At 37.1% G+C, this 144,179-nt stretch overlaps 1 protein-coding gene and 2 long non-coding RNA genes across 5 annotated transcripts; 2 read left to right on the top strand and 1 right to left on the bottom strand.

Annotated features, from left to right (window-relative positions):
* The first annotated feature begins 21,585 nt into the window (after positions 1 to 21,585).
* On the top strand, positions 21,586 to 40,620 carry LOC129426635 (uncharacterized). Of its 2 annotated transcripts, XR_008638494.2 has the most exons (4): positions 21,586 to 21,663; positions 25,012 to 25,276; positions 29,242 to 29,310; positions 40,355 to 40,620. It is a non-coding gene; the product is annotated as an uncharacterized lncRNA (long non-coding RNA). The 2 variants fall into 2 exon arrangements; XR_008638493.2 differs by lacking the exon at positions 21,586 to 21,663 and having other exon boundaries at positions 24,605 to 25,276.
* A 14,819-nt stretch (positions 40,621 to 55,439) lies between these two features.
* LOC129426252 (uncharacterized) lies at positions 55,440 to 124,267 on the top strand. Of its 2 annotated transcripts, XR_008638358.2 has the most exons (5): positions 55,440 to 55,553; positions 55,677 to 55,769; positions 56,009 to 56,072; positions 56,397 to 56,508; positions 123,947 to 124,267. It is a non-coding gene; the product is annotated as an uncharacterized lncRNA (long non-coding RNA). The 2 variants fall into 2 exon arrangements; XR_008638357.2 differs by lacking the exon at positions 56,009 to 56,072.
* bhlhe22 (basic helix-loop-helix family, member e22) lies at positions 70,886 to 72,890 on the bottom strand. The gene has a single exon (XM_055182490.2). It carries the CDS (start codon positions 72,556 to 72,558, stop codon positions 71,761 to 71,763), a length of 798 nt encoding a protein of 265 aa, XP_055038465.1. The 5' UTR covers positions 72,559 to 72,890; the 3' UTR covers positions 70,886 to 71,760.
* Positions 124,268 to 144,179: the final 19,912 nt, after the last annotated feature.

The following is a 144,179-nucleotide window of genomic DNA, read 5'->3' as shown; positions in this document are numbered from 1 at the left end:
CAGTTTTTTTCACAAATTTTCTTTGGGGGCCGCGAAGGAATGCACCGTACACAAGGGGGGCCGCACGCTGAAAAGTTTGGGAACCACTGGTTTAGGCTATCAAAACATTGACCAGTTTGCTCTTGGTACGTACAGTATACATTACAGAGCTGCATTAATTGTACATAAAAATATCTTGAAGGAATTAAAACATTTAGTCATATCTCGTAAACCTACCTGTAAGGCTTTTTGTATGGAGCAGTGGCGTCCGGTGACTTCTCTTCCAAGGGGCTCGAATTCAAAATATGAGTCAGGGTTCCCACGGGTCCTTGAAATCCTTGAAAGTTTTTGAATATTGGGGAAATAATTCAAGGCCCTGGGAAGTTTTTGAAAATAAACATACACATATACAGGTCATTGAAAGTGCTGAAATCTATTTTATCCATATTATTCCCTGTGTAGTGTAGGATAATATCATAAAAATTCTGCTAAATGTCCGCTTTAAATGCTTCTGTATGCGAATGTTGATTCATACCAAAATGCTTTTTTGCATAGTTGTGTTTGACAAATGAAAACGTCTCGGTTATGTAACTGTTGTTCCTTGAGAAGGGAACGAGATGCTGCGTCTACCTTGCCATACTTCCTGCATCCCTGTAATGCTGTCTTTGGCAATATTTCAGATAGCGATATACTTCCTGGCTCCTGCGTCACCCTGTCTTTGTTGTTAAGCCTCACCATTGGTTGAATTTGATATACACATTCAGATGCACTTACCCCTGGAGGTGTCCCCAATGTGTCAATGCAGTGACGCAGCGCGAGTTCCCTCGAAAGGGAACTGTAACAATGTATCTTATAAGGTAACACAATGTAATCTTACTCTCACCCCGCATTTAGTCATGGGAACCCTGAAAGCTTTATGTGGTTACCGTATGACATGACATTGTCATGCAAGATGTTTGAGAAAATGAACTGTTCAGTGTGAAATTGTCTAATTTGCCTTACTGGATGGCATCGCACGTGAACACTCGGTTCTAAACAAGCATGAAAAATAAGCACTGATGGTACACATGTCTTATTTTCCTTCTCCACATTGTCCTTTACCCTCCTGGTCATCTTCTACATATGTCTAGGATTAGAACTCATACTTCTTGCCATCATTTCATACGAGGGTGAATCTGTTTTAAATGTGCGGAACGCTGCACTTTGATGCCCAAAGAGTTTTACTAAATGAGGCACACATTAAACCATCTGTGTGTTAGAGAGATACATTGTTAGAATTTGATTGATTTTTTCCAACTTGCTGTTTAAAGGCACAGCAGAAATATTTTGTATTTAAAATATCAACTTTAAATTCATGCAAGGGATATTGTTAGTTTTCCTAATATTTATAATAATTCCTTCATATAATATCGTGTACGTTTTGCTGGTTACTAAAGGTGGCATTAGAAAGGATAAAACATTCATTCCCATAATAACCGACCGCCTTGTTATGCCAACCCTTGATGTCACTGTTTCCATGGCAACCGATATCAACACGGATCCTTAACGTTTCGCAAAGCCTTCGACAACTCTCATTATTTCCGGACGAAAACAAAGCGCCCGTACACGCGTCCCAGTGTTTACCCTCGCATTAATCGTCACGAGTGGATCGTTGTTTGTTTTTTATTAGCGTCATGTGCAGGACGCTGACAGCTGAAGAAGACTGTATTTGGGGAGGAACAGCATGGCAGCAGTAAGGAGTGGAGATCCTGAGGGAGGCCTAATGGTTCCACTCCTTCCTGCACAGAGATAAAGACTCATAATAACCGTGTATACCCACCATCTGGCTCTGTGCATGTGGTCCTTATGGAGGAGAAGGCAGAGCAATCTGTAAACGATCAGGAGCCATAGCACTCCCCCCAGAGAGACCGCCATGCAATCAAGGTGACAGATGGCACAGCTACTGCTATGGCCTCATGTAGGAGATCAAAATCACCTTCAATAAACTCTGACTAGAATGGGCACGGGCCTCTCCAAAAGTCAGTTTGTCAGTCAAACTGTGGCAGCTTGCTGCATCGGGGGTGAGATGCAGTGACCGCCGCCCCTGTTTTCCATATTTTCCGTCTGACTGATTTTGAACTGTGATCTTTCTCTTGTCGTCCTCTCTGCTCATGGTGAGCCATTGCTTTTTGGGGAGGAAATCGGGTACATGATGTTGGCGATATGGGGCACGGGTGGCTTGTGGTGTACGGGTCACCCAGTGACATTTTCGACAACAGTACAGAATTTTACTTGCAGTATGTATTTTATTTTATGTGAAACAGTTTGCTGTATGAAATGGTTAAAATTTTAAATGGTTTGTTTGTTGAGATTTCAGGTTAGGCTAAAATCTCATTACCTGATTATGAGATTAGGGGCATCAACGATTAATTTTAATAATTGACATGAACTTACTGAGTAAATTTTAAAGGTTATATTTTCACACATATTTTTTTACATTATGTAAAATTATTTTATGTAAAAAATGACTTTTTCACAGACAGGTCACATATTTGTAGTAGGGCTATCACAATAACTAAATAATCGTCTCATCGCGATTGTTTAACCTTATCACGAAGATTTCAGATCACCGCAATGATTGCACATCTCTTTTAAAAACACAAGGGGGAGCTGCAGCACCTGTATAAATGAGACCGTATTGACAGTGTAGCGTGATACATTGCAAAGCCATTCAATACAGTGAAAAAAAACACATTTAAAGAAATGCTGCAAAACTTTAATAATCAGTATGAACTGCCAGGTAAAACATACATTTTCAAAACAACAATTCCAAATTTAGGGAAGTGAAGGATGCTATCCTTAAGGATCTGTAAGGATTTTTTTTTGCAGCCACGACAGACATGTGGTCCATTACGAATACGACCTTAGTAGGATTGGCTATTATTTAAGACAGGTTCTGGTATAGTCTGATTGCACTTTTATTTTCAGTTATTTTTTTAGACATTTTATTGTGTTCATTTCTTAAGACAAATTATCAGTTTTTGAAAGATATATTCTTTAAAAAATTACTTTTAAATATATGTGTTATGTGTATATTAATATTTACTACCAGGTAAACATTGCAAAAGATTTAATAAAATAATCACAACGTATAAAATGATTGCATGAACAAACAAAAAATTATGAAAATTAAATATCAAAGCAATAAAACAGACAATTAATCGTCATAATCGTCTCAATTTATGAGACAATTAACCGTCAGACAAATTTTATAATCGTGACAGTCCTAATGTGTAGTTTGTTGAACATATCGTGATAATATGATGTTTCATGCAGTGCACGCTGTTGTAGCATACATACTATAGATATGTATATGAACTTGCAAAGGCATGTACATCATATGGATTAACTGAGCTAAACATGCCTGTTGGGTCTTAACATTCATTGTTGGTCATGTAAAGACATTGAATTCTGAAAATAGGGCAATATTCAACAGTTAATACATCAGATTTTATTGCTCAGTTTGGGAGACTGATAAATAATTATACAGCTTGGTCTCTAGCCCTGCTTTGGCTCGACGTCTCTTGCTGAGCTCAGTGAGCAAATTTGCGAGGGAGAATTATTTCACACGTCTTCTTCGTCTAAACCACAGCTCGTGTCAGTAATGTGAGAAAAACAGCCTGACTTTCCAAGCTCTTTTTTCCCTGCTCTGCTGCTAAAGGTTCAAAATGGAAACACCATCTGTTAAGTCCAGGCAAAAGCCAATTGAATGTTTTCTCGATTATATATGTTATATGCGAACTTAAGAGCCGGTTGAACTTTAGGAAAAATTGGAGGCGTTCACGGCACGAGAATCCTAAATGCTACATAAATATTTTCCCCCAATGTAATGCAAAAATACAACAAATATAATAATTAGGGCTGTCGGTTTAGCATGGAGTGATCTGATGTATGAAAAACGATGAAATACAGTTTATCATGTCCCTTGATTCTAATGTAAATTTTGCTAATAAGGGATTTTTCTGTCATGGCAACATATGGAAATAAATGTCTAAAATCCTAAAAATGTATTTATAGTTATGGTTATAGTTTTGGTATGGTTTAATATTTAAAGCAATTGAAGAGATCAAATGCAAAACCCTTGAGGTGCATCTGACATGTTTTCTTGTAAATGAGCCTAAAATCAACATATATATTTATACTACTTTAATAAAATAATAATAATAATTTAAACAGCTTCAACTAGTTTTATAAGTTATGTCAACTATTCATAGGTCAAAACTTTAAATAGTATGTTGAATTGACTTCCAAAACCAATTTTTTTTACTTCATGCTGCATTTTTTACAGTGTATGTTTAGGTTCAGTAATTTTACTTTAATGGCAATGAAAAGGTTATTAGTCATTATTACACGGCTCTCTGGAATGCTTGATTCTGATTGGTCAGTTGAGACATTTGCAGGTTCGTTCTTTTCAAATAATAACCGCTCCAAATTAATAACGCATAGCCGGACTACTTGCACGAGTGAAATCGCTCCGCGCCAATAAAGATTACTGTCTGTTTGGCGCCATCTTGTGACAAACACTCGACAACCACCACAAGACACAGAGAGCTTACTGAGACTGAACTTGACAAAATAGAGCATGACAGCTACGAAGCCAACACACACAAAAATACAGAATGGGGATTACAACTTCTCAAAGACTGGCTAAAAGAGAAAAAATGGAGACAGACAAGTATGAAGCAACGGATCTTAATAAGGTATTACGATCATTTTATGCATCTGTGCAAAGTTTCGCGTAAGGATAAAAATGTTAATTTAAAACAAATATGCCAATAAAATGTTTAAAATTCATATTCATGTCCAGTTTTTTTTCTTATGTCGCAAGTAGCCGTGTAATAAGCGGGATAATGTAGAGGCAGCCGGTAGTTATTGGGAAATAAGCCCCTTCAGTGTGATACAAGACCCTCCGCTTCGCGTCGGGTCCTGATCACACTGTCGGGGCTTATTTCCCAATAACTACCGGCTGCCTCTACATTATCCCTTACTTAAAATGCACAGAAGTCACTTTAGTAATTTCAAACAATTTTGACTGTCTTTTGCTGCAAAATCTCCACTTCTAAAAAGTCAGTCTTCACTGTTCTTTCTGAATTAAGGTAAAGGGGTAAAACATTTTGTAAATATCCTAAAATATTCTATAAAACTCTTTTAAAAAGACACTCCACTTAAAAAAAAAAAACATATGCTCATTTTCCAGCTCCCCTAGAGTTAAACATTTGATTTTTACCTTTTTGGATTCCATTCAGCTGATCTCCGGGTCTGGCGGTACCATTTTTAGCATAGCTTAGCATAATCCATTGAATTTGATTAGACCATTAGCATTGCGCTAAAAATTATCAAAGAGTTTGGATATTTTTGCTATTTAAAACTTGACTCTAGTTACATTGTGTACTAAGACCGACAGAAAATTAAAAGAAAATAGGAAACATATAACTTGTTGGTTATTTTTAGCGCGATGCTAATGGTCTATTCAAATTCAATGGATTGTGCTAAGCTATGCTAAAAGTGGTAGCGCCAGACCCGGAGATCAGCCGAATGGATTCCAAAATAAAAAAAGTGGAGTGTCCCTTTAACCGATAAATAAAATCTTGTATTTTAACATATGCATGCTTTCATTCATCCAATTCATCCAAGACTTTGCTTAAAAAGTTGTGGCACTTATTGGATTTTGCCAACAAACCGGTATTTCTGAATGGTCTGAGGCTAAGATTAAGCGGATTTGAAGCAAAAGAATTTGAATGTATAATTCGTGTAGAGATTCGGTCATCTTATATTTCTTATATTTTATAAAAAATACATTTTTGGGGGATAATAAAAGATCCAAATACTATTTGGAGCCAGTGTACTATATGTGCAAACCAAATCAAAGAAGATCATGAAATCCGAAATAGATTTTCATATCTTTCTATTATAGTAACCCCTATTTAACTCGTACAGTATAAAAACTTGGCCACTTACAGTATGAAAGGTCCCTTTGTCCTTTCACCCATCTCCCATTGAGTATTCACTTAGTTAATTGGTGCTCTTATTTGATTAATTGGAAAAATTCCATTGTACTTTCCACAGCTCTGTGTTTTATGGGGGCGTCCCTCCACATTTTCAATCATCCGCTTGGAAACATTTTTACAAATGTTAAATATGTGCACTTCAACCAGTAATTAGATCAATTAAGTTAATTGAAACCTTAAGCTCCATTAAAGTCAAGAGAGCTTTTTATTACTTTAATTTGCCACTTTAGCCATGTCGAGATATTGTCTTGAGAGATTTTTGCTGCATCAAAAGTCATTTTCTCATTCCTCACAGTTCAATTTCTAAAAATTAAATGTTTTTTCAATGTCAATTCAGCTTGTTTAAGCTGCAGCAAAGCATCTTTTTGTGATAATCATTCTGTATGGTGACTGCAGAGGTCACCTGTTTGTTTTGCCTGTCAGGTTGCATTTCTACATCCTCTTATTCAACATGACAGAGACAGCAGTGTGAGTGTAGACTGTGACATTTTGTTCCCTTCCTGTCAGCTGAGGTGAGGCGAGGGCTCGTTGCTAATTGTGTCTGTCTAAGTGTCAACTATAGGGCACCACTGCACCTTTTGAGAATGTGGAATATGCTGAACACAAATTTGAAAGTGAAATGTATCTTAAATCGTGTAGACCACCCTCCTAAGTGCTTCTGTTCATGCCAAGCTGTACATGTTATGCGTGTTATTTTTTTTTTTAAATGAATAGTGATTTAAAATGATCATTCATGTTGGATTTTTAAGAAAACAAGTAAGTTTGATTTAGGCACACATGCTAAGCATCATACCGTACCAGCGTATGTTAACAACCATTTAGACTTATCCATTTAGATTATCATGATAACAGATGAATGCCAAACAGATATACTCCTAAAGAGATACTAGATATCCAGTGTTAGGGCTGCACGATTCCAGGAAAAATGATGATCACGATTGTTTTGCTCAAACTTTTGATCACGATTAAAAATACGATCATTCTTTTAGTGAAGAACTTCTATTTACTTCAGTATTTTTATTACACTTTACAGCCATGTATATAATATTATATACATTTATATTCCTATATTATAAAATATTTTATTGTTTTGTAATATCCACAGCTCCAATTCTCTAGATGTTTTTAAAACATTTAAAATAATTCCGCAAAATCCGCATAAATTTTGCAAAAGAAATCCGCAGAAATAACAAAAATAACTCCTTACACATTCCTTACAGCTGTACGACTATTGCAGCAATTAAAGCAGTTCAGTTTTTAACTGTCAAAATTATAAAATATCTTTTATTTATTTTAGAGCCTTTTTTGTTTGTTAAATTAAGGTTTTTGATAATGAACAAGCGGTTAGCGGCCGACAGCTAACGTCATGTTGACGACTTGTTTGATCAAATGAGCCTCTCAAATCAACAATTCACTTGCCTACAATAACGTCTATATAATATGTATATTTACAGCATATAACAATGTTAGTTTAAATGTTTATTATCAGCACACTATTTTTAAAAAGCGGAGGGGGCTGCTCTGTTGCTCGCAGTCGCGGCGGGGTGAAGAAAAATAATGAATCAAAACAAAACGAAACGAAATAAACATGCAGGTTGCTTACCTTACACATACGCTATGCATCAATTAAAATTCAAGGCTTTACACCGCATTTTTTACATGACTACCGAACGAAGTCTTTTATAGATTATGCGCAGTATTTAAGGTTTTTATTCAGTTCTCCATATTCCCCGATGCGCTTAAGGTCCTGTTGCTGGCGGAGACGCAACACTGTTGCAACAGGTACGTTGTAAATGTGCGTAGTGGACTCGTGCGATAGGTTAAACGTATTTCTTTTACAATTTATCAATGTCTCAACATTTCTTTAAATTAAATTATTATATATAAAGGTGGAGAAGCCTAAAAAATCCAGAGAACTGGCCGCATCAAATGTGATGTTAAAATTGGTCCGAAACCCGACCCAATGGGCGTAAAAAGGCTGAAATGCAGGGCTCTAATATATATTTATATCAAATTAGAATTAAACTAAAATAAAAACAAAACATTTTTGAATAAAAAATGCCAATGATATGCCTTTTATGTGGCAATATTTTTTTTTAAACCCCTTGCTGCTCACGGTGCTTATTGGAAACATATCCTCGGCTAACTTACATGATACGCGATCCGTTATTGTTGTCTGTGTCGTGGATGGTCGGGGATTTGTCTTCAGCTTTTGAAACTCTTGATATTTCAGGTTTGGACGGAACAGGAGCACAGTTTGCACAAGACTCATGACTTGATCAACATCACTCTCCTCAAATCCGAAATATCAAAATGTAACCCTTATTTTCTGTTGTAATACTCCAGTCTCTTCGGCGTGGATAAACATAAATAAAACACGGGTTACACCGGTAATAATTCACGTTTCATGTTTATTCGGAAGCATCGGCAGAGAAGTATTACATAGAAATATATGCACAAGGCATATGAAAACATTTCTAAATAACTCTTAGTGTTTGAACATAAGTTCTTTTCCCTTTTTGTTTTTATAAATCATAAATCAAAATAATAAAATAAAATAATGATTTAACAAATTCAAGGTTACAAAAACAATGGAGTAGGTAGGCCTATATGACCCTTTTTGGGAATTAAACATACATATTTCTGCACTTTCTTCTTGTTGCTCTGCCATTATATTCGAATGACTGTAAATATCATGATGCTAACGTATTTCTTTCTACCTTAACACAGACTGCACTTGCAAAGAAACACTCCGTTTACTCTGACTCCGCCCATAACAAACACTTTGCTTGATTCTAGACCGTGTGTTTTGTGCTTGGTCTTTGCACATTAATCGCGACGATTGTCCTTAATTAATCGTGGGGCACGCATATCGTTATCATGATAAAAATACGATTAATCGTGCAGCCCTAGTTGTCCCATTTCCAGAATTATGCAAGATGGATATTAAAAGAGAAGGGGAGAAGCAGATGATCTTGACACTAATATTGGCTTTGGGGCTCAGTAATTGGGTTAAATCATTTTGATTTATAAGTAAGCTTACATTGCGTTGTCAAATGATGTGTTTCATCTGAGCCTGCCCTGACTGATGCCTGTAATTTATGTTGATTGGAAATAAAGCATCATATTTTTGGCTTTTAACCTTTCCGAACAGTGGAGGATCTTTCTGGAAGGGCAGTCAGGTTTTGTAATTAGTTGTAATATCACCACAGGCACATACAGTCTTAAATTTATGTCCATCATTACAGTTGATTCAGTACTGTATGATGTGTGTACATCAGCTCTGTGAATCAAATTTGGTGCCACTAGGTATCTTCGGCCTCTATGTTATGATACTTTACATTTAAGTTGCTTTGGATAACAGCACAAATACATAAAGGATATTCATGTTATACATTTTATCAGTATGTGTGTTGGAGTATACTCATGGATATGTTACAAGCAACAACTACGCGTGAAGAGACCTCATTATTTTAACATAAAAATTCCAGAAACTGTGAAAACTGCCTTTGTGTGCTTAAGAGCTCCGAATAACGTTGTCCGTCCATTGTTGGGTTCGAAGTTGGGTTATGACATCCGTCCGACGTTGGGTTATGACAAGAGTCCGACGTTTGGTTTTTTGACGTCAGTCCAACATTGAGTTTTGATGTCAGGCAGATGTTGGTTTTTGACTTCAGGCAGACGTTGAGTTTTGACTTCAGGCAGATGTTGGGTTTTGACGTCAGACCGCCCGACTTTGGGTTCTGATGTCAAGTAGATGTTGGGTTTTGACGTCAGGCAGACATTGGGTTTTGACTTCAGGCAAACATTGGATTTTGACATCAAGTAGATGTTGGGTTTTGACGTCAAGCAGACGTTGGGTTTTAACTTCAGGCAGATGTTGGGTTTTGACGTAAAGTAGATGTTGGGTTTTGACGTCAAGCAGACGTTGGGTTTTGACTTCAGGCAGATTTTGGGTTTTGACGTCAAGTAGATGTTGGGTTTTGACTTCTGGCAGACACTGGGTTTTGACGTCAAGCAGACGTTGGGTTTTGACGTTGAATTGACGTCAGGTTTTGACTTCTGAGTTCTGATGTTGGATCGAGGTCGGGTTCTGACGTCGGATCAATGTCAGATAAACATTGGATTAACGTCAAATAAACGTTGGGTTTAATTCGTGTAGAGATTTGCGTCGAATCGGCGTCGGTTTCTGACATCCGTCTGACGGCGGTTTCTGACGTCGATCAATGTCAGGTAAACGTCGGATCAACGTCAGATAAACGTTGGGTTTTGACGTCGGATCGACGCCGGGTTTTGATGTCGGATCGACGTTGGGTTCTGACATCCACATTCTTTACACACTGATATACAAATACATTTTTAAAATTATTTTTATAATTTTAATATTAGAATAAGATTTGAATAATCTTACACATGAAACTTTATTGAAAATAATAAATACCGAAGTACATTGCTACCGTTGGGGCCCATTTTCATGATCTTGCTTAGGCACCACAAGATCACACAACAAGTTCAATACTACTTTTTTTATCCAGCTAAAACCCAATTGCTGAGTCACTGACTGTGAATAGCAGATTTAAAGGCATTCTGAAATGTGTGCCCTAGCTCTCCTAAAGTTTGTTCAATCATACTTGCTTGAACATTGCTTTATAACTTTTAACACTGTATTGCAGGATATGACAGTTTCTTCTACATATCTGGTCTAAAACTTAAACATGTGGATGACAGTCTAGAATCATCCCTCAGACATCAATGTACATGAGTGACAGGTGTCACCCCAGTGACCGTGACCTGCGTTTGTTTGGACGTACGATTCGGTGGAACTGTTCTTCTACCTGACAGCTCTGCCACGTATTGTCAGTTGGCATCAGCGGATGACTGACAAAAGAGCTTCTTCAATGTGGACAGATCCACCACCGTCTGTGGAGCGGAGGGTAATGTGAACTATGCCTGCAGGAGTCAACAACAATGCTTCACATATATGAAAATATTACAGAATTCTCTTTGGGCTCAATTGAAATCCAATTATACATTATAAACTGGAGTTGCACAAAAGGTAAAAAAGTCAGGCCCATGTAGCAGATGGCTAGTCATGCAAGATCAAAATGGTTTTATTCCTAAACTTGGAATCATGAAAGGACCCTCCTGTTTCTGCACTCAGTGTGCCCGCACAGAATTGAGGTGCATGGCATAAACAACACTGTCACTTTAATATTTGCCCTTTTGCTGACGGTGCTCATGAACCTGACTCCATTCCAACGGCTTGATTTCACAAATGGAAAAACAGCATCTGTTTTCCTGCACCTTCACATATGGCTGTGATTGTTGCTCGTACGAGATGATGCAGGTAGGCCGGGCAGCGGGGGTCCCAGAGCATAACGTGCAGCTCTGGGGACTCTATGAACGGTACATTCACTCCTTGGCCAGATGAACCTGCATTGCAATGAGGACAGGCAGAAAACTCATAGTGTTAGGAACCCTCCAGTGGCTTTGTCTCTTGGGTTGGAGCAGATTTTAGAGATCATCATTGATCATGACCTAAACGCTTTGTTTGGGTGTTTGATCTTGATAAATTTTTCAGGACGGCTATGATTTGTACCATGAGATGTTGTGTTGACCCAGTTGACCCACAAAGGCCATTTAAAGGAGACATTTCACAAGACTTTTTAAAATGTAAAATAAATCTTTGCTGTCCCCAGAGTTCGCGCCAATGAGCTGATCTCTGCACTAAAAGGCAGTGCCATAGGTGGATAGTGCAGATTAAGGGGCAGTATTATTATAATAAGATCCCCTTATGACATCACAAGGGGAGCCAAATTTCAAAGACCTATTTTTTTACATGCTTTCAGAGAATGGTTAATCAAAACCAAGTGACTGTTTTTTTTAATATTTTCTAGGTTGATAGAAGCAGACCCAATTATAGCACTTAAACATGGAAAAAGTCAGATTTTTATGATATGTCCCCTTTAAGGACATTGACAAAATTGGAAAATATATTGTAACAGCTTTAGCTGCAGATCTGTCTGTTTAAACTTCCAGTCCAGAACCTTTTATCCAAAGCAACTCAGTGCATTCAAGTCATACATTTAATCAGTATGTGTGATCCCTGAATATCAAACCTATGACCTACCAGCTAAGCTATAGAAACACCATCATCATCATTCTCTCAGCTGATATAAGACACATAATCTACTGTCCTGTTTTTATGTGCTTACACGCCACCCGTTGTATTCAAGGCCCCTGCTGCTGTAAAGCCATCAGAGGGCACTGGGGAATCTGAAACTGCTCAGCAGATCACTGCTCAGTGATTTTGGAAACACACAGACTTGCTTTTGTTCTTATGCAAATAGAATCAAAGCTTCAATGATCTGCTATAAAACATGTCGCACATACAGAAAAATGCACAAATATACACACACTGTTAGTATTTCGTAGATGTTCGCAAACTCGAGGACTAACGCTTAAATAAAGTCTCAAACTCCTGCTTTTGGCATCGAGCACATCTGATCAGGGAGAAACATCGGTAATGATTGCTAATTGCCTTGTTAGTATGAAAACAAAGCTGTACTTTTTTGCTTCGAGGGCTAAATTACCAGCAAATAAACAAGTGGAAAGAATTGCATGAAGGAAGATGGTTTTACAACAGCATCTGCAGATGCAGCTGGTGTGTGGTCTGGCTCTTTCTTCTTTATGTAGATTGGAGAACGCCAGACGAGGCCCGAATCCATTTCTACTAAACAACAACCCACAATATACTTTAATATTTTTGTGCAAAATTCACAAAAACGAATGCAACAAAAAGTATGTTTTACCAGGCGGCCATGTTTGTAATGCCTCTGGGCAGTTATTTCAGTCATGCAAGACTTAAAGGGACACTTCATGCTTTAGGGAGAATATGCTTATTTTCCAGCTCCCCTAGAGTTAAACATTAGATTTTTATCGTTTTGGAATCCATTCAGCTGATCTCTGGGTCTGGCGGTACCATTTTTAGCATAGCTTAATCCATTGAATCTGATTAGACCATTAGCATCGCGCTCAAAAATGACCAAAGAGTTTCAATATTTTTCCTATTTAAAACTTTACCCAGTCTCACGAGGTTTCGTGATATAGTCACGTAAATTTTGTATTCTTTTTTCGTGATATCATCACGAATTTCCACGTTTTTTCGTGATTGTATAACTAATTCCTGTTTTCGTGTGATTATCACGTATTGGTTACTCAACTGCTTTTTCCTATTTTCAAACCATTGTCGCTTTGGTTTATGGTTAGGTTTGGTGCTTGCATTAGAATGTCACTTTATGTATTGGTTTATACTATTTTTTCGAATGTATTTTTTATATGTTGCCTGCCATTACGGTTAGAGTTGGGTTTGGGTAGGGATGTCAATTTATGTAAATCAAACACTAAACCGAAGCGACAATGGTTTGAAAATAGGAAAAAGCAGTTAAGTAACCAATACGTGATAATCACACGAAAACAGGAATTCGTTATACGATCACGAAAAAACGCGGAAATTCGTGATAATATCCTGAAAAAAGATTCAAACAGTTATGTGACTATATAACGAAAGTTCGTGAGACTGGGGTGGTAAAACTTGACTCTTCTGTAGGTACACTGTGTACTAAGACTGACAGAAAATTAAAAGTTGCGATTTTCTAGGCAGATATGGCTAGATATACTCTCATTCTGGCGTAATAATCAAGGACTTTGCTGCCGTAACCCGGCTGCAGCAGGCGCAATGATATTACGCACGCAAAAGGTCATAGGTTCAAGTCCAGGCAACGCACATAATAATAAAATGTATAGCTTGTAATGCACTGTAATTCACTTTGAAGTGCCTGCCAAATGCATAAATGTTAAAATACATAGAGAGTACAACAATTGGTTTCGTGGAACAGAAAATAATGAAAATAATCAGTAAGCTGCACATACTTTTTTGCTGACACTCTTAGGTGCTTTATTAGGCGTTAAAATAGAGTCATAATGTTACTGTATTGAATTCAACCACTTGAATATTTATTAAATTATCTTTCACAGAACAAAGGCAGTCATACCCCAGATAGCAATAGACTCTGGGACGGAATGTCCTTAAGTGCATTTTCCTTTAACCTGCATGCTAGATTTAAGTTTACAAATACACAATAATGATGCCTACAATAAGCACATCTGGATTTATTCTCCAGAAATGAAACAGAATATTGTTGAGAGAGAGAGAGATAACGAGAGAGAGAGATGAGATGGGAAAACAGCTCTATTCATTCCTTAGAGAAAAGCATGTTTTTAAACCAACAGTCACCTGTCACCGCGAAGCCTAAATGAGATTCAGCAGCCTATTGTCCCAATCAGCATTTCCCTTCATTCTAAACGCTCCCCAGAGACAATCATTATTACATGACATGCTCTTCATCGAGGATAAACGCCGCTTAGTGTGCCAGGCCCGTCTGGGGTAGATGGACAGCTCTGGACCCGAAAAATGAAAGGGCCTGGAGCTTCATTGACATTTTAATCAAAAACAGTTAGTGAGAAATCACTTGCTTGTGGGAGGGCTTTGTTTCCGAGCATATTCTAAAAATTCGCTGGCCGCATCACGGACCTTCTGACAAGCAATTTACCTGCTGTCACTGGGATTGTGGGTGTCACGGAGGCTACCTGTTGTGATGGGCTCCTTTTGAATCCAGACACTGAAAAAGAAGAGAATAAAGTGGGGCAGATTGGGTGGTCATAATGTCTGGCCGTGGCGTTGGGTAGTAAGCAGATTGGGAGATTGTAAACCGCCTGGAATGGCTTTGAGAAAAACATTAGAAGTGGGAGGGTGGTTATGCAAACCTGTTAAACTGTATTTGAGCGAGAACAGTGTTATGCAACCAGCACAACATTAAAATTTGTCTTGAGGGCCACTGAGATGGTAAATATGGTAAAATACACTCAAAAACTGACAAAAACAGACAAACCCAACCTATTGGGTTGTAATTTAACCTGTGTTGGGCTATTTCAAACCAAAATACTGTGAAGTATAAACATTTTGTGCGTTAATTTAACCCAGCTGCTGGGTTCGTCCATTTTTGAGCCAACACTGGGTTGAAAATACCAAGCAGACTTAGTATGAATATTTTTTGAAGAATTATTTTTACTATTTGCTTCATTGTTATTTTTTAGTAATGTAACTTTCATAAGAAAATTGGCTTTTGGTGTAATTGATAATCTTGAGATTCTTTGCTGCAGGAAGAAGCATTAAAGGAATATTCCATTTTCTTAAAAGAAAAATCCAGATAATTTACTCACCACCATTTCATCCAAAATGTTGATGTCTTTCTTTGTTCAGTCGAGAAGAAATTATGTTTTTTGAGGAAAACATTGCAGGATTTCTCTCATTTGAATGGACTTTAATAGACACCAACAATTAACACTTAAGTCAACACTTAACTGTTTTTTTCAACAGAGTTTCAAAGGACTATAAACAATCCTAAACGAGGCATAAGGGTCTTATCTAGCAAAACAATTGTCATTTTTAACACAACTTCTCGTCTAGATCCGGTCCAGCGCGACCTAACGTAAATGCGTAGTGACGTAGGGAGGTCACGTGTTACATATATAAAACGCACATTTGCGGACCATTGTAAACAATAAACTGACAAAAACATTAATTAGTATCAGTTGACATACAACAACGTAGGAACGGTCCTCTTTCAACACACTTGTAAACACTGGGGCGGAGTTTCGCGTTTGTCTTCTGCGACCTCTTGACATCATGACGTATTGCGTGGGGTCACGCTGGCACATCACGACCGGATATAGACAAGAAGTTGTGCTTCAAAAGTGTATATTTGTTATTTTTATTGTCAAAAATGACAATCGTTTCGCTAGACAAGACCCTTATGCCTCGTTTGGAATCGTTTATAGTCCTTTGAAACTCCGTTGAAAAAAACTGTCGGGTGTTGAGTATTGATTGTTGGTGTCTGTTGGGGTCCATTGGAATGAGAGAAATCCTGCAATGTTTTCCTCGGGAGACATAATTTCTTCTCGACTGAACAAAGAAAGACATCAACATTTTGGATGACATGGTGGTGAGTAAATTATCTGGGTTTTTCTTTTAAGAAAATGGAATATTCCTTTAAGATGTGTTAGATTCTTCAAATCTTTCGAGACTCTCTGCATCATTTACTTGCTCGTTGGTTGGCACTATTTCCAATTGTCAGCATTTCAATAACCATATAAAAAACACAACAACAACGTTCAACGTTGTGCAATGGTCCAACCAAGTATTTGCATAAATGGTGAACAATTTTTGTCCTCACGAAGGTTATTTTGACTGCTTTTGTCACATGTAATGTCCTTCCTGAGTTAGAATGTGCAGAAGATATTAGTCGCGTAAAACGATACAACATTAGCATCGCTGTTAAATAATTCATGTTGTTCTGAAGCCCCGGATAAGTTTGAACATTGCTGACAACAATCCTCATACTCGATTCCACACAACTAATTGTTAAATACACCCCATTGGCTTTTAAAGATGTTGTCACAGACTTTTCATTAAACATTAATGTGCAATTCCCGTGATTTCATGCTATCCAATTTTATATCTCCCTTTTAATGGCACTCACCGAAAAGCATTAAACTCATCATAAATCGCTTAGTTATAATGATGGTGAGGAAGAAATCCTGTTTCAAACCTGTCAAATGTTGATCTATGTTGAAGGGTGAAGACATAGCGTAGTCTTGATTCCAGCTCTCATGAATTACAAACTGTCATCGGGTAAAACACAATCTTAAACCGAAATAAAGAGATACAGTCTCATCTGCGCCATCTAACCATGCAAGGTGGCTAAACTTTTTTGAGAGACTACAATAAATTATAACTGTGAAGCATCAACACATACAGTTTAAATGTGGATTATGGCTGATAGAGAAACTTCCAAAATGATTTTGTTTTACGACACTGTCACGTATGAGAGTAACTGTTGTAGCGTGTCTCAGGTTCATTGTTTTGGACAAGGGAATTTGGAAGTCGACTGGTTGAATTGTAATGGATACCTGGAAGACATAGGGACATTGATTTTACATTTTCATGGCGTTAAACATAACACTCGACAACATGTACAGTACTGTGCAAAAGTCTTCCATGCTAGCATTAGATGTGTTGTTTTTGCAATTGTATAGTGATCATATACAATTATTTCTCAGTCTCTTTATTAGAATACAACCAGAAAATACAGGAAATGTGTATGTAGTCTTAAAAACAGTATAAAAGTATAAGCTGACGTGTCAAGTATTTAGGATAAACTCCCCTTCCACTTGAGCAATAACATGCAGGATCTCTTAAACTAAATAAAATTAAATCCTAATTTTTAATTCTAATCGAATGACTTTAGGACTTCAGTCTCCTAAAAAACCCAAGATGTATTTAATGCCAAGAGAGGTCACACTAAATACTGACTGATGCCTGAAGAAGACATTTAGTTCTGAAAATTGTTTTGTTTTTAATTTTGTCTACATATTTCCTGTATTTTATGTTATCTTAAAAAAGAGTGAAAAATAAACATGGATGGATATTAAAACTTTGATAAAACAACAAAGCTGGTGATGGTGACCTAAGACATTAGCACAGTACTGTACTTTCACATCTCAGTTCACATTTGTACACTTTCTTGTCTAAGAGGACTTGGGAATTTATCTCCGGTTTTAGTTTCATATTGGTGTCATTTTTTTGTAATAATTCTCTCATTCAAAATTGCATATTTAAAATATTAATCTCATAACTTTATTTAATCAGATACATATATAAATATATTTATTTAAAAAATTTACAGACTTCAATATTTCCATTTTCATGATTTCTATTATTATAATTGCATTGCATTTTAAATATTGAATGCATGCACCAAAAATTGCAATGTGTTCGGTGGACGATAAACTTTGAATAAGGATGTTATACGTATTGATGGGGATGAGACCGCCTATGACGAGTCCGAGTCAAGATCGAGTCTTTGAAGGGTCGAGACCGAGTCAAAACCAAGTCCGTTGGTTTTCAAATACAGTCGAGTCTGAGTCAAAATCGAGTCTTTGAGGAAGCAAGTCTAAGTCGAGACCGAGTCATTTAGGAGTCGAGACCGAGTCGAGACCAAGACCATAAAAACATGTCAGTTTTCATATTCATGATTTAATATCACCCCAGTTAATAATCAACAGTTAGGCCTACAGACTAAGCTAGATTGTGAATTGTTTAGAGGAGCAGTCTTAATGTCTTAGTATGGACTATGCTTTTACTATCATTAAAAAAATCCTTCTCACATGCATCATCTTCTGCAAATTTTTTTAGAGATAAAAAAATGGCTCTGATGGCAGTAACTTTGCATTGCACCATGGGATGTCATTTTCAAATAATGCCCGTCAACATTGCATTTTATTATTATTGTTATGTGTTGTGTGTTTTTTATATGAACATAGAAAAATGCATTGGTCTCGAGGACTCGGTCGGAATACTATACCTTGGTTTTGGTCTTAACCCTTCAAAGTCTTGGGCTGTGTATAAAATAGCCCCATATACACTCATTCACTATTTCCTTCATTAGTCCACTAACATAGTTCACTCACATGAGTGAATAAAAAAACGAGTGAGTGTTTTCTGACACTTGAGCTCACCAGAAGTGCAGAGACGCAAGAATTCATTCCTCATGAGCCTCAGTGGACGAGAGGTGGCTAGCTCTGAGGGTACACCGGTTGTACACTCATTATTACGGTGCATTGTGGGGTTGAATGAGTGCACTCAATAATGTGCACTTTCATTTCAGACACCACTAAAAATGGATGTTTCCTCACTCTTTAAAGCAACACTATGTAGTTTCCATGTAAAAATGACTTACAGCTCCCCCATATGGTTGAAAAGCGCAACAGTGCCTGGTATCAGACACTCTTCTGCAGGCAGGGGGAGGTCTTGATCTTGGTCTCAACACATGTCTTGGTCCTGACTTGGCCTCGGTTTTGGTGGTCTTGACTATAACACCAGTTTCGCCATCTCAATTGTTTGTGTTCACCACTCTGTAGAAAAATATGTAGAAAATGTGTACTGGCCAGGCGTGCTGCATACCTGCAGACATTTCTATGGTTCGCAGGGTTTGCCGCAAAAAATGTGTTAGTTAAGGTGGCAGGGTTGGGCGAGTGGGCAGGGCAGAGGGCGTGGCAACCAAGTGTATGCTTCATGATGAAAATTAAAATATTTTTATTTAAAACACTCAAATAAAACTTAATTTTGAAGAAACTATGACAGAAAATGAACACATAGATTATTAATGAATTAAATGTTTTTAATAGGAATAATAGGAATAGCTGCGTGATGAAGTAAAGGGTTAATAAACACAAACTAAAGCAGATGTTATAGAACGTCTGGCGAACGATGATAGATGGCGCAAAAATGGTAAAAACTGATTATTTCCCACTCTTAATTACATTATCTTAAAGAAGTGTAACTACTGCAGCATGTAAATAATGCACATAAATAATGTGAGCAAGAGCGCTCAACAATTATATTGAATCAACAGGTCCGTGAAACCTAGCTAGCAGTTTGCTCAAACAAAAAAATCACCAGCTAACTTACTTTAAATTTGCAAGAACTATAGACTAATACAATAACAGACTTAAATAAACCAAAAACATCCAGTCCACTTACAGTTCTCATGGACACGCGTTTTATCAACTGACTATCCTCCAGACAGTGACGATCCGTACCACGTCTTTCTCATTTCGGCCGTGTGACGCGTGTTCACGCTCGCGGTGTGAAGTGCGTATGCGCTATCCTTCGAAATGCACCTTTTGTGCAGCAAATTATTATTATTTTGGACGATCTAGTTAAGGCGGTAGGGTTTCCAAGCTTTGGCGGGCCACCTGAACTGAAATGTGCTGCGGGAAACCCTGGTTCAGTGTGAATGGGGATTGTGACAATGACAAGCGAACTTCTCAAGACGAAAAGGAAGAGCTTTATTTTCGGTACATACATAGTACATAATTGTCTTAGTTTCGTCCTGCTCTGTGCTTGTATGACATTGTTGCCTGAAAATAACAACAAGCCAGGCCCTGACAGCTGCCTAATTTACTTGTGTCACCAGGGCGACTTAATTGAGCAGCAGACCTTCTGACAGCACGTTCACAGACAGCGCAAGAAAGGTGGTGGCGTCTGCTTTTTTGATGCACGTGGAACAACCAAGGTCACTTTAATTAACTGCCAAATTGCTATTTAAATGATGATAGTGATCATTCACTTTGCAATATACCAAAGCTACTTGCTGTCATGGTAATTTAGCGCCGTGGGGGGAGCGGACGTCTCGCGCGCTGCCACGTAGCAGGTTTTATATCTCTGCGCTCAATATTTATTTGTAGCAGTCGCATCGCTCGTGAGGATTTCAATTAGACACCTCTGATGGTTTCGTAACCTCTTTGTTTTGTGTGCTAAGACAAAGCACCTTATTACTTACCGAGCTTGAAAACACCAAACTGTTTCACCAAATGTAATTTCCTTGCTAATGGGTACAAGGTTACCGTGACTCACTGTGCACATTTTGTGTTAATTGGACCGGGGATGTAAACAGTGTCCAGAAATAGTATGCATGTCGTATGAACGTATCTTGGATGCAGGGGCGGTTTTATAAGTAGGCACTGCAGTGTATGCTTCTTGTCATTATTAACATTAAAGTTTACTACACTTGACTTAATTATAATAGATAGTTTGTTAATAATATAAAATATTATAGTATTGGCTGCTTGATGTACATAACATTAAAGTAACCGTCACCCTCACATGGGCCCTGGCTGGAGATCAGCAAACTAGGGACCAGACCATTTGAGATTTATTTTAGCCAGTCTCCACCCCATTATCATTAGCGTCCATCTGGCACCACCCGTGTGCAGGACTCCTAAAGGTTACTCATTTACATACAGTAAATGCTCCACCAATAATTGCGTCCCTTTAATCAGTTAGCAACTAGCCTGTGAGCTGTACACCCGGTCCCTACTGTGAAATAAAAATCTGATTGAAAAAGAAAACATGATTCGGAGTCCCTCTTTCCGTTAAACACGCATAATTTCGCCATATATTACGATGGGAGATCTGAAGCTGATTTATTGCTGTAATCATTCGCCATATGGCACAAACAGTTTTCGCCTTATATTCAAATAAGAGGAGATTGTAAGAGGAGGTCGTAACCTCTTGCACAGCATAAATAAATCTCTGTTAATAAATATGCTAGGGGAGAAGCTAAGCTCTCTGTTAACAGCGCAGAGGGCTCTCTTGTTTATAGCCCTTTAAAATAAAACACCCCTTAGTGTGCATAATAACTAAACGTCCACAAACCAAATATGATTTCTTTTAGGGTGTAAGTGTTAGCAGTGATTTCCTCTTTAAGCTATTATGTCTGAGCACTTTAAGTTATTATTTATTCATCTTCATTGCAGTATAAAAGTCTATATATGTGTTTGTATATATATGTGTTAGTATGAAAAAGTGCATGAATATACAGTAAGTAGCTGTATCTTTTCTTCATTTTCTGATGCAAACATGAAGTGTCGCACAGTCGCACTGGTTCGCGGGAAGATGATGACATGATGGAGGTGATGCGGTGGGCCCGTATGAGTGACAGGTGTTTGGCAGGTCAGGCTCTCTTTGTTGCTTCTGGACACTCACCTGTCATCTCAGGTGAACCCTGCTGTACATCTTAGCAGAGACAGCTGGCCGGCTAAAGAGTTGTGATATGACTGTGACATAAAGTGGATCTCTCTGTTTGTCTGGTGTCCCCATAATATGAATATAAAAAATGTCATTTCATTAAGGTTTGAGATCATGTTGGTTTCTGCTTTTGCTCAAGTGTAAAGGAAGGTCACACTATATACAAAAAAACTAAAAGCAGATTTTTATAGTGCATACAAATTTCCTGTATTTTTTGGTTGTATTCTAATAAAAATATATTATTATATATGATTATTTGGTCACTAAATCTGATGGTGGCTGTGAAGACTTTTGCACAGTACTGTATATAAATCTGCACCTAGATCCTTTACATTAGCCTTTAAACCTAGTATTACAATGTTATGTGTGTTTCTACCCAAATATTGTGTTTCTATACCACATGATGACCCTTTCTACAAATGTTAAGGTGTTTTTAGTAAATTAGCGCTAACTGAATGAGATGGTGTAGTAGGGTTATTGAAGTAGTAGTGAGGTAAGATTTAACCGAATGTGAAATACATCACACTCATTACCATAAACTGCAGTGAAGAGGCACCATAATTAGGCCAAATCTGCTTTGACGTTTATCTGCCTCAACTCGCCGTCTTCTGTCCACCCGAACAGCAGCAACAGATTTAACGTTCCGTTACAACTCCTTCACCATTAATCCTGATACTGATGGGAAAAGCAGGAGAGTTTCTCCTCTTACACACACACACACACATCCCTCGTACACGCAAATCGGGAACCGAGCACACATACTCGCCACATTTTTTACTGTCTATTTCAGAAGAATGTCCTGACAAGTTTTGCGGGCCATGTGTCCATCACAGTCAGACTGATATGGGTGGTGTGGACTGAGGGGTGATGGGAATGTAGAGAAGTCCCTGACTCATCCTGACCAGATGACAACAGACCAAAAACACTCTGACTGCTTTTAGACAAGAATAATAATTTAAAGAGAAATTAATGACAATACAAAATAAACACAATGTTCAATTCAGTGTTTTGTTTATCTATCTTCTTCTTCTTCTTCCTTCCTTTCTTCGCTCCTTCCTTCATGTCTTTATTTTCTCCCTGCCTTACTTTCTTTCTTTCTTTTGTTTGTTCTTTCTTTCCTTCCTTCCTAACTTCCCTCCTTCTTTCCTTTCTTTCTTCCTTCCTGCCCGTCTGTCTGTCTTTTTTTCTTATTTTTTCTTTCTTTCTCTCCATCCTGTCTGTCATCATTCCTACCTTCCTTAATTCCTGTCTGTCTGTCTGTCTGCCTGTCTGTCTGTCTTTCCTTTTTTCCTGCCCGTCTGTCTGTCTTTCTTTCTTTCTTTCTTTCTTTCTCTCCATCCTGTCTGTCATCTTTCCTACACTCTAAAAAATTTGCTGTAATTTTGCAGCTGGTTGCCAGTAACTTACTGTAGAAGATAAAGTCAAAAACTGTTTCATGGTCATTTAACTTTGAACAAAATGTTGCCAGTAAATAACATAAATGTAAAATCTACAGTAAGTTACTGGCAGCTAGTTGCCAGTAATACCCATTAATACTGTAATTTCTACAGACATTTTTTACAGTGTACCATTTTTCATTCCTTCTCTGTCTGTCTGTTTGTCTCTCTGTCTTTCCTTCCTTCCTGCCCATCTGTCTGTCCATCTGTCTTTCTTTCTTATTTTTTCTTTCTTTCTTTCCATCCTGTCTGTCATCCTTCCTACCATCCTTCATTCCTTGTCTGTCTGTTTGTCTGTCTCTCTTTCTTTCCTTGCTTCCTGCCCGTCTGTCTGTCTGTCTGTCTGTCTGTCTTTTTTCTTTCTCTCCATCCTGTCTGTTTCTTTCTTTTTTCCATCCTGTCTGTCATCCTTTCTACCATCCATCCTTCCTTCCTTTATTCCTTCTCTGTCTTCCTTCCTGCCTGTCTGTCTGTCTGTCCATCTGTCTTTCTTTCTTATTTTTCCTTTTCTTTCTTTCTTTCTTTCTTTCTTTCTTTCTTTTTTACATCCTGTCTGTCATCCTTTCTACCATCCATCCTTCCTTCCTTTATTCCTTCTCTGTCTTCCTTCCTGCCTGTCTGTCTGTCTGTCCATCTGTCTTTCTTTCTTATTTTTCCTTTTCTTTCTTTCTTTCTTTCTTTCTTTCTTTTTTACATCCTGTCTGTCATCCTTTCTACCATCCATCCTTCCTTCCTTTATTCCTTCTCTGTCTTCCTGCCTGTCTGTCTGTCTTTCCATCCTGCCTGTCTGTCTGTCTTTCCTTCCTTCCTGCCTATCTTTCTTTTCTCCCTGCCTTACTTTTTTCCTTTCCTTTCCTTTCCTTCCTTCCTTCCTTCCTTCCTTTTGTCCTTTCTTTCTTTCTTTCTTTCTTTCTTTCTTCCTTTCTTTTTTTCTTCCTTGCTTCCTGCCCGTCTGTCTGTCTGTCCATCCATCTGTATTTCTTTCTTTCTTATTTTTTCCCTTTCTTTCTTTCTTTCTTTCTTTCTTTCTTTCCATCATCCTTTCTCCCATCTTTCCTTTATTCCTTTCTATCTTCCTGCCTGTCTGTCTGTCTGTCTGTCATCCCATCCTGTCTGTCTGGCTTTCCTTCCTTCTTGATTGTCTTTCTTTTTCTCTTTCTTTCCTTCCTTCCTTCTTTTCGTCCGTCCGTCCGTCCTTCTTCCTTCCTTCCTTCCTTCCTTCCTTTCTTCCTTCCTGCCTGTCATTTTTTCTTTCTTTCTTTCTTTCTTTCTTTCTCTCCAATCTGTCTGTCATCCTTTCTACCATCCTTCTTTCCTGTCTGTCTGTCTGTCTGTTTGCTTATGGTTATCTATCTTCTTTCCTTCCTTCCTGTTTCTTTCTTTCGTTCCTTCTTTCTTTCTTTTTATTCTTCCTTCCTGCCTGCCTTTCTGTCTATCTGTCTTACTTTCTTTCTTCCTTCCTCCCTGTCTGTCTCTGTATGTATAGTATATATTTCTAATGCATGTGCACATTTAAATAACTACTCAGACTGATTTACTGATGTTTGTGTAGCTTTAAATATTGATTTAAACCCATAATTTCACATTATTTAAAAACTAGAATGTAAATTCTAAATTAATTAGCGAGAATAGCCCCTCCCCTCTCCTGACCATGCAGGATGTGTGTTTTCATCTTCCCTTTGCCTGTTTAAAAGCTGTGTATCAATAGTTAATTGCTGCAGGTGATTTATCTCCCTTAGGCGCTGCTGGGTAAAACTTCAAAAAATTACATCTGCATTTTAAATATTATGATTTTCATTGTCACATTAAAATGCAGTTGCCTGTGTCCTCCATGCAGAGTGCTAAAGGCTGCCATGGGAGTCTAGGCCCTGTCGAAGAGATTTGCATCAAGGCACCACTGGCGTTCCTCTTCTCTCTCTGGAGAGCGGCACACATCAATCCAGAATCAACAAACAGCTCCACTAATGAATGGCCGCCCCATGACTCTGAGCTTTTGAACAGTGTTGACTGCTTCTTGCCTCCAGACCCATGGCATTGAAAGTCATTGCTGGATTCCAGAGGACAGGTGACCTAGAGGTTGCTTAAAGGTGCTCTATGAATGGGTATGTTTATTATTGTTTTATATGTATTATAGTTTCTTCTGTAAGTACGGTAGCCCAATCAAAGCCATAGCAATATAGGATAATATCAAAGATTGACTTTGTATACATTAACATTAAAAAGTTTAGTGTCTAAAATTAATATTAATATTAGGACTAAAAGCTTATCGAAATGCAATCTTATCCAATACTGGAGGATACAATAGAAGACAAACATTTATACTTTGATGTGGATCTGCCTTGCTATATTATTAAAAACTAATAATAAAATATTAATTATTTATAAGTGCTGAAAACTATGTCACTTAGGCACAGTGTAGAGTCTGAAACTTTTGGGAGGACTGAGGATATTTAGTCACCTTTTGTGTAGGCATGCTAGCAAACTGCTCTCGTGAAAGGTGCCCTCCCACCATCCCACCCCAAACACAAGGCCCCATCTGCTTAGAGAATGCCACAACATTTATCAAAGCACAGATGATAATGGCCTTGGCATCCTCATTACGAGCGCAGAGTAATCTTCATTTGTACATGGCCATGACAATGAGACGGGCATGGCGCTGGATACACAAATACCTTAATATCTTGTTTTTCCCTCATTAGGCAATAGCAAAAACGTTAAAAAGCTACATTTATAGCTTGCAGATTTATTTTTACCAGATTGCTGTATGAAACTCTAAATAAAGCTGATGTGGGCTTATGTACCCCAGTATGTCACCAAACGTAATTGTAAAAATAATGTACTGTAGATTTGTTTATTAAACAGGTTTCCTCCTTGGTCAGAAAAACAAATAGTGCCAACCAACTCCAATGTTATGTTTATACTTTTTGGAAAAATTACCCATTACATCATTACATTTAGGTACAGATATGTATGCATGTGGGACAAAATATGTACCTGTAAGGTACTAATATGCACTCTTATATATGCAAGCTTTTTCACAGTTTATCTAAAAGTGTATAAAAAGATGCCCTGTGACAAGCACACTGAAGGTTGACTCTCCCCCCGCAAAAAAATTAGACATACAAATGAGGCATAAACGTGATTCTGTGCCCCTGCTTGGTTGGTGAACACGCAGATCGCCACTTTCCCTTTATGTGGGTCACACATGGTTCCCAGCTGTTTGAAAGAGTCAGCTGTGCCACTACTGCGCCCACCAACATCTGCTCCACAAAAACAATCTCCAGCTTTTAGCACTCAAATGGAGGTTACACCATATGCCAGCCAGCCACTTAGGTTATGCCAGGGGAGCCAGGCTCATGCTCATCTCAGCAACAATGAGGAAGATCGGGCGATGTGACTGCAGACTCACATGCTCCGTGTGCCTCAATCAGACCATCAAGGATGTGCCATGCGCATCTGTTCAAGGTGCTTGGCAGCGGTGCCTGCTGAATATTAATGCCTCTAAACAACGAATTGTCTGCAAGGTCTGCTCCAAGGTCTGGGTGTTTCCAAGCGTGCGTATACGCACAACAGGTAAACACACAGGAGCTGAATGTAATCAGGCTGCGGGCGTTATGAGTTTGCACCGCATGCTTGTGGATTTGTGCCTTTCAGGGGCCCGGACTTTTTGGGGTTGGCGCTGTGGAAAATGCCAACACATCTGTTTAAAGTGATGTGTGCTTCATAGCAGGATTTGAGGGGACTTTAAAAAGACATTAATTTCTTTAAAACATGACACATTATTACCGAATAGTCACAACTTTGTTTCACTATTAAGCGAGAAATGGCCGAGCATGTGATCAACTCATTAAGACCAATTAAGACAACTGATCTGAATTGTATCTGCTGTAACACAGCTCAGTACACAGAGAGGTGATAATGATGTTTTAATTAAATATGGGAGAAAAAGGTCCCAAAATGAAGCTTACAGCTAACCAAGCAGCAGTCATTTGGTAAGTGTGCACAAAGACCTGGTAATGTGTCCAGCATCGGTTTGACTGGGCAAGTTTGGCTTTTCTGGTTTCCTTCAAACTAAAAGCTCCTCATTAATCAAAGATTAGTAAGAAAGTAAAGATTTTACTGCTTTATGTTACAAAGCTCACTGAAGGTGTCTTTGTGTCATTAAATGGATAGTTCACCCAAAAATGAAAAATAAGTTACTTACCCTTAAGTTGTTCCAGAACTGTATTCATTTATTTGTTCTGCTGAACACAAATTAAGATTTAAAAAAAATGTATTAACCAAACAGAACTGGGGCACCATTCACTTCCATAGAATATATTTTTTTAAATCTGTGAACTATGCCTTTAATATTTAGACTAGGTGTTAATTTCAAACAAAAGTGAACAATCAATGACAATGAAATGACACCATCTTATATGTATGTTTTTATGTCTCACCTAAAGGATTATTAGGAACACCATACTAATAATGTGTTTGACCCCCTTTCGCATTCAGAACTGCCTTAATTCTACGTGGCATTGATTCAACAAGGTGCTGAAAGCATTCTTTAGAAATGTTGGCCCATATTGATAGGATAGCATCTTGCAGTTGATGGAGATTTGTGGGATGCACATCCAGGGCACGAAGCTCCCGTTCCACCACATCCCAAAGATGCTCTATTGGGTTGAGATCTGGTGACTGTGGGGGCAATTTTAGTACAGTGAACTCATTGTCATGTTCAAGAAACCAATTTGAAATTATTCGAGCTTTGTGACATGCTGCATTATCCATCTGGAAGTAGCCATCAGAGCATGGGTACATGGTGGTCATAAAGGGATGGGCATGGTCAGAAACAATGCTCAGGTAGGCCGTGGCATTTAAACGATGCCCAGTTGGCACTAAGGGGCGTAAAGTGTGCCAAGAAAACATCCCCCACACCATTTCATTAATGAGAAATTGAACAGGTGTTCCTAATAATCCTTTAGGTGATTGTATGAACAATGTTAGAGACATATATTACAAAAGTTTAAATACAGTTTACACAATTTTAAATTCATGGAATAAATATGTTGATTTTAATGAATGTATAATAAATGTAATGCATTATATTTAATCAGAAGCATTTAATACATTCAGAAAAAGTGGCAGAAAAATGGTCTCTAACCGTAGCGGCCGGGGACTTCTTTTTACGAGGGCGCTCAATGCGAAGTTCGTCACAACATGTATGTAGCCCGTCATGTGTGTGGTTCCTTATTTGAAAATATGTGTTTTGCGCATCACGTGAACTTGTGTGCATCACGTGTCTTGTCAAAATAAGTGCCTGCTGCAGACAAAGGGTTTATGATAAAAGAGACGCTCGTGTTTGCCAGATACTTGCATAATCTCATGTGTAATCAGAGTTTACTGTTAAGGGAGTGTCTTGTATTTTGTGAACGTGAGCGTCTCTTTTATCATAAATGGTTATGATGCGTGTGCAGCAGGCACTTATTTTGACAAAACTGATGCACATGGTTCATATGATGCAACAAACACATATTTTGAAAACGCAAGCAACACACATCACACTCCGAGCACTTATTTTGAATTTGCGCCCCTCGGATGAGCAGTCACAAGCCACCACTGGGTTCTAATTGTCACAGGGGCAGCACCCTTTTACACATTTACACCTAAAGTCATGCAAAAGTTATTTAGGTTTTGTTACTATTTAATTAAGTGAACCATGTAAGTGCAATAAACATTATAATTAGATTTGTCATTTCCAGTTTGTAAATATTTGCATGTTTCTACGGTTGGACATAATAGTCTAAATAAAATATAAGTACAAAAATGTATGCGTCAACCTTACGTACAAAGTTAAAAGAGATCCCCCTTTGTCACTTTATTGTAGGCTATGTCTCATTTTATCAACATTTGGCATATATGTAAGTGCTTCAGTTTTACCTTGCGGGTATTAGACTCAGAAGCTAAAGTTTTTAAACGGTGTATTACCATTTAAATACTTCGTTGTGTCAGAAAATGATACATGGATTTGTAATAAAATGGATGTACTAAGCCTTGGTACTCCGGTGTCCTTGTGTTGTTGCAGGTGTGGCTGGGTGAGCAGATGAGATTGTAGGGTCAGGTCGGCTGCGTGCTAGGGGTCATGGTTTGTGAGGTGAGAAGAAATGGTTCATGAGAATCTTCTGATAGGAAGGAAGAAGTTGAGTAGAGATGTATGAAATCAAAGTGACTGTGAACATATATCAAGCACTTAATAGAGCAGACCAATAGTGCAGAGAGGAATTTGAATGTAAATACATTTATCCACAATAACTAGATTTTGATACATAACAATATACAGTAGCAGATAAAAAATTATCTATTTTTGTAAGTTATAACAAAATGTCTTAACTTTACATTTTAAAAACTGGTTACTTCTTACGTTTTGATGTCTTAGTGCTTAACTGATAGATCTATCTGTGGTGACTTTAAATGCACTGTTCAAACCCCTTTTCATGTCATTTTGATCATCTTACTTGTATATCAATTTTAAAACTAAAAGAAGCAATGGCCCAGAAAGTATATATTTAGGTGACAAATGATAGTTTCAGAAAGAAATTCTGTGTCTCGCGCACCTAATCTTGTAAAAAGATTACAGAAGCAGTTTAATCTGTTTTTGAAAGCAGAGTGATGGAGAAAAAAACTTTCGTATTTATTACATGAAAAGATTTTGTTTACTGCGTACGTCAAGATATATTCAGGTTTTCAATCTCTTTACTTCAAATCTAATCATGTGCACATAAACATAACATAAACATTTAAAGATGTATCATCCCACATGTGAATGAGTTCGGGATTTATATGCGTTTCCAGTTGCAGTCAGAGGAGGGCGCTGCTATAGAAGTCTTGACTTTTGTTTCTGTTAGAGAGCCCAATGCCTTTATTAGTAGAAAATCTTAATGTAATTCCATATAATAAATTTAAACGATTATAATTCATATTCTGTGAAATTTCAGCATATAATATCTGTTGTTTATCTTATAATGATAAATAACATAGACAAATAAGATCTGTGATTATGCAAATCGTACAATGATTATGCTAATTTGAGAAAAGGTCTAGGAAGCTGTGATGAAGTTTTTGCATTATTATTAAGATGATCTGCACCAGTTATATCACATATGATTTGCATTTTCTTCTTCTTTTGTAGTCTAATATGTTTAACCCCAATAAAATACAATTTGTAGGAGATGCACATTTAATGTTTGCTGTAATTTGCTTGCAGCCAGTAACACTGTCATCCATTTTCTTTGTTTTAGATACATAAACAGATCACCTGTTTAATATCTACCATACACTGTCAGAAAAAAAGATCCCTAGCTACACTGTAAAACAATTACAGTGTTACTTTTAGCTGGTTGTCGGTGACTTACCGTTGATTTGCATTTATATTATTTACTGGCAACAGTTTGTTCAAAGTTAAATGAACATTAAACATTAGTAAGTCTTTACAGAATCAAAATAAATATGTGATTTGCTGCACTGTAAAAAAATTCTGTATAAATTACTGGGTATTACTGGCAACTAGCTGCCAGTAACTTACTGTAGATTTTACATTTATGTTTGCTGGCAACAGTTTGTTCAAAGTTGGATGGACATGGAACGTTTTAAGTCTTTGTCTTTACGGTGTAGAACTGTAGAATAGCGGCCTCGAGCAAAGCATTCTGGTAAACAAAATCTGAAGAAAAAACAAAAAAAAGGTTGATGAGGATTTCTGGTTCCCAGAATGCTTTGCATGATGCTGTTATTTTATAGTTTTATTCTGTAAAGACAAAGACTTGTTAATATTTAATGTTCATTTAACTTTGAACAAACTGTTGCCACACTGTAAAATAATTGCTGTAATTATGCAGCTGGTTGCCAGTAACTTACTGTAGAAGATAAAGACTGAAATTGCTGTTGCCAGTAAATAACATAAATGTAAAATCTACAGTAAGTTACTGGCAGCTAGTTGCCAGTAATACACTGTAAAAAAAAATCTTTAGAAATTATAGTATTACTGGGTATGGCAGCTGGTTGCCAGTAACTTACTGTAGATTTTACATTTATGTTATTTACTGGCAACAGTTTGTTCAAAGTTAAATGAACATGAAACATTTTCAGTCTTTATCTTCTACAGTAAGTTTCTGGCAACCAGCTGCATTATTACAGCATATTTTTTACAGTATACCCAGTAACTTATACTGAATTTTTTTTACAGTGAGTACAGTAAATAATATAAATGTAAATATACGGTAAGTTACCGGCAACCAGCTGCAAGTAACACTGTAATTTCTACAGAATTTTTTTACAGTGTATCTAGGATGGTACACTTTTAAAAAGTACATCTTCACACCTAAAGATTTAGTACCTCAGAGATATTGGTACCAAAGAAGAGTGAATATTAGTACCTCAGCGGTACATGCTGGTATCTATACATATCTGTACCTAACATATTATGACCTTTTCAAAGGGTGATATTGCCCCAGTGACAGCTTGGGTCCATTATTTGACAGTGTAATTGTGATCTTTTGCATTGTAATAGCAGGGAATAGCATACATGTTTAATCTCCCATTAAAACTTCAGACTTCAAGAATCTAATATTAAACATCCAGATGCTTGTAGAGCAGGAACGCTGACATGCATTCATAGTCATCTTTAATTTAAACCAAAAATTACAGCCACGATCTGTTGTCGAAAGCCGCGCAAACTAAGTCTGAGCAAAGCCATTTTCACACTTCTCTTCTGATTTGTTCATCGCCACCCAAGTGCATGCGATCTTGTGCATCAAATGGGAAGCACATCAACCCAAAACGCAAATCCATTGCCAAAGCTGGAAATGGTGCCCAATGCCACGCGTCATTGCCTTTAATGGCCGCTGCCTCCGAGCTGAACGCCGACAATGGCTTTAATCTCCTTTCAGTCAGGATAGGCAGGTTGCTGAGGATGTTCCAGGAGGACGCTGTAGGTGCGCTTAGGGTCGCTCTGCGGGATGATGCTCTCGGCGGGCACCGCAGGGCAGGACCTGGTGCTGTCGGATGCAGGCTGGGGCTTGGTGGCACTGCCATCTGCTGCGGAGTGAGGCGTGTGCTGATGAAAGATTCAGGGCCTGAGACTCGCTCATCTGTTATCGATTATGCTGCAGATGTGGAGGCATCCCACTTGGAGACCTTGACCAAATTCTGCCAAATTCAAACGTACAACTATGATACTTGATGTATATAAAGCAAGCATTGGTAAACTGCTTGTAGAGCAGATATCTGATATTAGATAGATGCAAAAAATTGCCATATTAGCAGTGCAAAATGGTCATGGGTTTGATTCACAGGGAACACACATGCTGATAACATGATGTATATTTTGTAATGCACTGTAAGTTGTTTTGGATAAATACATAGTAAATGTTTGATTTTGTAGTTTCACTTTTCATACAGTAGCAGCTGCAACTTTATTTTTAGTCTTTGTTTATTTGTGGCTTTAGCTCAGGATGCATCTCAGCTGCAAAACTCTCCTTCGAGAGACAAAAAATGTATGTAAATGTATTAGCATCGTATAAAACAAAATGAAGCAGCTCATTTTTTTTTTAAACCAGTCGTGCACACCGAAAAGCTAAAACCTTCCTCTTCCGCAGATCTGTGGTGACCTCGATAATTAAAGGACAATTTTCGAATGCAATTCTAATTTTCTACTAGACTGAAAAGCTTTATTATCCAATGGCTGACAAAAAACACCTCCTCTGAATAGTCTCGACTCCTGGGCTTTCACTAAACTGGTCATGAATGCACAAACCATCTGTTTTTCTGGACGTTTGTCAGCATGAGCGTGGCAGAGGCAGCTGCCAGTGTGGCACTGGACTGAATGATGAACCACACAACCTTTGTTTGCCGTGCGCTGGGCTTTGTGCGGCTGTGAGCCGTCCACTTGCTCCTATACGGGCCTTTCGTCGCCTCCCCTGAACCTCCCACCATTGTTCGCACCAGTTACGGAGAGAGCGAAGTGTGGAGGAGAGGAGAGGGTGGACAGTGGCTGCATTGCAGCTCCGAAAAGGGATTTGGGGTATTGTACAACTTCCAATCTGTAGCACGGTGGGCGAAGATGTCGAGAGCCAAAGGAGCCGTGTGTGTGTGCCAATGGGGCAGTGGAGAGGTGAGATCAGCCAGAGGGGCTGAGAGACAGCGAAACGGAGTGAGAGATAGACAGAGACAGACAAACAGTGTGAGAGAGAGAGAGGGTGGAGGGGGGGGCTCTCCAGAATATTACACACTTAAAATATAATCATGTCCTGGCAGTCGGGACACAATCTGTCTGCATATTTACAAATTAAAAAAAGGCCAGCGTCAGGCAGGCCCAGCATATTGGAGCGTAATTTGATTCTTGTCACGTGCGGTGCTCAACCCCAATGTCTGTAGTTTATTTATCTCTGATCTGGGCATGTTGTTTAGGCGATTACTTCCTATGAATTTATTTGTTTTCTTTACCATTTTTTTTTTATTCTGCTTCCATGAAATATCACTTTCATTTTATGTCACTGGCTCTTAATTTGTGCCCCCATACCGGCCATCGCCGTGACCTAGTTGCATAAATTTGTCTCTCTGGTACACTTGACCAGAACAAAAAGCCAATCTGTGATTTGAGAAGACAAGATCAACCTGTCTGTGCTGTCCGCGTGCAATATACTAATATTTATGGCCTAAATTCATTTAAAGATGTCATACAATTTAAAATCTATTGTACACTGTCAAAGAAAATGGTGAAAAAATTGTCCCATGCTCTAAAAATAGATCCCTATATGTAGGGGTGCGCAGGGCAATAACTAATGCGGGGTTAGTTGTAACACGGACTGTTTACATTGTTGCACAAGGTTGAGCGTTTTGTATTTCCAGTATTTTTTTCACGCTGCCAAAAGACGATCATCTCGCAAATTATTGGAAATGGAATGTTTTTCCAAAGAGTTATTGATGAACGTTTCTTATCATATGTTTTTTTCGGTTTCTAAGTTGAATGTGTAACATACCCAATCCAATGTTATGTCATATTAATCAGTGTCTTTTTGACTAAAACATAGCATCGTTTTGAAATATGTCTGCAGCTCTTAGCAACTTTATTGATGGGCTTGAAAATATTTTGACCCAGCGGGGTTAATTGTAACGCTGTGTTACAACTAACCCCTCAGCACTGACAATATAAAAACCGCTAATGTTAGCGTAATTCTTGTTGTTGTTTTAAATAGGCTACATTCGAATAATTGCTTGTCTTATCATAAATCGTGTGTCAAATTTAATTTTGTTAATATCTTTAATATTGATTGAATAAGGTCACGTCACATATTGAAATCATAATGAAATGAATGGCTAAAATCAGACTTTGATGCTCATTATCTCAGAATTTGATTTTGAAACTGTGGTATGGTTATTACAGACTGGGTCACATATAAAAAAATGTTTTATCATAATTGTGCTGCTTTTCCTCACGAATTTAGACATTTGTATGCATTTATAATTGAACTATTGTTAGAAAAGGGCTGGATGAATGAATACAGTGTGGATACCTGTCAATTATAGACAGATATATAAACAATATCCACTTCAAGTATATAGACAAAATAGTATTGAAATATTTGCCTGCAAACTTAATTTTTAGCAAGTGTTACAACTAACCCCCTGCCTGTTACAATTCACCCCACCTATGGGGTAAGTTGTAACGTTGGCACTTCTGTCACGTTTGGTGTATTTGTCCAAGAATAGTAAGTACTAGAAACAAACTTCAAATGCTCATTTTGAAAGATATAAATGTAAAAATAGAATTAATCAAACTCAAATATTTTTAAACGATTGAGCCAAAACCAAAAAGCGTTAGGTTGTGCCCCACTCTCCCCTACCATTTATGTACAGATATGTATACGTTTGGTGCCTCTTTAGGTGAAAAGGTGGACTTTTTCCTTGGGTACCATCCTAGTGACAATTTTCTGACCTTTTTTTTTTGACAGTGTATATATCACAAAATAATTAATAATTCCTTACACGCTCAGTACTCAAAGTGCTTTACATATGAACGGGGGAATCTCCTCAACCACAAAACACATGTACACAGACACAAAAATTATTACAAAATTAACAAAACAATTGTTGTATTATCACATGATGCACAACTGAAATATTTTGCCTCAATTGAGTGTTTAGTTCTCAATGAGAAGTGGGCTCCACCTGCACAATCTTAAAAAGTGGGAGGTCTCCAAATGTCTCAGATTGATGGAAAGAGTTTGGATGAATGGACATTTGGTCGAGGCCTTTTCCGATTAGCAGACCTTTTGTGTCTCATCGCTGAGCTTCAGTAATTTCTTGTTCCTGCTCGTTGGGTTTCAGCCTCATTAGAAACCAGTCTAATAGCAGTAAAATAATCCATTTAATTGTTATAAAGATTAGATTTTACCACGCCACATTTTCTACAATAACTTGACTGTTTAGTTTAATTTTTTTTGTTACTTTTGAAATAGACATTTACTTTTATATGTTTTATCAGTATGTGTTTTTTCCCATGACCTTTGCACCACTAACGCAATTATCTACCAACAACTGAGCTATAGGAAGTAGGCAATAACACTCCCAAATAATCTTTGGCGTTCGTCATATTATAAAGAGATGGTCAATGCAAGAATCCACAGCAAAATGCAATCCTGTTTACAGTGGCCTACATAATCGTGAATGGCCAGTGCTGGTAGAGGAAGGTTTTAGCAGGAAACAGTTGTGCGCTTTCACACAGCGGGCAGAGCGTGGCGGTTTTCTTTAGCCCGAGGGGCTGGAGGCACTCGGCACCAATGCTATGAGATTCTCTCCCTCTGAGCGGCGTGTCACAAGTCAGACCCGATTACAGATGACGGCTTTGTGGGCAAATTGTCACTGAGGGCAGATCTAGAGCGTTGGCACTCTCGCTGCACTCGGAAGTGAAAGTCAAAGCACCAGAGAGCTAATTTTGTCCTTCCATCTGCGAGACAAACCGGTTTGCGTTTAGCACTCGGTGTCCGTAACAGAGACGATGAAGATGAAACGTCTGCCGAGGTGATTTACTGCAAGAGAAAGACTAGGTGCAATGATACTTGGATTTGGAAACTCAGAGAGAGTCTGGTGTGGTAGTAGTCTTGCATTCATTGTAATTCAGATTCGCTATAGACTGCGAGTCACTTATTGGAGACTCGCTTTGTCTATAACTTTAAAACCACACAATGCCATTGAGTGCCCTTTTTTAACGGTTAGTGAGCCGAGGAAGCCCAGGCTTAAGGTTTTGGGGCCAGAGAAACATATGGAGATCTAAATAAAATTCAGATCAAGCACAATGATCCTTGCGAATCCTTTGTTATGTCACGTCTCCCGATGAAAGACAGTGGGAGGAGATGGGAGTTAGATAGTTATAATGAGCTCATGAGGCATGGACAAATGAATGTATAGCTCGATAATGTGGCCGTCTATTGAGACGCTGCCGACGGAGTGCTGCTTGGGGAATTCTCTGAGCTCCTTTTCTTTAAGTTTGACGGTTGAGGATTTTGAAGCCTCATTGGTCGCCCCGTGTTGTCCTGTAATCAATGACACTGACCCTTGACAGATTGTCCAAGCTTAAAGCTTTTGTTGCTGATTGGTGAAGTGAAAAGACTTGGGAAGTAGCCAATGAATAAAGATGTTTAAAGCCAATAAATAAAGCTTATAAGGCGGTCTGTGTGAGCAGCACCGGGGAAGAGCTTTTTTAACACCAGGAAAAAAATCTGCCACCTTTGAAGGACTTGTGAAGCCGAAGGCGTCTCATTGCTCAATCAAACAGATTAAGTCAGTCAGACGAGCAGCATTCTGTCCTATTCGATAAAAGTGACTTTTGTCATGTGGGGAGCACAGAGGGTTACGTACATGTAACAACAAAATTGTACATAATTTAATCGCTAAGATAATGATTAAGTGTCGGAATTAACCAAGTCAAGTCAAATGTATTTATTATGTAGTGCTTTTTTTTACAATGTTTTATTCTTTCAAATCAGCTTTAAAGTCTTGAATGGTGTTTTATTTGTAGTCATCTGTCACACAGGGAAACAACATGAGGGTGCGTCAATGATAAATGTTACTATAAATGTTTTGATGTGAAATCCCTTTAATTTACAGCGAGTACAAGATATCACTGTACCTCCTTTAATAACAAAAGCCATCACAGTTAAGCAATCTGATTCGCTAATATAAGCATGCATGCTTCTTTTAAAACAGTTGCGACCCAGTAATGAGGACATCTGTTTTCATATGGCGCTTGACACGTAGCACCATAAATTTGATGTCATCCTGTCCAAACTTGTACATGGTTGGCAGAGACCATTAGATTGTCTGATTGGTTCTGACAACTTACTGACAGCTCTGGAGGTGAGGAGGGTGCACGACAAAGGGCAAGAAAAGGCTGAGTGAATGTCAGCTGGAGTCCAGTACTGAACCCGCCCCATCCCATCCTGCCCCGTGCTATTCCTCGCAACCCCCACGCCAAACCTCTGTGCCTCCTCACCCCATTTCCAAACCTTTGTGACCTCTTATCCACTCAACAACACCCACCCACCCCCCCCCACACACACATACAAACCATCCACCCAACCATGCACCACCCACTTCAACTACAAGCCACGCCCACTTGCCACGCTTTGCTTTAAGTATGCCTGCATTAATAATTCCACCCTTAAAAATTATAAAGAGTCCAGATTTATCAAGATTTGGCTAAATAATAATAATTTACAGCAATCTTTTTCTACATTGGAAAGTCAGGGTCAAGATTCACTATTCAACATGTTTTTAAACAGTTTGTGAAGGCATTTTATTATATAATTTGATGTGGATTGGTGCCATTCTCACTGTGCTATTCTCTAGGAAAGGTTGTTATGCAAGTCAACGTCATTAACCCATTTCAATACACTCATACAGAACTAATCTATTTTATTATTTAATCATAGTTTACCTTTTTGAATTGTCTTTTTTTGTCCATGATTGTGTTCCAAGATTCACAAATGGTTTCCAAGGTTGGCTTCTGCTTTGGCAACATCTTGCCAACAAATCCACAAATGTTTGGCAAATTTTTACGCTAAACTTGGCAAATGATAAACTCAGAAAATTAATAGCGTAGTGTTGCATGTGTAGTTTAAAATAAACGAGGCTTGATTTCCATCACTTTTTTATACTTAATTTAACCAATATCAAGGGTTTTAATTCCTTCCAAGTCAATTTCTTGAAACACTTATGTTTTTAAACCTTTTTAGACCATGGCTTTAGAGGGCACCTATTTTATTGTATAAAAATAATGTTATTTTGTGTATTTGGTATAATACAATGTGTTTGCATGGTTTATGGTTAAAAAAAACACATTATTTTCCACATACATACATTTTTGTAGCTCCAGATTTCACTCTTTTGTACAAAACTCATCGATCTGAAAAGCGCTGTGTCCCTGATTGGCCATCTAATCTGTGATTTGCCTGAATACCTCTGACATAAGCCGGAAATGTGACGCTCTTTTCCATGTTTGAAAGATTCGTTCATAATGCAATGCTGACAGGAGTTAACTTACAGGCAGTGAGTCTGAAGCGGGAGGAATTATGATAATTTCGGTCTTGTCTACATCACCAATCACAGGAAGTAAACTGTTTGCAATTCCAAAAAAAGAGATTTATGTTGGAGAAGATAACTTACGTCATTGTTTACTTTGGGGTTGTACCTTTAGCATATCGTTATCATGTACTAATACAGTGGTTCTCAAACTGGGGGCCGCGAGATGGTGCCAGGGGGGGCCCCAGTTTAATGACATTTTTTAAAATAAATTAATTTATCATGAATTCTGTGCAATTAAACCTAATAAAATAAGGCTATACTAACCAACAGCACTACTTTGTATCATTCAATATGTTTTGTTTAATTAAAAGTTTTTTGTCATAAATTTTCTTTGGGAGGGGGCGCGAAGGAATGTGCCGTACACAAGGGGGGCCGCACGCTGAAAAAGTTTGAGAACCACTGTACTAATACACACTTACACGCCAAAGGAAATGTAAAAACGTGAATCAGACAATAGGTGCCCTTTAATTTATTGGTATTACGTTTTTGGTCCCCCTGTCAAAATAGAAATTGTCCAGTGGAAAGATGTTTCATTTAAAAAAACAAAGTAAATTTCTAATAAATGCCAATGGACAATTACAAACAAGTGCTAACTTAAGCTTCATTGACTTTTGTTCCTGCCAACTTTAAAATAGACAACTATTCAAACTGACACCAGTTTATCGTTCTTGCATGTGAATTTATTTATGCGTTGATTTTAATTTTGGCTGTTAATATTTCGCAATTAATATTTTGTCCAATCTTACCACTACTAATGGCATAAAAGAAGTCTGCATGTATAATCTATATCTCATGTAGATTATTTCATTGTTAAAAACTCAGAGTTAACCTATATTTGTATTACTTATTCTGCCCTGACTTGAGTACAGCATGTTAACATAAATGTGAAATAAATAATGTGTTTATACTAAACATACTGTAATATACAAGATGAAACAAGACCTAGAATGTCAGTCTATGAAGAGCTGTCATGCTTCATCTGACCTCCAAGGGCTACATTGTTATCTCAGTGCTTAAAGGTCATCCTTCACTTCCTGCTGTGTGGGAATACATGAATGACCCAGGACTTATCTCATCAGATAATAACATCCTTCACAAATACAAAAACAGCGCTAAATGTGATTAGTGCGTGTATCTGTTATAGTTTCAGATTGCATGCCATCAAAGTCTCATGCATAAGTTGTAATTGTAAAATTGTAAATACCTCTGGAGTCAAAGTTGTCAGCCGATTGGTTGACTTTTCCAGAAGACACAGAGATTTTATGTATAAAACAGTAAATCTCAAAAAATGACTTTAGCTATTGTTTTCACAGGCAGTGTAACGTTTTTTTATGCTGATTTAAAAAAAAAATACATTTGATGAAATCAATAAAATAATCTGAGTAGAGATGTTTCTGGTGCAGAAAGGAAACTACATATTTGTACACAATACAGTACTTGCCTTCAAACTGACAGAGCGCTGGTGAGGTTTCAGTGCCTCTGGGCATCTGTGTCAGCAACACACCTGAGACAGGTTGAAAAACATCCTGTGGATGTAACTGAACGTTGTTTTTATATCACAGGACCAGTGATGTCTCAGATGTGCTGCAGGGCAGCTATGCCAGTCACCACAGTGACATCACCACCCACTTCAAAACCTGTGATGCCAAACTTTGAAAGAGTATGTCGCTGTAAATATGACACACACTGACAGGCGGTATAGTATGATGGTCACCTGATGCTGATCTGAATCTTCAGTGTATGGTTTTGGATATACTGCGAGTCTGCCAGACCTTTGATTCGCATGCTTGACAACCAGATACAATATAATATAACAATTTAATACAAAATAAATACGTGACAGTGCTTGATATACGTTACAGGCATTTTGAATGGCTTAAAAAATTCCGTAGAAATTGCAGCTGCCGGTAACCTACCGTAGATTTAAATTTATGTTTTTTACTGGCAACATTTTGTACAAAGTTTAATGAACATTAAACATTTACAAGTCTTTGTCTTTACAGAGTAAAATTAAAAAACAGCATCAAGCTAAACATTCTGGGAAACAAAATCTGAAGCAAAAAACAGAAAAGGGTTGATGATGATTTCTGGTTCCCAGGATGCTTTGCATGCGGCTGTTATTGTATAGTTTTATTCTGTAAAGATAAAGACTTGTTAACATTTAAAATTTATTTAACTTTGAACAAACTCTTGCCAGTAAATAACATAAATTTAAATCTACGGTAAATTACCGGAGTGTATATATATTTGCAGATTTTAGATGTATGTGTCATTTATTGATATAATTACAAGTAATGTGCATTAAGTAATACTATCACTATTCTGAAGTAACGAGTAAAGTATCGCATTACTTTTTAAATGTACACATTAATATTTGAGTTACTTTTTAAAAAAAGTAATGCAAGTTACTTTATTAGATTAATTAATTCGATTAAAAATAATTATGTGTAATATAAATATATATAAATTATGATTAAAAATAAGCATAGTTACTTATTAAATCATTTCTACTGTACACTGTAAAAAAATTCCGTAGAAATTGCAGCTGGGTTGCCGGTAACATTCCGTAGATTTAAATGTATGTTTTTTACTGGCAACATTTTGTTCAAAGTTAAATGAACATTAAACATTTACAAGTCTTTGTCTTTATAGAGTAAAACTAAAAAAAACAGCATCAAGCAAAACATTCTGGGAAACAAAATCAAAAGCAAAAAACAGAAAAGGGTTGATAATGATTTCTGGTTCCCAGAATGCTCCGCACGAGGCCGCCATTGTATAGTTTTATTCTGTAAAGACAAAGACTTGTTAACATTTAAAATGTATTTAACTTTGAACAAACTCTTGCCAGTAAATAACATAAATTTAAATCTATGGTAAATTACCGGCAACCCAGCTGCAATAACATTGAAATTTCTACGGAATTTTTTTACAGTGTACCTCATAGGATATTTCATTTAATTGATACAATATTTCAATTAATTATACATTTTTTTACAATATTTTTTATCATACATAGTAGGATTTGTATTAAACCTTTAAACATAGCAAAATAATGTAGCCTGACCACAGCTGACCACAGCAATAGTTTTAAATGAGAAGCGTGTGCTTTTATGATTATACAGTAGTTTATTGTAATTTAGTAACATGCTAATGATGAGAATGCGAAACACCCAACAAGCCTATTTTAAATGCCGTCTGGTTCACATGCTATCAGCAGTTTTCTTCATGACATTGCGGCTATACAGTCAATCACCCCTGAATTTACAGCTTTTTCTCCTCTCAATGTAAATTAACGGTGGGCGATATGAGTCCTGGAAGTACCGCAGCCGGTAACGTTCCCGCGTTCTGTTTAGCCATTGATAGAAAGCATTGATTCTCCAGTACTGTTCTGGCCATGAAAATTATAATACGGAACAGAGATTAGAAGGAAGTTATTACAGCTAAAACGCATTTACTCAGAGATGGTGGGCAGAGGGAGCAGGAAAAGCCCTCGGCCCAAGAATAATGATAATACATTTGGTTGGGCACGCGTGGTATTATTGCTGTACATTATGTATGTTCCATTTATACACACGCCACAGCCATTCTGACAGAAAGGTAATTACTCTCTGCGCCAATGAACACTTATCAGCCCCACTGCTGTTTATTGCCAAAATGAAGAGCACTTGTCTGTCAAGGTCATTGCTTTGCACGTCCTCTTTAATAGTTCTTTCACAGTTATTGAACTTTGCATGCGAGCACTTTAAGTGCTGGGACTACTGTGTCCTTATAAAGCCAGAGTCTTCCTCTCTTAATCACCGTCTCTTCAGAGATTCCCTATAGGTTATATATAAAATAAAGACACATTAACGGGTAAGCAAACAGTATAGGCATTTTTATAAAAGCAGCTTAAGCTAAGCTAAGGGGTCTGTGAAACCCCAATGCCTTGATTTGAAACACAAATCATGATTTGTTTTACTTTTGGCAAGCGTAGCAAAGGTTGTACTTCAAACTAAAGTGAGAAATCACTGCAGTGATGTTTCTCTTATGAGACTGCCCTATGGTGTGCATGATAAGTTCAGCTGACAGGAGCCACAGAGCCCAGTCCTATCTTAAGGGCCAATAGTAATGCATGAATGCCTCTGTTGGTCCCCTTAACACTTAAATTACACGTAGCCTATAGTCCAGAACATACGGCCTAAGGAAATAAACATATTTTTGTTGCCTGGGCCCTTGTTGCTTAAAGCTGTAAATTTTTTGTTATGTGAAGCCTGAAGATTCGGCCCTGTCTGGTACAGTGAAGAAATGTGTTTACTTACACATTCAGACGGTTGAGGTAGTTCGGTGTGCCCTGTGGTAATTGTCTGGTGTAGTTTGTGTTGTGTTTGAATATTAGTGCTTTAGTAGGCTACTGCTCACTTCATTACCATTTCAATTAGTTTACAAAGTCTTTAAAGGAAAACACCACAGTTTTTTCAATATTTTATTATGTTATTACCTCAACTTAGACGAATTAATACATGCCTATCTTTTTTCATGTGTGCACTTAATCTTTGTACAGCGCGTCGTGAATGTGTTAGCATTTAGCCTAGCCGCATTCATTCCTTAGGATCCAAACAGGGATGAATTTAGAAGCCACCAAACACTTCCATGTTTTCAATATTTAAAGACTTTATAGAGTAATTACACAAGTATTGTGGCACAAAATAATACATGGCGATTTTTTAAGTGGATAAAAAATTAGAACTATATTGTATGGCGGAAGAGCACTTCGACCTAGCGTGCAGTACAGTAAGTGCAAACTAAGTGCTCTTCCGCCATACAATATAGTTCTCATTTTTTATCCGCTTAAAAAATTGCCACATTTTATTTAGTGCCACCATACTTACTCGTGTAACTACACATGACTTTAAATAGGGAAAACATGGAAGTGTTTGGTGGCTTCTAAATTCATGCCTCTTTGGATCCTAAGGAATGAATGGAGCTAGGCTAAATGCTAACACATTCGCGACGCGCTGTACAAAGATTAAGTGAACGCATTGAAAAAAGATAGGTATGTATTCATTCGTCTATGCTGAGGTAATAACATAGTAAAATATTGAAAAACTGTGGTGTTTTCCTTTAAAGAGGGAAGAAGGATTTTCTTTGTTGTATTGCACTGTGAGGAAAAAATGTCCAAAAATCTAATATGTATCTTTGAGGAACTAATATGCACTCTTTGGTACCAATATGTATATCTGAGGTACTAATATGACCTCTTTTGGTGCAACAGTGGACTGTTTGAAAAAGTATACATTTTTTTCTTACAGTGTGTTTTATTTTTATCGATTAAGTTCCCAGAAATGTGTTCTGTCCTATAGTTACCCAGCCCTGGGTTAAATATTTTTTAGAGTGTATTTAAGTCAAGTTTTTTAAATAGAGAGTAGTTTCTGCAGTCACCATTGCTATTTTATATAGTAATATTAGTAATATTCATAATAATGTTATGAGCTGTGATACTGTTATTATAATTCATAGAGTAATCTTTCAGATGTCATGTGATATTTGGAGGCACAATGTTTTTCTGTGTATGGGCGGATTCAGTTGAAGAAATGAACAGTTATTTTTCCTCACTTTGATGCGAGGCTGACAGGAGTCACTTTGATACACTTTTAGAGCTTGAATCTTTCTATCAGTTGTGTGTGATTCTTACCCGGGGCTTAGTCTTTGCAGATGCCGTGAACTGTCATTTCGTTATTCTCCGTGACACCCTTGACACTCACAGGTTATGACAAGTGCTGGACATCAGCCTCGACGCGACCCAACTCATAATATTTCTTTAGGTGAAGTGCCACCATGTGTGAACATAGATCTAAAAATTCATGCACTTTCAATTTCTTATTTTTTTCTTAGTGTGGATTCATAGATTGATTTTTAAAGACAGTTGAAATCTCATATTAACAATTTCTATTCACACAAACACACACACACACACACACACACACACATATGGGTGATTCTCGCGAAATTAGATTCATGAGTTGTCATGAAACATTTTGATTAAAAAAAGTGAATGCAAAGTAAGAGTATCAAAATAAAAAGCATACAGTTACAAACATCTCTTCATGTACTATTTTGCACATAATTTCAAATGACATCATACAAACAAATTTTGTTGTTTTTTTTCCACATTTAAGGGGAAATTTTTTATTACCGCAACGTGTCCATGACTGCATTTGGGTTATTTGACATGGAAATATTTATAATTAAAAAATCTAAAAATTAAAAAGCTTCAGTGCATGTTATACTATAAACATTTACAGTCAACAAACATGTGGTATTTGGTGATCATTGATAAATAGAGACAATAATAAGGAATATAAACGTGTTCAAGACCAATTTTCTCATCCTCCGCAACAATTTTCAATCATTGTTTAAGCCCTCGAGGAACTAACATTTTCAAAAAAGTGTTGGAAGGGACATAATTGACTGTGACACACAAGATGGCTGCCAGTTTTTTTTCTCTCCAGATAAAAGTTGAAATTTTGTTTGTCATAGTACCTAGACAAGTTTTTAGATCTCATTACCGAAACATGAGTTTGTAAATGCATATATTTAATATAATATCATGTTGCGGTAATGATAATTTTTTGATAATGATAATCTAAAAAATGTAAATAATTCTATAGGAAATATTTATAAAATATATATAAAATCCTCTAAAAATAATGGTTATAGTAAGTTCAGACCTTAATCTTATATATGCAAAAAAAAATGTCTTCAAGGGCTTTTTAAAAATTCTGATGCCCATGGACAACTTCTAAATCTGGATTTCGTGAGATTCACCCATATATTTTTATAAAATTTAGTTATTTATTTAGTTAATTATTTATTTATTAAATAGAGACAATAATAAGGAATATAAATGTGTTCAAAACCAATGTTCTCATCCTCCGCAACAATTTTCAATCATTGTTTAAGCTATCAAGGGACTAACATTTTCAAAAAAAAATTGTTGGAAGGAACATAATTGACTGTGACACACAAGATGGCTGCCAGGTAAGTCGTTCTTATTTTTTCTCTCCAAATAAAAGTTGAAATTTTGTTTGTCATATTACCTAGACAAGTTTTTAGTTCTCATTACCGAAACATGAGTTTGTAAATGCATATATTTAATGTAATATCATGTTGCGGTCATGATAATTTTTTGATAATGATAATCTAAAAAATTTAAATAATTCTATAGGAAATATTTTTAAATCCTCTAAAAATAATGGTTATAGTAAGTTCAGACCTTAATCTTATATATGCAAAAAATAATTGTAATGTAAATCACAAAAATATTATGTGGATGTTTCATTAAGGCAGTTCAGATTGTACAAGGATAAATTGGGATTACGATTAAAAACAAATTACACATAGAAGCCTCAATAACATTCTTTCCAAGAAAGACTTTGACTTATACAGCTATTTAAAGAATGATTTGAATAATCATGTATATGCTCTTGTGAAAGCTACAATAAAATGGTTGCTTGCTTCATCATTGGGTCATATGAGCTGGAGTTGTGTGCTGGTTTCAGTGGTATTGACAGAGGTGGAGGATGTACAGTGTGATATGTTGGCATATGACCTGCAGGGCCGCTTCTTCTGCTATAGCCGTCGGTCCAGCTTGCAGATCTGAGCCCACGTCGCACTTCACAGCTAGAGAGGGAATCTTGTCACCACGCACCAATCCAGTCCAGCCTTCCTGTAAACACACACACACACATGCGCGCACACATGTCTCCAAATTCATCCATCACCACGGAAACCGCCACAGGCTTCAGTTCTCTCCCAAAGACAGTTTTGACTGGAGTGCTAAGAGCCAAGATGCACACAGTCAAAATGCCAAAGATTTTACATGCCAAAAAGGGGACAAATACTGATTTGGAACACATAATGAGATGAAGCAATAGGAGAAGACGCGTATGTGCAGATACGTGAGGAGAAACATCTCACTGATGGTATCGCTCTTATGTCCTATCAGTCTTCTTTGTGGAAATTTATTTTTTATGTATTGTAGATTTAAAACCATTTTGAAAACATGTGACCCTTTGTGTGAAAACCCAGTTAAAGTTTTCTACATAAAATAGTTTTACAAAACATAAAGAACATTCAGTGAAACTATAACCTTGATATCTTTAATATTGACTCTGATATCAATTATTTAAATCAAACTTTAAATCAAAATTATAGACCACAAACTCTAATCTTACTGTTTTTATGTAAACTCACAAAAGTTTTGCTTTCAATTTAAAGATTAAACGAATACCCAACTTTCTAGAAGTGCAACTCAGCCCTTACAGTTAACCGTATGAAAAACTTGAAAGGTTTTCTCAGCCACCCGATTTAACAGCCACTGTAAGCATGTGCACTTCCGGGTGCATGCGGTCCCGATCCTAGCTTTGTTTACTTCATGGAGTGAACTGTAAGTAGCCATTATTATCATTATTTTGCATCTGCAATCGCTCAAGAAACAGCTGTTGGATTTGAGCACAATGCAACGTGGCAGAGCCTGGAGTAGTTCTTGTTCATTCGGCTAACAACGCTTTGACATGATGAATTCTGGCAGGGATTTGTGCCGAATTCCACATCTTTGACAACCGACAGTGCCACTGACCAGCAGTCGTGCTGTTGCCATGTTTGAAGGGGAAAGAGGAGGAGAAACGTGAAATTTCCCCACCTCCTGCTTTGGGTGCCATTGGATGACTGCCGGCTGCCAAATCTCATCCGCGTCACTGGACTGTCAGCAGGTCTCGTGGTCCTGGGGTCAGCCCAACATCTGGCCCCTTTGCCTCGTCCTTTAAGGACTGTCACTGGGCAGCATCTGTTTATAGACACTGGACCGATACCTCATCTGACTGTGGCCAGGAATGGATTTGGTAACCTCCACACTGTCATCACATCTGTGTGATGTTGCAACGTAAATATGGCATACCTCTGTATTTGCGATACTTATTTTCCAGTTCGTTTTAAGTATCGATTGGTGTTCAAGTATATTTAAACAATAAAATATGAGCTGTGCTATATTAAAGTGAATATAATAAAGGCATTGTTACCTGCAACTACAGACAGGATATTTACAATATGGCACAACCTAAGGCACAAAAAAGTTACCAGTTTATTAAATCTTGTTGTATTTGTATACAGAAACTTAAAAAAGCAAAATAATCCCAAACTGAGAAATAATTACACAAGTTAAAATTGTGACAACTAGACTCGGTATCATCTACAGTGAGGAAAATAAGTACTTGAACACCCTGCTATTTTGCAAGTTCTCCCACTTGGAAATAATGGAGGGGTCTGAAATTGTCATTGTACCTGTGGGTGCATCCACTGTGAGAGACATAATCTAAAACAATTCCAGCAATCAATAATTTTTTATGTACAGCTGCAAATAAGTATTTGAACACCTGAGAAAGTCAATGTTAATATTTGGTACAGTAGCCTTTGTTTTGCAATTACAGAGGTCAAACGTTTCCTGTAGTTTTTTACCAGGTTTGCACACACTGCAGGAGGGATTTTGGCCCACTCCTCAACACAGATCTTCTCTAGATCAGTCAGGTTTCTGGCCTGTCGCTGAGAAACACAGAGTTTGAGCTCCCTCCAAAGATTCTCTATTGGGTTTAGGTCTGGAGACTGGCTAGGCCACGCCAGAACCTTGATACTGTATGCTTCTTACAGAGCCACTCCTTGGTTATCCTGGCTGTGTGCTTCAGGTCATTGTCATGATGGAAGATCCAGCCTCGATCCCTCTTCAATGCTCTAACTGAGTCAAGGAGGTTGTTCCCCAAAATCTCGCAATACATAGCCCCGGTCATCCTCTCCTTAATACAGTGTAGTCGCCCTGTCCCAGGTGCAGAAAAACACTTCCAAAACATGATGCTACCACTCCCACACTTCACAGTAGGGATGGTGTACTTGGGGTGGTACTCATCATTCTTCTTCCTCCAAACATGTTTATTGGAATTATGACCAAAAAGTTATATTTTGGTCTCATCTGACCACATGACTTTCTCTCATGACTCCTCTGGATCATCCAAATGGTCAATGGCAAACTTAAGACGGGCCTGGACATGTGCTGGTTTAAGCAGGGGGACCTTCCGTGCCATGCATGATTTCAAACCATGACATCTTAGTGTATTACCAACAGTAACCTTGGAAACGGTGGTCCCAGCTCTTTTCAGGTCATTGACCAGCTCCTCCCGTGTAGTTCTGGGCTGATTTCTCACCTTTATTAGGATCATTGAGACCCCACGAGGTGAGATCTTGCATGGAGCCCCACACTCTAAAAACAAACTGTGCTATATAGCACCAAAAGTGGTTCTTTGCTCGTAATCATAGAAGAACCATTTTTAGTGCCATATAGCACCGGTGAAGCACCAGTGAAGCACCTGTGTAGAACCATATAGTGCTTTGTAGAACCATTATATGTGGTGCTATAGTGGTACTATATGGCCCCTATATGGTTCTACACAGGTGCTACACAGGTGCTTCACCGGTGCTATATGGCACTAAAACTGGTTCTTCTATGGTTACGATCCAAAGCAACAGTTTTGGTGCTATATAGCACCGTTTGTTTTTTAGAGTGCAGTCCGAGGGAGATTGACAGTCATGTTTAGCTTCTTCAATTGTCTAATGATTGCTCCAACAGTGGACATTTTTTCACCAAGCTGCTTGGCAATTTCCCTGTTGCCCTTTCCAGCCTTGTGGAGGTGTACAATTTTGTGTCTGGTGTCTTTGGACAACTCTTTGGTCTTGGCCATGTTAGTAGTTGGATTCTTACTGATTGTATGGGGTGGACAGGTGTCTTTATGCAGCTAACAACCTCAAACAGGTGCATCTAATTTAGGATAATAAATGGAGTGGAGGTGGACATTTTGAAGGCAGACTAAAGCCCGGAATACACTGCACGATCATTACCTTATCACACTGTGCGACATGTATCGTTTAAACTGGGGTACGAGAGGCATGTAGACTGTACGACGATGACACAAAGCTTCGGCAGCAGCGTCACACGTTGCGCAACGTCACCAGCATGCGCTCGTGGTAAACAACACACTGTGCGGTGATCATGCCGAATTTCTGACACTGTCAGAAAACTATCGTAGGCTATCTTTGCACGCAAGACCGGGAAAACGTCCATCTTTGAACCTCTCTCACTGTACGACATAGGACCACCGATGGAGAGCCACGATCACAGAAATCGCGACGATAATTTCACGATGGCAATCTTTCGTCTGGGACAGCCAATAATTGTGCAGTGTATCCCGGGCTTAACAGGTCTTTGAGGGTCAGAATTCTAGCTGATAGACAGGTGTTCAAATACTTATTTGCAGCTGTATCATACAAACAAACAGTTAAAAAATGACACATTGTGATTTCTGGATTTTTTTTAGATTATGTCTCTCACAGCGGACATGCACCCACGATGACAACTTCAGACCCCTCCATGACTTCCAAATGGGAGAACTTGCAAAATAGCAGGGTGTTCAGACACTTATTTTCCTCATTGTATATAGATTCTATGAACTATTCTTTCAGCTTAGACATTTACATTTATTCATTTAGCAGATAGGTACGCAACTTCCTTTATAATACCACATACCAGAGAAGATATTCAAATATTTATAAAAAAATCCTTACAAATCTTGTTTGTATACATTTATTCTCTTTCATAGCATTTTGATAAAACACAGGTCACGTCCCTGTTTGTCAAAGTAAAGTTTTCGTTTGTGTTGTTACAGCCCCATAGGGTCATGATTGAAATTATTGAACACAGGTTGAGTGACCGAGAGAGCTGGCCCAGGGATCAAGCAGATGTTGCAATCATAACGAAATACACAAGCACTGAATTAAATATAAGAGGCCTTAAGGCATAAAAACAAGTTGGGTGCAAGGATTATTGTACTTCTACAGGGTTTTTGCTTTTCAGTGGGAGCACAGATTAATTGTAGCGACTTGTAAATTTAAAGAAATCCCTGGGAACATAAATATTTGGATTATATGAAATAACTTGAGTTATGCCTATGTCTCTTGATGTATCATTCTTGAACACTTTATTTCTAGCAAGCAGACAGCTGTTCTCAACATATTGCAAATTCATTATTCAAATGGCTGGGATCCCTAAACAGCCCCTGTTATGTCAAAGAGTTTTAAAGCATTTGCTTTGCTGGGCACAGAGATGAAATTTGTTAAAAGCCAAAGAACTTGACAGAATCTCCTCAGAACATGGTTTTACCAGGAAGAGATTTGTTAACCAATCATTTTTCTATGTTGTAACATGTTTGCAGAGCAGAGGCATGTTGTGAGATCTGGGAAGATCGTACAGTACAGCCAGGTGTTTGCATGGTATTTCATTAAAAAAAATTTAAGAAGATAGATAAAAGGCAACATTTAAGATAGAATGTTGCCATATATTTTCTTAAAATTTAATTTCTGGAGTTATATTATGATTAACAAAACAAAACAAAAATTCCCCTTTTTACATCCAAAGAACCATTCTGTTCCACTGCCGTGGACTTCTTTTTTCAAGGGCGCACGATGCAAAGTTCGTCACAACATGTATGTAGCTCGTCGTGTGTGGTTTGTAATTTCAAAATACGTGTTCTGCGCGTCAAGTATTCCTATGTGCATCACGTGTCAAAATAAGTGCCTGCTGCAGATGCGTCTAAAGGGTTTATGATAAAAGACTTTTATCTCGCATTTACCAGATACTCGCATAATCTCATGCGTAATCAAAGTTTACTGTTAAGGGAGTGTCTTGAACGTGAGCGTCTCTTTTATCATAAACGGTCTCGACACATGTGCAGCAGGCACCCACCTTGACAAAACACGTGATGCACATGGTTCACATGACACATATTTTGAAAACACGAGCAACACACATGACAATCCGAACACTTATTTTGAATTTGTGCTCATCGGATGAGCAGTCACGAGCCGCCACTGGAAAACGGTTCTTCAAGGAACCAAAACATTTTTCTTCTATGGCATCATTGTGAAGAACAATTAAGCACCTTTATTTTTAACAGTGTATTGAAGTGGATGGCTTGTATCACATTATACTTCCATTCAGTCAACCAAAAATCTACATTGCACATCTATGGGCATCGCATAACCAGCACATTAAGACTCTTTGGCCTTTTGCCAACAAGACGAGTCAAATGTACCTCCGTCTCTCCAAGAAAGTCAGGGCCAGGTACAGATGAATGATATAAAAATCGACACACCGCCTGAAATCACATTTGCTTTGCAAAGAAGGGAAGTTACAGAATAAGAAAACAATAGTGTTGTGAATTCTTGGCAGCGAGTGGCGGGGTGCCATTGACAAAAGCAAATGTGATTAAATTTTACTATGATGGCTCGAGTCTCTGCAATCATCAGTGAGCTCCAGCTAAAGAGAGATGACACATAAATTACTCTGCCTCTTTGCTTATAATGGGACTCGTCACTGTGTGGAAGTATCTTGCACACGGAGTAAATGACAAGAATGTTCACAGCTAATAGACTAACAATTTGCCAAAGCATCTCCATTGTTAGGATAGAAATCATCGAGGGGCAAAGTGATCATCTCCTCTAAATGGGCTTTTTCCGAAATGGGGGAAAACCTCCAGTGCCGTGATTGAAATTTTGAATTGTCAAGTGATCTTTAAAACGTGTGACATTTAGTAAGACAGTGAAATGTCAAATTTTGGATGGGAATAAGAGAAAATTTGATATTTCCATCCATTTGCATTTGTAACCAAACATCTGAATGTGTGTGTATGTCTGAGCCTGTCTATGTTTTGGCGTGTTATTACACTTTGGCAGTATGTGGGAAAGAGTCTAACTTGCGTCCGTGTGTGGACAGACCCCTGGCGAGTGACATTTTCCTCAAGCAGACGCAGGACAGCAGTGTGACTGTTTGACTCCAGTGGGTAATGTCAGACACCTCTTCAGCTCAGAATCTGTTATAAGAGTCTACACCTTTTCAACTCACACTTCTTTAATTTTAATAGCTTTGGCAAAACAGTTTATGACCTTATATGACCATGGTAGGTGGAGTGTTCCTGGTAGAACATGGTGTTTCCAACAACTAAGACATGGGTTTTATTCCGCATGGTCATTTGGGTCAGTGACAAAAACGGTTTGGCAAGATGAGAAATTATTATTTTTTTTTTTTTTAAAAAGTTATGAAAGTTATGACTGAATGGACCTGAAAATGTCAAATGGTGTAACCGCCAATTGCGCCAAAGAATGAGAAATATTAAATATTTTATTCACCTTGATTGCATAAAAAACATTTTAAAATATTCTTTTATTAGTTATTTCTAAATGTAAATTTTAATGTGTTTTTGTATTTGTCCTGCTTATGCTGAAAACAGCTCTTTTTTCTTAAATATTTTTTGACACATGATGTATAAATGTATGTAAAAAAATTAATTACACTAAACTAGATGATTATATTTTATTTCACATTTTTTATGAATATATTTATGTTTTAATTAACAAAATACTATTACACCAATTGACACAGACTGGTTACACCACATTTTTGCAATTATTCCCCAAATATTCTTTCAAAATGAAATAAAACTAGAAATTTTAGACTTGGTCCTCAAAAAAAGAATGTATGCAAGTAATCTGCAAATTTATTTTGAAATTTGAGCCCTTTTACATTTAATTTATCCATACGGACACAAAATAGTTAACGTCATGTCATTGACCCATTTCTTAAATGCACTGTAAGTTACTTTGGATTAAACAGCTTATAAGGAAACAATTTCTGAGACAATGTGAGAAATTGTCCATTTAACTTTTTATAGTTTTGGAGCTGAAATATTTAGGAATTAAATTCTTGATATACACTCACCTAAAGGATTATTAGGAACACCTGTTCAGTTTCTCTTTAATGCAATGGTTTAATGGTGTGGGGGATGTTTTCTTGGCACACTTTAGACCCCTTAGTGCCAATTGGGCATCGTTTAAATGCCACGACCTACCTGAGCATTGTTTCTGACCATGTACCCATCCTTTGATGGCTACTTCCAGCAGCATAATGCACCATGTCCCAAAGCTCAAATCATTTCAAATTGGTTTCTTGAACATGACAATGAGTTCACAGTACTAAAATGGTCCCCACAGTCACCAGATCTCAACCCAATAAAGCATCTTTAGGATGTGGTGGAACGGGACCTTTGTGCCCTGGATGTGCATCTCACAAATCTCCATCAACTGCAAGATGCTATCCTATCAATATGGGCCAACATTTCTAAAAAATGCTTTCAGCACCTTGTTGAATCAATGCCATGTAGAATTAAGGCAGTTCTGACAGCGAAAGGGGGTCAACCACAGTATTAGTATGGTGTTCCTAATAATCCTTTAGGTGAGTGTACATTAGCTTAGTGGTAGGCAGTCCGTTAGCAGTGCAAAAGATTGCAGTGAAAACACATGCTGATATAAAAATGTATTTCTTGTAATGCACTGTAAGTTGCTTTGGAAGTGTCTACTGAATGTGTAAATGTACATATTTGGCAGACGCCTGTATCCAAAGCTTAAGACTTACATTTAATCTATACATTTTATAAGAATGTATATTTTCGTGGGATCTACAGAACATGAGTAAAAGTTCAGTGTAAATTAAATCAATATAAATAATAAACTTTTAGGTGGTCCTTTATGTTTTACATTTCCAGGTATAAAGTTTAAGCAAATGGTAAAAGAATTAAAAAACATTAGCCTCACATACCATAAACAATAGACTATGATATGTGTGTATGTATGTGTTGTTGGTGTTTAACCCCTTACGTTTACACACATGAGATTAACAGTGGTGTGTAAATTCCCGGGGAGCATGAGCTATAGACTTGTGATCTGTGATTATGTCTGAGCCTGTAAATATCATGCGATTAATCAAGATGGTTTGTTCTGCACACGGCTCCTCCAGTCACCTTCACAGCTGGGAGAACAGCGCTGCCTGTTTGCCTGGATTTGTTTCAGTTTTGTCTCCCTGCAGCTTACTTCATTTAATAGCCCTTAAATCTGCTCCACTCTTTATTGTCTCTGTGCCTGTATTTTCTTCCAGTAGGCTGAGTTGCACAATTTTTACCATGTCATGTATTTTGTGCTCGAGTTTTTATTATGCTTTTTCATGCACATCACATCTGTCTCTTTAAACCTCTGCTGTATGAGATGCTGTAACATATGTGACCCTGCCTGTAAAAACCCAGCTAAAGTCATTGTTTGTGATTTACTGTCTTTTACATAAAATCATTCTATATAATATAAAGAACATTCTGTGAAAATATAACCTTGATATCGATCATGGCACAGATTGAAATCTATGTTAAATCAATGATTGAAATCAAACGGATGCTCCCAATCTCATAATAATTAGATTATAAGACTTTAACCTGGACAGACAATGTCACCGTTTATCATCACATCCATATTTCTGTCAGTGTTGTGAGGTTATGGCAAGTTTTGTCTTTTATGTAATTGATTTTTGTGTAAATGAGTGGTTTTATCAATATTAAAACTTGCATAATATATCCCACAATCTCAAGAGAGTGAACACAGATAATAGGATTGTGGTAATGTTCAGTCTCTTTTGTATTGATTTTGTTTCATTCATATACCCTGTGCCAAGTTTGTATTTTGAAATTATTTGAGGTCTTTTATTTTGAAGGGTCGTAACTTTTCTTGATTGGCGGGCGGCACCTCTCGCGATTGCACCTTTCAGGAAGGCGGTATCCTCCAGACGACGTCGCATTTTTAGGCTCCGTAAGTCATAAAGACTGAAATTAACATTTATAAAGTTGACTGTTGTTCTTAGTTTATTGTAAATTGTGTTAATAATTGCTTATTACTTGCGAATGTAATGCTCAGTTAACTGATATAAACCAGGCTTGATGACGTATGCAGCCTGCAAATGCGACCTCCGGAGGATTCAGCCTTCCGTTTGAGAAACGACCCTTGGCTTGCACACACACACCTGTGGTTTGTATGTTTATGGCTATGAATGTTTAAGCTGCCTTGCTTACTAAACATGTATTGACTTAATACTTGTCAAAATTTTGCATCGAGGCATTTTTGATAAACTTACGTTAGACTGCCACCCAAAATATGATTATTTAAAGCAACTTTAGATACACCTTAATAAATATTGATGAGAATGCTTATAATTTCATATAAATTAAATCCCAAGTGTTCATTTTTTCAACCAACTACCTCACCAGTGACCACCTGCACAGAATTGTAGCAAGCATATCATCATATAATTGGATATTATACCCTTTCTTGGTAAGTGTTTTGCTTTATGTTTATTTGTATGGAGCCCACAAAGTGTCATAAAGCAAAAATATTAGATATGAGGGAAATACATTTACAAAATTCCTACTGTTAGTTCAACTTATGATCATTGTTGTGTGCTTTTATTTTTAAAGCATTTTTATTAAGAATGACATTAAATCATAGTTGTTATTCAATAAAAACATGATTGTGATTTACTGTACTCATACGTCTTGTTTTATTACACACATTGTTCTTACACTAACCTTTAAGGTCACACACTACGGCCTGGGCCTGTTAACCTTAAAAGTCTCTTCTCCTTTCTGCCTTTTCCAGGAGTGTTTGACAAATGCCCTGTCATCTCCCGCTGCCTTTATCTCCCAATTACCCCTTTTCAAACCAGTTCACTTGGAAAATGCACTCGGATGGCGCGGGTTACTCGACTAGGGTGAGTGATTCTCCTGATTGCTGAAACCTCTGCGATGTAGCAGTGATTGTCATTCTAAGACGTTGCAGGGGACATGTATGTCATCTTAATCAAGACATTAAAGCTAGTGCCCGTCCAGCAAGATGCGAAACCCTGACCTGTCTAGGAAAATAGTTCTCTAATTGGTTTTGTGTGGTGGTGCTGCCCCATCATCCCTACCCATCCGTCAAGCCCGCACAGTCCCAGCGCACATCACTGTCGGTAGACGCAGAACATCTCCTTAACAAGCCCTGCATTACATAAACACTCCTTTTATATTGAAACTTTAAGTGAAGTTACTTTAAGTGAAGAAACGAAACAACAGCTGACCTGAAAATGCGTCCAAACTGCCTGTTTATTTTGTCAGGATCACAGTGTGACCGTAGAGCGATAGAATTAAGTTCTTGAGCTGTTTGAAAGGGGCGTGAGGGTGGATGACAGGCCCTGGAGAAATATGCCAGTGTTGCCCTTCTTCAGGTTAAGATCAGGGAGAAAATGCAAATTTATTGGATGTGCACATAGAGGTCATGAGCCAAAAACTATTAATCACACGAGTCCGACCTCTCAACAAACAACAATAAACAAATACTTCTTCAGTTATAGTTCTGATTGGTCAGATTTTTTTGTGTGTTTTTGTCACTATACTGTTGTTCAACAAAATGCATAAAAAAATTTATAAAACATGCAAATAATGGTGACCCTGTCTGTGAAATTCAGGCTAAAGTCTCATAATTTAATTACGAGATTAAAAGCATACATTTTTATTTAGAAAAAGTCATTGTCTATACTTATACTTAATTTCAGTAGTTGACATGATCTTATTCAGTATGTTAAAGATATCAAGGTCATCATGTTCTTTATAATTTGTAGCATGATTTTGAGTAGAAAAACATGTAAGTAAATCACAAAAAAAGACTTTTCTCACAATTTTGTAATTTATGTTGTTATTTTACAGTCAGTTTAAAATATTAGATGCGATGGCTGGATATTTATTATGACAATTTTAGACATTTTTATTACAGTTTATTAAAAAGCATATTATGTAAGTTTTACATAGATTTTTTAATGGAAGTTATGATAATTTAGTAAGTTTTTTTCACATGTAGGGGAGCGCGGGTGTTTACATTGTTGCACAAGGTTGAGGGTTTTGATTTTCCAGAATTTTTTTCACGCTGCCAAAAGACGATCTCTCACAAATTATTGGAAATATATAATGTTTTTCCAGAGAGTTATTGATGAACGAGTGTTTTGGTGGCATGTAAGTAATATTTTTATCATATGTTTTTATCGGTTTCTAAGATGGGTGTGTAAGATACCAAATCCAATGCTAGGTCATATTAATCAGTGTCTTGTTGACTTAAACATAGCATTGTTTTGAAATATGTCTGCAGCTCTTAGCAACTTTTTTGGTGGGCTTGAAAATATTTTGACCCAGTGGGGTTAATTGTAACGCTGTGTTACAACTAACCCCTCAGCACTTACGATATGAAAACCTGACGTTAGACTGCCACCCAAAACATGATTGTTTAAAGAAAGTTTAGATAAATTTAAATAAGTATTTAATGACTAGAATGCTTATAATTTCATATAAATTAAATCCTAAGTGTTCATTCTTTCAACCAACTAACGTTACACTCTTAGAACAAATGTGTTAAAAACAACACATTAGTGTTGATTCTGGGACAACACACTAAATGCGTTGTCCCAGAATCCACCCATCTCTTTGTTATTATTGAAACAACACATTTTGTGTTACTTTTAACACAACTTAATATTGATTGAATAAGGTCACGACAAAGATTGAAATCATAATGAAATAAATGGCTAAAATCAGACTTTGATGCTCATTATCTCAGAATTTGATTTTTGAAACTAGTATTACAGACTGAGTCACATATAAAAAAAAATTTGTCATAATTGTGCTGCTTTTTTTCTCTTATTTAGACATTTGTATCCATTTATAATTGAACTATTGTTAGAAAAGGTCTGGATGAATGAATACAGTCTGGATAGCTGTCTATTATAGTCAGATATATAAACAATATCCACTTCAAGTATATAGACAAAATAGTAAAATTAAATTGAAATATCTGCCTGCAACCTTAATTTTTATCAAGTGTTACAACTAAGCCCCTGCCTGTTACAATTAATCCCACCTATGGGGTAAGTTGTAACGTTTGGTGTAAATGTACAAAAATGGTAAGTACTAGAAACAAACTTCAAATGGTCATTTGTAGCAGAGATGTGTGTGTTGCTTGTGTAAAAATATAATTAATCAAACTCAAATATTTTTTGAATGATTGAGCCAAACTCTCCCCTATAAACTAGCACCATTTGCTGCTGATATTAATTTTGGTAAATAAAAAAGTCAAAGGGCCAGGATGTAATTTCAGTTTAGGAACAAACACAATACTTTTATTAAGATGTTTCTCATTTAAATATAACATTGGCAGAGTTGTTTAATATCTACTCTAAAAATATGCATGATAGCAGCCATAGTTATTAGGTTTTCAATTAATTGTCATATTTTATTTACCCTGATAATTTCAAATTACAATTGCTAAATAGCTTAGCTGTTTTAGGTTAATGTATGCAAATGCATGATTGAGATACAGTATCTGACTCATATTAAAATATTCAGATAATAGATTGTTGAATAAAAACAGCATTAGAGCAGAGAGCACTCATGTCGAGCATTCAACATGCTTTATTTTTAATCTGGCTCATTACTGATGATAAATTACGTCTTAATTATAATAATAAACATCCTTTGTAAATGAATGAGGTGTATCTGACAGGAGGACTGATTTGCTAATAATTATCACCCTGTGATTAAATACTGACACTTCTCATTTTGCTTTACATGTTAGTCAGGTCTCTTTTGCATTCCTATGTCATAGTAGAGGAATTCTGTATTTCAACGTAGAATAGATATCATTATTATTGAAAGCAGTAAGGAACTATAAATATAAAGCGATGCTTTGATATAATTTTTTATAATTTTAAATTCACTTATGTACGTAGATGCTTTAGGATTTAGAGAGTCAATTTTGATATTACTATATGGTCCTAAACTGAAATAATTAAAATAAAGCTGCAATACTTTCCTTTGAAATCATAGTTCTGAATCTTGTTGCGCTTCATTCACGCAAAAGTCCCTTACACACAATTCCCATGTCACTTCATTGACAAGCGTAAGTGTTCAGAAAAGCCTTGATTTATGGCGCTATGCCTCGGAGCAAACCACAGCCAAACGATCCAGCAGTGATAAACGCGAGGCTCATCCCTTAAAATATACAGCTCTGGTTGCTTCACAGTAGACCACTCGTAAGACGGGACAAGGGTGGGTGACCTTGAACCATTAACTATTCCTGCTAATTGACTAATAATAAAATGTTTTTATTGTGCAAAAAAAGCCTTTAAGGTAATTGAATTTTTTCCCTACTTTGTGGTAGGTCCAGATTTTTGCTGAGGTTGTAAAACACGACTCTTAATTGGCATAATGAAAAAGATTACTGTGATAACTCCTGCAGCGTCCGCTCTGACAAACTTTACATTGAAGTCAACCTCATTAAGCTGCAAATTACAACACACAAACCGATTGGTCCTTATTAGCGCTGACTGATTTTCGACAGGATTGACTGCCTTGTATTTTTTAATTAACTACACCTCACATTTAATCATTCTAATAACAGGTGTTCGCTCTTTCTTTGTTATAGGGAAAGGAGTCTTAAGGTCCAACAGGCTTTAAAAAACTTTTTTTGCATGTGAATAAATTAAACATGAAGTTGAGTAAGGCCTTAAAGGAAAACACCACCGTTTTTCAATATTTTACTATGTTCTTACCTCATATTAGACTAACTAATACATACCTATCTTTTTTCAATGCGTACACTTAATCTTTGTACAGCATGTCGTGAATGTGCTTTTTCTGTGGCACAAAGGCAGTTTTTGCACGAGAGCGCCCCCTGTCTTTGGGATGCGCCGGGATTTCAACGTAATTCATTCAATTTTGTTCATTGAGAAAACGCGCATTTGCACGATTAATCGTTACAACCCTACAAAATGCAATACACTTGATCTGACCCTCCAGTCTGTGAAATAAACCAGAATGTGATGAATGTGGCTTATAACCGGACGTCAGCAACGTTTAAGCAGGCCAATAGAAATGCCTTGTTGTCTGGTTAAACTTACAGCGGTATCAAACTTTGTCATAGTTACCTTGCGCTGCATGAAAACTGCGACGTTGCCCTGAAGGCAAGAAGTCAAAATGCATCAATCTCAGAAGTTCTGCTTCCATGCCAGCAAATATATATTTTGTAACCGTCTGTTAAAATTTACACTTTCTCTTGTGTGCATTTTCTACATTTTACCTTGTTAACGACCCGTTTATAAAACAAGCACTTTGGACAGAAATTCCCAGCATGACGCAAACTACTGTAAAGATCAGGCTGTAGTCTATGCGGCACTGTGCCATATATAACGGGGACTGACGGCTCTTCTGATAGGGTGTCAGTTTAGCTGTGTGTTAATGTTAGGTTGGCGGGCCGTGCTCCTGTTCTCATTATGGCAAATTTAGTCTGGTCTAAGAACAATGCTCACATGCATGGCAAAGATCCATCTCTGGAAAACACAATATATATATATATATATATAATCTGATACAAGACACAGGAAAGCCATTATTTAGTTTATAAATTTAATTTTACTATACTTGAGCAGGAAAAACAGTAACCATTTGTAGTACACAATAGTAAACAAATATATAGTGTACCTTTTCAAGATATTTTGAAAAATGTTTGAAACCAAGCAGGTCTGGGGCACCATTGACTTCCATAGTAGAAATAAAGAATATGAAAGTCAATGGTGCCCCAGATGTGTTTCGTTACAAAGATTTTTAACATGTAATATGTATATTAGAAAGTGTATTTTAGAGGGTTTTGCAGCAAAAGACAATTAAAATTTCTTAAATACTAATGAAATAACTAAAGTGACATACTTGTGAAAATAATGCATTTTAATTACTGACTGAAAACCTTTTCAATGCCATTAAAGTGATATTACTGAACCTAAACCTAAGAACCTAATTTAGAGGGTTTTGCATCTATGCTTTTTATATATAGCACTGTACAAGATTCTTGGACCACAAGATGTAGGTATGATGACAACATTTTCAAAAACCCCAAAGCTATGTATCACATGACTAGAAAGAGCAGACATTTCCCTTTACAAAGATACATGAATTGTAAAAATCCGTTGAGGATTAAGTAAGTTATGATATTTTTAATATTTGAAAAAGTTATCTATGGATGTCAATGGAAGGTGTGTGACCGAAAATGCTGCTTATTCAAATTTTTTTGCTTATAACCTTCTAATTTTATCAGATATTTGCACCAAATTTTAACAGAAGGTAGAATTTAGTTAGTTTTTAAATAAATCATGAACATTTACTGTTTTAGTTGGAATGGGCATCGGACTTTAGTTGGAATAGGGCATCAGATCTATGGTAAATATGGTTTTTAGAACGATGCCTGCTGTGGACGTTCTGACAGGACGTTCACTGTAGTCTGTTACCAGAAATGTAATATTCAAATTTCCGCGATTTATTTAAATACAATCTCCTCCATAGATTTAGATTACCATGTTTGAAAGTGACCGGTTGAATGTGACACAAATTTTCAAACAGTTGCTGTGAACTAAAAACACCTCCGGGTTGAAAGCTCAAAATATTAAATGCTTCCGGTTGTCGGACTTGACGTATTTATTGTCATATTTAGTAAAAACATACTACAACCATGCGACAAGGATTGGATATTGCATGAGACGCATTGTAAAAGTCCCGCACGGGTGGAAACAGATTTTATGCCTTATAATTTCAACGCGCGTGCTCGCAATGTCAGCATTACTACAAGATGCTTGTCTTGTCCTGAGGACCACAATGGAAATAAGTCTTGGACTTTATTGTGTTTTTATCCTCAATTGTATTTGATGTCTTTTTTGTGTTTATGTGTAAGACATTGTGGTCGATACAATTAAATAAATTCAAATCAAATCAAATCAAATCAAATGCTTAGCAAACAGACAGATGACCATGATAAATTATTCTCATGCTTTCTTTTCTTTATTATGGTTCGCTACAAACTAGGACCACTTAAGCAATCAATAATATACTAAATACCTTTTATATTAGACAATATAAAATGTTTTATCACAAACATGTTGTGAATCAGGCAGCGTCCAGGCACTTACAATACGATGCATCATCAATCATTGCTTTCCCATTATAGACTAACTCTGTGTATTGATGTTGCGACCCTAGTTTAAAAACCGTGTTCACGCAGTTGTAGTATTGAATTGTGATCAAATTTAGTTTTGTCCCACCTCTGTGAGATCAGGCCTGTTGGTTGTATGGTTCTTGAAGTGCGCGCTCGGAGGGAGGGGCTGTGTTTATGGGATGATCCCTTGACATGCCCTAAATTGCCTTGTTTGCTCAGCACATGCACAGAAACAGATGCTGCTTCACTGCACCGGGTCATTCACTTCATCTCCTGGTGCTTAGTGGAGACCTCCCTGGTTACCCTTCTCCTCACACACAAATACAGTCATGTAAAGTCACTCTCAGAGATGCACGCACACACATGCATGTGTGTATTTGGCTAACTAAATGGGCTTATTTCGTAGACCACTATATATATATAAAAGAAATATATATATATATAATATTTATATACTTCTTTTTTAAATAAGGACATCCCAACCCCCCCTACAATCAGCAAGTATTGTCATGGATGGTAATGCACACACACTATAGTTAACTGTCAACTACTAACCTATCAGTTTAAATTAATTAATCCAGTTTGGCTTGGCCTAACGTGACTGCCATTATTTACTAATTATTGTCTGGCTTCCTGCAAACCTGTGTTAACCGGGGGTGCAGCCCACCCTCTGGAGGGGAGGTGCTCTGTGTCATTCAGAGCTTTGTTATGGAGATCTGTGCACCCTGGCCTAGATTATTATAATTAACATCCACCTACCAGATGACTATCCAATTGTCACCTTTAATACAGCAGCGGATCTAGAAGGACACGTGCGTCTTCCAATGGGAGGGTGACGATTTATTGTGCAACCAAAAAAGAACCAGTATTATTTAGGGCTGTAAAATATTGATTCGGCTAACTATTAACTATCGTGATTTTGTTCCACGGTAGTGTGCCGATATTTCAATCTCTACGATCGGTATTTTTAAAACCCGCATCGAATCCCTCTGTGTGCGTCAAACGACCTCCTCCGCCGCTGCTGTAGTTGTCGCTGTCCAGTTGTCTGTCATATACGGCCATTCGGCCAATGTCTCAGAAGTTAGCGGGAATGAGAAAATGACCGAAAATTTAAAAACACCTGCAGCTTTCAAATCTGACGCGTGGAAGCACTTTGGCTTTAAAAATTTTTTTTAAATCAGCTCTATTTTTTTTTTACATTTTTGATAAAAAAAGAAAAAGTGTTGCAATGTATCGCAACATGCAGCGCATCGTATCGTGATACATTGTACCATACCCAATGCACCGTGATATGTATCGTACCTTGAGGCCCTTGCCAATACCCAGCCGTAATATTATTTGTAACAACTTATTAATATAACATGTATGGTTATGATTTGCAAGGCTTTATAGTTCTTACAGTCCAGGTGTCATTACTGAAAAAATAAATCCATGCTTTTCTCAATACAGTATATAAGTTAAATATTTACTGTGCTTAGTAAGCATGTCATTTTTTCAAATTATGAAATTCAGATTTTTATTGCTTAAGCATCCAGTCCCAAAGAATAAAATCAACTAGAGAACAAGTATTAATAAAATATCATTAATTTGATGAGTTATTAATATATGCAACTATTTCTGAAGACAGTATATCAACTAGTGCGCCCAAACACTATTGAATGAACTCTCGTGGTTCAAGTGCTGCATACTTCCCCATCTCTCTTTTGCCTATTTATTTGTGGACACTACAGATTATTAGTGGAATGAGGTGAGGGCTTTGTGTGGTTTTGTGGTGGCTGCTGGTAGAGAAGTCAGCTTTGATTACCAACTAAGTGCCGTGCTGCCAGACGGGGGTCTGCGCGCTGATATGCATTCTATCAGAATGATTCATGCAAATTATGCACATTATTCCTGCAGGAATCTCCACCGAAACCGCCTAGAGAAATTGGCGGAAATTAGCCATAAAAATCACTGTGTCGGAAGTGCAAGGTGAAGACCAGTAGGAAGCCAAGGACACGGGCCTTGCGGTTACTGTGCGTGTGGACGTCGCACGCGCGGTCGCCTGGTGTTTTTGGTCTATGTGGCCTTCGTGGATCCAAATACACATGGTTGTGTTCATTAAGAAACTTTCCTTTACTAACACGCTGATGAGATTTGTCGTCACATGTCTCGTAATGAGGATGTGAGATGATAAGAAGCGTAATGTCCATGAGTGTTAAGCTGAAACCCAGCTGTTCATCAGCTACTGTAGCTCACTCACTGTGTCCTGTAAACCCCCCTCTACAGTTTTCTGCCTGTTTACCCTTGTTTTGTTTTTTTCATTTATGCAGTCATGTATTCTCTTAATAAAATGTCATTTAATGTTATTTGCAGAGATTATCATTGTCTCTAAAAGATAAAAGTATTTATTATTATTATTATTTATTTATTTATTTTTATATTTTTTGGCCGGTTTTTACCTTTATTCAAGGACATGAAAGTACAGGAAGGAGTGATGGGTTGGGATTGGCAAATGACCACGAGCCGGAAATCGAACACGATTGCCGAAAGTAAGAAAGCACCACATGTCGGAGTTCTGCCCACTAACACCATCGGCTCTGACAAAATTATTTATTATTGCATCCAAATTGAAAATTATGGATCATTTGCAGAAGCTAATTAAAAGAATTAAGGTTTGGTGTGGATCTTTAGACAAAACAATGACACTGATCAATGTTAAAGGGACACTCCACTTTTTGTGAAAATATGCTCATTTTTCAGTTCCCCTAGAGTTAAACATTTGATTCTTACCGTTTTGGAATCCATTCAGCTGATCTCCGGGTCTGGCGCTAGCACTTTTAGCATAGCTTAGCACAACCATTGAATCTGATTAGACCATTAGCACCACGCTAAAAAAAATCCAAAGAGTTTTATTGTTTTTCCTACTCTTATGTAGTTGATCATGTACTAAGTCCGACAGGAAATTAAAAGTTGTGATTTCTTTTTGAGCGCGATGCTAATGGTCTAATCAGATTCAATGGATTGTGCTAAGCTAAGCTATGCTAAAAGTGCTAGCTCCAGACCCAGGGATCAACGGAATGGATTCCAAAATGGTAAGAATCAAATGTTTTACTCTGGGGGAGCTGGAAAATCTGCATATTTAAAAAAAAAGTGGAATGTCCCTTTATGATATGTTACCATAACCTGTTTTCAGTTCAAGACAGGTCAAACATGCATTTTAGTCTAGGACTAGGTTTAAGCTCTGTCCGGGAAACTGCTTCTACTGTACTGGTAGATGTTATAATGAAACTTGTCTAACTTTTTAAAAAACTTTTTTGTGTAAAGATTTCTGTGTAGTCTTAAACCTCAAAGTACAATACTCCATTTCGTAAGTCACAAATTACATAAACACTATAAACAAAGAACACGAATGTGTGCATTAATCCTTACATTAAGCTGCAGTCAGCAGGAGGTTTCCATGAACTCTTTCTGTCTCATATATAGCTGATCCTGTATGGCTGACCTGTCTGTTTAGACACAGCTACCTCATGAAGCGAAAGAGCAGCGCTGTAGATGTTTCATGCTCTGACTGACTCCTCCAGTAATGGTGTTGTCCTGCTGACACTTTAAACCTTCCCCCACAGCCACAATTAATGAATATCAAAACCTAGAAATAAATTTCGCCCTGTTTTTAACATAGCTTCTGAGGGTCAGTGAGCGCATGTTGAGATGACCAACATGACCCTGCGGTATGTCGAGAACAGGTGCTGTGTTCTTTCGCTCATAAACACGTACTGATCCACTGTACCTGGACAGATTTAAATATGCACATTAATATTCATCTGCCATTTACAACAGTAAAAATGAATCGTTTTAAAAATGAGTCATTTGGCATGGTACAAATCAGACTGCGATCACACTTTATCAGTTTTTTTATGTTCAGAACACATATGGTGATTATGTGACAACGGTTTTGTTTAATGAAACTCAGATGCCACTGTACTTTTAATTTTTTTAAGTTTACAAGCACACGGTTGCTTATATTAAATCCGAATGAAACATTTTCTGTTTATTAACCCGCAAATTGGGCTAAACCAGAGAGGTGATCTAGATAAGGAAACATTTTTGTTATAAGCACAAAGGCTAACAGTTATTGGTACGTAATACAAACTCTCTGTAGGTGTTCTGTCACATTTCATCTTCTGTTCTGTGCATTAATAATCTTTCACTAACAGCAATGTGCATATAAACCTTTCTAATCTGAGAAAACTTCAAGAACATCAGATTATTGTTTTGAAGAAAAAAAGGTCAGCGCGGAATAGGGCTTTAAATCTTAAAATAGCCTCAAAATGTTGAACTCATTTATCCAGATTAAATAAAATCCGGTTGTAATAATTTAGTAATTCCTCGATTTTAAAGAATAAATCATAATCACCAATGACAGAACTAGACCAATACTCTTAAAAGATTTCTAGTACTTTCATTGCTATAAATCTGGTATAATTACAGCACAAAACCAAAATCAATGTGAAAAACATACTGGAGGCTTAAAGTCTTTAAATCCCAATTCATAATTGCAATTCCAAAATTTAAACTATTTAAATGTAATAATAATGAATCTTGCATTATTTTGTATCGCAGTATAGATCAAAAGAGATATATCTCACAAAAACACTACACTAAAATTTGTCAAAAAAAGGTCCCTGCGTGGTACCCTTTCAAAAACTAAAATGTTTATATTAGTACTGTACCTCAGAGCTACATATTGATACCAAATGTATACATATCTGTACCTAGATGGTGCATATAGGACGTTTTCAGATAGGATTGGCCCAATGACAGCTACAGGCAGGGACTATTTTTAAAACAGTACATGTCTGTGACTTTATTGCCCAATTATAGTTACATTTTCTCCAATGATTTTCATGAAAAAGTTGCCAAAAGTTTGCACTGTAAAAAATTTGCTGTAATTATGCATCTGGTTGCCAGTAACTTACTGTAGAAGATAAAGACTGAAATGTTTCATGTTCATTTAACTTTGAACAAACTGTTGCCAGTAAATAACATATATGTAAAATACAGTAAGCAGGTAGTTGCCAGTAATACCCAGTAATACCGTAATTTCTACAGATTTTTTACAGTGTGTGTAACTGTTTGGTGAGCATGCATTTTTGTCTTCATCATTTCGTTAGTTAACACTTTTCTTACTCACAGTTTATGCCAGTACATCTTTTTAAAAAATCATATTTTCTATCAAAAAATACTTAAGCCCTAATGCTCAACACTGGTCATTTTATTCTTTATTTCCTCTGGGTCAACAACATATGATCTAGTAGTGAATACTCATAATATGCACAGCTCTCTTGTGGCCAAGCTTGAATTACAGTGCGTGACATTGGGGTACTGTCGCGTGTACATGTACAGCATATTTCTTTTTGTTGGTATAAGGGAGGTACAGCAATGATTCAGTTCCTGGGCTTTGAGTCTGCTGCTGATATGAATAGTTACTCAAATGTATATTTTGAATATACTTGTTTATCACCCCCAGCATACATCACATCTGTATTACAAATAGATGCCCTGGTGGCTCTTGATATGGTAAATTGGATATTTTATGGTTTATGAAAAGGCGCCTTTTTATCTTTCACTTTCCCCTGTCTGCGTTGTGGCTTGAATAAAAGGCTGGTTAAGCTTTATTAGGTTCATGTTGATTTTTGCACTGTTTAGATGGTTATCTGTTGCCTCATTGGTTTACATGCAGCACAAGCACAATATAACAGTGATGCTCCGGGATAAGTGAATCAATTTAGAATATGATTCATGAAACTGGTGGTTCAGATCAAAACATGATAGGATTAAATCCAGGATCTGACTGCTTTAACGTCTCTTAAGAGTATAAATGACTGTTGATGAGTCCTGATTCTCAGTAGAATTAAGTAATTTGTCGTAAGCTAATCGCTGTGTTTAATAATGCATCCTTGTGCAATTTATAATTAATGCACTTGCATTGACTCTTGTCTCACACTGATTTTTTCTGTTAAGGTATGTAGATAAGCGGCACTGGTCTATAAAAAGTTAGAATGGGAAAATGAGAATGAGGAAAATCATGTAAATAGGGTCCTGTAAGTAGTTGACTCCACACAGTAATTACTGACAGTATTTATCCAGGCAAGGCTTTGTGGTGGCTGATTACTGCTGCCCCTGATTATCAACTCCTGCATGTGTCTCCACATCTGTGCACAGAATTACAGAGGGTACCACAATATGAATGTTTCCCAAATGGCTAATTTACAGAGTTAGAAAATTGGAGAGATGTTTTAACATCTCTTCCTGTCATGTGATAAATGTTTATATCATTTATTTACTCCATAATTAATCCTCTCCTATTAAATAACTTAAGAGTTAATACCCATATGCCATGCTGTTGTGTAGTTACTCGTGCTCGAGTGGTCTAAGTTCAGTCGGGGTGTTTATTTTTTGTTTGTTTATTTGATGTTTTGTGACCAAATACATTTGTTATTGGTAGGAAGAAGGGAACTTATTTTAAAAAAGGGCTTAGCTTAGTTATGCATCATGTTGTTTTATTAAACGGTGGTTGAGCGTGTTTCTCAGGTCGTCCCATTAAAAACGGATCTCTAGTTAAATACTCAAATTTGCCCCTGGGAAACCACTATCGTGAGTGACTAGTTTAAGTTCTGCTTTAGATCTCATTATCCCACTAAAAAGGTATTTCCGGTGACGTCGTTTAACAGTAAAGATTGCAGTGACCTGCAGTAACTGAGCATCGTAGTTTTGCTGCTATAAATTGGCGCTGTCCCTGGTGCTGAACAAAAGTGTGACACTGGGTGCGTAAAAACGCTTTATAATTGTTTTAAGTGCTCGTTAGAAACATTTCTGTCCCCAAAACATCTCACTTTTTTGTGATAATTAATATTATTTGCATTGCTTTATTACATTACCGGTTACATTGTTTTTTTTTTATTGCATGACACGACAAATTAAAAACTTACTTTCATAAAAGTATCTAATCTACACGCATGTGAGAAAAATAACTTTTTTGTGTCCTCACGACGCTGCATTAACCGGTTACTTGTATGTATAAATAAGTATGTATGTACTGCTTTTTTTGGTAAATTATGCTAAAGTTAATTCGTATTTTTATTAATTTTAATTAATTCATTTTATTATTTTTATATTACTAAAATATTATACTTTATTATTTGCGCAATAATAATTGTTTTGTAAATGTATAAAGTACCTTTTCGTTTTAAATAAATTTAATTAGTGATAATAAGTGTGCGTTTGTGTGTGTTGTAACCTATATTAGTATATTATTAGAGTAGAATATATAATACTGTGTGTGTGGAAAAAAAGTGAATTCATTTTCATTTTGACTTATTGCAGCACTTTCTCTGAAATTTCAAAAAATTAAACTTTGACGAATAAACGCACGCAGACATCATGTTTTTAAGTCCAAACGAAGTTTCTATTGCACCTCATATCACCATGTAAGAGGGCATCTTCCTGTCCATATCTAATTCTCTATCATTGAGATGGACATGCGAGCAAGAACAATGCAAACTAATGACACTGATGTTGATGACTGTGATTAAAGACACCCAATTACAGCAGTGAACAGTGTCGTAATTATGTTCCTTAATCACATCCAGTAGGTTTAATTGCCTTAACGATGTGTTTAATTAAAAGGAATATAGGTATTACAGTTGACAGTTTTTTACAATGTTGTTTTCATATTAACATTAATAAACACCGTCACGGTTTTTTGTAAATAATCTTGATCGGAGCTTTATACTGTAACACAGACATTTACTTTTGGACGTGACTTGCCTTGTTTTCTCATATGTAAAACGAATAATTAAAATAATTATCGTTAAACAATCATTTGATAATTTAAAGAGAGCAACATTAAATGTTTTGCTTCTTGTTCTTTACATTACGTTGTGAATAATAAATAAATAAGATGCCAAAGTTAACACATTTAACGAATGATGTTTTTTTCTTTTTCTAAAGTGACTTTCCTGCTATTCATTAATCGTAATCTTGTTCGAGCCAACAAAAACCTTGAATCACTTCACTACTGGCGTAAACATACAACCAGGCGACAATACTTTGGATCAAAATATTTTAATAAAGCTCTCCGATACATAAACACATACAAATGGCCCCTCTCCGGTCACAAGTGAAACTAATATATCTACTGTACTGTACATTGCTTCCAGCCTTGACCTGACAACAAGCTAAAACCGTCCTAGCCAAAATGTATGTGTGTTTGTAAAAAACAAACGAAAGAAGACAAATCGGCGAGATTTACAGCAAAGATGTCAATGCATAATCAGACCCAGCATGCAGACCCACTTGATATCATCCATTTAGAGAAATAAAACCCAAAACAACTTTTTGATTCCACCAAACTAACAATATATTACAATTTCAAATTACCAATCTCAACTAAGATTTCGAAATAACATTTAGGCTATTTTCGAACAAAGTCTGTAAAGTCCAATATTTTCCTCCTCGTGACAATTCCAGATTCGGCTTTTAAAACACACGTCACACATTTACACAAAATAAACTCAAAATAAGAATACTTATTGCAGGATTAAAAGTTTGGCGTCATAAACAAGGTAAAACATGGTTGCATGTTGTCAGGTTTGTAATACACGTCATTCTGAAGGGTCCACGATAATGCTGATAATGAACTGTTCATTCTGCCCCACTTGGGCTACTATCAGACATAGACTTTGTTTGGTTTATCTCACTCTCACCAGTACTTAAAGTATATGCTATACCGTATTTACACAATGTGTTTCTTTGAATGAAATCGTTTGCAAGTGTAAGAAGTTTTTAGCATTCTTTTTATATGTTGACCTCATTTCAAAAGCGGCAAACATACTGTACTGACAGTCAGTCTCTCCTCAACAGTCAGCGTTGGATTAAGTCAAAAGTTTCGCATGTGCTTCTACGAAAGTCGCCGAAGAGTTTAAGGCTTGTCAGTGCATTGCTTACAGAGGCTGGAGGTGACATTGTTGAAAAGGGCACATTTGTCTGGACAGGAGGATGCTGGAACTCCTGCGGGGAACGGGTAACCAGCCGGCGGATCGTATGCGCTCAGACCTGGCGTGAGAGTTGTGGTGGGGGGCAACGAGGCAGCAGACATTGCCTGGCCTTGGTTTAGATACGCAACCAACCTCCTCATCTCTTCCAGCGCCTGTGCCTGCATGAGAATGTAATTTTTGGCTAAAAGCAATGTGGCAATTTTGGAGAGTTTCCGTACCGATGGGCTGTGCGCGTAAGGTATCACACCCCGCAGTTCATCAAGCGCGTCGTTCAGATCGTGCATTCTCCGTCTCTCCCGGGCGTTGATGTTCAGTCTCAGAGTTTTCTGCTCTTTGTTTTTCTTACCTCCCTCAGACTTTCCCCCGGACAACGACATTCTCCCGTCCGCCAGGAGCATCATGTCGCAGCGGCCGTCGCTGTCATCGTCCGGGCTCTGCTCCCCTCCGCTGCTCTCCGCAGCCGAAGTTCTGTTTGCGCTCTCGCCGTATTTCACGCACAAAGATCCAGTCGGCAACCCCAGCGTTCCCGCTCTCCCGGCCGTCAGTCCTCCGGGCTGAACCGGGTCTAGGTCTGGCTGTTCAAAACAGCTGATTGGCGACTGGGTGTCCCTGGAAGCGAGCTCAATAGCCGTGGCCGGTCGAAACGAGTCCATCTTTTTGCCGGAGACCGCGCTGAGAGTTTTGTGAAAAATGTCGCCACCCAAGTTTATTCTCCTGTCCATAGTCTCCAAAAAGTCAGATTTGGTCAAACTTGACTTGGCCACTCTCCTCCACTCTCCTTGAGTTTCGGCTCTATGAGTTGATGTTGATGGCTGTTCCACTTGTCAAGTGAGGTGTAGAGACAGTGGCTCCTCCTAAAGTGCTCTACACTGCGTTTATCGTGTTGAGACACACTTTGTAGATCTCGACGGCGATCAGCATCAGCAACAGAAGGGGGAGTCTTTTACATCATTATCTCAAGTCGGGCTATTAATATGAAGAAGATTCGCCTATCGGGACTGAGCGCTCGCTACCCAATCAGGTTAACATTTTAATTAATGGGATTAAAACAGTAACAGACAATCCAGGCAGTAAGCACTTCACTCAGAGAAGGGTTTATAAAAGGATAGGCGCTCTTTTTTTATTTCTCTCTCCATCTGTGAGCACAAAGAGACTGATGTTTATCTTTTTTTTTTAAGACTTGGTTCAATTTGACTTGCATATAAATATCCAGACATTTTTTGTGCTATGCATTGTGGGTTTGAAAGCTCATTGTTCGTTTGCGTCCTGCTCTATGAAATATTTCTTGTTGCATTGCTTTATACCTCATGTATACATTATTGATGCTCGAGTACGCGGATTGTAAATGTTGAACATTGTTCAGGATATTATGAATCCGCATAAACAGTGTATTTTTGTAATTACAACTTAAAATCAAGTCCACCAGGAGTGGGGTTTAACTTTATTTACCTGCATTGTTCACACATGTGTCGGCTTTTGCATTTGTGTGTTCAGTTGATCTTCAGATGTTTGTGTTGCCTCGTAGGGGCAATCAATGAAAATGTACGAACTTTTAAAACAATGCTGCCATACAAAGATTAAAACAGCTTTTAATGAGCTCGAGTCGCCACCATGTGGTCATAATTGCAGCAAACAAACACCTATATTCTTCGTTGACTTGCAAATATTGACAAACATTCATAAATTTAGTCCTACTTGCAGTTTTCTTTTGGCCTTTTTATGTTTTTCAAACACAAATTTTTTTGTAATATCTCAGTGAAGCTCATACTTTGTGAGACCGACCTTAACTTTAAATTATATTAAAAGGAGAATATATGACCCTGTCTGTGAAGTCCATGCTAAAGTCTTATAATTATTAGGCTATTATTACTAAACATTGATTTCACATTGATTTCAATTACCTCACTTTGTAAATATTAAAGATATCAATGTTATATTTTCACAGAATGTTATTTGAAGGATGATTTATGTGTAAAGATTGGATCAGATATATTAATGCTACCCAAATATCTAAAATCACACAAGATTACATTTTGTTAAGGTTAATTTTATAGACTTACCACAATATTCTTAATAATGTTCATTTAATGTTTTATTACATTTTTCATATTTAAAGAGTATATTACAGCTGACATTATGTATAGGTTCTGCATATTACAACGGTAGTGTGTTATAGTTGAGAGGTTTGAGCCTTGTAACCCTGGCAGTAACAGGCAACAGAAAGCCTGAGGTATGCTCTTTATTATCGCCAACGGGAAAGAACACCTTCATGCCCTATCAAACCAAGATAATGAGACAAGATGAGTCTGGACAGTTAAACAGCAGCCACAAGTCCAGGTACCCCCTTTACACTGGATGCTCTCTCTCTCTCTCTCTCTCTCTCTCTCTCTCTCTCTCTCTCTCTCTCTCTCTCTCTCTCTCGCTCTCTCTCTCTCTCTCTCTCTCTCTCTCTCCCCTCTCTCTCTCTCTCTCTCTCTCTCTCTCTCTCTCTCTCTCTCTCTCTCTCTAGTATTAAATAGCCTGCAGTTCAGCTTTTTTCATGCAGCCCCTGACTCACCATTAGGTTTTTTGCCTATAGCTCTTTCCCTTCAATAGGTAAATACTTGGGTTACAAAATACTTTTATACATGAAGTATAATGAAATTTATCCATCTGATCTTGTACATTTTCACTCTGCGTTTAAATAAATGTTTTGCAGTAGCCGTTTTGTCCACATGATGTCAGAATGCATCAAAAAGATGCTTTTTGCACACAGAATGTAGTTACAGCATCTACCAGCAGGGGCTATCTTTGAGCTATACTGCAATACGTCAGCATCGCCGCCATATTGGGCAGGTCAAGACGCGAAACAGAAGTAAACAGGAAGCTTTTTCTGGATTAAAAGGGCAATGACGTCTTTAGTAGTCATAAAAACAGTAGCTGTAGGCCTATAGAAAAAGGAAGTTATTCATTGTCAGAAATTGTGAAAACTCAGACTTGTCGAGCATTGATTTGGTATTATTTGTCACGAGGCATCTCTAATGTGATTGGCTATGCATTTAGGGTCTATGTATGTATGCTACCAAAACTGTCGGTTGGTCTCAGACAGGAGAACGTCGAAACGTTTGTGCTTTTAAAGGGCACCGATTTCATTGCTAAAAAGCAATGTTATTTTGTGTATTTGGTATAATACAATGTGTTTGCGTGATTCATGGTTAAAAACACATTATTTTTTAACCAACCGTACATTTTTGTATCTCCAGATTTCACTCTCTTCCTGAAATGCACGGATTTTGTACAAAACTCATCTAATCTGTGAATCTGTATGTTGTGATTGGCCTAAATACCTCTGACATCAGCCGGAAATGTGACGCTCCACCATGTTTGAAAGATTAGTGCGCAATGCTAACAGGAGTTAACTTACAGGCTGTTAGTTCAAGCGGGAGGAATTATGATAATGTCAGTCTTGTCTACATCAACAATCCCAGGAAGTAAACTATTGCACAATCCATGTTTTTCTTGTAGTCCAAGAAAAGAGATTTACATTGGAGACGTTAATGCAACACTATGTAATTTCCATGTAAAAATGACTCACAGCTCCCCCATGTGTTTGAAAAGCGCAACAGTGCCTGGTATCAGACACTTTTCTGCAGGCAGGGGAGGGGAGGGGCGGGGCTGTGTACTCTATCCTCCACCGCCACTTTCAGAGTGTGCTTGTAGCAGCTAGGAGGCTGCTCAGGTTGCAGCAACAGTACAATTTGTCCAGTTAAAAGTTGTTCAATCACTGAAATCATTTTAGAGACCTTATTTAAAGGAAAAAAAACTTTAAATTGCGCCATCGTTTACTTTGAGGTATGTACCTTTTGCATATCGATAATAACATACTAATACACACTTACACGCCAAAGGAAATGTTAAATCGTTAATAGGACCATATGTGCCCTTTAAGTTTAATTGAGTGGTTATTTTCTGCTGCTCCTGTAGATGGCGGAATTGATCTAAATATACTGTTCTGACTGTCCTCGTGCACCATGTAAACATACAAACACTGGTTGCATAGCAACATAATGTAAGCGAGACAAGCTATTTTTTTATCGAGTAGCTACCAGTTATATCATTTCAAAGTGGTCACTTGATATCAATTGCATACTTCTGACTCTAGAGCAGCTCACCTCGCGCAATCTTGACCGCCTATGCTGAGCTGCCATGGCTCGTGTGAGATTAGAATAATGATGAGATGAGATGCATGATTTTCCTGCAAAGCTTATTTACTGCGTGCACTGTATCGTATGAAGGCTTTTAGAGAGTGCAGTACTACAGACATGCATGCTTGTTTGCCGCGCCTTTGCCAAATAGTGCACGTTCTTTGGAAAGTTACGTTTTATTACGCTATTAATTTGGCTTGCTGGTGATGCGGATGCACAAATTCACCTAAAAACACCTTGAAATAATTTCCGATGTGTAACGTAACAGTGTTGAGGTGTCAACATTTTTATGCTTAACGTACAAAACATTTTATTCATGATATTTTGGTCCAGTGTCATGTCTCACGCACTTTTCACCTTTTATGGTACAGCTGATTAGCATATGGGTGTGATCCTGAATTAAAAGACAATCAGATATGCCTTAGGCAATTTGTTTTTGACTGACTAACATAAATCGGTACTGCAATCAATTATACATATGTTGTATAGCCTTGTTGTATATACTGTATTTGATTCCAGCCTTTTCGAAATTTAACCATGGTTTTACTAAAAATAAAATTAACAAACTACTGCATTTAGTATGCTAAATTAACCATTTAATTAATAATCATTTGTAATTTTGAGTAAAAATGCATTGACGTTTTGATTAAGTCAAAACGAATGAAATGCCTAAGGGAAATGCTCATGCTTATAGAAGTTACGTCAAAACCTGTAGTCTTGTGTTAAACTTTATGATTTGGTTCGTAATTGGATGTAGGCACTGTATAGTTGTAGTCGTTAGGGGTCGACATCTACATATCAATTGTGTGCATTGAAAAGTACGTGACAGGTAGCTCTTCAGCAGGCCATTCCTGTTTTTTCGTACAGCAGACACATTCGTGGAAATGATGTCATAAAGTCTGGTAAGATGTGAAGATTATTTGCACAGTAAAATGTCATGACATTATGTCTGTGATGTAAAGACTGTATACATATAATATTTAGGATTTCAAAAATTGCAATCTCTTGATGATGTTCAAATTAAAATCCCTTTACGCTTAAACAATGTAATTTGATTTAAGGTGTCCACACATATGCACTAAAATTTGAAATCAATTGAAAATTGTTGAAATCAAAATGCAACGTATACACTTGCTCGCGGTATGTGACCAATGATCTGCAAGAGAAATTCAGCACCACGTGTGGTGGACAGCGCCTCACCTTCTGCAGCGTATTGTTCTTCATTTTTGCTTGTGAGTAACGCCATAATTGTTCAGCAGAAAAACAACAACAAAACACACAAAACGGTTCTAAAAGTCATGTCATCATTGACTCTTTATTGAAAAAAAAACATTACTGATCATTCAGATAGAATACTTTAATCTTGCGGTATTTATGGGCCTAGAAGGTGGAAGGCTCCGCTCTTGGCATTCACCGCGTGCCTTAATTGTAAGACATTAAATCAAGGTCCGCTGTGAACACGGAGAGCCAGAGTCTCAAATCAAACAATCCGTATAATACACAACAGGCTTTGTATCATCGTAACCTTCGCATGGCGACTGTATCATCAAGAAATCCTTTGAAATCTCCCATTTATCCATGCTTCTCTTTTAGCGTCCCAGCGCGGCATATAAAGAATAGCTTGCTTAACATACTACGTTGTATTTCTGTAAAATAAATGGTTTTCAAACCTTCAGCTTTTTCATGTCATGTGGCACTGAAATCTAATCAACGCGTAGTTTAACACATTGTAAATACTAAATCGATGCAAATATTACAATTCTTACGACCTTATGGTTAAATATAGCAATGAAATGCTGAAAGCAAGATATGAGGCCTTTATCAGCGTTAATTACTTCTGACTTCAAAATGACTGTCTGAGACAAAGAGGAACATGGGGGTTGACCATTTGATCTGCTTAAAAGGACCTCTAAAAGCGTCAGGGCCATCGATCACGTCCGTATGTTGTGTCCTCTCAAAGACCTACAAGAAATAAGCACAAAAATGCATTATTAGCAGACGAGTGGCATTAAACTGGTAGCTTTCCAGTTAAAACAGAACTGAAAATCCAGGGAAACGTTGCGTTACGCTAAAGGAAATAGGCTATGCATGATGCGGCATCCATATGTAAATGCGTTCATGAATTGCAGCAAAGAAGTCGACGACGCACAATGGTATTCCATTCGTAAGGAATGAAACAAATGGTATTCCATTCTTAAGGAGAGCCAACAAAGACAACGTACGTCCCACAGTAGCTTCTGGGACTGGAGGTGGGCTGTATATTCCAAATGTCCGTTCTGTTTAACGTACCGGTCTCTCTCTTTCTGTCCCTTCTTTTCCCCACGCTGACTGACTTTAGGATTAATGGCTGTCCAGCCAAACAAATAAGGTATCTGCTTTTAGCACAAGAGGATTGCACGGGGGTGGTGACGTCACTGGGCAAACAGATGTTGCGACCGACGTCCTGACCGTCTCCTTATGTCCTTGAGCGTAAACGGAGCGCACGCGTATTCTGACATAACCGGGCTATGTATTTCTTATACATAAATATTGCTTCGTTTTGCAGGCTTCCTTTACTTCACTGTCAATCGATCAGTGTAATAGGCCTGAAAATGAAATCCTACGACAAGAGGAAAGAGAATTAGCTATTGAAATAAAGTGTGCCATCATCAGCATTTCCTGTGCGGGATGCTAAAATGCAGTACATTTTTATTGCCCCAGTTTAAACAGATAGTTCTGCTTTGAAAACAAACTGCTGTCAATGCATTAGGCTAGGATCACAAAAGCATGAAATTATAGTTAGTTTGCTGCACAAATCCAATGCTGTTTTAACAATCCTCCTAAGATAAAATTATTAACCGGTATAAGGTATTGAATCATTTTCGATTTCCATATTTATCTGGTACAATAAACTGCCCGGCAAACGCCTTGAAATTGCAACCTATGCCCCTTTATGCATGCTTGTTTGCGCAATAATCCGCATCTATCACATTCTCTTACCGTCAGTGTCAATATGACGACCTATAAGATTTGCTGTTAATTTAGGTGGACATTATGTCAGTTGTTGATTCCTACGAATGCAAACTCGAGAAATGTAATATTCAACATAAAATTTGTAAGCATCAGAACTGCAATCACTGCTTACACCATCGTCACGCCATTACTAGAAGACCACTTCAACCCCCAATGACATCTTAATGGGACAAGCTGTACTATGTGCTAACCTAGTTCGTATTTTAATGCTGGAAATGCAGCTGTACTTCAGTTCTTGATAGCTCGCAGATTTGAACCGGTTTGCAAGCGATGGTCGTATGAATGAAATCGAGAAACAAAGGCAATCGCCATTTTTTTTTTACAAAAACAAATCTATATGCCGTGCGTTACAATTAAACCTGTTATTTTCCCGACAAGCTTCTTATTTATCAGTATTGGTACTCTCATTATGAGCAATAAAATATGACCCACCTGACCCAGCGTCCATTAATCTATTGTCTGCGCGAACCAAACGATCATAAACAAAGCGAAACCAACACACAACGACCCCTTGTGCGTTTTGCGTAAAAACGCAGTTTGCGACTGCGATAAACTGTTAAAATCATTCACGTTGTTTTATACCGCATGCGTTTTAACGCATACGCGTCCTTTGGAGAAACAATAGCAAGTGCAGCGTGGGAAAATAAGCTGCCTTGTCGGCTACTGATGGTGCTGAGCAAGCTTCAAAAATTACACAGGTACTCTTTCTAATATCAGACGCATAGAGTTTCCATTTTAGTGTTGTCTTTTTTGCATTTGTTGTTTTTATGTATACGTGATCCCGTATATGTAGTCTACAGTATTCCACACTTACGCGCTCGATTCTCATCCGAAGGTCGTTGGTTTCCTTTGTGTTCATATCCACTGATTTGCCCGTCTTCGTAGCATAGTGCAAATTTCGCGATCTTAACAAATGCAATTGTATTCCTGGTTTTCTCGTTGTGTGGCTGTGTAGTCGGATGCCTCCGCTAAGCGACCTGCCGTATCTTGCAGTGAGTCAGGGGCTGGAGCCCCTGCAAAGCATGGCTGCGTTTTTCTCTTTTTTTCAAAAGAGGGCAGGTCGTCCTATGCATTATAATGAGGTAAATCTCTCTCCCTCTCGCGATCCCCCGTCGCACACACACAGTTGCAAATAGGAAATTGCAAAAGACCTCTCAACAAAAACCTCAAGCTTTTGTAGCGTTGAAGGACCCCCGACCTATGATGTCTAACGTATACATCAATACATTTATCCGTGCATTAAATTAAAATCTTTCCGATTTGTTGCCTGAGCTCTAATCTCATTTTAGCTCGCGAGTACGTAATAACTGTACACCGTTGCTTCAGTATTTGGGAACGTAATTTGTCCATAGCCACAGTCATTGCTGAGTCTTACTGTATTTGTTCAAGTATATTTTCTTTCACATGATTCATTTGGAAAAATAAATGGCCTTTTTTTAGAGCACATAATAAGTTATGATACCACGATAGTTTCACTAGATAAACAGAGTTCTTCCTTTTATTATTATTTTTTATCAATATACTAAGATGGATTATTTTACAGCCAATAAGGACATCTAGACTGCAGTACTCTTAACGTATAGCCTGCAGTAACCTGTATTCTCAGATGACATTTATGATTTCAGCACGTGCAGTTGTTGTTATTTTACAAAAAAACAGACTTTATATTAAGGATATTGAGTCTGAGGCAACATTATTTTAAAATGTTTTGCTTGGTAAATAAATGTTTATTTACTATTTTACACAGTATAGGCCATGTTTGTTTATAAAATGTCGAATGAAGGTTTTGGTTTAATTTAGATAATTTTTTTTTAGACTAAAATGCTTTTTAGTTGTTCCTAGTTGGCTCCTTCAAACATTAAGAAAAGCCATGAGAGAAAAATGATGTTGCATTTAATAAACAGTTGAGCTGCCTTCATTGTTAATGATTGTATTGTTTATCTAGTATTGTTGTAGGCTGTTTTAACAGAGACCATACGTAAAACTTGGACATTATACAATTGTTCTGTTCTGCATTAAGACATGAAATATAGGTATAAATGCTTACCGTGCCTTAATTCGTTTGTATCCCACCTACTGTTTGGTAATCGTGATATATCTGTTTTATGCGATGGAGAGCATGCTAAAACTCGTATTTTTTTTCAAACGATCAAATAGTACAAGTAAAGCTAGGCCAAAATTATTATTATTTGATGAATATCATTCAAAATTCTCTTTGCAATGTGCTCCACAAACCAACGGCTGAAAGCGTGCTGCTGTCAGGCTGCGACTTTAAAGGGAATTTTAAAGCGCATATTTTCCCTGGGAAAACGCAATTGTTCTCACTGAAACAATAGGAGCTGCAGGCAACCGCAGTGAGGCTGTATGAATGGCGAAGCTCCGGGTCAGTGCATTGGGTCTCAGGCCCCAAAGCCCCTTTCCCTGCGCGCTACAATGACCCTGCGCGAGGTTGAGGCTCCGCGGGGTCACAGGGCATCGCCTTTTGTTCTGCACTTCAAAACAGATAAACATTTATTAATCTGGGCTGGCCAGAGGGCCCATTTTCTCAGAAAAAGCAGGGTAAAGTTGTATCTACCAGTGATAAACCAGAAGCAGTGAGGTTGAATATGAATAACAGGGTTATATATCAACGGAATCAATCACTATCTTTTATTTTTAGGATGTGGACCTCAAATATGCGCTTTCAAGTAAGGCTGAATTTGAGACTTTTTAGAATGCTAGTTTTCATCCAGTAATGTACAGATTGATTTTTGCATGTATTATAGTGTGATTAGATGTAAATAGTTATTTATGTTTTGTAATAGATTTAAAAAATAAATATATTTTTAGGTTCTGTTTCGTAGTCAATGATATCTGTGGTTGTTTACAAATAAATAAAAAATAAACGCTTTTTGGTACATCAACTTGTTTTTTTATTATTTTCTATTCTAGACATAGCTTTAGTTTCGATATCATTTAATTTACATTATTTTGACAATTCTGTTGCACCGATCATGAAACACCTTTTTTGTTAAAACTATGCGCAGGACGCATTTTTAACATGTTTACCACTTTTAATTCGTTCGTACAGTCCATGTAAACCTATAACTGCAATATTCTTACAAGATTCTTTATAATCCAAATTGCATGCATCATGCAGGAGATTGACAATTATTTTATGTTTCTAACGTGGTTTATTTGTACTGAGCCTATGAGTTGGTTGACATTAGCACGTGTCACATTTTAAACTGTTTTGAAGTTTACATGTAATTAATGTTTTTCGAACAATTTAAGATCTATCCACTGTATGTATCTTCTATTATTATTATTATTATTATTATTATTATTATTATTATTATTATTATTATTATTATTATTATTATTATTATTAGTTTTAAAAAATACAAATCGTAGTTCTTGTTGCACTCAGAATAGAACATGAAACCAGACATTGCTCCTGTTAATTTGTAAATATTTGTATTTGTACTTCTTTACACGTAATAAATGTGCCAAGAATTCGTTATCATGACTGCGAATGGAAACTGCTGAGCTCCGAATAAAATGCATTGTGTTTAGATGAGGATGACGAACATGGCTCAGCTCGAGTATAAATACTGTTGCTACAGTCTCCTATCGAGCATCTCGCCTTATCTTTATGCTTACGTGTGAGACAAATACTTGAACTGCAAAACATTTCTGCTCTCGACCGAGACACGTGCGATTATTAAAAAATAAAACCCAATATCTTCGAAACTTGCCATAGGTCCACAGAATGTTATCTTTAAATGCAAAACAGATAAACTCTCCATGTAGATATGAGCTAAATTTTATGGGCATTTAAACATATGCTTTTGAAGAGCCCTGACCTTTTTTTTTTACAAATGCACAATGCAATTTCAAATAACTGTTTAACATCATAATACTCTCATTCAAAACTCTAAACTCGAATGTGATGTGTGAGTTTCACTCATGAGTATTATTATGCCATCATATATAGTTATATATCTACTCCTGCAATGTATCCAATTTAGAGCATCGTGTTTTTTTTAGCTATTACACTTGTAAGTTTGAAATTCAGTGTGCAAAACTAAAATTTTGTTTAAAACTAATAGCGTTTATAGGATTGCAATTAGCGAATGCATGATTAATGTATGTCTAACCATTCCACCGTGCTAATGTCCATGTGATTTTTTTTACTCCGGGCCATGAGCATTTGTGATCCAAATGTGCCGAGCATGCAAGTCATATCTTGAACTCCCCATATTTGTGCTGGTTACCTTTAAGTTTGCCTCCCCATTCTGCTTTCAGCTGAAGTGGTGGGAGGTGGGGGTTCATCCTTTCACATTTGACTGTACAAAGGATGCTCTCCTCATCCATATGAAAGAATGTAAGGTTTTCCCCTGTCTCCCACTGTGACCTAATTTAATTGTTAATAAGCTGTTAAAACAGAGCATCTCCTGATGAATGTTGCTTTAGAGTGTTTCTAGGTACTACTGTAGTCCATTCCCAGCAGGTCATCTGGGTACATCAGCACAGTGATGGCAGTGACGCCATTTTACCCCTCTCGTATTTTATGCTATGCAGACATTTAATGGCTGAATGCAAGACACAGCACCCATAACATGCAGCTGAACTTTCTTAGCGCTATAGCCTCAGCTAATTGTATGTGAGCATTCATATGCATTAGCCATTGTCAGGTTTGTGCATTTGAACCTCTGTGTTGTTGTCCCCTGAATATCCTCTGGGTCAAGAGAGCTCATGCCTGTGTTGTGCATCTCCTGTCATACATCTATTGAGGTCAAACATGCATGTTGAGGCACTTGATCTACTAGCTCGTCTCACACCGAACTGCTAAATGTCAGAAGAAAAAGAATGGAGACTGTTACAGTCTGTTTTTTAAAAACCTCACCGCTCTCAGATAACATCAGTTTTTCAATTGGCAATTTAAGATAAAAATGTACAAAGATGCTAAAACACAGAGTCACTACTGTGATCACATTTAACTTGCATGCATGAGTACCCTGTTGGTCACCTGTCTCCACAATTTCTTTCCCTTTGTAGTCTATACTTAACTCACCTGGCAAAATAACCTAATGTTTATATTCAGGAACTCAACTACGTGGGGGAATTTTGATGTATGTCAATGCAAAATTGCTTTTAGGAACTTACAGGGCAAGCAGGTCTAAAAGGCTTTTATTTTAAAATTATGATAATAAATGTATATCTATAATCAAATACTAGTTTATTACTTAGCATTTACTGTGCAGTACTACATACGTTTTCCTCCCTACAATAGTAGGCTTTAAATTCTTTATAGTACAACAGTATGGTAAATTGTCACATAACCTCTCCACTAGGGCTGGGCAAAAAAAAATCGATTCTTCGATTAATCGTGTGTTTTTTAACGTGGTCGATTAAAAATCGATTCTCAAGAGCAGAATTGATTTTTTTTCTTTCATATTTATTTCCGTAAACATTGAACGTAAGATTAACTTTATTCTAATTAATAGTCTTCTTCACTAGATGTCATCCTCTTTTTTTGCCTTGCGCGATGTTACCTAGGAGTGAGAAGTGAGTTTGTCATTCATTCATTCAGTGCTTAAAATGGCAGTTTTAGGTGCTTCATCGACATTGATGCCACCTTCACATAAAAAGTCAGAGGTATGGAAGCATTTGGATTTTGCAAGCAAGACGACAACGTTAGTGTTGTGGCTTTTAATTTATTTTTGTTAAACACCCACTTGTAAACTGCTGTTCACTGTCCTTTTTTATTAATATAGTATTTGTATTAAATCTATATTCATTGAGTTGAATCGAGAATTGAGTATAAATACCGACCTGAGAACCGGAATCGAGAATCGAAATCGAATCGATTTAATTACTTGCGAATCGAAATCGAATCGATCTGGAACATCTGAATCGATCTCCACCCTTCACATTTAAAAATAAATGCCTTATTTTGAAATGTAATCTATATTTTTGTTATGTCTATATTGTATATATATATCTATAACTATACCATAATGTATGATGCCGTGATATAACAATATGTTCAGGTATCCACCAGCAGCACACACATAATCAGATACTGAAGGGCATGGGAATTTCTCTGCCTCCTGCCTGAAGACTACACAACAGGAGAAGTCTGTTATTTTATTACAATGCATCTGATGTCACCTGCAAAGTGAAAGATAAAACGGCACACCAAATAACAGTTATTACGTGTGTGTGTGTGTGTGTGTGTTCTGCGCATTGCTGCAGTTCATCCAATGCCGCAATTGTTCCAATAGGTTTGCATAGCTTTGCAACAAACAATTTAATCTTTTGAAAATATCACTTATCCCCCACAGCCATTGAAATGCTGTATAACTGGCTAACACAGTTCCACTGGAAATAGTCAATTTGTCATTATAAACAAATAGACAGACAGAACCAAAGGGGCTGGAAATTTCAATTGCGGCACCGACTTCGCATTGCACATCCACCCACACGACGCACTACTGAATCTTTAGCCGCTTTAGTGAGGCCACTAAAGGATTTAAAAGCTTAAGCTTAACTCAAACTGATTACAGATTTATGCAATATCTGATTGAAAAGTCATTTGCATATACATGTAACAGCAAACAATTAAAAGTATTAGATTTTCTTGAATATAGCATTCTGATCAAAGCATTGTTTTTAAGTCAAAATAAAGCCCCTAATGTAGACTTTGTAAGTTTTACTATATGAAGTATTTATGGTTAATTTAGATCTATTAAATATTTCTGGCTTGCTTAAAGGAGGTTCATTTTAATACTATAACAAAAATCATGTTTAGGTTACACTGCAAGCATTTTAACATTCCTCAACATATTTTCCAACAGGCTCTTTGCTTTTATGATGAAGCATTGGCTGTATTTGTATCGCATAAAAATGGGTGCAAACCATAAACTGAATTAATGCAAAGCCGTCAGTCACCGGGGCGACAAATAGCTGGCAGAATCAAAAATCGCCTTCAAACTGCAGTGATCATTTTGGCCGTATATGATGTTATTAACGTAGCCGATGATTGGTGAACATATGTTTCCGTGCGATTACTATCCCAGTAACTTGCTGTCCTAGTTGCCTGCTATCGCCTGACTGCTGGAATGAGAATATGTGCCTTGAGTTAATGCTGATTGCAGCAGCTGCCAACACGTGAATCTCCATGGCAACAATAATGGTTGCCTAGCAACCGTGTTCTTTTAGGGACACTGGAAGTGCCTAAAGGCTTACTAAAAATATATGAGCGTAATTCCCCATTAATGCATCAGCTACCTTAACTGCTGTTCCCATCAGAGACGGTCAAAGATAGATGCCTTTGTATTGAGACTTGCAATGGAAATGATTTTGAAATTGGATTGTAAATTCAAAGATATAAACCTTTTTACAGCCAGATATCAAACATTGGAGCGTTTAATGTAAAATAAGACACTGTGTGTACAATGTGACATGCCAGTATTCCTAACATGGTTTAAAATCATTGCATGAACCTGTAAATTAATGGACACCCGGCCATCTTGCGGCACACACAGCGTGCATCTCGCAGGCTCTTGCTCAGTCCCAGGTGGCATGCGCACACGCTGAGGAACAAAGCATTCCATCAGTGCGAGTGACATCACTGCAGTTCGCTCAGCTGTTTCCTCCGCCTGCCTTCTATAAATTGCAATGGAGGCAGAGAGTAAGATCCTGTCTAACTCCGCCTGACCTGTACTGTAAAAATTATGAGTGTTGTTTTTAAAGTAAATATACATCACACTTTTTACTGAATGTACAAAGTATATCATCTGGTGGTTTTACTGTATGACTGCCTGTACTTTGTATAGTATGTCTTAGTTGTGTTCCTGTAGCTCAATTGGTAGCATGCATTAGCAGCGCAAAGGTTATGGACTCGATACCCATTAGTACACATGCTATTAAAATGTATAGCTTGAATGCACTGTAAGTCTCTTTGGGTACGATTTGCAGAATTGAAAAATGTAAACCAATACTTAAACTGACATCCAAACCCCAAGTCTAACCCCAACCCCAAGCGACAATGGTTTAAAAATTGGGAAAAAATTGAGTAGTTACCATCCAGAAGCGGCATGATCCTGCCGATCGTCGTATAACGTGACGACATCACCTTCAGGGATTTCTTTTCGTCTATATCCGACGCTGAGGGATTAGCATGAAAGCAACAGAGTTCCTATTTCGTCGATAAAGTGAAGCATAGGGGCACCCTTCGCGTCTTCATACTGACGCTGAAGGCGTTTGAACATGCTTCAGATTTTGACGCCTTGAGGAGTGAGAATGGGTTGAATAAACATAGATTTTGCTGCCGTAACATGGCTGCAACAGGCGTGATATTACGCACTGCCCGAAAATAGTCCGCTTGGTTATTTTCAATAGCTGGAGACTATTTTCAGGCACTGCGTAATATCATTGCGCCTGCTGCAGCCATGTTAAAGCGATGTTATTATTACGCCAAGGTTTAAATAGGAAAAATATTGAAAATACTCTTTGGTTATTTTTTTGCGGGATGCTAATGGTCTAATCAGATTCAATGGATTGTGCTAAGCTATGCTAAAATTGGTACCGCCAGACCCGGAGATCGGCTAAATGGATTAAAAAATGGTACAAATCAAATGTTTAACTCTAGGGGAGCTGGAAAATGAGCTTATTTTCAAAAAAAGTGCAGTGTCCCTTTAATAGCTGTGCTATTGTTCAAAATGTACTATTGTTTTTGTTAAAAACATGTGACCCTGCCTGTAAAACCCAGTTAAAGTCATATTTTATTTACTGTTTTCTACGTAGAATCATAAAGAACATTCTGTGAAAATATAACCTTGATATCTTTAATATTGACTGAGTAAGGTCACGTCAAAGATTGAAATCAATAAGTGAAATTAAACATTGATGCTCGTAATCTCATATTGAGACTTTAGGCTGGATTTCACAGACAGGGTCACAAATATGCAAAAGATACAAACAGACAAACATATGTGTATAACCTCAATGCAGTTTACAAGAATTGCATGCGATAAATTGATGCACAATAGATGTAGCTGCATTTATATGTTTCTCGACAGTCTCAGTCACAGATTCAAAAAGTGCATTTTTCCAGCATGCATCTTGGTAAAGGAGTGCACCTGCTTGTGCGCTGATAACACTGCAGCTATACAGTGGATAGGCCAACTTCCCTATCTGTTAGCATTGATCCCCTCTCAGGAGATAATGGCTCTCAGACCTGAGTAACTGGCTGATTATAGTCACTCGATTCTTTTTTTCTTTGACTCACACGCATACACACAAAATAATTTCTGCTGTGTCTGTGCATGGAAACACAATAGTGAACCCTCTTCTCAATCCCTGAAGGAGGACTTAATGCATGTGCAGCTTAAACTGTCGCCGCAGCAAACCAGGCTGGGCTGCAGCCCCTGGCACAGTGCCAGCTGTGCCGTGTGCCCGCTATGTTCCAGCAAAGCCAAGGCTCGGCCAAGCCCCGCCGGGCGCTCTCTCATGCAGAAGAGGGCTGAGGTGGTACTGGCCGAGCGCCAGGACGTGTGCCTGCGCGTGCGGAATAGATGCCACGGGTGCAACTCTACAGGCTGGCAGCAATGGGGAGCATGACGGTATTCAATGCGAGTGAATGTGCTTTTTGTCTCCCCGCGCAGTGCCAGGCAGCCTCTAATGAGACGCGTCTTTGTGGCAAGCCTCTCGACATCAAGTGGGCTGGTGGGCTCATTAACCTGATGATGGCAAATAAAAATGCCCCACACAAGAGACGACGTGATAGCGTACTTAAGGCTGTTCAAACCCTCTTGCGGGCTTTGTAGCCACGGAATTGGTAAACCGGCATGGGTGCGAGTGGGATCCATTTTTTTTTTTTTTTTTTTTTTGGTTTGGCTAGTCTCACGTTTTCTCATTATTTTTTTGTAAAAGTGGTTTGACTTTCACACCAGTCAATGAAGAAGCTAATACAGAGTTATCTACAGTGTTATGAGGTATCAAAACATGCAGCTCAATTGTTTGTTTGCCAATTTTTAAGAAATAGATCATGTAGTTCAGATTAAATTCACATTTTTGCTTTACTCCTATTCCTTTTTAACCCTTAAAGTGAATTAGATAATCAGTTACATTATGGCTGTGTAGAAATAGGTTTTTCTTAAGCCTGATCCTTTCATTTTTGCACTTTTTTTTGAAAATATGCTAATTTTCCAGCTCCCCTAGAGTTAAACATTTGATTTTTACCTTTTTTGGAATCCATTCGGCTGATCTCCGGGTCTGGCACAAGCACTTTTAGCATAGCGTAGCATAATCCATTGAATCTAATTAGACCATTAGCATTGCGCAAAAAAATAACCAAAGAGTTTCAATATTTTTCCTATTTAAAACTTGACTCTTTTGTAGTTACATTGTGTACTAAGACGATTAAAAGTTACTGTTTTCTAGGCTGATATGGCTAGGAACTATACTCTCATTCTGGTGTAATAATCAAGGACGTTGCTGCCATAACATGGCTGCAGGAGGTGCAATGATATTACGCAGCAGACGAAAATAGTCCCCTTAGTAACTTTCAATGGCAGGGGATATAAAAATAAAAATATTGAAACTCTTTGGTTGTTTTTTAGCGCGATGCTAGTGGTCTAGTCGGATTCAATGGATTGTGCTAAGCTGTGCTAAAAGTGGTAGCGCCAGACCCAAAGATCGGCTGAATGGATTCCAAAACTATAAAAATCAAATGTTGAACTCTAGGGAGCTGGAAAATTAGCATATTTTCAAAAAAAGTGGGTTGTCCTTTTAAAGCTCATGCTAAGGATTTGTGTTAATCTGCGTCGTCCTGTAGAGAAACGTGGATATTGGTATAAATATCAAAGGGGTGACAACTGACATTGACAAATTGCTGCCGAGGCTCCATTAATTAAACCAGATCAGTAATGTGTGTTTAAATGAATTTACTGTTGCATTATTGATTCTTGTGCTGTGCACATTATCTTTCATGGTGCATATGGAGGTTGTGGGTTCGGCTCGCCGTGAGAGATTTGTCTGGACGTGATGTAGGCCTGGAGATCCTGTCTTCATTTATCTGCTGAGGAAAGCCCGGGGGGATAGAGGAGGAGGAGGAGGAGTGATGGGGCTTGCTGTCTTTGTTTGCATTTAAACTGCAGATATCAAGAAGACCCGACTGTAGACTCAGAAATCACTGGTGCTTTCTGTCTGAAGCTACGTTTATATGACAGCGATGTGTATTAGTTAAAAATGGAAATGTGTTTTTTGTGTGTTTGAAAAATTTCACACACCACAAAGCTGTCAAAACTATCCGCATGTACACGGATCAGTAAAGATGTCTAAAAATTCTGCATTATTGTGCTGCCAGTAGTTGGCGATGTTACTTTGTAAAGCAATTTGGTTTAGATTAACAATGATAAAGGTTTGTTACTAGTAACACAAACACAGTCCTGTAGGCCTTTTTTGTTCTTAAAGTTGTAGTTACCCATTCCTGTAAACTGAACACATAATATGCATGTGCATCACCGTTTTCACCGCCATTTTGTGCACTAAATCCCGTTTTTAAAAGTTTGCATTTTTGCAATAATGTGAAATTGTAAAGCACTTTAGAAAATAAAATTGCTTGCATCTTTCACACACACCGCCAAGTTTTACATGTTTTTGTGTCAAGATATAAAACTTATAATACATTACATTACAATTGTACTAATAATATCATACAACTATATTAACTATTTAAATCATCATACTCTTAAAGGATTAGTCAATTTTCTTAAAAAAAATCCAGATAATTTATTTACACACCACCATGTCTTTCAAAATGTTGATGTCTTTCTTTGTTCAGTCGAGAAGAAATTATGTTCCTTGAGAAAAACACTCCAGGATTCTTCTAACTTTAATGGACTTTAATGGACCCCAACACTTAACAGTTTTAATGCACTTTAAAATGGCAGCTTCAAAGGACTCTAAACGATCCCAAACGAGGCATAAGAGTCTTATCTAGGAAAAAGATTGTCATTTTTGGCAATAAAAATAAAAATATGCACTTTTAATCCATAACTTCTCGTCTTCCTCCGGTCATGTGACGCACCAGCGCGACCTCACGTAATACGTCATCACGTCAAGAGGTCACGGATGACGTATGCGAAACTACGCCCCAGTGTTTACAAGTGTGGAGAAAGAGGACCGTTCCGACGTTGTGTATGTCGAATGATACTAACTAATGTCTTTGTGTCAGTTTATTGCTTAAAATGGTCCGCAAAAAACATGTGACCTTTCGACGTCATTACACAATTACGTGAGGTCACGCTGGCGCGTCACATGAACGGAGGAAGACAAGAAGTTGTGTTTTAAAAGTGCTTTTTTTCTTGCAAAAAAATGACAATCGTTTCGCTAGATAAGACCCTTATGCCTTGTTTGGGATCGTTTAGAGTCCTTTGAAACTGCCATTTTAAACTGCTTTAAAACTGTTAAATGTTGGGGTCCATTAAAGTCCATTAAAATGAGAAAAATCCTGGAATGTTTTCCTCAAAAAACATAATTTCTTTTTGAGAGAACAAAGAAAGATTTTGGATGACATGGTGGTGAGTAAATTATCTGGATTATTTTTAAGAAAATTGAGTAATGCTTTAAAAGTTACAGTATAACCATCAAATTGAAAGTTTTGTAATGTATTGTAACTGTTGTTATGATTATTTATTAGATGATACAACATATTTTTATATGGCATTATGCCCTTTTAAAAAATGCATTATGCCCTTTTAATGCATTATAAATATGGTCTTCATAGAAAGTGTTACCAATTTTATGTTTTGTATTTAATCACTCCATAAAAGTATAGCTAACAGAAGCCCCCGCAGCACTAACATAGATCTGCATTACATTTGATTACAACTGTACAGGCTCTGAATTTCTGCAATGCATTTAACGCCAACCAGGCTCATGATTTTTTTTTGCATTGTTCCCAAGGGTAAGATTGAGTCTACCCATGCATCCCAGCATGCCCTAGGGCCCTGGCTGCAAGCGAGGGACTGAGCGCGTTAACACGTGGCAATATGTCAGGACAACAGTCTTCTCTGAATTGCAGTTTATTGACAGGTACACAATGCACCAAAGGCAAGTGCTCTGACTCGATAAAAGTGAATGATGCTTTCTCCTAGATGGTTGCTCTTTCTAATTTCCCATAATGGACTTTTGTATGCTTTGAGATTTGATTTAAGTCGAAGTGGTCGTTTTTAGGAGTCTGTTAGCCAGTTTGCTTTCTCTTTTATTGTTTCGTAGTAATTTAGAAGCAGAGTGGCAAACACGGTTGCCGTTCCTGCCTCTCAGCTGTGTGTATGTAATCACAGACGTGGAGTATATAAATCATGCCAGCTTTGCCACCTGCCTCAAATAGCACTTCCATCAAACCTTTTATTTTAACAGATTCCTTCTGATTCGGATTCACATATTTTAGGTTTATAAAAATAAAACAGCAGTTACATCAGTCACTGGTGTAGGTTAGTCGAACCTTATGTTGGTATGCAGATAAATATTGACATTTCTTTGTCTGCAACAATTCATCAATGCTTGCATGCACAGCGATAAAAGTGATTCACCGCAGTTTACGCTCTTATTTGTACACAATTCTTATTGACATTTTGTGTTGATATTGGATTTGTGTCGTTGGCTAGCCACAGAAGGATGAGAAAAATATCCTTTATAGAAACATAAATAAAATGCTTAATTGTAAAGTTCATACTTAAATGGATAGTTCATCGTTCACTCACTCTCATCTTTCCAAGTTTGTGTGAAATTTTTTCTGTGGATAACAAGAAATTTTGCAGAATGTTGACTATTTTTCTCCATATAATGAAAGTGAATGAGGACTGTTGCTGTCATAGAGAAAGAAGTTATTTTAGGTTGGGAATAACATGAGGGCGAGTATACTCTAAAAAAAAAATGCTGGGTTATTTTTAACCCATCATTGGGTTGAAAAGGGACGAGCCCAGCCATTGGGTGAAATTATCAAATATATATATATATATATATGGGTTGTTTAAACCCATGGTTAGGTAAAATGTGGACAAACCCAATTGTTGGGTTTAAATAATCTGTGCTGAGTTGATTCATCCCCTGTTCAATCAAATATGGCATTTTCTAGGTTAATTTAAAGCCAATGGTTGGTTTAGTCCATATTTTACCCAATCATGGGTTCAAAAATGTAACTGTCAGTAACACTTTATTTTACAGTGTCTTTGTTACATGTAATTACTATAGTAATAACAGTAAATTGTTGTTAATCATTTTTACTCAGTAAGGGAGAGCAGGGCACAGCCTAACATCTTTTGGTTTTGACTCAATCATTCAAAAAATATTTGGGTTAGATGAATCATATTTTTACACAAGCAACACTCACATCTCAGCTACAAATGGACACTTATGGCCCTATTTTAACGATCTAAGGCATGGTCTAAAGCGCATGGCGCAAGTGCATTTAGGGCGTGTCTGAATCCACTTTTGCTAGTTTAATGACGCACAGTCTAAAAGGGTTGTTCCTATTTTCGTAATGAGTAATGGTTGTGTTTTGGGCGTAACGTGCAGTAAACCAATGAGAGTCTCATCTCCCATTTTCTTTAAAAGCTAGTTGCGCGCGCACCATGTGAATTCCCTATTTAGATAGCAGAATTTGTAAACTGAAAAACTAAGCGGAAGAAGAAGACCACCAGTTTAAAGCTCACATAACACACGCCATTTCTGCATTTCTGATGTTCATCTGGAGTACCTATAGAGTAGTATTACGTCCTTTATATCTCCGAAGAGTCTTTAATTTAATCAGATTTATGAAAAATTTACTTTACCGAATCTTTCCGATAACAAACAAAAAAATGGAGGAGGAGTGAGTATGAGTCATGCAACACTTTATACAACAGTGTTTAACTTTCAATTATTTCATATTCCTGTCATTTATATAAAATGCACACAACTACTTACAACATAAGACCGAAGTCTTACTTACCGCATGCAACTCATGACCCAGTTGGGACTTTTCAATCAAATCCAGCGTTAAACAAACACACAAGCAAAACTCTGCTGCTACCTCGGATAATAAAATATATCCATTGTTTTCATAAGGCTGGCTTTTTCTCCTTACATCCAAAAACACACTTCTTCTTTCATGCCATTGTTGACTTTTGAAACATGTCGTGTGATGTAAATGTTTGTAAGTTCTAGCGTCTCCTGCTGATTGACAGGTGGGCGGGGTTTTCCAGGGGAAGTGCCCATATAAAGAAGTGATACGTATAGAAACCCCTGAAACGTCAGCTGGACCTGTAATTGAAAAAAAAACTTTCCAAAATTGTACGAACCCTGGCGAAGTGCATACGGCACAGAAATACTCTGTAACACGCCCAACTGCTTTTTGACACTTTGCCTACGTTTAACATGAGGAAACAACTCTATAACTGTGTTAATAAGTCAGAATGCATGAAATACCATTGAACCACCCCTTTAAGATTGATGTGAAAAAATGCAATGTTGTTATTTGTATTGAAATTATTTTAGTATTAAAACCTTTGGTTCTCTTTAAAAGTCATTTTCTTTCAATTATGGAAGTAAAATTAGCAGGCTTTTAATTGCAGTAAATGTACAGATCAGCCTACATGATCAGTGTAATCTCAAAGAATAATTTACAAATATGCAAGAAAAAGTTTTTACTCTTAAAATACTTTATTTGTAACAAACAGAAGATAAAGAATTTATTAACATGTGGAAAGCGAAACGTTTCAGCACTCGACAGCCGTGTTTTAAAAAGCATTACTTAAAGGAACAGTATGTAAGAAATGTATATCAATTAATCATAAAATGGCTCTGATATGTCACTAGACATTAAGAAATAATTTTCATTTCAAATACTTATATCACTGACAACAGTGGTCTGGCCAGGATATTGTCATTTAAAAAGTGAAGTTGCAGCCCTCAACTGATGTTTATGTTGTCATGTTGTGTATTGGCCACCAGTTTTGTGATTGCAATATTAGTTTTGGCCACAATCCTACATAATGTTCCTTTAAAATAGGTTCTCATCTCACCATATCCACGGGTACAAAGTCATCATATACAATAAAACCGTAGAGTAGCAAAAAAAAAATTCAAAATAAATGCCATATTTGCATTTGTTTTAAGGCAAAACATTCAATTACTTACCAGGCTACAGGTGAAGCAGCTCTTTACGCCTTCTAACATCTCGTAATTGGTCCTCATTTATGTCCAAGAGACTCAATGATAATCTTTTACATTTTAATCCTTTAATTTTTTATTTTTAAGAACTTTGTGTGCTGTCCGTGTGTTTAATAAGCAAAGCACACTGTCTTCCTGTTTATAGGCATATTACTAACGCGCTCTTTAAATAACAAAAAATAATATTGCACCATTGACTTGAGACTATGTTTTAGTTGGTCAATGGCATAGTCCACTTTAGTTGTCTCAAAATAGCAATGCACTAAACACACATTCTTTTCAAGCCAGCACGCCCCTGGGCGCATAAATAGGCGCTAATGCATTTGCTATTTAAACAACGTAACACTGGACGTGAAAATCATAACTGCGCCGGGCCGAAAAAATACTTGCGTCGCGCATTGCGCTGTTTCTAGAACCTACCGTTCTCAAAAAATTACACCGAAAGTGACGGAAGTGCGAATGTTACAACTTACCCCATACTGTAAGTGCGGTTAATTGTAACAGACAGAGGATTTGTTGTAACACTTGCTAGAAAATTCAAATAATTTAATACTATTCTATCTATACTATATTGTTTCTACAGCTGTCTGTAATGAATAAATATCCACACACCTTTTCATCTATGGTACTTATTATTATATATACTTATATTATGCGATAGATAGATAGATAGAAGTTCAAGTTAAATACAGTTACGAGCACATGGCTGTGCACATGGATAGATGGTTGGATATTTTGCGTTACTGTCCTGACAGTGCAGCTTCCGGCCTATGCCATGGCTAGATTCCCATGATGCTGAGAGCAGCTGCCGGTGTTTCAGGACTCTGGATAAAACTGTTTCTCTTCCCTGCCGAGAAAGCATAATGCCAGTAGGGCCCTGTAGACCTGCCAGCCAAATGTAGGCACAGGTGTACCCTCTCTCTTTCTCTCTCTCCCTCTTTCTATCTCTCTATCTATCTCTCGTTCTCTCTACTTTACAATTGTTAAACACCCCTATCCCTATCTGTCCATCATTCTGCCTACCCCTAGTCTTGGCATGCATGCGGTGCATCTGCAACAAGACGAAAGGCAGAGAGACACTGCATTAAGGAGAGGGAAGAGAACAGCATAGGGTGGAAGGCGAATGACATTGTGACAGTACGCAGAGGTCACGCTCAGCATGCACAGGACCAAGCAATATCATAACCAGCGACACCAGGGGCCAAAACTCAAGGGGCCAATGTCCTTGCCACTGTGTCCAATTCAAATCTCTTTTTGCCATGTTAATTTGATGCTGTTATATTTTCCTTAGTGTACAAACCATAGGCTTGTTTTTAATATATGCTAAATGACTTTTAAGGTAGATTCAACGTGCAATGTGTGGTTTACAAGAACATAGCTGCGCTGTATGAAAACTCACTAAGCCGTTGTGGGGTGACCTACATAACTAGAGCCGAAACGCTGCTCTCCCACATAATATTGCCAGATAATTTATGCAGGATTGGCTCGTTTTTCTCTTCTAATCATGGCAGTTATATGAAAATCCTGAACATTGGCGGAAAAAGCAGCGGTTTTCATTTTCACCGCGACGCAGAGTAATCTGCATATTTTAATGCACGTTTATCACGAACGTATCATATGAAAAATTACGGCATTGGGAAGTAATATTTATGTTCGTAGTGTGTTGATGCCATAATGAATATGTCTTTACTGATTGTTGTGTTTATCTCTGGAGCAAGAGCAGGAAATCTTACAGAAATATTTATGGGTTATTTTCAGTGCTTACCACACACACACACACACACACACAGTCATTATTTTGTGCCGCTATCATGACCCCTGCACACATGCAGCATGTGAGCTGAAGAGATTGGAGGGGGGAGGAGAACCCTGCCGTCTTTTCTCTGCCTTTCTCTCTACCTCCATTTTCCTCCTTTTTGCTTTTTCTTATTCATCCCTTGTTCTTATACAGGCTGGATAATTAAAGTCAAATAGTATCTCTCTTTAGCAAAATGCATCACTGATTCAGCCTAAATTGAACCAGAAGTTTCTATTAATTTCTTTTTTTAGGCTGTGAGTCTGTTTGCAGGTAATTATCACTGGAGCGTTTAGTTTAGCACAAAAGATCTAAAAAAGAACAAAATATTTAATAAACTATTGTGTTGTAAAGGTAAACAGTGGTAGGTTTTTGTACTGGTATGTACATAGTGCTTGGGTATGTGACTGTACGCCTGCATGCTTTTGTGAGCGTGTGTGTGTGCGGGTGTATTCGCTCTCACAGACAGTTAATAATGTTGCATATTAATGAGGGCCCAGACGCCCTATGGCGGATCAAAGCCTTCAGGTTGAGATTTTCTGTCATTAATTTTCTGAGGATGTGGAAGAGGCATTTAACCCAGCTGGCTTTCAAATAGAGAGTAAATCGTTCAATGTCCTTCCCATTAAGCTCACTCAAAAACATGCCAAGACCTTTAAACGTCTCTGTGTTCAGCACAAGCTCAGGTCACTGATGGAAGCAGATATGTTGTGTAGTGTTGGCTGTAATAAACAATTTACTTTGTTATAATTGTAGTTGATGCATAGACTTGTTACCAACATCTAGGTATAGTTTCAATGTATATGTATGTAAATAAGAAGGTGCATGTTAGGACTTGTAAATGATAACACTGTAAAAAGTGACTTCAATTGGTAACACCCAAAAAATGTAATTTTTTTCAACTTAAAAGTTAAACTTAAACTTAAAAGTTTAAAAAAAAATGTAGGTGTTACCAATTAAAGTAATTTTTTAAGTTAATCCAACTTTTTACTTTCTACAGTGCACTATTTCACTTTCATACTTTGGAGATTTTTTTTCACTAATTCATGGGCCTGCGCATAGACATGAATTTTTTAAAGCATAAATATTACATGTAGCCTCTTAACTAATAAAAACTGCATTCATAATAATTCTAATAGCAAAATGCTGTTTTAACAGTTTTAGATATATTGTAGCACTTGGCACCATACACGTCAACCTCCAAAAAGATTTAATGTTAACTGGCTGCTCATACTGTCTTAAAAATGAGTTCTACAAATCCTTATAGTGCGTTGCCATATTTGTTTTATTGCAATTGATTGCATTTATTATTTCTATCAATTTATGTAATTGAATTTTTTTTTGCTGACAATCAAGATTAATTTGTTTTGGTAATGTTAACATTTTGGCACAAATCTGGTGAATTGCAGTCAATCCTGAATGCTATATTAAATTCAGCACTATTCAAGTTTTCCTAATTTGTTTAGGCCACAAATTTATAACCAACAATGTTGTGCATATATGAGCATCCCTTAGTCACCAAACACATGCCATTTTAGATCACTGAACAATTTAACCCTTTAACTGGCGCAGTTAATGAGTGGGGGGTTGGTGAAAAGGTGATATACACCTTTAAATTAATATAAGTCTGGCTTTTTTTGGTCTAGAAGCCTAATTTTGGTTTTAATTTTGGTAATTTTTGGTTTTAAAGAAGACACTTCAACGTTTTTTAGGGAAGTGTCTGGAGGTGAATTTTTTTTTTTTAAAGCAGTTTACATTTACTTGTAATAATTAAAAATGCAATATAGTATAATTTTTAATACATAAAATTGTCAAAAAACTGAGGTTTGTGCTGGTTTGCTTTGAGGTTTGCTGCATACTTGTGTCACAAATGAATAAATTACAGTTACTGCATTATTATTACTGCTAAAAGGTTTTGAAATATGAAAACTACATTCTTAGACCTTTCCAACAATATATAGTTTGTCGTGATAGATTAACATTTACATAGAAAATATTGAAATAAACGTAGGTGTCCCGCTCACGGACAGCGCCAATTAACGGGCTAAAGGATTAGTTCATTTTCTTTAAAAAAATCCAGATAATTTACTCACCACCATGTCATCCAAAATGTTCATGTCTTTCTTTGTTCAATTGAGAAGAAATTATGTTATTTGAGTAAACATTCCAGGATTTTTCTCATTTTAATGGACTTTAATGGACCCCAACACTTCACAGTTTTAATTCAGTTTCAAATTGCAGTTTCAAAGGACTCCAAACGATCCCAAACGAGGCACAAGGGTCCTATCTAGTGAAACGATCGTCATTTTTGGCAAGAAAAAAAAATTCACTTTTAAACCACAACTTCTCCTCCTCCTCCAGCTGTGTGACGCGCCAGCGCGACCTCACGTAATTGCTTAATGACGACGAAAGGTCACGTGTTACATATATGAAACGCACATTTTAAACAATAAACAGACACAAAGACATTAATTAGTATCATTCGACATACAACACTGTCGGAACGGTCTTTGTTTCGATACATCATCTGTGACCTCTTGACGTGATGACGTATTACATGCACGTCACACGACCGGAGGAAGACGAGAAGTTGTGGACTAAAAGTGCATAATTTTTATTTTTCTTGGCAAAAATGACAATCGTTTCCCTAAAAAAGACCCTTATGCATCGTTTGAGATCGTTTAGAGTCCTTTTAAACTGCATTAAAACTTAAGTATTGGGGTCCATGTCTATTAAAATGAGAAAAATCCTGGAATGTTTTCCTCAAAAAACATAATTTCTTCTCGACTGAACGAAGAAAGACATCAACATTTTGGATGACATGGTGGTGAGTCAATTATCTGGATATTTTTTAAGAAAATGGACTAATCCGTTAAGTTCTACTTTCTGTTGTCGTATATTGAGCAGGTGCAGAAGAAAAGTCCTCTTGCATCCTCTCAGCTGATTAATGGAGCCGGTTGATTGGTGCAAATGAGGAATCTTTGATCCTGCTTGAGTATAATCTGCTTGCATCCTTATTGGCTAAATGTAGCTGTGATGCTCGCGTGACCCAGGCCAGCCCAGGTACTGTCCTTAAACAGGCACTGACACTAATGTCTTCTGACACCCACCCCCTGCATGCTCTGCCTGTTAAAGGTACTCGGGCGTTTTGGCACAGATACGCAGCATTAAAGCAAACTTATGTGTGCACAATTTGTATATACTGTATACATTATGTGGAAAGATGCTTATAGAAATGTATGTATTGACACATAACTGCAGTGCAGGCACGTTTAGCGCTTGTGGCTCTGAGCTTTGCCGTAATGGCTGCTGCTTCGCTTTTATCCTTTTGTCCTTAAAGGAGGCTGCACAGATCCTCAGAGCATTCTTGCTCTCTCTCTCTCTCTCTCTCTCTCTCTCTCTCTCTCTCTCTCACACACACACTCGTTTTCTTTCTCTCTCTCTCTCTGTAGTGTGCTGCAACACAGCCTGTTATTTCAAGGAAAGTGCAACCTTTGCCTTGGGCTTTAATTATGTTCAATTTGCCAAGCCGAGCCTGAAACATTCAGAAGGTAAAAAAGCTCTATGACCTATTTATTAATGCTGCGTTGGGTCTAAAGCTGTACTGAGATCAGCACAGCATCGCTCAGCAATAGCACGCCTCTCTGGAGTACACAAGCCTTCAGTCCACCGGGCTCTATTGCTCTTTTACAGTGGAAATTTATTACAGTACCGTTCTAGCCAATAAAGTTTTCTTTTCGTTATTAGTTAAACTAAATGTAACGGTTTGAATTAAATTTTGGTCTTTGAACGCAATCCATCATTTTGGATATTAAAGTGAAGGGCGAGATGAAAAGAAATTCATTAAAAAAGATCATTTTTGGGTGGTCTGCATATGATTTGATATTGATGCGTCTTGTACAATATCTGGTTATGTTCTCCTCTGTCTGAAGCAGTGGAGGAGAATTCTTTGTGTCGATACAGAAGGGAAGGCATGAATGATTTATGGGTCAAGCTGAAGGTTTCCCCAACACTGCTGCAGCTTTATAGACACACACAGATTGAACGCACAGTCATGCAAATGAGAAACTTCACTAGCATTTAACCATTTGTTTTTATTTTTAGATTAAGAAAAGTGTTCATTAAAGTCAGAAACAATTAAAGGGAAAGAAAGCGTGTGCTGTTTGTGTGCCACACCTAATTTTAATATAAAATACATTTTGTTTATATGAGACCTAGCTAAAGACATCTTTGTGATTTACTGTAACATAAAATCATACCACATAATGTTATGGGCATTCTGTGAAAATATAACCTTGATATCTTTACTATTGACCGTGTCAGACGATATTTTTTGTTTGTGCGTGAGCAGAGAATCTGCTGCCATTTTACCTTCCTCTTTCAGATCTCTATCTTAACTATACAGTTGAGGGAGAAAGATGATATCAGAGTCATGATACAATATATTCAGTCCACACTATCAACACCTTTATTACATATATGACCTTATCATGAAAATAACCAGTTAAACATAGTATTTTAGATTTTTTGTTGTAAAAATGGGTGATTCTCACGAAATCCAGACTTTAAAGTTGTCCAGCATCAGATTTTTTTTAAAGCCATTGAAGCCAATTTTTTTGCACATATAAGCTTAAGGTCTGAACTTACTATAACCATTATTTTTAGAGGATTTAAAAAATATTTCCTATAGAATTATTTACATTTTTTAGATGATCATTATCAAAAATGATCATTACCGCAACATGATATTACATAAATATATATATTCACAAACTCATGTTTCGGTAATGAGAACTAAAAAAGTTGTCTAGGTACAATGACAAACAATTTCAACTTTTATCTGGAGAGAAAAAATAAGAACTGCTTACCTGGTAGCCATCTTGAGTGTCACAGTCAATTATGTCCCTTCCAACAATTTTTTTTTTTTTGAAAATGTTAGTTCCTTGAGGGCTTAAACAATGATTGAAAATTGTTGCGGAGGATGAGAACATTTTTCTTGGACACATTTATATTCCTTATTATTGTCTCTACATTTACCAATGATCACCAAATACCACATGTTTCTTTACTGTAAATGTTTATAGTATAACATGCACTGAAGCTTTTTATTTTTTAGATTTTTTAATTATATTTCCATGTCAAAGAACCAAAATCCAGTCATGGACACGTTGCGGTAATGAAAATGTTCCACTTAAATGTGGGAAAACCAACAAAATTGATTTGTATGATGTCATTTGAAATCATGTGCAAAATAGTGAAGAGATGTTTGTAACTGTATGCTTCTTATTTTGATACTCTTACTTTGCATTTACTTTTTTTTTCAAGTCTAATTTCGCGAGAATCACCCAAATGTGTTCCTGTACTAAATGTTGTCGGTAAATTTGCTTATTATTAAATGTCATGTTGAGTATGACAGACGTATGACAAAATATCCTCTTAGGTCATTCAAATATGTGATGATATTTTGGACATGCTGTTACATATTTTTAAGCTGCAGTGTGGATATTTTTTGCTCACTCCTATTGTTTTACATTTTTTCAAAACGTGTTGTGTTCCAGAATCAACTATTGCTGATTTATATATATTTTTTTGTAATTCAATGGGTTTTTTTCTTCAAGAAAGCATAAAACACATTACAACAATATAAAAATCGTGTAATAACCTTAATCCTACACACCAAAAACCCTCCATCCCACCTCATCCCACTCCAGGACCAAGAGAAAGAAATGCTCGTTTATATTTTATTGTTTCTTATTAAAATTACCTCTGTCATTTTTGAGTTTCCAATTTAGTGTTTGACTTCAAGAATGAACCGAAAGAAAAAAATTGTCTCAAGCTGATAGTACCCTTTTAAAAGGCCCTAATTGTCAGGATTTTACACGCAGAAGAACCCCAAGACAACACTAGACTTTATTGACAAAACTAGGTAAAAAACTGGAAAACAAAACCCACGAGGGGGCAAACAGAACAGGGCAAACAATAATCTAACAAGACAAAACTAAACACTATTACTTAAACAAAACACTAAACATTAACTGGAACACAAGATATTCTATGCAAAACTCACTGGTAACAATGACAAAACCGCACTGGACAACAAACACAGGGACTCTTAAATAGGGAGAAAATAAATTACAAACACCTGGAAATAATCACAAGTAAGGGATCGGGGAAAAAGTGACAAGACCCGGGAAATGCGTGGTCAGAATAAACCAATACTAAAACCACGCATCTCCCACATAAAACATTGTACTGTCAGAACCCTGCCATGATGACTAGATCTAAATACAAACAAGGATCTGGCAAGATTCTGACACTAATATGCACCGTATATTTGCAAGGTTCCCACGGGTCCTTGAAATCCTTGATAGTTTGTGAATCTGGGGGGGTTTCAAGGCCCTGGGAGGTTTTTGAAAATATACATACATAGATGCAGGTCATTGAAAGTGCTTGAATCTATTTTATGCAAGATGTTTTCTGTAAAAAATCCATATTATTATATAGTGTAGGATAATATCATAAAAATTCTAGACTTTTGAGCACACGTGCTAAACTGTTTGCTTTAAATGCTTATATCTTCTGTATGCAAATATTGATTCATACCAAAATGCTCTTTTGCATAGTTTTGTTTGACACATGAAAACATCTCGGGTTACGTATGGAACTGTTGTTCCCTGAGAAAGGGAACGAGACGCTGCGTCTCCATTGCCATACATCCTGCGTCCCTGTAACGCCTTCTTTGGCAATATTTCAGATAGCGATATACTTCCTGGCTCTCGCGTCACCCTGTCTTTATTGTTAAGCCTCACCATTGGTTGAATTTGAAATACAAATTCAGACACACTTACCCCTGGAGGCATCCCTAAAGTGTCACCGCAGTGCATAGCGCGAGTTCCCTCGAAAGGGAACTGTAACAATGTATCTTAAAAGGTAACACAATGTAACCTTGCTCTCACTCAAAATGTGTCCCCACATTTAGTCCTTGAATTTGAGGGTATTGGACCTGGAAAGTCATTAAAAGCTTCTTGAATTTGAAGTTAAGTAAGGTGTGGGAACCATGTATTTAGGTACAGACATTGGGAACTTTGTGCTACTAATATGTACTCTTTGGTACCAATGTTCCTCTGAGGTATTAAATAAACTCGTTGGTGCAAAGATGTACTTTCCTTTCAACTGTTAGGGACCATTTTTAAACGTAAACCATAAACCTGCCTGTAATCACTCATCAACATCACATTTATTTTTTTAGGTTAGGGTTATTTTTGCTGTAAATATTTAGACTTCAAAAAAGGAAAATTTGTGATTTAGTATTTTTTCTTTTTGTATTATTTAAAACTTCCATTAATTTAAGGAAAGTTGTGTTTCGTCTTAATATACATACTGTACATTCCCAAATGGGCAAAGTTTTAAAGTCAAAATGCAAAGTCATGATTGATCGCTTGTGTCACCATCTGCAGTATATCTATTTTTTCTGTTGTAGAATAAAGTATCTAAACTGCAGAATTAACCTCAGAAGATTTGAATTGATAAATAATAAGAGACTACGCTTTCATGGACACAAATAAACAAATGCAAATCTCCCCCAATTATTTCTCTCAATAAAGATTTCTTGCATATTCATATTTGGTCAAAGACAGTTGCAAGAGCTACAATTTGCATTTGTATACTGTTATATAAATTCTAATGGGTCTTCATTTGAAGATAAACAACTTTCGGAAGTTTGTACGATATAATAAATGCATCCCTCATCTTGTTTTTCCTCTTGAGTTGACTTTTTTCATTCTGTCTCTGCGGCATCAACGGAAAACTAGAAGTGTGACCTCCAAAGCCCAGGTGAAGATAAAACCTCATTTTGACAACATCCAAAATATGCTCTTCCACTTTCATCTATATTAAAGTGTACACCATCCAATGTTTTCGTTTAAAGACATGTTTACCATGCATTTGAAGGTCAGCGGTTTGGGGCAATGTTGAGGATCAGAGTGGATCCACAAGAGCTTCACCTACAATTCTAGTTAATTGCTCTGTATTGATCTTCCCAATGATGACATATGTGATTGTGAGAGAAAATGTCACAACAGTATAATCGTTGGTGGTTGTGGCAAAGAGCTTTCCAAATAGACTTCAAAATAGCAACAATTTAAGGCCCATTGTGTCACAATATCAAGACAGAGTGCATCACTAATGCAATTTGACTAGCCCGTGCAATTGCACGGAAGAAGGTAGCAGCGTTTTCATGGAGGGGAGAAGCTTTTAAACTGTCACCCAGACCGTCTCCACTCCAGAGATGAAACCTTTTAACAAGGAATGTTCTCTTGTTAGGCCCCAGTTCTCTAATGTTGGAAAAACAGTGCCCTGCCCCCATAATAGGGTGATGGTCTTGGTTTTTCACCCGGTAATAAGCATTTGTCTCATTCTCATAGAGATAGCAGATGCATTGAACGATGGGAAGCAATGATAAAAATTTAGTTGGTGGTTGTTTCTCAACACAGCATCTCAGCATGTTTGGAGAGCTTCAAGGAAATGACATGTCAGCCATGAATCAAAGTGGCTTCTTTTATCATTGTGTTTTTTTTACTTGTTTCCTGATCTCACTGGAGCATCGCTGGAAAACACACAAGTGAAGTCGTTTTGGTTTTTCAGAAAAAACACAAAAGATCTCTTTAATATCTAATTTCTTTGCTCTTGTGCAGAGATGTGTGTATCCTGAGGAAATAAACAAAGCTCGTGTGGAATTTCAGAAGAAATTTCCGAGACAGTTCATATTTGAACTCAAAATCTATTACTTTTTGTTAAGCTTAAATATGCTGTTGTAAAATTAAAATCGAAATATTGGCCAGGGGCCTGTATCATGAAGCCGGTTTAGTTGTCTAGAGTAGACGAGTATGTTTAGGATTAGTTTGTGCCAGTCCTGGGTTTTGGGTACCATGAAAACAGCTTGACTTTAAGCAGCGTTCTTTGCCATATAGCAGCGGTGTCCAGACCATGTCATCCAAACTGTTGATGTCTTTCTTTGTTCAGACGAGAAGAAATTATGTTTTTTGAGGAAAACATTCCAGGATTTTTCTCATTTTAATGGACCCCAACACTTAACAGTTTTAATGCAGTTTACAATTGCAGTTTCAACGCAGCTTTAAAGGACTCTAAACGATCCCAAATGAGGCATAAGGGTCTTATCTAGAAACGATTGTCATTTCTAGCAAGAAAAATAAAATATATGCACTTATAAACCTCAACTTCTCTTCTTCCTCCTCACGTAATTGCGTAATGCCGTGGAAAGGTCATGCATTACATATATGAAGCGCACATTTGCGGACCTTTTAAACAATAAACTGACACAAAGACATTAGTATCATTCGACATACAACAACGTCGGAACGGTCCTCTTTCACAACACTTTTAAACACAGGGGCGTAGTTTCGATACATCAACCGTGACCTCTTGCCGTGATGACGTATTACGTGAAGTCGCGCTGGCACGTTACAGGACCGGAGGAAGACGAGAAGGTGTGGTTTAAAAGTGCATATTTTTTATTTTTTCTTGCCAAAAATGACAATCGTTTGCTAGATAAGACCCTTATGTCTCGTTTGAGATCGTTTAGACTGCATTAAACTGCATTAAAACTGTTAAGTGTTGGGGTCCATTAAAGTGCATTAAAATTAGAAAAATCCTGGAATGTTTTCCTCAAAAAACATAATTTCCGCTCAACTAAACAAAGAAAGACATCAACATTTTGGATGACATGGTGGTGAGTAAATTATCTGGGTTTTTTTAAGAAAATGAACTAATCCTTTAATTAGTTTTGCTCCAACCCTCTGCAGAGACACCGGCCCTCCAGGAGCAGGATTGGACATCCCTGCCATATAGTAACTTGCACTACTTGGCTATCCTGCTCTGGGGCAGGTTATGTTCTGGATCAGAGATCACACATAACGAAATGCAGCCAATCAGCTGTGAGCAAAGTGACACGTGAGGGCCCGACTACAGTAATTCACAGTTTGCTGTGCCATGGCTTTTTCTTCCTTATCCTTTGTACATTTATTTAACCGTGTTTTTTATAATCAAAGTGTAGCATGCATTTTGCTGGATTGATAACCATTTATGTTACATTATGTTTACTATAAACTACAGTTTCTTTATGGTAAGACTACAAATATAACCAAAAGCTACATGATTCATTTTCATAAGGGAATTGTTAAAAGACCACTTTTTGAGATAGATAAAATGCCAATATTTGCTAATGATTATTATTATATCTCGTCCTCCAGATGAGACGTTAAACCGAGGTCCTGACTCTCTGTGGTTGTTAAAAATTCAGGGGTGTCCTTTTAAAAAGAGTAGGGGTGTAGCCTGGCATCCTGCCCAAACTAACCCGTTGGCCTACTAATCATCCCCTCATACTAATTGGCTATATCACTCTGTCTCCTCTCACTAAAAAAATAAGCTAGTGTGTGGTGGGCGTACAGCGCAATATGGCTGCCGTCACATCATCTAGGTGGATGCTGCACATTGTTGGTGGTTGAGAAGAATCCCCACTTTCATATGTAAGGCTCTTTGAGTGCTGCAGAAAAGCACTATATCAATGTTACAAATTATTATTTATTATTATTATTGAGAAATAATTACTAAGAAATATACAAAACTCACTCTATTTATATTTAACGTGATTGGTTGTTTGGTGTCGACGTCACTCTTTCATGTGCACACGCTCGTGGACTAATCATAAATTTAAGCCTGAGTTGACAAAAGGAGTTGAAAAGCGGCTTTATGGCATCATCAAAGCCTGACCATATTGGTTTGGTTTTGTCAACTAAGAACTAATCCTGTAAACCTGAGTTTGTTTAACCTTCTTCGTGGTACAAACTGCAGGTAATGCTGTTTTTGTTGCCCTTGTAAGATGAGAAATTTAATTTGGCATTTGATTCTGAGAAATCATTTAAAATAAAAAAATATGAGAATGGAAATAGTTCTTAAATACAAATAAGTGTGACAATGAGAGTAGAAATGAAGTAGATATTTATTTGTTTATTTAAAATGTGTTTATTTAAAGACACTTTTTACAGAAAATATTATAATGTTACAGCCTGTGTGACAATGAGTACCAAATAAATAAAAATATAACCATTTGCACAACACCACTGAAAAAAAAGATTCATTCAATTTACTCAATTTTTTTAAGGTAAGTGTTTGCAATCAATTTATTTAAGCTACATTTAAACAACAACAAAAAAGAAAAGAAAAATAAAATAAAGATTTTTGTTTAAATTTGAGAATTGTAATGATACAGCACAGTATACAAAATGGTTTTGTGCAGTATTGTATAGAGTTTTCATGTTGAGTTAGAGCAGAGGTTTGGGGAATTGTGCAAATTGTCCTAAATCTAATTCTGGGCTGAAAGATGCAGTGGGCATTGTGTGATATGCCATTGATTTTCTGATAAAACTTTGTAGTTGTAAATCAAAAACAAAATGCTGAAAGTTTAAGCTGTTTTTTTATGAAATTATTTGCTGTGACAAAGTTGATGCGGCGGCATCTAGACACATACATGAATAATGTATAGGAAGCCTTGGGCTATAGATTGAGTGTGAATATTCATTAATTTGTTTGCCCTTTGGGAGGTAATGCATATTCAAACAAAGACACGCTCAACACCCTGTTTGCCAACTTGTCTATCCACGGTTTGCATGGATAAATGACAAAATAACTAAAGGTGGCTTCACGGGCGTGACTGTCACTTAGCGACTTTGCAAGGATGCAACTTTGCCAGCGGGTTAATGGTTTAAACTTGGATCATTTCTTTCGCAGAAGAGACCCGTCTAGCTCTTTAAGTGCTAAGTCACTGTGGCGCTGGAAATCCTATTACTGAACCGGACAGGACCTGCTCTGATTCCACTGATTGGATGCAGACCTGTGCCGCCCAGGTCACTGAAATAGATATCAGATTCAAACATGGACGACCGTAAGAAACAAGCACAGAGAGCCAAATCAGCATCCTTGCCAGAGCTGTGTTGCAGGCTATCCCAGAATGCATCACAGGATATAGAGTATGTCAAATACGAATTGTAATAAAGGTCAAACTTTAAAGTGAAGAATATCTCAAATTGCTCTGCTGGAATGTAAAACAGTGTTATAAGTGATAAATTATGGTTTGACCCTCTCCGCCCTATTCTCGGCTCTGCAAACAATTTGGTTACAACACCTCACGTCCAACGAAAAAGGCTATTAAGGGGCGAATTGCTTTTGTTTAGATGTTGATTTGTGTAGAGTTCATCACGACCTCGAGCTTTGCCTGCCCTCGTGAGGGAGGAGTATCGAACAGACTGAGATGAATGACTCATTAGTTGTAGATTGATCACAGGCTGTGGGCCTACATGGGCATTTCAGTCATTAATATTCAAATATAATTATTCTGTCGGCTCAGCACGCATGTTGACTTTGTAGCCCTAATTGACACGTCACCATGTGATGTATGAATTATTATAATGAACGTCATTTTGATTTTAATAGCTTGCATGTTGTGTGCAAACGTGTGTGAATGTGTTTAAATGCGTTCATGCACCGAGGATTCATGCCTTATAAGCAACAAGCTTTTATCAATAAATTTTAATCAGTCTGTTGTTACTGTCTCAAGTGCACACTGTGACCTAAAGGACATCAGCAGTTCTATATACAGTACAGTATATGGATCATCAGGGTTTGCATATGACAGTTCAAGTACATGCTGTCAGTAAAGTAAAAATGAGACATGCCAGATATAAAAAAAAAGTTCTGAAAGTCATTTAACTGCACTGTAAAACCTAACTTCAAAATGTTCTCTTAAAAAGGTAGTAAAGATAGTAACCTGAAAAATTATTTTGACTTTGTGTATGCTGAATAAGATCAATCCTCAATATGTTGCTAAGACTATGTTGAGTGTTTGTCCAATACTCAAACAATTTGAAATTAAGCTATGCTCTGAAACATCAGAGCATGCAAAACCCAACGTTGGCCTCACAGCATGAACGTATTTCAAAACCCAACGTCTGACTGATGTCTAAACCCAACGTCTGACTGATGTCAAAATCCAACGTCTGCCTGACGTCAAAATCCAACGTCTGCCTGACGTCAACGTCTGCCTGACGTCAAAACCCAACGTGTGCCTGACGTCTAAGCCCAACGCAAATCCAACGTCGGACTGACATCAAAATCCAACGTCAGATGGACGTCAAAACCCAACGTTGGATTGACGTCAAAATACAACGTAAACCCAACGTTGGATTGACATTAAAATCCATGTCGCACAGACGTCCAAACCCTACGTAAACCTAATGCAGGTTTGACCTCAAAAAACCAATGCCAGTCTGACATCAAAACCCAACGCCAATCTGACGTCAAAACCCAATGTCTGCCTGACGTCAACGTCTGCCTGACGTCAAAACCCAAAGTCTGACTGACTTCAAAAACCAATGTCTGACTGACGTCAAAATCCAACGTCTGACTAACGTCTAAACCCAACATGTGCCTGACGTCTAAACCCAACATCCCACAGACGTCAAAACCTAACGTAAATCCAATGGCAGACTAAAGTCAAAATCCAACGTCAGATGGACGTCAAAATTCAGTGTAAACCCAATGTCAGATTGACATCAAAAACCAATGCGGGTCTGACGTCCAAACCCAACGTATGCCTGACGTCAAAACCCAACGTCTGCCTGACGTCAAAACCCAACGTCTGCCTGACGTCAAAATCCAACGTCTGCCTGACGTCAACGTCTGTCTGACGTCAAAACCCAACGTGTGCCTGACGTCAAAACCGAACGTGTGCCTGACGTCTAAACCCAACGTCAGACAGATGTCAAAACCTAACGTAAATCCAACGTCGGACTGACGTCAAAATCCAACGTTGGGTTTTGACGTCCATCTGACGTTGGATTTTGACGTCAGTCCTACGTTGGATTTACGTTAGGTTTTGACATCTGTCTGACGTTGGGTTTAGACGTCAGGCACACGTTGGGTTTTGACGTTAGGCAAACGTTGGGTTTTGACGTCAGGCACACGTTGGGAAACCCAACGTTGGATTGACATTAAAATCCATGTCGCACAGACGTCTAAACCCTACGTTAACCTAATGCCGGTTTGACATCAAAAACCAATGCCGGTCTGACATCAAAACCCAACGCCAGTCTGACGTCAAACCCAATGTCTGCCTGACGTCAACGTCTGCCTGACGTCAAAACCCAAAGTCTGACTGACTTCAAAAACCAATTTCTGACTGACGTCAAAACCCAACGTGTGCCTGATGTCTAAACCCAACATCCCACAGACGTCAAAACCTAACGTAAATCCAACGTCAGACTGACGTCAAAATCCAACGTCAGATGGACGTCAAAACCCAACGTAAGCCCAATGCCGGTTTGACATCAAAACCCAACACCGATCTGATGTCAAAACCCAACGTCGCTCTGGCATCCACACTCAATGTCGGCCTGCCATCAAAACCCACTGCAAACCCAATGTTGGATTAATGGCAAAATCCAATGTCAACCGGAAGTTAAAACGCTTCACGGTTCCAGAATAACCATTTTTCTTTAAATGATTTCTGTTTCAAAAATGTTCTGTGTAGTCTTTTAATAATATAATAATAAAAAAGATAATATAAAATTATGCAATCTTAATGGTTCTTTGATAAACCAAAAATGGTTCTTCTATGTCAGCGCTGTAAAAAACCCTTTTTAAGAACCTTTTTTGCATGTGTTCCTAAGCCCATGACATTGTTTTTGCACACTCTACCAGTTCAGCTTCAGGAACAGATGTAAGTGCATGTAAATATTTTATAATTTATATATGTCATTTGAGGTATAACTAAGGTTTTACTTTCGTAGTTATCTAATTCTAAAACTGGATAAAGGCTCAGTACACCAGGGTGGCCCAGATAGCCCGCAGGCTTTGGTGGGTTGTGTTTGAGATAAAACTGGTGTGTGTTTTGTCATTGTTAACACTTCTTGTTCTGAGGGCTGTCTGTGGAGTCATTTGTCATTGCCGGGTGGGTGAATATATTGCCTCGTTTCTGCTTCTTTGCTCTTGCTACCTGTGCACACTGGAATTGAAAGAAGAAACTTAATTTCCTCTTCCAACCTGAGCTACAATACAATCTCAGATGCACAAACCTCTGTCTATATTTCTATTTCTCTTTTACATAACCAGTTGTCCAATCCATTAAGGATGTTTGTTAATGCATGCCTGCTAATGTCCAGTTTTTCATATGGCTAAATCCCCAAAAAATGGATTCCTGGCACAAGCACAGGTCAGATTTGGTTTGGGTTTTGATGTGATAATTTTTCATCAGTATTGAACAGAGTTCAATATTGTGTGTGTAATAAGACGACACAGCAAAGTGATTTTATGCAATGAGTGTTTGATGCATTTTTATGTAATGTTTCCCTTTACAGTACTGTATATATCATGATATTTTAAGTTAAAAAAAATCATAAACCCACATCAATTTCCAATGTATTTCAACCATAGCTAAACGTTGGATTCTGGGAATAATTCTGCATTCAATGAGAAATTAATTGATGTAGTATATTATTAACATTAATATATAAGTATATCTATTATAAGCATTAATAAATACACTATCTATATACTGATCTTCTATGTAATTTGTGTCATAAAATATGTATATATCTATATATTGTGCGTGTATTAGATTAGTGAGTATACTGTATTGCCAGTAGTGTTTGTTGTAATAAGTTCCTCACAGAAGGACCGAGAGATTAATAGAGAGCACTGGAAGCTCTCGCCTGTAGGCACAGCATAAATGAGATTGAACGCTGCCTGTCTCTGTGCAGGACCCACACAGCTCTTCATTTGGACAGGTTGTGCTGTAAAACTGCAATTTTCAAGTCCAATAGAAGCCTCTTGGTGCTTTTTGCTCCGATACTTTACAACAGTCATATTTATTTTTTCAATTTCATCAGATTTGAAATGTACATGATCAAAGTCATTTATTTTGGTAAACTTTGTGCAAAAATATGATAAAAAATTGCAGCACTGATCATAAGAAGTATTGTAGGTTGCAACTAGTTTGAGACATTTTACATTTATCAATCAATAGATCCATCCATCCATCCATAGTTCCATCCATTCATACATCCATCCATCCATCTATTCATAGATACATCCACCCATTAAAGATACATCCATCCTTTCATAGATTGATCCATCCATTGGTAGATCCATCTATCCCTAAATCCATCCATCCAAAGTTACATCCATCCATCCATTGGTAGATCCACCTATCCCTAGATATCTCCATCCATAGATCCATCTATCCAAAGTTACATCCATCCATCTATTGATAGATCCACCTATCCATAGATGCATTCATCCAAAGTTTCCACCGTCCATCCATAGATCCATCTATCCAAAGTTGCATCCATCCATTCATCCATCCATTGGTAGATCAACCTATCCCTAGATTTATTCATCCATAGATCCATCCATCCATCCATCCATTGGTAGATCCACCTATTCCTAGATATCTCCATCCATAGATCCATCTATCCAAAGTTACAGTACATCCATCTATCCATTGGTAGATTCACCTATCCATAGATCCATCCATTCAAAGTTTCCACCGTCCATCCATAGATCCATCTATCCAAAGTTACATCCATCCATTCATCCATCCATTGGTAGATCCACCTATCCGTAGATTCATCCATCCATAGATCCATCTATCCAAAGTTACATCCATCCAAAGTTACATCCATCCATCCATTGGTAGATCCACCTATCCCTAGATATCTCCATCCATAGATCCATCTATCCAAAGTTACATCCATCCATCTATTGATAGATCCACCTATCCATAGATGCATTCATCCAAAGTTTCCACCGTCCATCCATAGATCCATCTATCCAAAGTTGCATCCATCCATTCATCCATCCATTGGTAGATCAACCTATCCCTAGATTTATTCATCCATAGATTCATCCATCCAAAGTTACATCCATCCATCCATCCATCCATCCATCCATCCATTGGTAGATCCACCTATCCCTAGATATCTCCATCCATAGATCCATTTATCCAAAGTTACATCCATCCATCTATTGGTAGATTCACCTATCCATAGATCCATCCATTCAAAGTTTCCAACGTCCATCCATAGATCCATCTATCCAAAGTTACATCCATCCATTCATCCATCCATTGGTAGATCCACCTATCCGTAGATTCATCCATCCATAGATCCTTCTATCCAAAGTTACATCCATCCATCTATTGATAGATCCACCTATCCATAGATGCATTCATCCAAAGTTTCCACCGTCCATCCATAGATCCATCTATCCAAAGTTGCATCCATCCATTCATCCATCCATTAGTAGATCAACCTATCCCTAGATTTATCCATACATAGATCCATCCATCCATCCAAAGTTACATCCATCCATCCATCCATCCATCCATCCATTGGTAGATCCACCTATCCCTAGATATCTCCATCCATAGATCCATCTATCCAAAGTTACATCCATCCATCTATTGGTAGATTCACCTATCCATAGATCCATCCATTCAAAGTTTCCACCGTCCATCCATAGATCCATCTATCCAAAGTTACATCCATCCATTCATCCATCCATTGGTAGATCCACCTATCCCTAGATTCATCTATCCATAGATCCATCTATCCAAAGTTACATCCATCCATCTATTGATAGATCCACCTATCCATAAATCCATTCAAAGTTTCCACTGTCCATCTATCCAAAGTTACATCCATCCATCATTCATCCATCCATTGGTAGATCCACTTATCCCTAGATTCATCCATAGATCCATCCATCCATCTATTGGTTGATCCACCTATCCATAGATCCATTCAAAGTTTCCACCGTCCATCCATAGATCCATCTATCCAAAGTTACATCCATCCATCCATTCATCCATCCATTTGTAAATCCACCTATCCGTAGATTCATCCATCCATAGATCCATCTATCCAAAGTTACATCCATCCATCCATCCCTCCATTGGTAAATCCACCTATCCCTAGATTCATCCATCCATAGATCCAATTACCCAAAGTTACATCCATCCATCCATCCATCTATCCATTGGTAGATCCACCTATCCCTGGATTCATCCCTAGATTAATTCAAAAGTTTCCACCGTCCATCCATAGATACATTCATCCATAGATCCATCCATCCAAAGTTACATCCATCCATCCATTGGTAGATCCACCTATCCCAAGATATCTCCATCCATAGATCTGTCCATCCAAAGTTACATCCATCCATCCATTGGTAGATCAACCTATCCCAAGATATCTCCATCCATAGATCCATCCATCCAAAGTTACATCCATCCATCTATTGGTAGATCCACATATCCATGGATCCATTCATCCAAAGTTTCCACCGTCCATCCATAGATCCATCTATCCAAGGTTACATCCATCCATCCATTCATCCATCCATTGGTAGATCCACCTATCCCTAGATTCATCCATCCATTCCATAGATCCATCCATCCAAAGTTACATCTATCCATCTATTGGTAGATCCACCTATCCCTAGATCCATTTATCCATAGATCCATCCATCCATAGATCCATCCATCCAAAGTTACATCTATCCATCCATCTATGGCTAGATCCACTCATCCATAAATCCATTCAAAGTTTCCACCATCCATCCATAGATCCATCTATCCAAAGTTACATCCATCCATCCATCTATCCCTCCATTGGTAAATCCACCTATCCCTAGATTCATTCAAAAGTTTCCACCGTCCATCCATAGATACATCCATCCATAGATAAATCCATCCATCTATCCATAGATCCATCAATCTCTATATGCATCCATGCTTCCATCCATACTAAAATATTCTTCCTAATTATTTTCCTTTGCGCTGAATTTTAATAGACCTTTTAAATGTGTGACCAACTTGTTCATTCATTCATGAAAAGACCTTAATAATATTGCACTTTCATTAAATTGTTTTAATGAAAATTAATGTTGTTTATTTATAAACTGGTTAATTATCTAGCAGCTAGCACAAACATTGGCCAATTGTTTTCATGTGTTGTGACAAAATTAAAATTACTTCTAGTGAGATTACGTTGTGAATTTCTTTTAAATTAGTTTTGGTTTTGTAAATCTCAATGGAAAAATTACTTCGTACTACTCTATGTAATCTGGGAGGCCCTTCCCTACACAAATGTGGTATTACAGTATTATGGTCCAGTCCAAGAGAATTTAATGCACCATAATCTGCTTTCCAAATCCAGATTAGAAATTCACATCCGAACAAATCAGCAGAGAGGCAATCCTCTGGGTTTGAGTTTATTATTTTTTCCAGCATTATTCTGGTTGGTTGCAGCAGTGAAAGGTAATTGGCACTAGTGCTGGATTTTTTTTAACACACACACACACACAAGAGCTGCCACAATGAATATTAAAACACTTTCAGACTGTACACATCCCATGTCTTATTACTTCCATTCTTCGGTGCGAGTCAGAAATCTGGCAAAAATGGAAGGTGACACAATATGGAGCGGAAATTGAATAAAATAATGAACACACAGTTTAAGACATCAGTGACATGCTGGATCCAAACAGATACCACTTAGGATGTGTCGAATAAGAACAATTTACTTATCTACAGTATGAAACAGAAGTGGACCCATGATATTGTTATAATGACCAGTGACAGAAACCCTGTGCCATTGTCATGATGTGGCTATACAGTGTCATTGTGTGAATATGTGTGCGTTTGTACGCAGATATGTGTATGTGTGTATAGTCAAGGTTTGTGTGCTGGTGGTTTGAGGAGCAGGTGAGCGATCAGGATGGGCTGTTTTTCAGTCAGACCTGTCAGAACTGCAGCTCAGCAGCTTGTCAATGCCACACAAAGCTGAGAGAATTGAATACATTTCATCCCTGGCCTCCTACAGGTCACCAATGACAGGTCTGTTCTTCAATTACCAAGCATCACTGCTCTCTCTCTGTCACACACACACACAGAGAGAGAGAGAGAGAGAAGAGTGCCATGACATGCATGTATGTGCTTTAACTATATTCATTTCATGTGTTTGTATGTGTATGTGGGTGTTTTCTGCTGTATAGGCAGTGTTGGACAGTGGAAAAAACTTTTTAAAAATATTAGTATATTAGTATACACTTGTATTGTTTACTAACTAATGTCCAACAGTGGAATAAAATAGAAAACACTGGACACAATTAGCTCAAATCACAGAGATTTTGTATCAAAAAACTAAAGAAATACTAAAGAAATATGTCAACTAAAAATGACATGACAAAATGTTGTCATCATTTACTCATCCTCATGTTGTTCTAAACCTCTATGAGTTACTTCTGTTGAACACAGAAAAATATATTTTGATAAATAATGGTAACCACACAGTTGACGGTACCCATTGACTTCCATAGTAGGATAAACAAATACTATGGAAGTCAATAGGGGTAACATCAACTTTGTGGTTAGCATTTTTTTTTTCAAAATATCTTGAAAATATATATAACATGAGGATGAGTAAATGATAATAGAATTTTCATTTTTGGGTGAGCTAACTAAACCCCACCCGTGGGCAGACCCCAGCGGAGATAGAGGGGATGAATTGAGCTCATACCAAGGGTGTGGTGAGATCGTAACAAGGGCGTGGTGAACCTTGTACCGCAACATCCAACCGAAAAATTCAACTGCAGTAGCCACCGTTCAACCTGAAGGGGGTAGCACTCGCAGCAGACGTTTTTACACCATATATTGTAACATTGAAACACTTTATACCCAAATGTAAAAAAAGTTACTCAAATCAATGAACAGCACTAATAAAGCCCCATTCTTATAGATCATTAACTAAAAAAAGTTGGTTTAGGGTTTAGTTACTCTTTAAAGCGTAACTAAACCCCTGGTCAGAGCCTGACTCCACCCACTGGCAATATTTGAAAAATGCAAGAAAAGTGGGCAGATCCCAACAGAGATAGAGGGGACGAACTAAGCTCGTACCAAGTGTGTGGTGAGATCGTAACAAGGGCGTGGTGAGCTTGAACCTGCTTACGTCACGAGTTCTTTTTTGGACCCAACATCCAATAGGAAAATTCAACTGCAGTAGCCACCGTTCAACCTGAAGAGGGCAGCACTCAGACGTTTTTACACCATATATTATAGTATTGAAACACTTTATATCCAAATGTCAAAAAACTTACTAAAATCAATGAACAGCACTAATAAAGCATCACTCTTACAGATCATTAACTAAAAAAAGTTGGTTTAGGGTCAAGTTACTCTTTAAGTATGAAGGGTACAAGGGTATGTAAACTTTTGTTCTGGGTTATTTTTATAAATATTCAGTTATTATTCTATGTTGTGGACTACGTGTAAACATCTGCTGGGTAAAAAGAAAAGCAGTACAAAATTACTTAAATGAAAATTAAGTAAATGAAATTACTTAATTTTCTTAAATTAAAATTTGCATATTCTGGAAGGGAAGTGCAAACTTATTTTAACGGTATATTGTGTTTATTAGTATTTCAAAATGGAAACTAAATTTTTTTTTTACTTTTTTAGTTTTTCCTAACATGTCTGTATTATTATTACACGCAATTAAATTTTTAGAATTTTTAAAATATTTAGATTTTTTAAAATATATATTTTAAAGAGCACCTTTTGTCCGATTCACGTTTTTACATTTCCTTTGGTGTGTAAGTGTGTATTAGTACATGTTAACAATATGCAAAAGGTACAAACCTCAAAGTAAACAATGATGCGAGTTATCGTCTCCAACGTAAATCTCTTTTCTTGGACTAAACACACGAAGTGTAGGCAACAGTTTACTTCCTGGGATTGGTGATGTAGACAAGACCGACATTATCATAATTCCTCCCGCTTTGACTAACAGCCTGTAAGTTAACTCCTGTCAGCATTGCGTTGTGAGCATGGTAAGGAGCGTCCCAATTCCGGTTGACATCAGATATTCAGTCCAATCACAACGTACAGATTAGCTGGACAATCAGGGACAAAGCGCTTTTCAAATCCGTGCATTTCAGGAAGAGAATGAAATCAGTAGCTATATGGTATGTGGAAAATAATGTGTTTTTTAATCATTAACCTCGCAAACACATTGTATTATACCAAATATACAAAAAATGTCTTTTTTTTTTGTTATGAAATAGTTGTTCTTTAATATATGCATGTATATGTGTATGTATTTTTTTTGACAGACATTAGCTACTGTATGTGTCCATAGTACAGTGTTGTCTAATAAAGCTTGATTCAAGGCCCATGAATTTTAATGGGACCTCTAAGAGAACAGACACATGGCATTACAATTGAATAGATTTAGGATAAGTCAATACAATGGCAGATTGACCAGCTGGAGTCTGTACTCTCTGACCCAGGTCAGTAACCATCACAGATCCATTTCCATGCCCTCTCATTTAATTACTTCCCTGCTTTTAGTGTAGAGAGTTTTTTGTCATCAGTTTGAATTATGATTATAAATTCAAACTCATTTAAATATTGTGATAAAAATGTGTCTATTTTAGTTAATAGTTGAATGGTATTTACAAGCTACACATAAAAAATGAAGACAAATACATTTACATTGATGCATTTGCCAGATATTCCAAAGACACTAATGGTGTATTTAAGGTATACCTTTTAATCAGCGTGTGTGTCCCCTGGGAATCGAAACCCGTGACCTTTAGTGCTGCTAATGCAATTTTCTACCAGTTGAGCTACAGGAACACACACAAAATCTTTTGATTTCTTAACTCAAACTTTCAATATTTAAATCTATAATGCTGATTTTACACAATTATTTTCCCTTTTTTGATACACTGTAAAATAATTATTTGCTGCTATTTAATCAACTCAGATTTACAAGTCATTTCAACTTACTATTATTTATCTTGGCTAGAGATGAGTTATAACTTATTAAATAGTTGAAATATGTCAACTTCATGTTATAAGTTGTAGCAACTCATCTCTTGTCAAGATAAATAATCAGGGTTCGGGTCCATGAAAATTGAAATCCTTGAAAGTTTGTCAATCTGGGGGAAATAATTCAAGGCCCTGGGAAGTTTTTGAAAATATACATACAAAGATACAGGTCATTGAAAGTACTTGAATTTATTTTATGCAAGAAATTTTCTGGAAAAAATCCATATTATTCCCTGTGTAGTGTAGGATAATATCATAAAAAATCAAGCCTTTAAAGCACACATGTTAACTGTTCACTTTAAATGCTTATATCTTCTGTATGCGAATGTTGATTCATACAAAATGCTTTTTGCATAGTTGTGTTTGACACACGAAAATGTCTTGGGTTATGTATGTAACTGTTGTTCCCTGAGAAAGGAACGAGACGTTGCGTCTCTCTTGCCATACTTCCTGTGTCCCTGTAACGCCGTCTTTGGCAATATTTATATACTTCCTGGCTCCCGCGTCCCCCGTGTCTTTGTCGTTAAGCCTCACCATTGGTTAAAAATACACATTCAGACGCACTTACCCCTGGAAGCATCCCCAAAGTGTCACCGAAGTGACGCAGCGCAAGTTCCCTCGAAAGGGAACTGTAACAATGTATCTTAAAAGGTAACACGATGTAACCTTGCTCTCACTTGAAATGTGTCCCCACATTTAGTCCTTGAATTTGAGGGTATTGGACCTGGAAAGTCCTCGAAAGATCCTTGAATTTTAAGTTAACTAAGGTGTGGGAACCCTGAATAATAGTAAGTTAAAATGACTCAAAAATCTGATTTGATTAAACAAAATTAAGGCAGCGAATCATTTTTTACAATGCACACCTTAAAAAGACCTATGGATTGTGAAAATGAGTACTAATGATAGCCTTTAATCACAGATGTTTCAAACTCATCAATAAAAAATCTGACATACACTGAAAAAAATGATTCATTTAATTTTTTTAAGGTAAGTGGTTGCAATCAATTTGTTTAAGCTACATTTAAACAAAAAAGATTAGTAACGTAAAATAAAATATAAAACTTTTGTTTGAATGTAGCTTGAATGGATTGATTGCAACCACTTACCTTAAAAAAATTGATTAAATTCAATGAATCATTTTTTTCAGTGTACTGTAAAAAGATTTAAGTCCTTGTCTTTCTCTTGTCTACTAACTATAAAATATCCATACAGTATAGTTCACAAATCAGCTTTTCATCCATATATTTATCAGTGGAATAAAAGGTAGGTGGCATTGTTGTGTTCGTTATCCTTTGTGATTTTAACTTTGCCTCCAGTAATTCAGGTTCTTCAAATGCTGTTTGAGTAAAGTGCTCCATTTGCCATCTTTCCTGAGAGCTATTTGTAGCCTCAAGCCTACAGAAATTTCAGCTACTGTAGATGGAGAACCTTCACGTTTCTCTGTGTGAAATATCCAACCAGAACCTCTCTGGAAAGACCTGCTTACCATTAACAGAAAAAGGACTTAGAAAACAGGCTTTGAAGGTTTGAATCTGTGGGCATCTATTGTTAGCTGTAAATGCCTGGCTGCCATCCCATAATATCTCGAGAGCTCTTTGTTTGTTCAAGCCTGTCGCCAACCCTTCTGTTTTCCTCACCCTTTATAAGTGCTGCCTTTTCATGCTATGCGGTTTATTGTGGATTTTGGTATCTTCTGAAGCTGGCCAGTTGCTTGGCAATGTGAAATCAGTTTTTGAGCACTGTCAGATGTTTGCATATTTGTGTTTTCAGTAGGTGTAGTCAGAGATGCTTAATTGGTTGATGTGATTTTGTTTTTAAATCAGTCCAGATTATTGTATGGAAACGAGCATAGTTTACATTAGCAGCATTTTGCCACAAAACTTTTTCATCCCACAATAATCATGCAACTTAAATGATAATAGGATCAAAGGAAATTTCCTTTTAATGTCCTTTTCTGAAATCCATGAATTTGAGTATGAAGGACTAAAAGGATAACATCATATTATACCACAAAAAAGAATGAATTAATCTTATTGGTATGTGTTTGTTCAGTCTGCATTCACCCCATGACATTGGATTTAGGGATATTGGTCAGGGGCGTCAGTTTGTGTTGAAAAGTGATGGGGACAAAAGATCCGATGAAAAAACATTACAGCAGGACGGGAAAAATATTCAATAACGGGGCATCAAAAATGGGCCTAGCGTTGGCCGGTCAACAACACAAAAATACTCAGCATAAAACCCTCAACAATGTCGACTGCACATGTAACAGTCCCTACAACACCAGCTCAACCGAACAGTAACCAAAGCACCATACTGTAGAAAACAGCAGCACGTTAAGGCAACACTGTAAAAAATTTGCTGTAATTTTGCAGCTGGTTGCCAGTAACTTACTGTAGAAGATAAAGTCTAAAAATGTTTCATGTTCATTTAACTTTGAACAAAATGTTGCCAGTAAATAACATAAATGTAAAATCTACAGTAAGTTACTGGCAGCTAGTTGCTAGTAATACCCAGTAATACTGTAATTTCTACAGAAATTTTTTACAGTGAATGATTACAATGAAATTCATTATATATGTAAAAGAAAACACACTGTAAGCACACAATGTGACCCTGGACCACAAAACCAGTCGTATACTGCAAAATATGATTTTCAAGAAAAAAATGTCTTTGTATGTTTGTCTTGTTTTCAATAAAAATATCTAAAAATTCTTAAATTAAGATGCTTTTTCTTGATGAGCAAAATGACCTAAGAAAATAAGTCTAGTTTTTAGACCAAAAATACCAAATTGATTTTGTGCATAAAACCAGCAAAAAAATCTGCCAATGGCGTTAGCCAAAAAATCAAAAATTTTCTTAAACACTAAATTCAAGAAAAATTCAAGACAAAACTGCTTACCCTATTGGCATTTTTTGCTTGTTTTATGCACAAAATCACTTACATTTTATATTTTGGGTCTAAAACCTAGATTTTTGCTCATCAAGAAAAAGCATCTTAATTTAAGATTTTTTTTTATATTTTTACTGAAAACAAGACAAAAATACTAATATTTTTTTTCTTGAAAATCTGACTTTATTTCTTAGTATTTTTGTCTTGTTTTCAGAAGAAATATATAAAAATTCTTAAATCAAGATGTATTTTTCTTGATGAGCAAAATGATGTAAGAAAATAAGTCTAGTTTTTAGACAAAAACTATACAATTTAAGTGAATTTGTGCTTAAAACAAGCAAAAATATCTGCCAGTGGGGTGAGGAAATTTTGCTTAAATTTAGTGTTTAAGAAAAAAAAATCTTATTTTAAATTTTTTTCTCACCCCAATGGCAGATATTTTTGCTTGTTTTAATCACAAATTCACTTATTTGTCTTAAATTTTATATTTTTTGTCTAAAAACTAGACTTATTTTCTTATTTTGCTCATCAAGAAGATACATCTTGATTTAAGAATTTTTAGATATTTCTACTGAAAACAAGACAAAAATACTAAGTAAGAAAGTCATTTTTGCAGTGTATGTCGCGCAGGTATTGTTTGATTTTTCAGAACATTTTAACCAAATGCTTTCAAAAAGTGGTGGGGACAAAATCAGCCAATTTAAAAAGTGGTGGGGACATGTCCCCAGTGTAAATGACACCTATGATATTGGTACATTTTTGTACAATTTGCATTTGTTTGTACAAATTCTTATAAGATCAGGATGAATATATATGGTGGAAGAGCAGACGTTCTCTATACCTGTATGCTGCATCAAACTCCCATTTCTCCCTGTGTCTCCGAGGCACTGAATCAATAACCGGAGCACTGATGGAATTTGCAGCATGAGTGCGCAGAACTCGGGCCCGGTTCTGTCCGACTCAACTTGGTTTCTTATTCTGCACTTTTTATTTGACTGTTCAATGCAAGAGGGATTGCAGTTTTTATTCAGACTATTTTTCTTCTTTGTTCAATCAGGTTCCCGGACCAGGAAGAGACTGATATATTTTGTAGAGCCATGGCAGACCCCGTTTTCAAAGAATGTTTCATAAAACAGGGACACTGTGGCAAGTGAATCTATGAGACTCTCGGTAAGAGCATTGTGCACCTAATTCATACTGATGGATCCAGGTCAACCCGCTAAAGGCGGCATGGCAGCTCTTTTTCCAACCTTGACTTAAATCCAGGATTGTTAAAATGATAACGTTGAATTTTGAGAAGTAGCCCGGGCACAGTGTTTTGATTTCTGTGTGAAATATTTTAAGCAAGCATAATATTTAATACAATTTTATGCCAGTTCATATGGCTGCTGTGATTTATTTGATCTGCGTTGGGCGCCTTCTGCTGCCTGCAACAAACTTCATTTCTGCTTTAAAACAAGAGCATTCAATTTCTCCTTTTTTGCACCTACACTGCAAAAACATAATGTTTTGTTTAGTATTTTGTCTTGTGTTACAATATTCTAAACTCCTAAATTTGATTCAACTTAAAAAAATAAGTTAGCTGGGGCCGGATTCACAAAACATAGTTGAGGAAAATCTTAACTGCCAATTTTTTTCAATTTAAACTTAAAGGGGCCATGGCATGAAAATCAGACTTTTTCCATGTTTAAGTGCTATTAATGGGTCCCCAGAGATTCTATCAACCTGGAAAATGTGAAAAAGATCAACCCAGTAACTTAGTTTTGGTAAACCATTCTCTACCAGAACATGAAAAAATAGGTCGTTGAAATTTGGCTCTCCTTATGATGTCATAAAGAGCTCTTATTATAATAATACCACCCCTTAATCTGCACTATTCAACAATAGCACTGCTATTTAGTGCAGAGAAAAGCACAATTGAGTTTTAATTTCAACATACCAACATCATTGTGATCAGTGTTTTAATTTCATCATCTCATTTACATTTAAAAGGACACACCCAAAACGGCACATTTTTGCACACACCTACAAAGTGGCAATTTTAACATGCTATAATAAATTATTTATATGGTATTTTGAGCTAAAACTTCACATATGTGCTCTGGGGACAACAAAGATTTTTTTGACATCTTAAAAAAAGTCTTGTGCCATGGCCCCTTTAAGAAAAAAGTTAGGAATATTTTGTATTCTTAAAAAACCTTCTTAAGAAAGTTCTTATTTTTTTCCTTGGGAATCTGGCCCCTGGTTGCCTTAAAAATTTGAGTTCGTTCAACTTAAAAATATTAGTTTCTTGAAATATCAACTAATATTTTTAAGTTAAATTAACTCAAAATATTAAGACAACCAGGTAACTTACTTTTTTATGTTGAACCAACTATTTTGCAGTGTACTTGAGAAATTAAGTCTTGCTTTCTGAAAAAACAAAAGAAAATCAAGTGAGTCTACAGTATGTTTAAAACAGGTAAAAATATCTGCCAGTGGGGTAAGATTGTTTTACCCCATTTGCAGAAATGTTTACTTTGTTTTAAGCATAAACTCAGAAAACAGGCTTAAAGGTGCATTGTGTATATTTTAGAAGGATCTCTTGCCAGAAATGCAATATTATATACAGTACATAACTATATTGTCAGTGGTGTATAAAGACCTTAGATTATGAACTGTATTATTTTTATAACCTTACAATGACACATTTTATCTCCATACACCGCAGGTCCTCTTATATGAAAGTCTCTGACATGTTTCGACAGCCCTATACAGACAAACTGTACTAGCGTGTCTCAAACAATGACAAGTTTGTCCTGTGGCAGCTACCGTATGTGTTTTGAAATTGAGGGTTGAGCTGTTGGTTACAATTCGCAAACTCCCAACTAGATGACCCTAAAAATGACACCACCTTTGCTTCGTCACTTTGCTTTTCAAGTAAGGGTATCTTGATTAAAATGTTTAGATTAAAAAAATCAAGACAAAATAGTAAGAAAGACACTCATTTTTTGCAGTGTAAATGAACACTTGCTTAAAGGGACACTTCACCCATTTGCATTAAGCTTTGTATCGTTAGAACCCCAGTCATGTTTTTGAATAGTCGTGCATCATTTCCTCAGTTTCCGCTGAGACAGGAGAAATATAGATTTCAGTGTTGCACTTCCTTCTTTCCATGATGTAAAAATCATCATTTTGCATCATTGAAAGCAGGAAGTCCAATATCTTTGTTGAGGGAGTAAGACTACAAACACCCCTTTCTTCAGTCAAATAGGCACCAAATATGAAATGTATGTTACATTTCGAAATATGATGCACTTTCAATAAAGATTAATGTTTCTATAGGTGAAATGCTCCTTTAAGACAGAATTTTGTTAATCCCTAACAGTGCATCATGGCAGTATATTAAATTTTAGTCATAGCAAACTCATTTTAGTCAAGGCATCGCCAGCTAAAGGAAAACAGAAGCAGAAGTAATCGAGTCCACAAACTCTTTTTGCTCCAGACTTGTCAGCTTGGCCCGGGCACAACACAGCACTGTGAAAACACTCATGTTGAAGAGAGAGAGAGAGAGAAGGACACTGTTTTAATCAGATTAAGCTTGGCTAAATTCCCAAGATGAAGTGCACTACTTGTGTTTTGTGCATGGCTTATCGAAAATCTCTTCCATGGAAATAATCTGCTTTTAAAAACCAGAAAACAAATCAGCTGTCCTAAGGACATAAGTCGCTGTCATTAGACAGTGATTAAGGGAATATTTTATACAGCACACTGCTGTGATTTTGCATGTGTTTTGTAGTGCATATAGACCAGTTAGATGAAAATGTTACATTTGCACAGAATTTTTTCTTTCCAGAATAGCAGTCCACCAGTTCATTTTCACAAAAGGCAGTTGTCGCGTTTAACATTGATTATAATGCACTGTAAAAAATGCTGACTTACATTTTTAAGGTGCAAGTCATTTCATACTATCTTGAATTTTGACTATACACTGTCAGAAAAATTGTCGAAATACAGCATCTACCCCAGATGTTATATGGGCGGTACCCTTTTAAAAAGGACATGATCTTTTTTAAGGTCTGGGATACATATTTAAGTTGTTTTTTAACAGTGTAGTTGCTTTAAAAGATTAATCCATTTTCTTAAAAAAAAAGAAATCTAGATTATTTACCACCACCATGTCATTCAAAATGTTGATGTCCCTCCTTGTTCAGCCATGAAGAAACTATGCTTCTTGAGGAAAACATTCCAGGATTTTTCTCATTTTAATGGACTTTAATGGACCCCAACACTTAACTCACTTAACAGTTTTTTCAATGGAGTTTCAAAGGATACTAAACGAACCCAAACGAGGCACAAGGGCCCCACCCAGCGAAACGACCGTCATGCACTTTTAAACCACAACTTCTCGTCTATCTCTGGTTCCGCGACGCGCCAGCGCGACCCCACGCAACTGCGTAGTGATGTGGAAAGGTCATGTATTACATATATGAAACGCACATTTGGGAACCATTTTAAACAATAAACTGACACAACGACATTAATTAGTATCATTCGACATACAACAACGTCGGAACGGTCCTCTTTCTCCACACTTGTAAACACTGGGACATAGTTTCGCATACGTTATCCGTGACCTCTTGACGTAATGGCGTATTGCGTGAGGTCGTGCTGGCGCATCACAGGACCTAGACGAGAAGTTGTGATTTAAAAGTGATTTTTTTTCTTGTCATGACAATCGTTTCGCTAGATAAGACCATTATGCCTCATTTGGGATCGTTTAGTGTCCTTTAAAACGCCGTTACAGGTAAATGTTGAGTTAGTGTTGGTGTCCATTAAAGTCCATTAAAATGAGAAAAATCCTGGAATGTTTTCCTCAAAAAAACATAATTTTTTCTCGACAGAACAAAGAAAGACATCAACATTTTGGATGTAATGGTGGTGAGTAAATTATCTGGATTTTTTTTTAAGAAAATGCTTTAACTTAAAAAATAAAGCTAAATAGCTTAATTTAATAAAGGTAACAAAACATGTTGATATTACTTAATAATCACATATTTTTACCGGACAGGGATTAGTCCTAGAATAAATACGTCATCCGTGACCTCTTGACGTAATGCCATATTGCGTGAGGTCGCGCTGGCGCATCACAGGACCTAGACGAGAAGTTGTGGTTTAAAAGCGATTTTTTTTTTCTTGTCAAAAATGACAATCGTTTTGCTAGATAAGACCCTTATGCCTCATTTGGGATCGTTTAGAGTCCTTTAAAATGCCGTTACAGGTAAGTGTTGAGTTAGTGTTGGTGTCCATTAAAGTCCATTAAAATTAGAAAAATCCTGGAATGTTTTCCTCAAAAAAACATAATTTTTTCTCGACAGAACAAAAAAAGACATCAACATTTGGGATGTAATGGTGGTAAGTAAATTATCTGGATTTTTTTAAGAAAATGCTTTAACTTAAAAAATAAAGCTAAATAGCTTAATTTAATAAAGGTAACAAAACATGTTGATATTACTTAATAATCACATATTTTTACCAGACAGGGATTAGTCCTAGAATAAAAGAAGTGCTGTCCAAAATGAAAACAACTCTTGACATATCTTAAAATACATATCTTAAAATACATATCTTAAAATGCACAAGGCATGTTTGTTAAAAATAGTTATATTTCCTAATTAAACTAAGGCCTAGTCCTGGTTTAAGCTAATCCCCATCCGGGAAACCACCCCATATAGTTTACATACATTTTTATAGTGCATGTTTTTATAGATTAACCCTACAATTTGTGATGTACTTTGATACGCATCAGCATCTCAGCAGCTGCACAGGCAAAAACTCTTCAACAAATCGACCTCATTCATGTAATTGCTGCAATTTCATCCACGATCATTAAGTGAAAACACAAACCTATATCTGCTTCTAAGAGGAAAACTATAAAAAAGGACAACAAAGTTATACAGTCATTTTATTTCCTAGTTTATGAAAGGTTCCATGATGCTAGTCAACTATATATTTATTTATTTGGTATCCAAAGTCCCTAACAATGCATTCAGGGTATGTGCTTTAATTAGTTCGTGTAGTACATGGGAATACAAACCATGACCTTGTTCATCCAGTTAAGCATTTGTCATGCATTATGTACAGCTTTTAGAACAGAAAATGTATTTTTCATCATTTTTTTCTTATTTATTGTGAATGCACGCTCTCTTTGTTAATATATTTGGCAGGCACTTTATTTCTAAGCGACTTGCATTGCATTTAAAGTATATTCCACAAGTAATCGGTGGATTTTCATATGGCTATATTTGAAGTGATCTTGTGTAAATATATTTCTTACAGTTTTATATTAGTGTCCAAATGAGAGTTCATGTCCTTGTCTGTATGTGAGTGATCTCGGCTCTGGGGTAAACTTGCTGAGGGTCTTAGGGCCGGGGGATGAGCAGTATGATTTTAAATTATTTATCAAAGGCCTCAAAAGAGCCACTACGGTCTCTCTTTCTCTGTCTCTCTCTCTGTCTCATTGCACATTTCCTCTCAAGCCTAAATATCTAATATGGCAAAGATGAAAACCACGTTTACGTATCATACTCTGGATCATTAAAGCACCCACCCAACCGAGACCTTTATGACACATTATAATCAACATTACACTTGTATTTCATCATGACATCGGACAGATGTCTTTCAATAATTACAGTTCCCCTTTACTGTATATGCATTGTTCAGATTTTGTATTGCTGTATGGCTGTGCTATGCAATAGGGAGGAGTACAGATTGATCAGGCCGTGGTTCGGTTTATCTGTGTCAGCTACAGCCACACTTACCTTGATTGGGTTCCAATGCAGGCTGGTTTAGAACGAGCCGGTCTCATTATGTCTTCTGAATTGACTCATTTCATGTCTGCTAGAAATGCCATAATGCAATTTTTCCTCATTGAGCATCAAGAATTTAATTGCATTTAGCTTAAGCGCTTGCACACAGTGTCTGCGTCTGGCTCTTTTTTTTGTGTGTCCATGCATGCACCATGGAGCAGCAGGTGTTGTTTTGCATGTGCCTGCACTCAAGCTGATTAACTGCAATCCATCCATCTGCATTAGCATGCCAGGATAGGTGCTGCTACAGTACGTGTAAAGCAATTTTTGCCCTATAGGCTTCAAATACACTATGGGGAACTGTCAGACGCTGCTGTACCTCAGGATATTTGTTGCTCTCTTTGAAGGTTTTGTTCTTTATAGCAGAAGGGCAGTCCTGCACACATACGTATTACCAAGGACACTGATTTTTCACCCTCACATATACAGCATGCTGATTGAAAAACTGAAGGATGGAGACCTTGGCAGTGTGGCTGGTTGAGTGATCTGAGGCAGGTTGTTAAGAAGACTTAGAAGTATTTACAGACATAAAGCATGATGAGCTTCAATTACTATTCGCTCAAATATAAATAAAAATTAAAATGATTAAAACATTAAGGTTAGGGGAGGTTTTACAATACATTTATGCGCTTGGCAGACGCTTTTATTCAAAGTTATTTACAGTGCATTCAAGCTATACATTTTACAGTATTCAGTATCAGTGTTCCCTGAATATCAAACCCATGCACTGCTAAAGAAATTATCCTGATTTAAAATACAGAGACAACTGTAAGAATATGAGTATATGAATTATAATGAGTGTGAATTGAGATGCACCGATATATGGGACAATAACAGGTATCGGTCAATATAAGCAATTTTCACACTATCGGCTATCGGCCAATAGTTTAAAAATAGACGTTAATCATGATATATCCTGTCAATCAAAGGAGAACAGGAACATTTTATTTGTATATGTAAAGAAACATCACTGGTTATATGTTTAATATTAATTGTCATTATATAAATGAAAATTTTCAAAATCTATTGAATTTAGTTAATGCAAGTTAATATAACCACCAAACTATCTGTATTGGCAGATATCAGTCTGAATTGTTGGCTATTGGTGTCTGTGAAAATAAAATTCATATTGGTGCATTTCTAGTGTGTATATATGATGATAATGAATAAAGGGGGTCACACACCGGACACGCAGCGCAGCACAGCGCCGTTTTAAAAAAATCGAACACATTGCTTTCTATGAGTATACACACACTGGCGCCAACAGGTGGTGCCTGTCCGTGCCGCCCAGATACAACTCAGGAAGTTGCTCAAATCCCTGTCGCACCACTCACATAGTTTAACATTAAATAACTTCATATTTGTCCCAAATCATTAACGATTAATATTGGCTAATATTTTGCATTTTGAAGTAAACGCTATCTGACGAAGCTCGCGCTATTTAATGTGCACTTCCGGTTACGATACCTCCGAGTTGTCCTAGATGCGACTCAACGCGGCGCTGAGCTGCGGAGCGAGCACCTTTAGTAGATGAATATAAACATACATATGAAAACCTTTAGCTTTGCATCATTTGCATCATTTGTTTGAACCAACATTTGATCAGTCAATAGTAAAGGATTATTTGATTGTATGATCAACAGAAGATAAAGCCATAAAAACTTGTTTGAAGGTAGTCAGTTTCTTTTAGTAATGATAATGATGCTGAAATTACTTTTCTTTAACATACACTCTAAGAACGGATGTGTTAAAAACCACACATTAGTGTTGAATCCACCCATCTCTGTATTATTATTAAAACAACACATTTTCTGTTACTTTTAACACAACTTGTGCTTTATTTTAACACAAAATCCACATAATGTATTAAAATTACACATAATGTGTTAAAAGCTTAACACAAAAAGATAAAAAATAACACATTCTTTCTAAAAATGAACACATCTAAGAGTGTAGTAGTGCTAGACAAAGATTCATCACGATTAATCGCATACAAAATTAAAAAGTTAATTTTTTGCGTAATATATCTGTGTGTGCTGTGTAATTATGATGTATATTTAACCACACACACATACATATATTCATTTCCGAAATATTTTATTTATATATAATTTTTATTTATTTATATATCATATATTAAAATATAAATAATCCATTTTCTTAAAATAATCCAGATAATTTACTCACCACCATGCCATCCAAAATGTTGACATCTTTCTTTGTTCAGTCGAGAAGAATTTATGTTTTTTGAGGAAAACATTCCAGGATTTTTCTCATTTTAATGGACTTTAATGGACCCCAACACGTAACAGATTTAATGCAGTTTATACTTGCAGTTTCAACAGAGTTTCAGCGGACTCTAAACAAGCCCAGATAATGTATAAGGGTCTTATCTAGCGAAACGATTGCCATTTTGTACAAATAAATAAATAAAAAATATGCTTAAAAAAGTCTATCTCCGGTCCTGTGATGCGCCAGCGCGACCTCACGAAATTGCGTAATGCCGTGGAAAGGTTACATGTATATGAAACACGTTTGCGGACCATTTTAAACAATAAACTGACACAGACATTAATTAATATCATTCAACACACAACATCTCGGTCTTTTTTAATAAAATGGACTAATCCTTTAAATACATGTGTGTGTGTGTGTGTGTGTGTGTGTGTATGTATGTATGTATATATATATATATATATATATATATATATATATATATATATATATATATATATATATATATATATATATATATATATATATATATATATATATATATATATATATATATATATATATACTATACATAATAATTACACACAGCACACACTCATATATTATGCAAATTACCACTTTTATTTTGCATGTGATTAATTGTGATTAATCTTTGCCCAGCACTAAATTCATACTTTGAATATTAACTTGTAGGATAGCAAACAGTGTCATTTGAAATAAAAAATACACACTATGACTTTGGCTTTCATTACAGTAGTTGGAACATGAAATGTGTCCTGTGAGGCCATCCGTGAAATCTAAAATGGGCTAATATCTCTGGACGTGTGATCTTTCTGAGCAATCTTTTCCTATGGGATGTGATATGCAGTGATGTGGCCAGACTGCTGAGTTGATTTAGAGGTACTGTGCATGTTGACTATATGTTTGTCAAAGCATTTCCTTTTTCTTCAAACAAGCCTCTGTAACCTATGACGTTTGTTAAATTTCTTCTTTTTAAAACGCAGGCTTGATGTGAGAACTGACGCGCAAACTGCTTTCACACCCCAAATTTCACAGAACTCAGATTTTGATTTTAACAAGAACTGCACACTTCTCGACTCTACATTTGATGGCACAACATGAGTTTATCCAAGTCTGGTTTAACAGTATCAATAGGATTTTTGTGGAATATTCATATATCCAAGAATCCTTATATTATCCAGCAAAATGTCCATTATCCCAGATATAACCTATGTTTTTTATGAGATCTGCTGATCTGCTCTTGGTCGCATTTAATCTGTCCTGTGAATTAATCTTGAGGAGCAGATACAAGATTTTATTGTCATGCGTAAGTGAATCCTCTAGCAGCCTAAGACATGAAAATGACCACAAAAGTACACAATTCAAAATTGGTCTACATACATATATAAAGTGTTATAGAAGCGTAGACTATTAGGGGCTGTACCTTTTAAAAAAAAGTACAGCTTTGAATCCAAAGAGTTCATATTATTACCTTAGAGGTACATATTGGTACCAATATGCTTATTAGTACCTCAAAGATACATATTATCACCAAATGTATACATATCTGTACTGAATGGTACTGTAACTCTAGTACATATTTTGACCATTTTCCTGACCGTTTATAAAGTGTTCAATGCAGCGTAAATATGATGAATGTGCAAAGTCCGGCTTGGTAGGTTAAAGATTGTCTACTATTGACTGGTACTGTGGTTCTGGAGTGACTGAACTTGCTATTTTAGTCATTTACAACTGTTCCCCCATTGAAAGGGTAGATGGCAGACCCCAGTATTATGCTCAGCCCCACAACACAAGAATGGACCTGTCAGGCTGTCACCAATTACTGGGACAAGTGCCTAAAAGTAAACCAAACACGCCTGTCCTGCTTCCAGCACAGCTAACAAAGAACCAATTGACTAACCGGGTCTCCATTAATTCTTCAGCCAATTCCCAAACATCATGGGTATTAACTTTGACACTCACGGGCCACGAGCATCTTAACCCTCATATAGTTGTGAGATTTTGCCTGACATTGAGTGGAGAGAATGTGTCTGGCACGTGTAGACCAACAGTGCAACTTTTTAATTGAAGCCAAAGGCCACAACCCACATACTCCCACTTAGTTTTAGCCTTTAAAACAAGGTCTTAACATGGATTAAGACAATGCATTACAACGTGTCCAAATAAGTTCATAAACACAATCAGTGTAACTAAATGGGTGCATCCGAAACCGTATCTTTCCTACTGTATAGTATGTGACAAACAAAGTATGTCTGAATTCCCAGTAAACAGTAGGCTAAAAGGACCCGTCTGTAGTGTGCATTCGATGGATACTTGAAGTCATGGGAGAGGATTTGTGAATGAGATGACACAACACAACTGACATTGGTAACATGGCGTTCAAGGTATATTTTATTGAGCTCTTGAATTATTTACTTATTCAATTTGATAAGCGAATGTATTTATTATGCTTTAGTCTTGTTCCAGAACAGTTCAGCAAAGCCAAAATAATTAAATGCTGGACAAAAATATTATTTAATTAAAATGATATTAAATAAAACCTTAACGCTGCTTAGGATTGGCAAATGAACAGAATTCGCATAATTGCACAACCTTTAATTAAGGAAATAAGAATTATTCAACATTGGTTAAATAAAACTGAGAAAGGTCCACTGATAATTGGCAGACCAAATTTTGAGTCATTGGCAATGTTTAAAAAAGTCCACAGGCCCTTTGATTAATATTTGTGCTTTTACTGTTATAAAAATGTGCACTCTTTGTGTGTGTGCGTGCATGTATGTATGTATGTCCATGCATATCAAAATCAAATACATTTCATGCAAAAAACAGATTAGTAGTGCTTTGTCATGGTACACAGCTGCTTGTTGGAAAGCATAATTTGCTACTGAAAAAGTTGTTTTTAAAGCATTAGTTCATTTTCTTTAAAAAAATCCAGATAAATTACTCACCACCATGTCATCCAAAATGTTGATGTCTTTCTTTGTTCAGTCGAGAAGAAATTATGTTTTTTTTAAGGAAAACATACTAGGATTTTTCTCACTTTAATGGACCCCAACACTTAACAGTTTTAATGCAGTTTTAAATTGCAGTTACAAAGGACTCTAAATGATCTCAAACGAGGCATAAGGGTCTTATTTAGTGAAACGATTGTCATTTTTGACAAGAAAAATAAAAAATATGCACTTTTAAACCACAACTTCTCTTCTTGTGTGACAAGCCAGCATGACCTCACGTAATACGTCATCACGTCAAGAGGTCACGGGTGACGTATGCGAAACTAAGTGTTTACAAGTGTGTTGAAAGAGTACCGTTCCGACATTGTTGTATGTGGAATAATACTAATGAATGTATGTGTGTCTAGTCTGTAGTTTATTGTTTAAAATGGTCCGCAAATGTGCGTTTTATATATGTAACACGTGACCTTTCCACGTCATTACGCAATTACATGAGGTCACGCTGGCTCGTTACACAGCCAGAGAAAGAAGAGAAGTTGTGGTTTAAAAGTGTATATTTTTTTTCTTGCCAAAATTGACAATCGTTTCACTAGATAAGACCCTTATGCCTCGTTTGGGATCGTTTAGAGTCCTTTGAAACTGTAATTTGAAACTGCATTAAAACTGTTAAGTATTGGGGTCCTTTAAAGTCCATTAAAATGAGAAAAATCCTGGAATGTTTTCCTCAAGAAACATAATTTCTTCTCGACTGAACAAAGAAAGACATCAACATTTTCGATGACATGGTGGTAAATTATCTGGATTCTTTTTAAGAAAATGGACGAATTCTTTAATACAGCAAAACTATGGCCATGTTACTAATCTGTAGTTAAAGTTGTTACAGATGTGTTTTATGTTTAATTTTTTTATTTGTTTACTTTGGTAGTTGAAAAAATGGCCCCAAACTGGGGCAGTACCCTTTGTAAAGGTCCTAATATGTACCATTTAGTGTAGGTACAGATATACCAATACATACCTTTTGAGGTACAAATATGCACTCTTTGGTTCCGGTATGTACCTCTAAAGTAGCAAGAGATACAAAGCTAGAGACCACATGTTCACTGTATCACTTTAAAAGTACACTTCCAGTATAGATGTTGCTTGCTTTTGTATAATATTATATAAACCAATTCCTAAGTGTTAGTTTGATTCATAAAGATGTAAATGCCTCAATAATGTGATCAATCAACCCTTCTGGTTGAAGAAAATGTGGCACTTTGCATTATATTCCTACAACCAAGGAGTCCCAAGATGCTGATATATTAACTTAAGGACATTATTTCAGTGCATCTTTTTATATAATCTATTTATGCACCATTGCCCATGCAGGTCATCTGTGTTGGGTAACAGATATGCATATGTGCTGTGTGTGTATACACTGTTGTGTTGAACTGTGTCTAAATAAATTGCATTTGATTTTTTTACTTTAAATAATGCAATAAAGCTGCATTGGTTATTCTACATAGCATGACGTCCCCTGCTTTTCTTGGCTTTATACGCCCCGCCCATCGAAACCCCATCACAACCGTGACTCTGCAGCACCGTCCACGTTCGTGCATTATTCATTCCTCTGCGTGGTATAGCTTTCTCGCCGAGAGCTCAAAACAAAGCTGTTTAATCCACAACAAGCATCCTGGTTTAAAAAAAGCACGCTGAAAACAATATGAAGACATCAGCTGGATTAGGAATCTTTCTGTTGTGCTTGCTTTCATGTGGCGTGAGCAGAGGCCCTTATAACAAGTTCATAATTAGTCGCATGCATAACCAATGGTGATTAGCGCAGACATGAGGTTGTTAACACTACGTTCCCTCATTTCCCTAAAGAGCTTCCATTTAATTAGAGAGCGTATTGTTAGTTTTTCGTCTGCTATCTTTCTTATTGTGCCGAGCGAAAATTGCATCTGTTATTATTATTATATGAACTGAAATGCAACTCAATAATGTATACATCAAATTTATTAACACCCAAACAATTTACTAGGTCTTTATTTACACCAAAATACCATTTTTAACAGAGGCATAAACATCACCTCGCGGAAGTCTATTGTTCCTTGAAATTGAATTCCTACAAACCACTAACCTTGAAAGGAAATAAACACAACGGCTTGATAACAAGACTGACGTGGCAATAACGGTAATGAAGGTTACCTTTCTCATCACTTCCACACTGTGACATTGAGCACTAAACCAGCCTCACACACAGACATGGTCAGTGGTGACTGACACGCAGAATCTATTAAAGAGGTCAGGATTTTATCAGCACTGAATATTGATCCGTCGGCGTGCTAAGCCTGCAAAATGCATGGAAACTGGCGGAAAGCAAAGGCAGCTTCACGCTGCATTGATATGCTGCTTTGAGACCTCATTCAAATGCAGACGGCGTGTGTAGGGTCCATGTTTATCGCTGCAACATTTTCGTTTTAATGACTCTTTTGAAGTAGAAAAATGCAAGATTATATTTAAGATAGGAATATTTTGATCATGTGACTGATGCATGCAGTTGTGGTCTATTTATGGAGTGATAAATCATGTAAACATAATATTGCATGTTTAAAATATACTTGTTTGTAGTAGTATACGAATATGAGAATATAAGGAAAATTCTGTGAAAATATAAGCTTGATATCTTTAATGTTGACTGAGTAAGACAAAGTCGCAGATTAATCTTAATCTTAAAATTATATTATAAGACTTTAGCTTGGATTTCACAGACAGGGTCACATTTGGTACACAGTGGTCTTTGCTGTGCACGTGTGTACTGTTACTCCGAAATCATTTCACAGCTGCCATAATTTGATAGATTGATGTGAGAAAATATGTTGCTATTATTCAACTGCAAAGAAATTGCACTCCTATTAAAATAATTACGCTCCTATTGTGATGCACCACTTATCCTCTGCAATGAATTTTAGATGAATATATGAAATCTATATGTGGAATTGCAAAATCAATGCAAACTGTATGGCGCTCTCCCTCTCTTTCTCTCTCTGTGTCATTCTTCATTTGCATGTTCTGTCAGCTGCGGTCAAAAGTGCTTTGATTCAGCAGAAAGAGTCATGCTTCAGTCTATATAATATTGATGCCAAACGAGAAGAGGTGGTGGGGGTGGGGCTTCTGGATTGGTGGGGGTGGGACTGAGCCTTAGCTGCAGATTATTCTAGAAATTGCCAGCTGCAGCAGTGTCTGCAATCAGGCTAAAACCGGTTTTGACTGGGGAGGTGAACATCACATTTTTTTCAAGCCGGCCCCGGTGACTGTTTATCTCTGGGGTTGAATGGGACAGCATGCTTTAAGGTGGATGTCCCGGCACCTCATAGTCGTTTTAATAATTCATTGACCTTACTTCCTTCCCTGTCACAGATTGAGAGGGAGCCCAGATACCTCCGCCCCCACTGATAGACCAAGTGCCATAATTTGTTCCTTAAAATTCAGCAACAATAATGCAAAAATAAAACACAGTGTATTTTAGGTGTGCAGGGAGTGCATGGAGATTGGGTGTCGGGCGGCGGCGATGTCATTTGAGTATCCTTATGGACTCTGTTCTCATTTCCACTGCGTGTCTCTATAGAGATGACAGCTGCTGGAAGTCCTGTAGGACCCGGAGCGCTGGGACGGTGCCTGATTAAAACACACTATTAATAACGTAAAGTCGCCCTTCCAGCAACCACACCCACACAGATTTAATCTTAATCTGCGAGCGTTCGCATTACAGAGCCTGGCGCTCAGCCCTGACCCCCGATTGCATAGATTCACACACATCAGCAAAAGCAGGGTGGCCATTTTCCTGCACAGCACTGAGAGTTTGTAATGGAGGAAGCTGAGCTTGCGGGGAGAGGAAGAGTGGGTGAGAAGGATGCATGAACGGCAATGCAGCAAACTTTACATATGCAACGTTTGTAAAGAAATTCTGCAATGACAGTGAATGAGTATCCAGACAGTGTGAAATAGTGTAGTTTTGATTGAGAATGAGTTTGTATTGATTAAGAAAACATTACTAGTCTATCACTCTGTTTCAATGTAGTAAGCTGCCTACATACTGTTTAAGACACTGTGTACATGCACTGTCCTGACATGCAGGCTGTTTCAAAGGGTATGCTTCTTTTAAAGACTTAATTTAACCACTTTGAAAGGTACCACATGTATGTTTCATAGAGAGCAAGCCATCCCAGAATGCACTGCATCAAGCATCGTGAAAACATAAATCTGAATTGGTGATGGACGTGAGATGAATAGCAATTGTATAGCAGTAGCTCAACTCGTTGGCGTTAGCAATTTAAAAGACCATGGGTTCGATTCCCAGGGTGCATAAATACAGTGAGGAAAATAAGTATTTGAACACCCTGCTATTTTGGCCATGTTAGTAGTTGGATTCTTACTGATTGTATGTTGTGGACAGGTGTCTTTATGCAGCTAACAACCTCAAACAGGTGCATCTAATTTAGGATAATAAATGGAGTGGAGGTGGACATTTTAAAGGCAGACTAACATGTCTTTGAGGGTCATACATTGTAATTTCTGGATTTTTTTTAGATTATGTCTCTCACAGTGGACATGCACCTGCATTAAAAGTGTATGCCTTGAATGCACTGTAAGTCACTTGGATAAATGCATCAAATATAAATGTAATGATTTTACTTTAAGCCAGTATTGCGTTTTGTTTTCATGCTTATTAAAATATTGCTTAGTAATATGCTTTTATCAAACTCGATTAATCAAAATATTTGTGAGATGCACAGGGTTTGCCGACCAATGAACGTGCAAGATTTGCCCATGTGGTTACATGACAGTTGGCGTTTTGCCTTGGCAGTAAGCAGCGAGGATGTTTTAGAAGAGAGCTTATACAATATATGTACAAAAATAAGCACTACCACATTATTCCTAAGTAAACACAATTTATCATGTTGAAAGCAGCAAGAATTGAGTTTAGATGAACGCTACCAATGTCATACCTGATCACTTCATCTGTCTAGAGACAGGTCCTTCACAAACATGTCATTTCACAAACACTTAACTACTGTAGCATTAGAAGACATTGTGGTATTTCGTACACAGGTTTGGTTTATCCGTCCATCCATAGATAAAAAACTCCCTCAGCTCTCTATCAAATTGCAGTAGGGTACAATAAAGGTAAGGAGTTTCAAGCATGCTGTTCTTTTTACCTTGGAGGGCAGTAGATGCAAATGTAAAGTTTGTGAGTAAAGCATTTTTGTTTCATTTCATGTCTGGGTGATTCTCACGAAATCCAGATTTAGAAGGTATCCAGCATCACAATTTTTAAAAAGCCCCTGAAGCCAAATGTTTTTGCACATATAAGATTAAGGTCTGAACTTACTATAACCATTATTTTTAAAGGATTAAAAAAATATTTCCTATAGAATTATTAAAATTTTTTAGATTATCATTATCAAAAATGATCATTACCGCAACATGATATTACATTAAATATATGCATTTACAAACTCATGTTTCCGTAATGAGAACTAAAAAAGTTGTCTATGTACTATGACAGACAAAATTTCGACTTTTATCTGGAGAAAAAAAATAAGAGCTGCTTACCTGGTAGACATCTTGTGTCACAGTCAATAATGTCCCTTACAACAATTTTTTTTTGGAAAATGTTAGTTCCTTGAGGGCTGAAACAATGATTGAAAATTGTTGCGGAGAATGAGAAAATTGGTCTTGGACACATTTATATTCCTTATTATTGTCTCTACATTTACCAATGATCATCAAATAGCACATGTTTCTTTACTGTAAATGTTTATAGTATAACATGCATTGAAGCTTTTTATTTGTTAGGTTTTTTAATTATAAATATTTCCATGTCAAAGAACCCAAATCCAGTCATGGACATGTTGCGGTAATGAAAATTTTTCCCTTAAATGTGAAAAAAACAACAAAATTGGTTTGTATGATGTCATTTGAAATCATGTGCAAAATAGTACATGAAGAGATGTTTGTAACTGTATGATTTTGATACTTTTACTTTGCATTTACTTTTTTTATCAAAATGTTTCATGACACCTCATAAGTCTATTTTCGCAAGAATCACTCATCTTGAGAGGAGAGAAAAGTGTGTAACAGCAGCTTGATTGAAAAATAAACACGGGTAACAGTAAACCAGGTTAAAAAGAAACAGTGTGTACTCATTGGAGAGGATGGAGCAAGTTGTCACACTCCTAGAAAAAATCATTTGTGGAATTGGACTTACAAACTTGAACCATTTTCGCGTCTGAGTTACTTAAGACCCTGTGACAACTAGCCCCCCGGCATCATCTGTTTATATTAGTCACTGTACTTTTGACTTTTAAATATACTCTTCAGACACAATGGTGTGAGTGATTTAAACAGATACCAGCATCCGTCATTTAAATATTTGGTTATGCTATCATTTTTGTTTTTATTGAGGGTAAAATCCCAAGGAAAATTGCACAGCAGTACCTGCATTTCAATGAATCTCTCTCTCTCTTTCTCTCTCTCTCTCTCTCTCTCTCTCTTCATAATCCCTTGACATTTGCTGTTCTCACGTTTACTGTTTGAAGTTTTTTCTGCCTTGCTGCTTGTTCTTTTCCGAGCCAAGACAAGATCGTCTGTCCTGCTTTTCATGCCCTAAACAGCTCCTTCTACATATTCAGCTGTAGTCAGCCTGTTGATGAAACATGCAAACCCAGGATTCGATATAAATATCTGAGGTCCTGATGGATAAGACTGCGACTATTAAGTGCAGCAGTATTAGTCTGTTATCCCATGAGAAAATATTTAAAGGCCCAAAAGCAGAGATATTTTCAGGTTGTTTATAGCAACATTCTTGCGGAGCGGGTGATATCACTTTTGGGCTCTGGTAGAAGGGAAAAAATCTCTATGCAAGAAATTAGCCTGAAGAACAAAGTTAATCAAACACAGCAAGGCGTCACTTAAGCTGAACTTTTTTGCCGAGGTCTTCGGGGCCACCCGGTGTAATTTTACATGTGTAAAATTAAGACTAGATTTACATGTACTTTGTTATAATGGTTACGTTACAAAAGATATTAAAACACTATGTAGGCATACTACATAACATTTTTATTTAACTGAATAGATTTTATCATGGGAACGTTATGCTCTTCATTTGAATGTGTTTATTATTAACCTATTAATGCATTTTTGTTTGACTAATTTAATTTCGAAAACAAAAAATGCATTAAAAACAACCCCCAGTAAAACCATTCCTCTGTTGAAGACCCGATTTCTCACAGCTTCACAATAGCAAGTATGGCATTTCCCAAAGATTGTTCTTAAGTAGATTTTTATCCTCATTTATTTCATACAGTATAATATGAAAGTCAAGTGGAACCAGGTCAAAAAAGCCACCGGTGGTTTGCTACTTTGATTACTTGTGTGATTTGGGGATTTCACCTCTTATAATGTGAAACTTTATGTGTTTCTGATTTATTTCCCCAACTATGCCTTTAATTGTCAAATGTGCTTTGAAATGCCTGGTTCGTCATAACTAGATAATATGATTGGTACTTTCACTTTATCTTTCAGTTTGTCTTAAAATCATCTGACATTAAAGCTAACAAGTTGTCTTATATTTGGCTTCCTGATTTTAAAAATGCTTGGTGGCTGTCAATTGTGCAAGTCAAATTTCCAATAGTCGAAAACCATTTAGTTTTCTTCCCTATTGGCTGGTGAAATTAGTCTTTTTTTAAGGTGGGCTCTGTACATTTTGTGAACAGAATATTGATCAGGATGTCAACTGTAATAACTTAAAATAACGGAAATTACCACAGACAAAAAATACACCCAGAGAAAACTATTACTAATACTAGTTATTGTTGCACAGCCACCTTTTTTACTGTATTTATTTTATTTAAAATTTACACATTTTATTATTACTTATAAACCATTTTTAATTATTATCTTCTTGTAGGAGAGATACGTGTACAGATTATTTGGCATTTAAGTTTATTTTGAGTTTCTTGCTTTGCATTTGTCACGGACCCCTAGATACAGACATGCAAACTTGGGTTGTGGCCCACCAATTGATTAAACTATTATAAAGAGTGACAAATAAATTTAAATTCAGTTTCCACACCTTAGTTACCTTCAAATTCAAGAACCTTTCAAGGACTTTCCAGGTCCATTACCCTTAAATTCAAGGACAAAATGTGGGGACACATTTCAAGAGCAAGATTACATCATGTTACCTTTTAAGATACATTGTTACAGTGCCCTTTCGAGGGAACTCGCGCTGCGTCACTGCAGTGACACTTTGGGGATGCCTTCAGGGGTAAGTGCGTCTGAATGTCTAAATCAAATTCAACCAATGGTGAGGCTTAACGACAAAGACAGACGCGGGAGCCAGGAAGTATTTGGCTATCTGAAATATTGCCAAAGACGGCGTTACAGGAAGTATGGGAAGGGAGACGCAGCGTCTCGTTCCCTTCTCAGGGAACAACAGTTACATACATAACCAGAGACTTTTCATGTGTCAAACACAACTATGCAAAAAAGCATTTTGGTATGAATCAACATTCTCATACAGAAGTTACATGTATATTTTCAAACACTTCCCAGGGCCTTGCATTTTTCCCCAGATTCACAAACTTTCAAGGACCCGTGGTAACCCTGAGCAATGCAACCCATGATTGGATTTAAGAGAATACACCGTATTTTTGTATTCAATAACATATGACCATAATCTCTACACAGACCTGCCATCAATCACAATGGTTCAATTCTAAATGGCATTTAAGGACAAAAATGTTTTTTGACTTCCATCTGGTATAAAAGGTTCAGTTTATGACACACAAGTAATTTTTCATAATTTTCCATGTTTGAATTAAAAGACAAAGACTACAGGTTGTGCTATGTACTCATTCATCATGTTGATACAAAAAACTTTCATTGAATGGCTTTTTTGCCTAGATGATGTTGTTTAGACAATCAGTGCTGGTGCTGAATAATGTATTACTTATGATTGGGAGCGCTGGTGATTTGGAGAGGTCAGAACTGTAGATTTAAACTGAAAAAAAGATTTATGGCAGTATAATGACATAGTGGCATGAATATTCATGAGTGAAAAATTAGAGTAGGCTAGGATAATACTAGGGTTCTTAATGGCTGAAAGCAGCTTGTATCAATCAAATAGATTCCATAAACAGGTATGGCTTCAAGTACATCGAAAACGTCAAAGGTTTCCTTTCAT

Source organism: Misgurnus anguillicaudatus, chromosome 25, assembly GCF_027580225.2.
Source record: "Misgurnus anguillicaudatus chromosome 25, ASM2758022v2, whole genome shotgun sequence".
In the NCBI taxonomy this organism is placed as follows: Eukaryota; Metazoa; Chordata; class Actinopteri; order Cypriniformes; family Cobitidae; genus Misgurnus; species Misgurnus anguillicaudatus.
The sequence above is the reverse complement of the archived record's forward strand: the minus strand, read 5'-3'. Positions and strand labels throughout refer to the sequence as shown.

What these genes read in the sequence shown, in the direction of transcription:
- bhlhe22 (XM_055182490.2), bottom strand. Translation starts at nt 72,558, where the DNA reads ATGGACAGGAGAATAAACTTGGGTGGCGACATTTTTCACAAAACTCTC.